The following is a 144179-nucleotide window of genomic DNA, read 5'->3' on the forward strand; positions in this document are numbered from 1 at the left end:
GGAGGCATACAAATCACGGTATCCCCTCTTCTTTGTGGGAGGTACAGTGTGCACTCGCCCACAGTCAGCACATTTTAGCTGAGCTTTTCTTTTTCACATTTTTCATAGAGGAATGTAACACTTTCAGAGCTATTATTTTCTGCCTTGACAAACATGAAATCTATGCCTTGGTAATAATAGAACTGCAGAAGTCATTATAAAAAGGTGGCTGAATGTACAGTAGGAGATTTACACACTTCTCCTGGGACAGCCTCAGGCTTTCATGTGAGTGTGATACACAGCTCTCACGTGGCCACAAAGGATAACACACTTACTATACAGAGATGCATGCTTCACATCTGAATAAATAGATAATGGGTACATCATTTCTAAAGCATCTCTCTAACCATGTAAAGTATGTAATGGTGAAGAAGTGTTTTCAGCCTCCTTAAAGCTGTAAACAAACATTATTGCATTAACACCCATCTGCACAGTTTTAGCCTCTTTAATTTAATTTTTGAGATGTTCACTGATCTACTAAATTTGGCTTTCTCAGCTGCTTTCCTGAAACATCTGTTTTCTGCAAAAAGCAGAAAATCATATCATCTTAAAATCTCATTGTACACTGTGTGGTTGTGAAGACATCTGCGCATTTAACTATTAATGAACCAAGTGTTTCCTTAGGGGTTGGTGGTGGTGACCAAACCAGAGATACAAGGTGATGGGTATTTGCAGAATGGGCATTAGTAGTTGATATTAATTGAATAAGGTCACTTTCCCCATTCAGAATGTAGAGCTCACAACGCTATACTGGTGTACCTTTACAAGTGAAATTAAGTCTCACGATTTAGCATTTTAAAGAAGGTTACAGGTTTTATTCAGAGGGTTTAACAAAAGTTTTCTGTTAACTGTGTTGTCATTTTTCTATATAAAGTCACCAATTGTCAGACACACAAAGTTATTGGACAACCTGACATTTTAAATGAAAGGATTGTTTTTAATAGTTGGATGAAAGTTGTTTGTGGTCAGTGACTGTTGAGAATCAGAATCAGAATCAGAATCAGAAAGGGTTTTACTGCCAACTGTTGAGCAGGTTTACAACATTAGGAAATTGCTGCGGTACTTAGTGCAAACATACTGTCATATAACGCTTAAATAGACATAAAAATAAGAATTAAAAGTGAGAAGCCATGAGTATCACCAAAAGCTCAGTTTCTTCTCTGGAATGTTCTGCTAGGTAATTTTTGGAGCCACCTTCAGTTGCTGTTTATTTCTGGGTCTCTATATAATCCTGTACATCACAGAAATAATCATGCTACTTCTGTTGGCAGTCACATCAGCAGTACTGGCCTGGTTCCACGTCTGTGCCATAAACACTGCTTCTACACTGTTGGACCAAAGATGACCGATGTGCTTCAGATCATGAGCTTTTTCCTTCATCATCATGGTTTTCTCTTTTTCTCTTCCCATCATTCTGATACGATTTTACCTTGTTACAAATTAACAGTTTTTAAGGCTCTTTTAAATATTTTATGGCAAACCCTGACTTTCCTGTTTTTGAGTATAACCAGTGGTTTGTAAATCCTCTTTATTTCCATTGATGACAGTTGTAAACCTCCTCAAGAGTTTTCTTGACTTGTCTAGATGCTGTGAAGAGTTTTTCATAACCAAGGAAACAATCTGTGATCATCCACTTTATGACATTTATGACATTACCAAACAAAATGCACCAGATTGTTGAGTTTATCAGTTGTAAAGTTTTTCTTCATCCTGATGAGTTTGTTTTGTTTTTTCAGCCTAACAGTGGCCTCCTCCACTTGCAACATCTCTTTGGACATCATATTGAGTTTTCCAGTGAAAATTTGTTCCACACATTTGAAACTACTTGTTAGTCAGTTGTCTATTTACCTTTGAGCCGCTGAAAATGGGGCCTGTATATAAAAATGGCTTTAATTCCTAAGCAGTTGCGAGCCAGAGCTTGGGAAATACCCCACAGATCTCTTTGGAGCTAAAAAATAGGTCATTTATCAGGTTGTGAATGATCTCAGTGGAAAATTGCAAAACAAATGAACATATTGAGAAATCCCAGACTCACAGGGTTGCAACTTCATCTGTACTCATGTGTGGTGAATTCATTATTCTGATTGTGCACTTTGAAAAAGTATCTCTCCTGCCTTGAATATGGTACTAAGACATGCTAAGATGTATTGTTTGAACTTTTTTTAATTTAAGGTTTAAGGTTTTTTTTTTATCCTTGATTTATTTTGTGCATCCTTTTTGGTGACCCAGTGTGAAAATGTATTAATTATATATGAGCTTTTCTCTTGCAGCACTCTTTTAAATGTAAATTCACTTCATTGTGTTTCCTGCTGTGCATCTTAGTTTATACCCTCTGTTTTGTAGACATAATGTGTGCATGCAATTGTAAGTGTGCACATCAGTTACCTTTTTTTTTTCTAATTAAACAGACAAAGCGAGGCAAGCGACACGTCCCCCTTTTGAAGTTTGTTGCTCATCCAGACATTATGCTCGGCATATTGGAATTAGAGTCTTCAGGTGAAAAGAAACACATGGATCCAATTTACAGAGGATAATCTTCATCTGATCATCTGGATCTAGGAAGTAAAGCCAGTGAATACATTTTTAAACCTGCATTTTTGCAAAATAATGAAACAACTAAAGTCGCAGCTTATAAAGGTCTGGATCTGTGACTTCAGAAAACAATTGCTATTTCAGTCTTTAATACAGAATGATGCTCATTTTATAAGAGTAATTTGTTGCTATTGGGATATCATAGCGTTCACTGTCCTCAGTTTCTCAGTCAGATCTCCCACTTGGTCATTGCATTTGGTTTAAAAAAGGCTAAAAAAAGAAGGTAATTTGCAAATTTAAGGCTTCAAAATGAGTCTATAAAGCAAAGAGTAATGGCATTGGGGCCACATCCATACAGTCTGTGTTACTAACTAACATGTTCCCCTCTGGTTTATGGATTTAATCCTGTTTTCCCTCATTATTTTCTTTTAATGGACCACAACATCTTTGTAATCAACTCCAGCAGCAACGTGTTTTATTATGATTTTTATTTACATGTAGACAAAATTGTAACATTGACTGAGGTAATGTTCATTATTTTATATGCTGTCGGGCAGTTTTCTTTTCCATTCAAAGACGATTAAGTTCTGTATACTGATCCTATTCTTCAAAGGTTAAAAACACAAATCAGAATTATGAAAGTAAAATCCAAACACGACTTAAACCTCATGCACAGTATCACTACTGACAGCACATTCTCGTGTAACGATTAGTGTTTGATGATGTAACAGTAGGAAAAGGTTTAGCTGTAATCCTCATGTAAGCTTCTATGATGCAATCGAGTCATCAAGTCTAGTGTTAAAATCTAATTAGCGAAATTGCTTTTGTGTCTTACAGTCTGGATACTTTCATAATAAAACTCCTTTTAGTATGTAAGCCCGGTGCAACAGTGTAATCTGAAATCTAGATCACATACTAGTCATTGATTCTTGCTGAGCAGCAGGGATAATTCAAATATGAGCTCAGCTGACAAAGCAGTCGGGCCAGACTCGAGTGAATTACCTGAACATTTGGAAGGATTATCAACTAGTGCTTAACCCAAGATGCCACCAGTCTGTGAACAACTGTGCCATTCATTAAGCCAACACCTAAGTATGGTTTCCTGCAACTAACATATTTCCATGGCGTTAGAAAACGGCACTCTGCTGAGGACATACATAGTACCATCATTTCAGGTTTTGAATTGTGACAAGGAAGCTATTTCTTGTAATGTGAGGTATATCTTTAACACCTCAGAAAATTAGTAGAAAGATTAAAAACAGCAAGAAGTGGAAAACGTGGCAGGATGAACACACGGTGAGGTGATAAATGAGAATAGTGGACATGGGATGTTCTGATGTGGCAAACAGATTACTATGTTTACCGTATGGCTCAGTGTTACCCTATGCTGAACTTTTCATGAAATAGTGACTTAAAATTATGTGTACATAGACATAAATCTTCATTTTTTGTTAGTCAATGAGATTTTGAAACCAACATTTAGGAAATTTTACATTTCATTTCGTTTTTTCAACGTGGAAGATACGTTCACGTTTTATGCTGTTTGAACAGGTCTATGAAGAAGCACTTCTGCTCACTAACATGACCAAACTTCTACACAAGAATTAAAATGTTACTTCTCATAACGATGAGACTGTGTTGGCATCAGAAAATCAGAAAAGTTACACTCTACATGTAAACATCTATAAGATGTTTAAAAAAAAAAAGCTTTATAGCAGTTATAGATTGAAAATCTCAAATCTTAGCAAGAAGCACAAATAGATACTAATTATTACTTCACATTATTGTAGATTTGGGGATTTTAATCCTGAAACTTTCAAACAGGGTAAAACTGTTTCTGCAGAAATTAGAAATGTCTTTATTTAAATGATTTTCTTTTAAGTAAAAACAAAGCAGGGTTTGGTTTTACAAATACCAGTGGAGAGTTTTGATGGAGGAAAAAACGTAGTTTGCTAAATGTATACATGACAATTTTATCCTTTATCGGTATCTTTATTCAGTTCATTTATATTACAAGAAATTAAATGATAAAAAAGAAAACAAATGACAAACTGAAAGGGTGTAGGTTGAAGCTATAGCTTATGCAACATTCAGTTCAATTCAATTTCATCTATATAGCTTTGGTGACAGTTGGAAGGAAAAACTCCCTTTTAACAGGAAGAAGCCTCCGGCAGAACCAGGCTCAGGGAGCGGCGTCCATCTGCTGCGACCGGTTGGTGTGAGACACGGAAGACAGAATAAAAGACATGCTGTGGAAGAGAGCCAGAGATTAATAACAAGTATGATTCAGTGCAGAGAGGTCTATTAACACATAGTGAGTGAGAAAACTGACTGAAGAAGAAATACTCAATGCATCATGGGAATCCCCCAGCAGCCTAGACCTATTGCAGCATAACTGAGGGAGGATTCGGGGTCATCTACACTGATATAAAAAAAACCCACACAGAAAACATTAAATCAACTGTCTTCACACCCAACATTTACCACAATCCTGAGTAGTTATGTCAGTATCTTAGTTAGGTCTTGTTTGCAGATTAGCATTAGCTAGTTTTCCCATTCAGGAGGTGTAGCTTTCCATTGAACAGTGTTTCATAACCACTGACAGGAGCTTCTTTTTAATATCCTAGTAAAGTATGTTGGATAAGCCAACCTGTAAGACTCTGCCAATGATGTGCTTTAAGTGCCAGCTATCCTATACAGCATCATCGTTAATCCTTCACACTTACATTTAATAATATTAAGTGAAGCACACGGACAAATCTTAAACTCTTAACCAAAAAAAGGGAGCAGCACATTTAAACCTTTGTCATGTTTAAAGTTGTCCTTCAACCATGTTCAGGGCGAATGCAAAATCTCTAACCCAGCACTTCGAAAGCGCGTCCAAAAAAACAAGGCCCAGTGCGAGTGTGAAATGGAATAAGGGGTCTAATGAACAGCAGCACACTCCACTCGCTGTGATTTGTCACTGTCCGCCTCACTCCTCTGCAGCCTCAGTCAGCGTACAGTTTCATATCAGTTTCAAAGGAATCAAGGAGCAGTCGTCTTCATTTTTCTTATCTCCACTCAGGATCATCTGCACAGCAAAGCAATTTGCAGTGTTTGTATAGGAAAGCCACCTCACTGCATGATCCCCATCTGAACCAATCAAAGGTCAGATTGTTATTTAAATGACTTCAGTCAATTTAAATTGGTTGCTTTGTGTAACCTCCATCTGATCCCTGGAAATACTGCATAATAACAGGCACAGCCAAGGTGGCAAGGTATTTGAAGTTTTAAATAAATCACACAGATTTTAGCTACAGACTACAGAAGTCAACTAAAATGCATTTGAATTGGTACTTCTCATGGCTTTGTGTTGGTTTCAGCATTTTCTCAAAATCAGTCAAATATCAGTGACCCCTCTAGTGCAACAAATATGTGATAGTTCATTAAGCATATAAATGTCTGATTATTTTTTGCATTATATACACACATGCAATCCCTTTGTTGTCTTACAAATAACCAAAGCAATTAATGAATGAAATTTATGGCTTCTGTGCCAGTGCTGTATTATTTTGGCATTCCTATTTGCGGTTTGTGAGATGAAAAGGCAGAGAACTGGCCAATTCCCCTCTGGACTCCCATAAAAATATTCTGGTTTTTCCATATTTCCATTAACATAACTCGGCTATAAACAGGCCTGTGTCCTGAGGAATAAACAGTTTTTAGTTTCCCTGCTTATTTCTTGATGGGGGTGGGGGTTAAAAACTTGCACTGTCTCACTGGAGCTCGGGGGTAATGATCAAAGACTTTTTAATGATGCAGCATTGACCCCTGTAGGTCAGCTGTGGTATTACATGTAGAATGGCAGATATTCCCTGCAATATTTATTGTCTTTAAGTGGTCTTGCTTTATTTGGCTGAGAGGTATCGGCTGTGTAGATTTGTGGCAGATTTTAATTGTGACCTGAACGTCTGTATGTTGCTGTTTTTACTGAGAATCAAAAACAGAATGCAAAAAGACTCTTATAGTGCTATCCTGGACATTTGTCTATAATTGTGTAAAAGCATCATTGTACATATACTAGCAATCTTGCATTATGGTAATTATAGTTTAAAGCAGTGCGGATCTCTAAATGAGAAAGGAATAAAGTGACATTGTCCTGTTTGATTGTGGTGTGGTCAAATACAAACCAATACAAAAACATTAGGCCCAGAAAATGACATTTGGCATTTTTATTTTACAGTTAGGGACATGAGGTTGTGGACACTGGTTACATTTTTTGCCTCTGTATGCTACCATGGTGCATTTTAAATCAGGCAGTTAGGATTGGCGTGCAGACTTTCAGCTTTATTTCAAGGTGTTAGACAAACGTACTCTATCAACTCTCTAGGTATTGCAGCCATTTTTTACACCATAGGTGTCAAACTCTGGCCCGCGGGCCAAATTTGGCCCGCAGCCAAATTACATTTGGCCCGCGAAGCCATACAAAATTACTATTAGAGCTGGCCTACTGGTATTATACAGCTAATATATATATTGTTTAGTATTAAGCTTTGCTTATTCCATATTCAGTTTTCCAGCAAAAATTATTTGAGTCCATAAGAAAAGATTCATTCTTATATCTGGAGGAAGATCTTGTTTTTTTTCAATAAATATTAATGTTTGCCCGCGACTTTGTTCCAGTTTTGAATTTTGGCCCACTGTGTATTTGAGTTTGACACCCCTGTTTTACACAGTCTCCCATTTTCAGTGCCCCATATGTAATTGGGCTATTGACCAATAAGCAGTTTCTTGGCGAGTTGAGGTCATACTCAATAAAAATTTAACAAATGAAAGCTGTGGAGTGGATTCCAACTGCTGTTGAGTGAAAAATTCATTACGAGGTCCAAAGTTACACTAATATGCAAAAACTTTAAGAGTGATGGTGTACAGATGCTAAATTTAAAATGTAAAAAGTATTCAGCCCCCTTGAACTTTTCCACATTTTGTCACATTACAGCCAGATCTGGACTTTGACTGGGCCTTTCTAACACATGGATATGTTTTGTTTTAAACCGTTCCATTGTTGCCCTGGCTTTATGTTTAGGGTCGTTGTCCTGCTGGAAGGTGAACCTCCGCCCCAGTCTCAAGTCTTTTGCAGACTCCAAGAGGTTTTCTTCCAAGATTGCCCTGTATTTGGCTCCATCCATCTTCCCATCAACTCTGACCAGCTTCCCTGTCCCTGCTGAAGAGAAGCACCCCCAGAGCATGATGCTGCCACCACCATATTTGACAGTGGGGATGGTGTGTTCAGAGTGATATGCAGTGTTAGTTTTCTTCCACACATAGCGTTTTGCATTTTGGCCAAAAAGTTCCATTTTGGTCTCATCTGACCAGAGCACCTTCTTCCACATGTTTGCTGTGTCCCCCACATGGCTTGTGGCAAACTGCAAACGGGACTTCTTATGGTTTTCTGTTAACAATGGCTTTATTCTTGCCACTCTTCCATAAAGGCCAACTTTGTGCAGTGCACGACTAATAGTTGTCCTATGGACAGATTCCCCCACCTGAGCTGTAGATCTCTGCAGCTCGTCCAGAGTCACCATGGGCCTCTTGGCTGCATTTCTGATCAGCGCTCTCCTTGTTCGGCCTGTGAGTTTAGGTGGACGGCCTTGTCTTGGTAGGTTTACAGTTGTGCCATACTCCTTCCATTTCTGAATGATCGCTTGAACAGTGCTCCGTGGGATGTTCAGGGCTTGGGAAATCTTTTTGTAGCCTAAGCCTGCTTTAAATTTCTCAATAACTTTATCCCTGACCTGTCTGGTGTCTAAATCCAATCGAGAATCTGTGGCAAGATCTGGAAACTGCTGTTCACAAACGCTGTCCATCTAATCTGACTGAGCTGGAGCTGTTTTGCAAAGAAGAATGGGCAAGGATTTCAGTCTCTAGATGTGCAAAGCTGGTAGAGACAGACCCTAAAAGACTGGCAGCTGTAATTGCAGCAAAAGGTGGTTCTACAAAGTATTGACTCAGGGGGCTGAATAATTACGCACACCCCACTTTGCAGTTATTTATTTGTAAAAAATGTTTGGAATCATGTATAATTTTCATTCCACTTCTCACGTGTACACCACTTTGTTTTGGTCTTTTACGTGGAATTCCAATAAAATTGATTCATGTTTGTGGCTGTAATGTGACAAAATGTGGAAAAGTTCAAGGGGGCCGAATACTTTTGCAAGCCACTGTAAAAAGCTCAAATCTACTAGAGGTAACACTATATAAAAAGCTTATGTAAACCCCAATAATGTGTCATCTGTCTAACACTAATGATATGTAGTAACAAGTAGTAACCCAAAGTTACTATTCCTATAGCAGAATTCAAATACAGATGTAGAATTTAGAATAGGTTGATTATTTTTATTCATTTTTTCCTAACTCATATCGCTGTAAACATATACTTATCAGTGCCTAATGGCTGGGTCACACTAGAGTAAAAATAGGATGGCAACCTCCTTGCAACTATAGGAAAAAATCATGGTTGTTTGGTGATTGTATGACATTTTTTTCATTCTGCAATCAATTGCAAGTATTTGCGATGGTAATTTTCAATTTATATATAAGTATAGGGTAAATGGACTGGCTCTTATATAACCCTTTTCTACTCTACCGGACCACTCAAAGCACTCTATACAACTTACCTCACTCATCTGTTCACACCCCTTCATACAAGCGCTTTTTCTCTATATAGGTGCTTTCCATCTAGCATTCACATTCACTCGTACTGTGATGGATACAAAAGAAAGCAAAAGAAAGGTTGCCAAGCACCTAAATCTAGTTAAATCATTTTCCCACAGCAACAACATTTAGAGTTGTCGTTTCACATAATTTAGGTTCTGGTTGGAGTCTGAACGTAAGCAATTAATATGAATTTTGATTGTGTCACAGGCACCAGCTACTGTTTTTCTAGTATTACCCGAGCTTCAACCACCCCCATGCATTTCCATCAGAAAGATTGGTGCCTTTCCCAAAAACCTGGCACCAGCTTGAAATTAGGTTGCAGCCTTTGACGTCAATGGCTACTGCATGACATTCACAGATTTTCTCCTGAGATGCAGTCATTAGATTCTGTCTGCTATGGTTTTCTTCCCACAGAACTTATCCAAACTTCTGTTATTAGATTGGTCCTCAAGAAGCACTAAAGCAGATCTGCATCAGTCAAGTACCGACAAAGTGGTTCAATCTTAGCAGCTAAAGATCCAGTTGATAGAGGGCAAAAACAGAGCTAAAAGAGTGTGGATGTTAGACTTGCATTCACCAGTTTGCCAGAAACGTAAGTAAAACTGAGCCAATATATTGCTCCATTACAACTAGATGCATGAATAAGCTACTGTTTGCCAAGTTTTGTTCACAGTTTTAATTTTAATGACCCCCAAGTGCAATTTTTTTTTCTCTTATAGGTTAAAAAGACAAAATAAGGATATGTAGTTGGCTTCCAGCATAAGGCGCAACCTAAGAGTATGAGTGAAGCGCAGGAGGTAAGTGGAGTGGTGGTAGCTTCTTTTGTTTCATGAAAAGACTAACAAAAAGGTGCATTACTGAGGTCTGCCACTGATGTTATGTGATAAAGTTTAGCTCTTAGGTAGGCTGACCATATTTTCATTTCCAAAAAAGAGAACACTTGGCCCAGTCATGAAGAACTTTAATAATACTGTTTGCTTAAAGAAAATTTTAACATATTTGAACGATGCCTTCTATGTGCGGATAATGAATGGTAAAATAAAAAATGTCATATAGGCTTTTCCAAGTCAACAATTGCAAAAAAGACGACAGCTGGTCACTCTATCTTAGGTAAATTTCCTATAGTTATTTAGCACGGTGAAAACCACACATGCAATATAAATATAAATTTTCTTACAAGCTGCATTATTAGGGAGTTACCTGTATTTCTTAAACTCCAGCATATATCATTAACCCACACTTTCCCCATCTGACTAAATCCGGTATGAAAATATTGAAAAAACCTCCTGCACACTCCATCGGTGAGGTACACTGCAGTTTACAGTCCTTCACCCCACAACGAGGCATTTTGGTTTATTTGGCAAATGCTGGTGAAAATGACATCTCATTTCTCACTACCCATTTATTTCCTCTTCCTGATATTTCTTCTTGACGAGCAAATAAGGGAGATGGAAAATGGGATGAAGTGAGCATGCGAGGAAACAGCAGGCCCTCACATTAGACTCAGCAACAAGGAGTTACTGGGAAAACTAGCAGAAAACCAGGATGACAATTTAAAACCCAGAAGCATGTTAAACAACTACAGACATGCAATAGATCAGCTGTCAGCATTAATGCTTGGCCGTTTCACACACTTGTTATTAGAAAAGAAGGCAGTGTTGTTTTGCTGGCTCTGGCTTCCCCGAGGCATACAATAACCTTTTTGTAGCTCGCTTTTTAAAAGCCTATTCAACTCCAGCCCCTGTTGCCTGCAACCGAAAGCAATGATTTGCTTGTTTAAAAAAAAAAGTACTATTCTACTTCCCTCTTCAACCTGGTTTCTCTACATTTTAGCAAGGATGAGACACGACTGACCCTAAGCACTGCAATCAAGTGTCGGTGCATGAAAAGATGATGATTAGCATTCCATTATCTGTCCTAATTTTTAATTTAACTCATGTTCAAACTCGATTGCGCTTTTTGCGTCAGTTCATCCAGGTCACATCCCGTTTCTGTACCCTTCACGGGAGACACGACGTAGTGCGTGAATGGCTGCTTTGGATTACAGCAGCCCTTCATCTTCTCACTGATGCCTGCGTTTGATCTTTATGACCGGGCTTTGACTTTACAATATGTTGATAGATTTTATGAGAGTAGGCACTGCAGTTGCACTGAGGTTTTTTAAGAGTGAAGGAAACAGCCTTTGAACGTCTGAAGTAATCTTATTGAGGGGATTTCACTTTTCTGACATCTGCTTGCCTGAGCTAAATGTTTGGCTAACAACAGCGCCAAGTATAATTTCATTTCACTTTTATTTTATCTTTCTCCCAGACTTATTTTGCATGCAGCTATCTGCAAGGCATCAGAAAAAAGATTAAACACTCCATAAGCGCTCACCATTTTATATCTAATTATGATCACAAAAGTGCAGATGCCAGATTTTTGCATTAATGAACTAGTAGAACTGGTGGTTAGATCCCTGCATGGCTTAACTTGCCCCGCGCATGTGGTGATTTCCCCAAGCAGAGCATTGGCCCTCAAATAGTTTATAAAGCTCTACTTTATGTTGGAAAACATTCAGGAGAGAACTGCTTACTAAACGGTATAGCTAGATTTCATTAAGATATGACGAAGAGTGACCTGTATTCATGTGTTGTGTCTTGTCTATTTCTTTCCTTTAATGTCACCATAGTACAAATGAAATACAAAAATTTATTTTTTGGAATGCCAATATTTTTCCAAGTCCGATCAATTGTTTGATTCAGGTTTGTCTTGATTGTTTCTCTTTGGATTCAGTACATTCAGAAAAAAATCTACTTAATCCATATAGACCTTACCACAGAGTTCATTAAATTGGAAAAACAAAATCTGGATAAGCCATATGGAATAATCATCACCTTTCAAATCAATTATGCCTAACCAGTTTTGTTATTTATGGTTTACTTTACTCAAGCATAATTAACATTTCACATATCATTGACTAAAAATTCCAATATTGGAAGAGGGATAGATCTCATATAAGGTAATATATACTCATTGCCTTTAATATTCCAGTTGTTATTAAGTGCATAGACCCTGTTCAAAGGCCCATTGTAAGCATTGGAAAAACCCTAGGTGGCGTACCCCAGATGTTGGATTCAAACCCAGGACATTCTTGCTTTAAATTGGACGGATGGATCAATGGTTGGATAGATGAAAAATGGTCAGATTTATTAAAACTAGGCACATGTATGTATTGGTTTTGGATTTTAAAAAGTATGTAATTAATTTCTGCTGCCCTTTTTTCCCCCTTATGGCGCCACCACATCAGATTAATCTGCATATTAGGCCCAATGTTCCTCCTGCAACAACTGTCCCAATTTATGATGACTTGAGACTGACACTTGAGAAGACTAGCTCATTTGTTTTGGTTAAAATATTAATACATACTGCAGTTTAACCATGTCTGACAAATTCATGCAAATGGATCTTTCATTTGACCAAAGCAGCCGACAGCCACAAGGCAAAAACCTTAAGATAAATAACATAAGCAGACGAGTATGCTGCCATAAAGAAAATTCAGAGAATATCTTCAAAAGAACCCAGTCATATCTTCTTTTTAATCTTAATATGATATGATGGCAGGATACAAAGTTAAGCAGCCAGCTTTAGAGAATGTTGAACAGGCCGCTACAGAAGTCACCACAGCTTTCACTTTGCTACTGTATTTGCATGTGGTTCACTTTAACGTCAAAATTAGGCCTCGGATCAGTGACGGCGCATAAGAAACCCATCAGTCAGTATAAGGGAATTAGCTCAAACATAACAACAACTTGATATTTCTATCAAAAGCATCCTGCGAGCTCCTGGCTTAGCTGGTGTAATCAGGTTAGCTAAACATCTCCCGTGAGGAAGTAATCTACTTTGATGCTGCCCGTCTGCTACCGAAACATTAAATTTCTGTCAGGCTATACAGTCTGAGCAGCAACCGCCAGTCCAGCCCACTCTGTAATTCAATTACATATGTTGACTCATGTCCTACTTAGCGTCCAGGCAGTCAACGGCCTGATTACGGAAGCCACAAATTGTCAAATACCAAACCTGAATAAACATTTATGTCTCTCAAAACCAGGAGGGTTGTAATTATGCTCTGTAACGTTATTTCAGAGGACATATGAAGTGTGGTGCAAGAGTTCAGCAACAAACTTCATTTCTCAGATCATCTGCATGGAAATTTGAACAGATGCTGCAGTTCCAATTCTCAGTGAACTCATTGGACCCTGAACTCTTCCCAGAAGCTATAAACATTTAGGAAATAGAACAATATCAATCCCTGCAAACACAGTGTTTGTAGGATTGGTTACAAAAATTATTTTGTTTTTGTTTTTTAAAGTATCTGGAATAAGCTGGATTTTTTTTTTCAATTTACTGACATTTTCTATCATCTATGTCATGCAGTTACTGAATGTACAGTGTGAACACCAATGGATATCCGAAGTGACCATAAAACTTTTATATACAGCACAGCACATGTGATGTATGCAAGTTAGCCACAATATTAGAACCACTAACTGAAGTATAGGAAATCATCTAATTACAGTTTATCTGTGCAATCCCACCAAAGCTGGAGCGACCAAATCCCAACAAACTAAATGTAGAGCAGAGTATCTTTTTGTGGAAGAATATGGAAAATTCCTTATGATGACAGGTAAACACACACAAACTATTTAGACAGATCAATCATGCTTTATTCCATCGGAATATTTTTTTTTCTTAATTGTTCCCTAAATAACTGCAATTACTATTAGTGGAGGTTAGACTTTTTTTGATTGTCTTAAGCAATAGTCTTTGTACACGTGTGTACTCCCTTTTTCTATAACAGTAATTGTTAAACTGCTAACTGTTACTACTAATGTTAAAGGATTCACTCAGCTTCAACATCACTCTGGGTTCTTGGCTAGCTGTCGGTGCAGATGCTTGCAAAGAATTGAAGTTGCGTTAGCAGCATAATGCAATTGTTTCTATCCAGGATGCAGTTTGCACTTCACAACCGGGCTCTCATCTTTTTGTGCAATAAAAATAAAGTAACACTAGCGTCTATGTCCCCGCTGTAGACTGTTACACCATTTCCTCCTCTGGCACAGGGACTGGACAAGCTGATTGCAGAGCAAAGGCAAGCAGACTAACTATTCCCATCCGTAGGCGCCACCCCACAACCCACGCCAAAGTCCCCACTTACACAGGTGCTGTTCCCATGCTTGTGAGCCATTTTGGTAGCAACTGGTGTACGTGTTCACAGTAATGGTTGCTTTTAATGTCGAGATTGCTCAGTGTATATACATTGGTGGCAATCTTCTTCTCTTAAACTATGCATACGGGCCACATAAATTGACTGATTTTTATATAGTGCTTTTCTACTTTAACTGAGCACTCAAAAGGTTTTAAATTACATGTCTCATTCATCCAGTCATACAAACACTAAGTGCTTTCTAACATCGGAGAACAACTAGGGGTTCAGGATCGTCCCCAGGGATGCTTTAGAATGCAGATTGGAGCAGCTAGGAATCAAACCACCAGCCTTCCAATTAATAGATGATCTGCTCTGACTCCTGAGCTACAGGCAGTCCCAGTACAGGGAGACATACATGCGAGTTTGGTCTGAAAGGAAATAGACCATAAAAATAAGAAATAAAAATAAGAAATGCAATTTCAATATTTTGCCTCACTGTTTTTCCATTCAGTCTGTCAACTCTGCTCCCTCTAACCAGGAAAACACAAGGGCTTGTCTCCTTGGTGTAATCATGTTACTTTTGTGTGCTGACATTAATGGTTTGGAAAACCACTCTCATGACACAATTCATTCTTAAAAACTTCAAAAATTGTGCTCTCCTTCTCTGCAGTTTTCACACTTTGAAAAGCAAACCACTGAGCCAGACAGGATGGCTCACTGGCGCCTTTGGCGAGCTGCTTCTGACCCGTGGGCCGTATGTTTGACACCCATCAGACTGATGGAGCAATTATGGCGTGACTGAATGTAATGTAACATAAACTTACACAGCAAAAACTCTATTTGTGCAGTTTTTATACAAACAGCAACAGCCTGCCTCTTGAATGACCACATTTCCAGTCACGTATCTGCCAGTAATTACAAAATAAGTATTAATGTTCTGGTTCATGAATGTAAAATAATATGCTGTTCATGTTGTCATTAATTTACTTATTTGTAACCCTTAATTTATCCAAATGCTGTTTAACCATTCCATAATTATTACCAGTCTATAACATCTGAATTATATTTCTCTAAACAGAGTCATTGAAGATGGAATATTTTGCTTTAATATTCTTATTTTTGGAGCATTTTTGATGTATTGGTTTCCACAGTGAATTAATTCAAGTGTTGCAACCCTCTATCTTTAATATTAAAATCAATTTGTGTACTTATTTTATATATTTTTCAGGAGTGGCTTTGTCCCGTATTCACTATAGTGTTACAGTTTGTTCGGAAGTACCATAATCTGGCCACTAGATGGAGCGACTCACCTATGATTTGGACGCTCGCTGTACCTTACATTATATGCAAATATCTCACTTGATCGTATGATTCAGTGAAGAAAAAAACTAATAAAGCTCTAATAAACTCTTAATTATAACATCTTTCGAAAGAATGTGGCCTTAATATATATAATATAAATAAGAATTATTTTTTGTATGTTAATAGCTCTTCTGCAGTTCAAACGCAATATGTTATTTAATAATGATTCATCTGAATTGTCATTTTAATTCAAGCAGTTACTTCCAAAGCAGCTTGTGAAATTTCGACATTTCTTTAAGTTCGTGCAGACTTTATTGTGTTTTGTGCACCATCTTTATATTTGAAATCGTTTATACATTCCGAAAATGTGGTCTGGCATGTCAAAGAGGACTTTCCAGCGCCCTGAATGGTTTTAAAATGATTATTTGGAAGAATTTCACCTCGTTTTATGCAAAGAATTTGTTAAACTATGCCTTTACTGTATACATTTATATTCTATGTAAATAGTTTCTGTGGTGATCCCTGTCTCCTTTTTTCTGCAGAAAAGATAATATGTCTCATATTATTTGACAATTAAGATCTCTTGGGGCATCCTTACCTGTCGTGTTTGATTGACGTCCTCTTCCACAAGCGGGGGCAGCGAGCTGTACTGCACAATAGAGGAGGAAAGGCTGTGGGCGGGCAGGCAGGAGCACCGCTATCCAATGGGACTGGCGATGGGAGGGAGTTTGGCGAACTCCGGCTTTGTTCTAACTTACTGGGACTCCAGCACAATATGACTGAAGCGTCTGCACCGTTATTCCACGGGACGGTGCGTAGGCTCGCTCGCCTGCATACACTTAACACCGCTGACTTGCGCTCCAACTTTGGATAAACTTTTTTTTACGCATCTCCAAGGAGTCGGGAACTTTTATTTTCTTTTGTCTTTCATGGGATTGTCAGATTTCTTCTTGAAAATGCTATTTAAGGAGTTGAAATGAGACTTTCCTGAGCTGCAGGAATCATTCTCTCCGTTTAGAGGATCTTGTTGCAATTAAACGGCGCGGTGCGCAGGATAAAATAACACTTCTGGAGCACTTTGGTACACTGACTAAGCGTGGAAAGAGTTTCTTATTGAGTTTTGTCTGCACATTTTCTGGAATACAATGATTTAGTGACTCGTCCAAACTCAGTAAAGTTGATGCATCATAGGCATGAACTCTGTCTGAGAAAGGTGGACTGGCTAACTGACCATGGCGCTCACAGGTATGGGCTCAGGCCGGCTTCATTTGATTCTACTGATGTTATGGACTCTGTCGCGGTACTCAGCATCCAGCCAAGTCCGTCAAGAGTTTCAAGTCCTAGAGGAACAGCCCATTGGCACCTATGTGGGCACGATAGGGACCAAGCCCAGCTTCACGTACCGCTTCAGCGAAAATCACAAACTTTTTGCAATTAACGCCACCACGGGAGTCATTTCCACTTCATCTGTGATTGACAGAGAGGTTTTGCAAAGTGATGTCATCAACGTTGTGGTGCTGTCCAGCCATCCCACCTACCCTACTGAGGTCAGGATAGTAGTTTTGGATATTAACGATAACTCCCCGGTGTTTCCAGACGCGTCAATTGTCGTGTCTTTTAAGGAGGACGCCAGCAGCGGCAGGCAAGTGATCCTGGACACTGCTACAGATTCCGACATAGGAAGTAACGGAGTCGATCACACCACGTACAGAATAGTGAAAGGCAACGAGCAGAGGAAATTCCGCTTGGATATTACAGTCAATCCTAGTGGAGAGGGGGCATTCTTGCACCTTGTTTCAACCGGAGGCTTGGACAGGGAAGTTACTCCCTTCTACCAGCTCCTGATTGAAGTTGAGGACAAAGGAGAGCCGAAAAAGTTTGGCTACATGCAAGTAAACGTCACTATTCAAGACATAAATGACAACCCCCCGATTTTTGAGCAGGACCAGTATCAAACCAGTGTTTTTGAGGATGCAGCTGTAGGTTCAAGCATCCTGCAGATTACAGCATCAGATCAGGATGAGGGAGCAAATGCCGAGATCAGGTACTTTTTAGATGAGGGGACACCTTTCCAAATTGACCCCAAAGCAGGTACTATTATAATAAAAGAAGGTTTGGATTATGAGAGTAAAAAAGAATATTCTCTGACTATCCATGCTGTAGATAATGGGGTGCCCTCTCTGTCAGGCAGAGCAGAAGCCACTATCAAACTTTTAGACGTGAATGATAATGACCCTGTCGTGAAATTCCGTTATTTTCCCACTACTTCTAAATTTGCCTCTGTAGATGAAAACGCACAGATTGGCACAGTTGTGGCTTTGCTTACCGTTTCAGATGCAGACTCCTCTACAGCTAATGGTAACATATCTGTTTCAATCTTAGGAGGCAACGAGCAGAGGCACTTTGAAGTGCACGCGTCTCCTGTGCCCAATTTAAGTCTAATCAAAGTGGCCAGTGTGTTAGACAGAGAGAGAATTTCCTCGTACAACTTGACTGTGTCTGTGTCAGACAATGGTAAACCTATGGCTAGGTCTTCTTTTGCTAGTCTGGTTATTTTTGTGAATGATATCAATGATCACCCGCCCATATTTCAGGAAACGGTGTACAGAGTAGATATCAGTGAAGATATACCAAAAGGCAGCTACATTAAAGGGGTTTCTGCAACAGATGGTGACTCTGGGCAGAATGCCAACCTGCGCTACTCCCTGGTGTCTGGAAATGCTTTGGGCTGGTTCTCCATCAGTGAAAACAGTGGTCTGGTAACCAGTGCTGCTTTGCTGGATAGAGAAATAGCATCTGAAATTGTGCTCAATATTAGTGCCAAAGACCAGGGGCTGCAGCCCAAAATGTCTTACACTAAACTGATAGTCAACATCACAGATGTGAATGACCAAGTGCCTACATTTACACAGAGCACCTATCACGTTTCACTGGTGGAGCACGCTCCGGCCGGCACAGAACTGGTGGTGCTGTCTGCCTCAGATGACGACCTTGGGGCCAATGGAACTATCCGGTTTTCATTTGATGCAGAGACGCCAGCCAGCGTCCAGGAGCTGTTTCGCCTGGATGTCGTGTCAGGGCGATTAAGCACAGGCGTGGAGCTTGACCGGGAGGATCAGGCCTCCTACTTACTCCACATCCAGGCAGCAGATGCAGGCAGCCCCCCTTTGCACTCTGTAGGAAAAGTCAATATCACCCTTTGGGACATCAATGACAATAGGCCAGTTTTCTATCCTGTACAGTATTTTGCAAATGTGAAAGAGAACGAGCCCTCTGGTTCTTATGTAACCACGGTTTCAGCCACAGACCCCGATTTGGGTAGGAACGGCACAGTCAAATATATAATTACAGCTGGAGACTCTTCCAAATTCCGCATTAATAGCAATACAGGCAAAATTACCACACTGGTGCCCCTGGATAGAGAGGAGAAAACTGCTTACCAGTTGCAGGTGACAGCAGCAGATGGTAGTGGCCTGCGCTCACACACACCGGCCATTGTGACTGTAACTGTAATAGACACACAGGATAATCCACCAGTGTTCAGCCAGAAAGTGTACAGCTTTGTCATGTTTGAAAATGTAGGTGTTGGGACAGTTATAGGGACAGTGTCAGCAACCACAGTTGATTTAAATACAAACATTTCATATCTGATCACCTCAGGAGACCAGAGAGGGCTTTTTGCTGTCAACAGTGCAGGTCAGATCACAGCATCGAGCCAGATAGACAGAGAGGAGCAGGGCTTTTATCAACTCAAAGTTGTAGCCAGAGCTGGGGAGATCACAGGAGAGGCCTTTGTTAACATAACTGTAAAGGACTTAAATGATAATGCTCCTCATTTTATTCACGCTGTGGAGCATGTGAGCGCAGTGGAAAACTGGAGCACAGGTCATGTAATATTCCAGGCCAAAGCTTCAGATCCTGATGAAGGTGCAAATGGCATGGTGGTCTACAGCCTCAAACAAAACCCCAAAGGACTGTTTCATATTCATGAGAAGCATGGCCTCATCACGCTGACCGGGCCGCTGGAGATCACGACAAGTTCCTATGAGATTGAAGTCATTGCATCAGACATGGGAGTCCCTCAGCACACCTCCAGCCTCATCCTCATCGTCAGCGTATACGACGTCAACGACAACTCACCTGTATTTGACCAGCTCTCATACGAGGTCATCATCCTGGAATCTGAGCCTGTCAACAGCCGTTTTTTTAAAGTGGAGGCCACTGACAAAGACTCCGGTCTCAATGGCGAGATTATGTATGACATCGCTGGTGGGAACACAGGTGATGTGTTTGGCATTTTTCCAGACGGGCAGTTGTACATCAAAGCGGAGCTGGACAGAGAAATCCAGGACAGATATAACTTGGTGGTTACAGCCAAAGACAGGGCCGTGGAGCCGCTGAGTGCCACTGTAAACGTAACAGTGATTCTAGATGACGTAAATGATAATCGTCCTCTCTTTAACAGCACCAATTATGTGTTTCATTTTGAGGAAGAACAGAAGAGAGGGTCGCTTGTTGGGCAGGTTTTTGCTGAGGATAAGGACTTTGGCCCAAACAGTGAGGTCAGATACACATTTGAGACTCCACAGTCCAACTTTGAGCTGAATGCCATCACAGGGGAGTTGACGAGCACTTTGCAGTTGGACCGGGAGTCACTCATGAGACAAAGAGGCGCCGCTGTGTTCAGTTTTGTGGTTGTCTCGTCAGACCAGGGTCTCCCCAAACCCCTTAGAGACCAGGCCAAAGTGCAAGTTTACATACAAGACATCAACGACAACCCGCCTAAGTTCACCAAAGACATATTCCAGGCCTCCATCTCTGAATCAGCTCAAAACATGACACAGCTACTACGGGTCTCTGCCTCAGATGTGGATGAGAACAAAAATGGACTGGTCCGCTATCACATCGCTGAAGGCAACGAGGAAGGCCAGTTCACAATCGATAGTAGCTCTGGACAGGTGACTTTGGTTGGAAAGCTTGACTATGAATCCACATCTTCATATTCACTAAAAATCATAGCTGTTGATGCTGGGGCTGTGCCCTTATCCTCCTCTTGTATGCTTAGCATTAGCATCTTGGATGAAAATGATAACTCCCCCATCTTCCCTAAATCCTCACTGTCGGTTGACGTCCTGGAGAACATGAGGCTAGGAGAACTGGTGGCCTCTGTGACCGGCACCGATGCAGATTCGGGTCAGAATGCAGACATAATGTACAGCATCACAGCCACAAACAACCATGGCACTTTCAGCATCAGCCCTAACACTGGCAGCATTTTTTTGGTTAAAAAGCTGGATTTTGAAACGCAGTCATTTTACAAACTCAACATCACTGCAAAGGACAATGGCAGACCTCCCCGCTCCTCATCCATTCCTGTGGTTATTCGTGTCAGGGACTTTAATGACAACCCTCCCGTATTTACCCCTGGAGACATTTTCAAATCCATCCCTGAAAATCTTCCTATCTCTGCCTCAGTTATGGCCATTACAGCTCAGGACACAGATGCAGACATAAACGGCCAGCTGCAGTACTCGATTATTCAGCAGATTCCACGGGGAAACCACTTCAGCATTGACCCAAGCACTGGGCTTATATACACCAGCAAGGAAATTGACAGAGAGTTCTCAAATCTCTTTGAGTTGACAATCAAAGCCACTGACCAAGCAGTTCCAGTTGAATTTCGTCGCTATGCCCTGAAAAATGTAACAATATGGGTCACGGACCTTAATGATAATGTTCCCACTTTTGTGTCCCAGAATGCACTTGTGGCTGAGCCTAACATAGTCATCGGCTCCATCTTGACAACAGTGGTGGCCTTTGATCCGGACGATGGCGCGAATGGGGAGGTGGAGTATGAGCTTGTGGAAGGTGACTCGGACACTTTCATCATGGACAGGTACAGCGGGGATATTCGCCTGGCGTCCCAGCTGGTTCCATCCCGACTCATGTACACCCTCACAGTGTCAGCCACGGACCACGGCACTGACCGCAAGACCTCCAGAACTGAGCTGACCATCATCCTTCAAGGAGTGGATGGACCTGTTTTCTCCCAGCCCAAATACATCACCATCCTCAAAGAGGGCCAGCCACCGGGCACCAACGTCATCTCCCTGGATGCCTCGAGTCCTAGAGGCTCTGCAACCAAAGTGGAGTATTTCATTGTGGCGGTGCGCAGCGGCGGAAAAGCTGTGGGTCGCCTTTTCACCATCGGCCGACACACAGGAGTGATACAGACAGCTGCAGAGCTGGATCGAGAACAGGGGTCTGACCTCTACCTGGTGGATGTGTACGCCATTGAGGCAGATGCCAGCCAGCCGAGAACACAGCGTGCTGAGGTAAGGACACTGCTGACTTTTCTATTCTCTGCAGGTACTGGAAAGCCACCTTATATTTTGCACTATTGGTCTACTTGATCTGTTTGGCAGGAAAAGGGCATGAACTCATCCACTGGCACTTGTTAGAGACATTTGGATTAAATAAATGTAATAAGCAAAGTTGGAGGGTGGGTGACTGTCCAAGTCACACATAAAACAGAGCCACCAATTGCATTTGGGTGTGCATTCATTTTTTCTTTTTTTACACACACACTTTGCATTATATTAAATCATAATTTTGTTGGACACGACTAAGAAAACCTTGTTCTTTGGCATGATAACTCTATTGTTCTCGTTTCCAAAGCATTCTAGCCATAATAATTCATCTTGAGTGTGGCTCCTCTAATATTTGAGTCTCGGAAAGGAAATGAGCATTGCATGTCTTCTGCGCAAGCTCCTCTAGCGCTTTCCTGAACTGAAGTATTCTTATCAGCAGGTTATGAACTGCACAAATCAAAGAAAGACCACTTTTTAATTTCCCCACAGTTGACATAATTCATTCAAGGCTGCTCAATTTCAAGACCCACAATGGTTTCTTTTGTGTGTGAAGCAGAAATGAAAAGGAGAGCCATTCATACGGTGTTCCAGTACAGGTATGCATCATCAGCGCTGGTATTACTTTGAGCCTTTGGGCCTAAGGCTGTTTTGGCACTGGGGTGGTCTTTGGGTGCCTTTATACCATCAGGAACTGCTCCACAGGCAATAAGTGACCATTAAAATTAGTTGACCTCTTAAGACTTTGTAAAACGATCAGGACAGAGAGAATGAAACTTAAGCTGTCCATTGAGTTTCTTTGCATTATGCGATGCACTGTTTTTAGGTTTTCTCTGAAGGAGATGGAGTTAATTCTCTCAAGTGTCATGTGGAAACCCTAAGGCCAGTTTGGGTGACTAATACCTAGCCGCTAGTCAAATTAAAAGCAAATGTGATTCTATATATGTTTTTGAAATTTTAGCCAGGGCTTACAATACCATGTTGTTACAGACTCGATGACAGACATACCTCATATATTTAAAAAAAAATGTGTTTTGTGTTAGTGCATTTCTAAAGATGCCTGATGCAAAAGGATTTAGGAGTTTAGGATTAGCAGTTCAAGATTGATGCCTTTTCAACCAAGACGCATATTGAAATTGAAATCCAATACAGCAATCTGTTATTTGGAGACAAACTCACATATTATTGAAATCAAGGATTACTTGGCAAAATCGTGTTAGCAGAGTTAACTTAAAAGTTTGCCCAGGCCAAATGGGAATATCAAATGTTCTCTCACTTTGCCTGCAGCAAAGATGGCAATCTACTTTCCTGCAGACTCTGCTGTCGGGTTAATGAGAGAATATAGTGCTTCACTGCTTCATTCCCAAACCTTAAACTCTAGATTGGTTTCATGCTAAGTTTGAACTTTCTCACCCCTTGGAGAGATGACTTTACCATACCACCTGGCCGAGTAGTCAATCTCTCCCGTTTGAGAAGCGTGAGATCTAATAACGTAGTGGAATTCAAATGACCGTCCACGTTTGGATACACGGGCTGGTTTTTGTGCTGCAAGGCAATAAGCAGTTAGTTTTATGGCCACATTTTTTTAACAGCACAGATGAACAGGTTCTGTTCAGACTGTTTGGGTCTCCTCTGTCAATGGGACCTCAATGCACAGTGTGGTACAACAGTGTAAACCTTCTGACTTAGACTAATGTTTTTCCAGTGCAGTGTTTATACACCAGATACCCGGTAGCAACTTGGGGAGTATTTCCATCCAAGAGGTTATGACCCTTTCACATTCTCCATTTCCCATTTTCCCCATTGATTGGATGCATGAGAGAAAGCTGGCATTTTCTTCTGCACTGTGCACCACGTGTGATGTTTTGGAAACACTTAAACACAGAGAATCTAGTTGGACATGCTTTATCAGTGGCTGCAATCTCAAACAGCTCGGGATGTTTGTCAGTAATTGTTGGTTGGTGCCTTCTGGCAAACATCTGGGTCATATGTAATATCCAGTGAGGTCTTCATTTAACCAAACAGCGATTCTACTTAAAGTTTGTTAATCGTATTTTTGCTGTTGTCATTTTGCATTTGGAAATGTTTTTCCTATGACTTCATTACCCAGAAATCTCTGAGTTTCTTTCTCCTGTTTCCTACTTTGGGTAAATATGCTGGGGGAAACATGTCTTGGCGGCAGCTTTATCTATTGTTGATGAATTCATTGAGTGTTTAGAAGGATGTTTTTCATTTGAGTCAAAGTTTTGATTCATCACATCCTGGAATGTCCGTGTTTACAGGTGAAGAAATATGTTGGTTCCACTTTGGGCCATCGGCAACATGACAGGAGGTGTTTATAAGCTAGACGAAACACCTGCGATTAGGGTTTATATGTTAACGGCCAAAAGTAAAATGGTCATTACATGCAAATGTCACCTGCCATGTGACAGTGGGGCTGCAGCAGACTATTGTTTATTATTGTTCTTTAGAAGGGCAAAAGCATCCATCAAAATGACCCAGAAACTGTGTCTTGTATATTAAAATTATATTTCGGCATTACTCAGACTCATAGCCTTTGATCAGTAAACGCTAAGTGACTGAACAGTTTGCTGGTTCTTAGAGGAGAAATGAAACTGTAGTTGCAAAAGCAACTCTGTCTATCTCCACTGTCTGTCATTGCACTTTCTGGGTAAAATATGTCTTTGTACCCTTTAAATGAACTTAAGCATCCTAGACATGTCACACAGCTTCCATTTGTGTTGGCAGTTTTTGCAGACTTTTCATTGCCACCTTTCAAAATCTATTTTTTCTTCTTTTTCAAGTTGCATATTTGGTTGGAGCATTCCTTTGCATAAAGGAGTGAATGCTGTTGAAGAAACCAGAGAGGTCTTACTGGTCTCTGTTTCTTATCCTCTCTGCAAACTCTCCCTTCATCAGCCTCCTCCTCACATTCAGATGCATCAGCCACTATACAATGTAGTGCTACAACTGTTTTCTTAACTCACTGTGAATCAAAATGAAGTGCTGTTTTTTTGGACAGACCCTCAAGTGCCACGTCAGGCCTTGCCCCGCTCCTCCTAAAGGCATTGTTCCCCCCTTAAAAGTAAACACAGTCGCAGTGTTGAACAGGCCTTCCTTTGTTTTACTTTCGCGGATAAAGTGTTGCGCTGCCCCGGCCGCGATTCGAGAGGCTTTTATTATTTTTTTGTCTGTGCCAGCGTCTTTCCTTGGCAGATTTAGGCATGTGTATGGATGCCCCTGTCAGCCAGCTTTCCTCCCCTGTCTGCACCAGTGAGCGACGCACAGTCAATCTGTTTGGGCTCATGAAACTGAGGAAAGAAAAGAGTGTTTTGGGAGGGTTGTGGACATGTCAGACGGTGTTATTGGGAGTTGTGGGAATAAAGGAAGAGGTGGGGTGACGGGAAGCGTTATTAGGAGGGTGTTCGAAGTGCCAGACACAGGGACCCTTGCAAGGACATGGGAAGTGAGAGGCACAGTCGTGGTCCAGGATCATGTTACAAGCAGGTTCAAGAAAGAGGGATCAGTCTGCTAGCAGGTTTTGGACATCATAGTCGGGGAATGCAGTCAGATACTAGGCTCAAATTAGTGTTGATCTATTGTTATGGATAGTTTGAACTCCATTACTGTACTCCCCTCCTCATTAAAGCTGTATATCTTCATGTCTTTACATCTCATTTGTATCTGCGTGCCTGTTTTGTGTCTCTGTTAAACTGCTTTAGTCTCACTGTCAGATTCATAAATCTCAATGGTAGCAAAATGTCAAAGTCCTTTCGCTTTCTCCATATTTCATGATGCTGAAGCTACTAATATGAATTCTGAAGGAAATGTGATCAGAGGCATCGTTGGGGTTGTAGAGAAGACAAAAAAAGCCTCCCTGAAATACAAAACCTGTAAAGCCATCCAGGTCAGCGAGGCAGGAGAACAAGGTCACGTACATGATGATGTGATATGCATGCTGGTTCTTCTTTGTGCATTCGTGTCGTTTTGTGAGCGTAATAAAGGCTGAAATATTGATGACTACAGTTTCCACAGCAAAGAGGGAATATTATTACCGATAACTCCAGCTGTGCATTTAAATTTCCTGCATCAAAAAAATAGGAAAAAATGCTTTCATTAGATTTGAGTCATATGCAAGTTTAGTATGAAAATTTCATGTTTCTCAGAAGGCACATTTTACAAGAACTGGATGAAAAATGATGCAGAACAAACTGCATCCTTGTGTATTGTAATTCATGCTTTAATTGCGATATTTTGCTTGTGCACATGTGCTTGAGAGAGGGTGGTAATGCACTATTCTAGCCATTACCCGGGTTGTAATTCACCCCGTAATCTGGCTGGACAAGCGATTTAAAATGGTGACCGAAGAGGTGACGCATCTGCTCAGCTCTCCTGGTAGGTGGTCTCTTCGGGTTTTGGGTGAACCTGTGAGTGAACCGGTGTTGGGGAGTGCCGGTTGTCTCAGAGCGTCTATTCGTTTTAACGAGACGCAATCGCTATAAAAGCTGAATAAACATTCACTCATGCGTAGACGCCTGCAAGCAAATGCTGCCAGAAACACACACACACTGACCACAATCTCACACAGACTCATGAGCAGAAATATGAAATGGTAGCAACAGTCAAAATAATTGTTTCATTTTAATTAGTATGATTACGTTACTGTCAAATAAGATCATTGAGAGCTCTTTTCTGCGGATTCAAAGTCAAACTCATGTCGGCCTCTTATTGCATCGAACTGTCTGTTTGCGTTCGCCTTTTATTTTGTGCTTTGCTGAAATTTTGCTTGTTTTACGTTCTTACAGATGCTTGTATTAGTGATGAAGATCAAAAATACTGTGCTATACGTTTTTTCTGAAGAGCTCTCGTACGCTAGAGTAGTTGCTACAGCAGGCCTCCTCAACATATGACTTTTTTCTCATAACACAGCTCATAACACACACTTATGAAACTCGGGCCTGAAAGGTCAAGACCTGGATCATATTGTTCTGCTGTGCCATGTTCTATAAAGTTAATCCAACCATCGCATTAGTAATGAAACGGCTAAAGTAACCCTTTTTTTGGCACAGAAACTGGTAAATCCCACAACTCACTTTCAGTTTTTCACCTGCTAAAATGAATAAGGAGTCAAATTCTTTAATTGTGGCATAATCATAAATGAATCTCCATGTGTTGTGTAGCAGTTAGGTTTGAAACTTTCCTTTATGATATAGTTGAATAGTTAGAGCTAGAGCTGGATCAGGTAACTCTGAACCATCCATTAGAAAGGCGGCTGTGGGGACGTCCCATGATGCACTGAGCATTTCTTCTCCACTTAGTCTTTTCACTCACGATGTGTATGTATGCCACTACTGCAGCGGTCCCCAACCCCCGGGCCTCGGACCGGTACCGGGCCGCGAGAGTTGAGGCTCAAGTGTGAAATGTGTGGTTTTCAGGGTTTTTATCGGTTTTCAGCGTTATTTTATCGTTTTTATCGTTAACTCGGTTTTCCTGGGTCTTTTCACGTGTGTTATGAATAACTCTTCTTTTTTTCAGTACCGGTACTAGTTTTATTTTGTTGTATTTTTCCACGACACCTTAAAGGCCGGTCCGTGAAAATATTGTCAGGCATAAACCGGTCCGTGGCGCAAAAAAGGTTGGGGACCGCTGCACTACTGCATGTCATTACCTTTTTTTTAAAAACTAGTAGTTGTGTTGTGTTTCCTTCCCCTTACCTTCCAACCATTAAGAGGAGATGGCTGCCACTCCCTGAACAGGGTTGTGATCTCTTCCCGTTAAAAGGGAGTTTTTCGTCCCTACCATGCCAAGTGCTTTCACATAGGGGAATGTTTGATTGTCTCTAATATTTTAAGGTTTTCCTTGGAATATAAAGTGCTTTTCCTAGTTTATAAAAGTTCTTAAATGTTAAATATTGTGCAAAAACAGATAATTAAAATAAAGTTCAATCAAGAAGTCAGGAACAGTCATATTATGTATCTGACCTGCAGTTCAACTCAGTCTTTTGGTATTTGGGAATTTGCAATGGTGCTTTGGACACATGTCGAATCCAGTAAAGTAAACTGACATCCAAGTAAACGACATTACTGTTAAGATTTCACTGGCATTGTCTGAACTTTCTAACACTCATTGTATTGTCTTCTGCGGGAAACTGAATTGTGCTGGTGTGGTAACCCTGCCCTGTTCTACTCTAAACAGGTTAAAACAAAAATTATTTACATATTCTATTTAAAAGAAAAAATGGCTAACCGCTAAATTATGTTTGTGAGAGGAATGTACGTGTGTATTAAAAGAAAAATCTTTAACTCTGCAGTTGACTGTCCGCAACTTTAAAAAAAAAAAACACAAAATAAGTTTTTCCCCCTGTTCTGCCTCATGAAAAGTCAATGCAGGACCTTCGGTTAGAATAATAAATGAATGCGGCCAGAGCTGTGCATGCTCTGCAGAGTTTTGCATCATTGCGTTTATTTTCACTTCAGAGATTCATTTCTCTTGTTGTGTGACTTTGATTGTCATGCCTCATTTGGGAGGGGGTCATTCCTCTGTCTTAAGCACACATGCTCGGACCAAATGTGCGACTGAAATAGTATTAATCTCCGCTGGGAATGCCTTTCTCCTTTGGTCTGCAGGATCTGGCGTGATCAAAAGGGAGACCTTTACTGTTTGGTACTGTAGCAGGTGGGATTTCTTCAAGTGCAATCAGAAAGGTCGATGTGAAGCTGTGATCTAAAGTTTCCAACCTTTCCAGTCACTCAACCGCAAAAAAGTTTGATTGGGAGTAGCTGAAGTGGGAATGATCAGGTAGAGCTATGATTTGGTTTGTACATTTTGCCTGAGCAAGTGCTACATAAGGATATAAATCTTTGAGAGTATGACTACATCCCTGTGATTTCTTCATCACTCCTCTCTGCTCTGCTCTGACTGTGAAGGGACCATAAAATATACCCAAGTCTCTCCAGCTGAAAAAAAAAATGTTCCACTACTTTCACTTGTAAAACGAATGGAGTTTGAGAGAGAGAGAGAGGCAGAGTGGTGGGTTGATTTTGGCACATATTCTCAGTGGTAATAATGGATCCCAGCTACAGAATGATTTGTTCTTCCACGTGACTTACCGAGCTCTCTAGCATCAACAAACACTCCACATGCAGAAATACACACAGCAAATTTCCATTGTTTTCAGAGCTCAGACTTGACTGTGGTGCCTGGTTGACCTGTTCGTCTGCTTGGTGTCCCAGAAAAAACAAAAAAGAGCTACTTGCTGCTCTTTTTGCTCGTCTCGCTTCCCTCTCCCTCACGTCCATCAGTGGGACCCCTTGAGTGACATTTGGTGCTTTTGGCTCACTCACAGATCCTCACATCTTCAGGGACATCAAACAAAAAGGACACAGAGAAGACTTCTGCTGTGCATGCAGAGTTCTCACGTGCACAGCAGAAATGCATAGCCCTCATCTCCCCTGCTTGCGGTAAGATGAGTGGCCCGCAGGCAGGAAGGGGTATCTCCCACAGCCTTGGCAGATAATTTAGGATCTAGAGATGGAGGGAGGTGAAAGGAGGAGGGGTAAGGGGAGTTAAGGTTGGAGCTGGGAGAAAGGGAGGGAGGAGTGGAGTAGGACTTTAGTGTCAGGAGAAGGAGACAAGCAAAAGATAGACTGGCACCAGAGAGCAAGAGCTTGTGTTATTGTTATCTCCCATCTTATTTTACGAGTTTTCCATCAAGAGAGTCACTGTAGCTCATGCTCTGCGTGCGCCACACTTTTAACTTTATTAAGAGGTTAACCATACTGTGATTTAGTATCTAAGCAAAACTTATTTTTTTATGTTTTGTAGCTGTGTTGTTGTGATAATATTACTTTTCAAGCTTGCAAAATCTTTGCAAGCTTTGTCTTGCTCAGTCTGCTGTGCAGGTCTTAACTCAAAAAATAAGCCAAGCTGCGGTTGATTTGCAGCTGTTCTCAATTTTAGAATTGAAATATTTCAGCTCTCAAAATGTCCCTGCATGACTTTTCCGGCACTCAATTTCTGTGCAAGTTGTTAGATTTTTAGAATCATGCGATGGAGTGTTAGTCGTAATTCTGTTCGTGCTCTTCATTTGACAGCTTTTTGGACGTTTCTTGGACTTTGAAAATCCGCTGACCTATCTAATGTGATCTAATGGGTTTTTCCCCCATATTATAGTTGATTTTAATGTTTTGTTTCTTTTTATTTTCTAATCCTTTCTTTTTCTCCTCTTAGAATTGTGTACTGTGAATATTATGGAGTGCTATTGAGGTCATTACAGACTCACGCTGTGCAGCCAGACATTGTTTAAAACCACATCATAAATCAATATATCAGCCTTAATTTGATAGAAATGTGTACAATATATATTTTTTTTAATAGCTTCAGCTGAGGAACCGAAAGAAAAGCCTACAGCTGAGTGTTTAAAGGGTTGGTTCACCTAAAAAACAGAAATGTTATCGATATTTGATGAACAAGTTAAAAATAAGCCTAGAGAGATAGATAAAGATATTTATGTTTAAGGTTTTACTTAATTGACAGGTGCCTCTTATCGGGTGTTTCTGGGCAGATTGATTGTTTCTGAACCACCTTACCATCCATCCTCCTCCCTTGGGTTGTTTTGCTCAAACGCTGTGGTTGTTTGAGCACGTAGTCGAGTGGAACGTCCCGGGAAAATTGCTCGTGGTCACCAGGACAATAACTGGAGAGTATGAGCTTCACTTTGTAGGATTATTATCTCATTGAAGGAGATTCTTGGATCCGAGTTGTCTCCGTGCTGGCGCTGGTGCGCTGTATTTCCAAAGCAATAATCTTAAAGCATCTTTGATGGTGAAATCTCACAGAGTAGGCTGGGTGCACGCTTCGCCTTCAAACGTTTCCGTCTTGCACGGCATACTGTGTGGCTCTGCATGGCAGCTAGCAAATTCTGGCCCTCGATAGCAAACAAAACACAGTGTTTACACAAATTTCGAACAACTGATCTGCTGTCAGAAACAGAGCAGCAAGAACTCCTGGCTTGAAATAGCTAACCATTTTGGTGAGTGCGGCCCTGCTCTCCCCTCCTTGGTTGGGTCTAAGTTTAATTGAAACCAGCTGGTGAGGGTTCTGGGTAGCGATGCGCGGGGGTCGACTCTCAGCGTGACTCAGGCTTTTACCTGAGCTGCCCCCCCTTTTGCTTTGTTGTCAGACAAAAGTTATGTTTTAAGTTTGTGATATCTCATGCAGCAGACTAAAGGAAAGTCTGACTGTTTTCAGCTCCTAAACGAGAGAGAAAAAGCTGCGGTTCTGGTTTCGATTACATTCGTTGACATTGTGCTATTTTCGCTTTTTTTTTTTTCTTTTCTTTTTTTTGCCCGCTCTGTGATTTTCCTATGCAAATGGATGAAGTGGCCTAATTTCAGCAGGTTCTTTTGTGTCGAGGTGTAATTTAACAAACTGCTGCTCTCAAAGTTGACTTTATGGTCTTTCCTTTCAAACACTGTTGTTGACTTTGTATACATTTCTTAGTTATATGTGTGTTAAAGTGCAGATACGTGCCTGATTGCTCACACGCACACCTCCGTATGCATGCCTTTAACCTACTGTTCTTGCGTACTTTTTACCAAATTTTTCTGAAGTTATCCTGCTCGCTGTCTCTGGCACTGACACGTAGTTCACTGAGATGGGAAAAAACCCCTAAACAGCCCACTGAACAATGAATCATCCAAAACATCGTCTAAACTTGGCTGGCCAGCTGTTGACAGATTGATCGTAATGAAGTTTCCCTCCCACGACACTAAGATCTAAGGGTATTACATAGAGGGTGATCAGATATTACATTATGTTTCTATCTGCTCCAGGGGGCTTCTGCTATTGAGGGCTTCACTTACAGTGAGGCGTGCAGACTAAGCGCAGATGCCTGTGGGTGTATGAGAGCAAAATAGCAACAACTCAACACTTACAATTCAAGTCAATCGAAATCTGCACACGTTCTTCTTAAATAGCCAAAAAGATCTATTATTCTTCTCATTGAGTCTTTTTTTTTAATATTTGAGTCTCTTTGTAATCATTGTAAATACCATACTGAGGTAATCAAAACAAATATTTATTCTAGGAAAATGTGAAGCAACTGAAGTGAGCTGAAAACAGTGCCAGCTCGCTCTCTGCGTTGTCAGTTTCGTTTCACTAGATGAAGGACTTCAAAAAGAACTGCACCCTTTTTGCACGTTAGCATTTTGGCGCACGTTTTCATGCATCTAACTGATGAATTATCAAATTATCAAGGCTATGAATAAGCTTGGACTTGACTCCTGGAGTGTTTGTTTAATGGTCAGTCATACTGGAGTACCAGCGTCTGACCTGGAAATACCATCAACGACCTGCCCACGCCCAGTGTCAGCTGACGTAGGCTCCAGGGCCCTGGTTGGATAAGCTGTTAAGAAAACAGATTGATGGAATTAATGTAAAAGTATAATTGAATCAAGGAAACTGACATTTCTGAAAGCATCAATATATCCAGTCTGTGCCTGACAGCTTACTTAATGGACTCTGAAATCACATAACTGAGCTGTTCAAAGGTGCAGTGCTTTTTTAGAGATGTCTACTATTAAAGACACTTACATTAGTTTGCATTTTATTGAAATATGTCTCTTGTCAGAAGTTTATTGAAATGCAATATACAAGTGACGTCTGCATTCTTCAGGCGCGCCAGCTGGCTCAGTGCTAATCCGTCCTCCTGCAGATTTACACATGATCCTGCACAGGTTTCGTGCCATTCGATGCAGCTATTTGATAAAGACTCAGTGATCCGATGAAAAGCGACACTCTCAGGATCCTTCCCAGTCACTCTTGTGACCTTTGACCTCACTTGGCAGAACTGGAACGGAAGCACAGCAACATCTCTTGGCAGCTAAACAGCCAGCTATGTGTCTGTCACAGTGTCTGCGTGAGTGGATATACTCTTATAGAAAGTGCGATTGTGTTTCATCAGGCCGAAAAAACACTTGTGCGTATGTGTGCGAGAGCATGTTAACATGTGACAGAGTCCTGCAGCGTGGTAGACTGGCAGCCTGAGCGTGAACTCTGCATGCTTTCTTTATGTCTCTGACGTCTGACAAGGCTGAGGCGCTGTTGGTAATGATGTGGTTATTACTTCCCATCATGCCTCACTGCAGGCCGGGCCGTAAAACAGTGCGGTATATTCACTGTGTCCCTCACCGACTGCCTACTGTGGCCAGCACTTTGTGGCTGTTTTATGAAGCGTTTTCCACTTAGGGATACACTCATGGGACCTCGTTCACCAAACTGCTCTTCAATATGATATCATCATGTTGTGTAAAAGATACAATTATAATTGTATTTGCTTTTGTCATGTCTTTGAGACAGTATTTTTAAAATTTGATAGCTGGGAGATATTCTACATTAATAATAAAAAAGATACATTTCACATATGAAAAGTTTTAATATTTTGTTGATGTGTTGTCTAAAGCCAAATGGCAATGCAGTCTTCAAAGGCTATTTGCTAACACTATAAATGGTTGCTTATAATAGAGAACAGACACCCGACAAAGAACTGTCAACTGATTTTAGCATTTTTTCCTCACTTATGTCCCTCAATTTTATAAATCCATAATCAATAATGAGAAAGAGAAGTATCACAGGAAAAGTCTAATTTTCCGGGCTTCCGTTACCTTTTTTCCACCTGCGTAGTGCTCCTGCCCAATCTTGAAACTTTTCCACAGGTTTTGACAAAAAAACAAAAGACTGGTGCCAGTGCCAGAAAACTAGCACTCGGCATGCCACCACAGCAATTACTGGGCCCAAAGTTGTAACCACTAAAATTAGTGGCTCTGGGAGGGGCTACTGCAAGAATTTAAACAGTAATTCATAGATGCAGACCCCAGATATCCATCTTCTGTGACTTTATTCCCACAAAAACTACTCCAATCTCTCCCGTATAACACTACATAACATTAGGTGCTTAAATCGGACAAAATGTGGGCTTGTCGAAGGTAGAGCTGGCACCACCACTGGTGGAAATTAGGCGTATTGTTAAATTGACTTACATGTGGTCAGAGCTGAGTGCAACTAGAGCAACTTATTCACTGAAGCTAGGATTATCTTGTTATTCTTATGACAACATATTCATGCCTTAAGAAATGTTCAAAGAAGATTGTAATGACACATTTTTTTATATTTAATGGCTTTCTTTATAGTTTTTACAGTGTTTTCTTTGTCTCGCTTGAATTCGGGGTATTCTCTTTTGGGAATTATACTCTCACCGTGGAATGCAATCAGTAAAAGGGGATGGGCATCGGATTTCAAATTGTCTTTGAAACTCAAGATTTATTCACAGGCTGCATACATAACCCCCGCTGCTGAGTTGCACGAGCTCTCTACTTAGGCTGTGAGGAAACCGTGGTTGCCCCGGGCCTGGAGAAATGCCAGCTGTGGTCATATGGAACCAGTTTGATTCCCTAACTGTCAAATTCTCTGCGTTTCCCCCGGCATATAACTTCATATAGAGGATGCATGGACATGGTGCTGTTTGGCATTAACAAAACAGCGACGTCAGTTTCTTACGAGAGTTACGATTGTATCCAGCTTACCTTAATGATGTATGGGGTGCATTTGAGAGTGATAACATGATCATTTTCATTTTTTTAAACCTTAAACTCACTGCACATTGCTCGGGATAATCTTCGGAATGAAATAAATTTTAGAGTTCACAGTGGTGAAATCCGTTAAATTTGCACAATCTTGAGTGCAGTATCCTAAATTTATGCTAAAAAAAAAGGCAAAAGAAGGACCAGCATCCATTCTGCGCCATTTAAAATCTTCTTCAAAAAAGTATTTGTGTCTCCCTCATTAATCTTCCTCGTCTCGCAAAATTAAATTCATATCATTATGACACAAATTAGCCCCCTACAATGATTACCCTATTGTTGTGTTGTTTACATTGTTATTTTTCCGCTGCTCTGCATACATCAGTTTGCTCTGGTTTTAATTAATTCTTGCACAGAAATGAACATGGGAGCAGTCCCGGGGTGATTCATTTAGGGTGTATATGATTAGGACCGACCTCGAAGATCAGAGGTTCTTTTTATTCTGTGGCATTGATGCTAATTCATTTACCAAAACCCCCACAAGTCTCCTCCTTCTCGCAATCCTTTCCTGTCGTGTTGAGGTTTTATTCTTTCCGATCATAAGAGCCCCAATTCCACTGCGCTGTTTGTGTTGGATGGAAATGAGGTCTGTCCATTTCTTTAGGGATGGGTAGATCAATGGATGGATGGATGGGGGTGGAGGGTAGAGAAGCTAGTGTGCAAGCTGTCTCTCCAGGTCTCCATTGAGATGAGATTACATCGTTGGTTGGTGGCTGCAAAATGCAGCGCTCTGCTGGCAGACACCAAGCAGGACTCACAGGAGTCTTTTCAAATCTCACCATTGTTAGCGAGGGATTATTCTTCGGGTTGTTATCCCATTATGCAGTAATGGTAGCAATTTTCTGCTTAGGAATTTGGCTTTTTCTAGGGGGAAATACATGCCAGAATGTTTTTAAATCAAGCATTTATCATGTGCAATTTGTAAAACCTATTAAATTGTATTTCCACAAAGAGTGACATTTTAGACAACTCTGAGTTCTCTGCTGGATTTATTGGGGAAATGTTTGTTTACACTGATATCCTGATACCTTGCATTTCAGCATTTTCTTTTAGTTTAGCTGAAACCTTATATTGTCTTACAGAAATACTGTAAAACGGGACAACGGTCAGGTTGTTTTTAAAGTACCTCTCTGCACAATGCTGAAGTCAAATTCTTGAAATATTTTGGGTATTAATTTATTTCCCGACATTAGGGAACGGTCCTTTCTTTAATATGGGATGGGACATCAACAAGGCTTTTCAAAGTAATGCTCTTAACAGGTCATTAAGCTTTTTTTGGAGTTTTTCTGTAAGTTTGCCCAAACACTAAAACCTTGTGTCTTTCACGTCTGATTAGTGACACTTTAATAAAGTCGTTTAAAGTTCAGCGGACTGAATTTTCCACCTTTTCTAGTGTTTCTATGGTCACAGGGAAACGACCTGCATTCAGGCCTGTACGCAATCTTTTAAATGCAAATCCTTTAAAAGTAACTGTGTAATTCTGTCTATGGGGACTCTCCCAACTTGGCTGTGAGAGAAAGTGTTCTTTTTATATAAGGCAACCACGGCTGTTTTTCTTTCTGTCTTCTTGATCTGACAGCAATTGACTAAGCCAGTCCTTAAGGCGTGACAAAAGCTTGGCAAAATCTTTACATTTCTTTTCCTCCTCTCTCCCCCCTCTCTCCCTCGCTCTCTCTTTTCTAACTTTTCGTGGATGGGCCAAGGTAGACAAAGCCTGTCTTCTCTTCCACTTGATTGGGTCAGAAGGCTGAGGTTAAATGTTTGGTTCAAAATTGTCTTAGCATTCCCAGCGTCATGTTTTTTCTTTCCTCTTTTTTAATGGCGCTCGGGGAAGCTCGGAATACTATGTCGAATCGGCCACAATCAAATCATTTACGGTGAGCTCACAACGAAGGAATTAATGCATTTTATATGAGGATGCCGAGTCTGAGGTGAAGTCCCCTCAGCAACATGTGAGAAAACGCTCTCTCTCTCTCTCTGTTTTACTTATTGAAATTATAGCTGTCACCCATTTCACAAGGAGGAGAGCTAAGGGGAAGCAGGTCATTGACTTGATTTTCATGGGAAGGCTGATTCGGCCATTCAGGGTCTGATAGGTCCAGTATTGACAGCCCTTTGCGCGAGGGGAGGGGAGCATGCCGCCTTCATTGTACCCACGGTTTGCTGAGGAAAAACAAGAGAACGCCTGGGAGACAAAGACCTCAATGGGAACAGTAGCCCCTGTGTCCCCTTGCTTCTGACTGCTGCTGCTGGGAGGCTTGTGTCTTCCATTCTGGCCTCAAGTGCTACTCCCACCCTCTCTCAAACACCCCGCCACCCACTTCTCCCGCTCTTTTTTCATCCTGTCAAGTGGCTGCAGAGGTGTTGCCGTTTTATCCTCTGACCCTTGACACCCTCCCTCTGAGTCGTATCGTCTCTGGGTGCAGAGGTTGTTTGTCATCTTCATTGGACGAAGAGTACTCTTCAGATCTATTTGTTGCCGACCGTGCTAGGAGCATTACTAGGGTTCTCAAGTGGGGCTTTTGCTGTAACTGGTCACAGGTGTAGGCCCAAAAAAACGAGACCATATCTCACCCTTATTCCTTCAAATTTTGTACTGCACTTTCTCAGATCCTCCGTAATGCACCAAGTTTGTGGTGCACCAGAGGAATGATTGTCGATATAGCAAATAACACAAATACATGCAGAAGTTTTGTGTCACTCCTTCTTGCTTCTTACCTTTCATTAACCTATTTCTTTTCTAAATAATGTATGCCGTTGGTGGGTGTTGGCAGCAGTTATCCAGCTGTTGTCATTTGTATTCACTTCAAATCCTGCTCTCAAGCCCTTGCTCTTGTATTAACAAGTATGTGTCAACCAGAGAGCCTTGGCCAGCCATCAGAGTATAGTACATTGGTCTAGGTTTAAGGTTATCGGGTCAGTCTTATCAAGCCCTCTCTTTGAAGTAATCCCTGGCTCTGCTTCCCTTCTGATAAATACTGTATGTGGGCTTTGTCTGGGCAGGCGTCCAGGATGTGTGAAGGATTGAATATTTGCTGGTAGTGCTTACTTAGAAGTGTTCCAAAGCCCCAGCTAATATATTACCAAGGTTTGCCAGATATAATTTTAAACCTGACTTGGAGCTTAAGAACGCAGGGCTACATTGTTGGGTGAAAACACATTTGAGCTCCCGTGAGTTGTTTCTACAGATGCAGAACTCAAGCTAATCAAAACAGTTTTTATTTTTCATCAGTCTGATATAATCCTAGGTTTCGTCATTGTCACTCATGCTTACTTATCTCATGCTTTTTCACAGCTAAATCTGTAATCTCTCACACCAATTAAAAGAACACACTCAACAGAAGGACTTATGCGATTACAGAAAAAGATGTGGGTCAGAAGCTAGCTTTTACCAGGGTTTCATGAGCAGGGAAATGAAATACGATTGCACCGCCTGAACTTTAACCCTTCCCGACTTGGCATCCAACCTTTAGAGCACTTTCTGACCTCTAACCTTTGGGCTAACCCAGGAAATTGCCCCGACTCCCTTTGACAGCGAGTCAGTACCATCTTTCGGACGTTTGTTGAAAAGAGTATAATGGGAACACAATGGAGAGTAAAATCATGCTGTGGTGACAGTTGGAGATCACAGCCCATGATTTTTTGGTTTAAGACATCAAAATGATAATAAGCCAACTGGTAACCATTAGGCCTGTATCCTTCAATGAATTTCGAGAACACACACATCTTGGCTCCCTTCAGATTTTCCCTTTCTTTTGGTTACCGCAGTGGATCGGCATGGTAGACTTTGTAGGGGGACTCTATCGTCCACACATCCCACACACCCTCCTGCTCCCTTTCCCCCTCAATCTAATACTGGCTTCTTTTGAAGTGAGGATTTTCTGGAGAAGTGCTTCAAAGCCCCTCCCCGCCACCCCACACCCAAATCTGTCTATTGAAGTATGAGGGCCCCAGCTTTCATATGGGGATATGGTCCTTCGATTTTGGGTCGTGAGCTCTTTATCGTAATTTACTGTATCAGGGAGTGCTTCTCTCCTGGTATGTGGGGATTGAAAGGAATGGTCATGTGCTGAACTGATTAAGAAGTTAGCAGTGACCCGAGGTTAAACCCTTTGAGTGGAAGGGGGGCTGGGGGGGAGAATACAAAAGACGAGTTGGAGTGGGCATAGTGGGTGGAAAGAGGTGGTAAAAGATGGAAAAATTATCCCAGTTCCAACTATACCACTCAAGAAGTGAAACTTTGCAGGAACTAAGGTCAAGGATTCTTTTCACTCGCTACTCCCAGTGCCTACACCCTTAAAGAATTTGAGATAATGCCATTAAAACTAACCTTTCCATTGTCACAGTGACTTGTTTTGGTAAGGACACATTTTCCTTATCATGTTCCATTAACTTGACATTACCTCACTCTTGTCTCTCCCCTCTCTGTAGCCTCACTCCTTTTCACGATTCAAGGCACCACCAGACTGTTTTTGTAGCTGGCTTGTCTCTTTGGAGGACCGGAGTAAACTGAATGGTGACAGCTTTGCCTGCCAGGCGAGTTGTGTGGCGCAGTGTCTGTATTGAGTCTAGGCTTGAGTTTTTTTTCTTCTCCCTCTGCCTCTCCCCTTTCTGTGTTTGATGAGAATCAGACAGATTTAGCCGAGGTTTGAGCAAGCACAGAGGCCGGCCGGCTCTCCGCGCACCACTGCTGCCATGCTAATAGTGGCACAGCCTGGGACCGCGGAGATTATCTGTTACCAGGCAGAGATGTCACAAACCCAGGGGGTATTTGTTGCCTTCAAAGAGACGCCTGGTCAATCTTTCCCCTCGTTAGTTATCACACTGATTCAAATGAAAACAAAAAAGGTCAAAAACAGAGGAAAGAAGTCGTGAACTGTGACACATCTCATCAGCCAGCATTTCTAGTCTTTCTTTTTCCATCCCATTATACAGTCTATTGACTATCCTAGAAGTTTTTTATTGCAGGATTTCCGCTTTTCACTTTGACAAATAATTGAGGGCTGATGTCCTTCCTGGCAACGGATTTACATTAAAATGCTCTGACCCGTTTTGATGGTTAACTTAACCCAGCTGAGCAAAGCTCGCTCCAGCAATCAGATGTAACGGCATATTGCGTTTAATTTGGAAAAAGTGTGTTAAGGAATCTTTTCTTTGAGCCTAAGTTGCCTTAAAGGGAGGGCGGATCGGAAACTTTCTATGCCAAATCGGTGGTCAAAGTCACAGTTTCTCTGCTTCAGCAGCGTGACAGTAGCCTTATCGAACTTTAACAGCTCTCCCACAGAAGTGAAGATGTCTCAATGCTGTCTTTGTAGCAAACTCTGTCAGTCAGTGCTCAGTGAAGACCGTGCAAAATTGAGCTAAGTGGAATTAATGAGCGATTTTTACCCTGGAGACCTGAGCTGTCGTTGTCTTTGTTTGTTAAAATGAACGTTTTCACTGCAGTCCTCTCACCCTTGCATTGGACTTGCCAGGATTGCTCGGGTCCAACAGGTAATTCCCAGACATTTCTCCTTGTTTGGCTAAGGGAAAAAAAGGAGCATCCACCCGTACTACCCATCCATGTATGTAAAAGTCATTAGCCATTGGGAGAGGAAAAAAATAGAGAAGAATTGAGGTTGATGTGTGCAAGAGTGTCCTTAATGCTCATTACTTCATTCAGAAAAGATTTGTCACATCTTGGGAAATGTTTTAAAAATGGAGACGTTAAGAAAAAAGGAGAGAAGTGGCTTGTCAAGTTAGGGTACATTTTCTACATTTGTCTCAATGCATTTAACTTTCAGTAATGGAACAAAGTTTACTCAAATATTAGATGTCAGTTGCCAGGATTTCCATTTAACTCTGCATATGTCTGAAAAAGAAGCAGTACTTTAAAACGTGAACTTCCTTAAATGAAGCCGTCTTGAAGTTTGGTTTAGATAAAGCTTTGACAGTTTGGCATAATGGAAAGTTCAGTATGTCTCATTGGGTTCATGTCCATGATACTCATATCTCACTGCAGGTTTTGTTACTAGACAGTATTCTCTTTTTTTTCAGCATGTACTATACATACTCATTTTTGATGATGCAACATGTGTGTGTGGCAGTTTCAAAGTAAACAAATTGAGCTATCGGGACAACAAAAGTAACAAAGAAGGACAAAAAAGCCTGATTTCCAAAGATTTGTTCTGGCCAGATCTTCCTGTAGTAGTAAATCACATCCTCGTTTTTGTAAGTTGCAACTTCTGGGTTGCATTATGGTGTGTAATTTAATTAATTCTTACAGTATCTGATCATTTCTGGGTCTATAAGGAGATAGCCATGTCATGCATCACTACTACAAAGCATTTTCTCTACAAGAAGAAATTAAAAATCCAAAGATATCTACTTTATTTTCACCTAACATAAAGAAAAGCAATAAACTGTAACAATTTCAAACCTGTAAGTAAAAGACATTTGGAAATTTTGCAGTAAAATTGGTGATTAATTGGTAATAATTGAATTACTATGAATGTGTAAGTATTTGTGAATGTGTATTGGCGTGGGGCTTTGTGGGTCTTAGTGGGGATCCTCTCAGGCCCCATGGGAAAATGATAAAAGCCTTGTGGGCACTGAATCACCGGCCTTTGAGGATTTCCACAGGCCTGAAAGGCAACTGTGATAATTCAGGGACAATCCTATCCCGGTGGTCTTCCCACTGGCATCCCTTAATAACTATATTAGCAATTAAGAGAGGACGCTGAGCCACACTCGGAGCCTATAGATTGTTCCTTTTTCCCTCATCTCGGCCGGCTGTGGCAAGGCTTAATGGGCTGTGAGAAGACATCACCCATGTACACTTTAACCCTCATCCATTATGGTCTCACCATAATAGATAACAGACTTAAGATAATGTCACTTGACGATATAACACTATATGCGGTGTTTATTTTCAGTTGCCGTCCCTAGACGGTTGCTCAACATTATAAATGAGCAGATTGTAGAGCAGCTGAGGGTGACTTAAATTTAGAGTTTGAGGTTACAGATATGGGAATTTCTCCCCTGATTTCAACACCTTCAAGGAGGGTGAGTGATGTGGGGCCCAGGCAGGATCTCATGACGGATTCTGGGTAGCATTCTTCTAGACAGGCATTAATGTAATGTAATTTTACCTAATTCACCAAGAGGATAACCCAGCTTTCATTCCATAATCATAGTAAACCTCACATGTGCACATTTCTCGGGGATGATTTGCAAACCTCCCCTCACAGCCCAGTGATCTGTCAGCTTACCTCTTTATGAATCTCCCCTGAGGGTTCATAGCATGTTTGCATAGAGCTGTTGTTGGATGAAGCCCACATGTAAGATACATAACTGGGCGCTATCATATTCAGTGCATACTTAAAATTTGAGCAAGCCTTAAAATGTTACAAATGTTTCCTAATAAATCTGTATTATATGTCTTGTGTGAGAGACCAGTGATTTATGCCCCACTATTACCTTACTGGTTTGTGTCATTTAGCTAATGTCTTAGTCTTTGGTTTAGTTTCCAAAATTGTGCTTGTCACTACCGTTTATTTTTGAGTCGATGTACATCTGTAGGTAATATTTTGGTACTTTATTATGTTACCCACCCACCACCGAAATGAGGCTTTAAATATTGTTACATACTTTGGTTTTTTTTACATTTAGGTTCATTTTGATGGTAGTGTCTTTTCTTGCAGGTTTTGTTAATCTAAGGGAAACTACAAGACAAGCTCAAGCATTTTTCTGTCCAAACTACTGACTCAATTTCATAATTGTGGCAAACTATAAATAATCCACAAGCTGCAGTACTTACCACTATATACATTGCCTCACACAGAATTGTTGTACTGTATTTGAAAAAGAGTTATCTAGTAAAACAACAAAGGAAAAACTCAAAAAATACAAACATAATTTTATCTAACAAGAAGTTATTCTACATTCTCTGAGATTCACTGATCGGGTCCAGAGCCTAAGGCTTGGAAACAGTTTTGAGTTGATTATTTACGGCATTTTATCGTATTAAATTTATTTCCTTCCTTATCTTTCAGTCCATCTAGATAAAATATGTGTGTTTTATATTCCTAAATCAATACTATGACTTTAATTTTAATTGCAAAATGGCCAACAATAATAAGTAAGCACATTTCTCAGCTGATGGAGTCACAACCATTTCTGTGTGAAGAACTAAAGCGCTTGTGTGTAGAGCTCAGGTTGTATCATAGTGCCTGGAAGAGAATAGATGCTGTGAATTATTTGCTGAGAAAAAAAGCTAAATCTACCATCAAAGTTTAAATAAATTTCTCTGTAAGCAATTCTTTTCTGGTTTTTATTAATTCTTTTTTCTGGCATTTGCTACCTCGATTTGCCTCCTCTTACCGCACAGCGTTTCTGAAACCCTGTGGTCAGCGAACGTTAAGAAGTTATGGATAAGCATACTGATTCTGCTGATGAGCAACACTACCCCCCCAGCCCCCCCATCCTTCCTCTATTCTGTCCTAATAGGAAACAGGGGAGATTCATCCTCCAATCTGCTGTCCACCCTCGGAGGCCCATGATTGGGGATGTGTATGGTGGGGAGAAACCAGGGATGACAAATAAAGGCTGAACTCTTGAATGGCAAGGTTCTGCTTCCCGTGGCTCTGTTTGCAGCGTGGACCCCGGAGGCCATAGCCCCTCCGCCCGGGGGGTTGTCAGTTACTGATGGCACTGTTGTTGGTTCCAGTGTGAAGGGGGCCGAAGAAGCCCCACCACAATCCCACTTGTTAAATAGCATGAATTAATGAAGTGGCAGAGCTGGGAACTTCCTACCCCTGAGCGACTTGGGGAAAAAAAGAGGGCCACTTCCTTAGCATTTCTATGGGCCCCCAACTTCTTTTCATCCTGTCGGCTTTTTTCCTCCCCAAAACCCTCACCCCCACCCCACCCTTCTACACCCTCAAAAAGTTTTTTTTTTTTGAAGTCCTTTAATCCTCGGGATTTATTCCGGGTTGGTAACAGCAACTGATAAGCGGCTTCAATAAGCAAAAAATAAAATGGCTTTTGCAGAGTCGTATATGTAAATGCAAATGTGAACAGTGGCCATGGCTAACGGCACGGAAAGTCGAGATGAAAGAAAGTTGCAGATGTGAATATTTGTGTTTCTGCTTCTTCTTTTTTTTAACTCCCTCACTGAAACGCATCCTGCAACTATTTTTTCTTGTAGCTCATTTTACAGTTCATGTTCCAACTTTGTCTCAAACTTGTCTCTTCTCAAACCAACTGCGCTTCTTTAAATATCCTTTCATAAGACTGCAAAGAATAGAAATTGCCTCAGCAGCAGGACACCATTCCCATGGAGCACCGGCCTCTATTTTTATTGCCAGCCTGCCTTCTTAATATATGTAATTTATGAAAGTTTCTCAGACTTAGTTTCTGGTTTATTAGCCTTGTGTTACTTGTGATGTCAGTTTTCTACACACCTGATTTACAGACAGGCAAAGACAGAGTAACACTTTTATAGAACTGTAAACTGCTCTGGTGATGCTGATGAATAGCAGTACTACAGTGCCTTTAGTGTTGTGCATGACCACAGGGGCAAAATCCCCTACAATTACAGATACAGAACAATATTTATCAACTCTTAAGTAGAAAACTCCAAAGAAAAATCCCACCTTTTTAGATATGCGTCAGGCTGTTTTAAATGAGACTGCTATTCTTAATGGTCCGTGAGGCTCATACTTGTTGATTTAATGCACACTTGAAATGTAAAGGTTCACACAGAGCAAGTGTAGGATTGCTTTGAGAGGCGACACACATGGATCCGAACACGCGGACATCTCTTGTTCTTTCATTTTGAGAGTCAATTTTATGGAGATAGATTGGCCTTTAGGCCACGGCTGCACTGAGACCTGGCTCGTCTCAAAGTTCTCTCCGGCAGTCCCCAGTGAATCACTCGGGCTCAGGCCGAGGCTGCTTTGCAGATAACACAGATCACTTTGAGGTAAAGGTTGGTTGGCCGCCAGTTCCCTAATGGGAGCATGTTTATACTTTGAGTTTTTATCTGCTGTTAAGAGTGCTCCGCCATACAAAGGCTGGAATTCCTCCCATAAATGCTTGGTACCACAGTGCAGTGAATAAAAAAATGAAAGGGCTCATTCGTCAAGGTGGGTGGAAAGGTAGATGGATGCCTATTGTTCACATATTGAAGGGGCTTCGATGTGCGATGATATCTCCTCCTCTGCCCAGACATTTACGGAGGGTCCACGGCCTCAGAGCCTTGGTTTGTTTCCTTTTTTAGGGGCAAAATACTTTAAAAACTGTGATCCCGAGCTTTGATAGGGAGTTTTCCACAATACCTTTCTTCCAAGTGAGCACCATTGGGACGGCAGCTGCTGCAGGCAGAGTAACTGATGTAGACATGTCTGGCTGCACCAATTTCGAAGGCGGTCATTTAGTGTTGTTATTATTGAGTGATTATAGTTGGCTGTTTTGGTAATACGCAATTATTGTTAATTCATTGAATGTTATTTCAAGCGTATTCAGTCTATTTTCAGCTTCATGTAGAAGAAACAACTTCCATGGTTGGCAAATAAACATTAACACTCTTGTGCACAAAGCCAAATGACTCTCTTGCGTGAACAAAATGCAGTTCGGCCAAAATTAGAATCTGAGTCACTTCACTTACTAAATGAAATAAGCACAAGAGAAATTTGTTCTGCCAACAATGGTGCATGAACACATAGCCATGAATATAATTCCCTGGACTGGACTCCACTACTTATTTATAAGTCCAAAGTTTTAGGATATGAAGGAGCTTTAGTACTAGTGCTAGTTAGCTTTACCGGCTAGTTTAGGTAGCTTTTAAATGTAGCCATTTAATTCAGAATAGACTTAAAAAAGAGCTGGCAGTGTATTCAGTTTAACTACTTGGATTGTTTTATACACAGAAGAAATAGTTTTTAGTTGTATTTGGTAGATATCTAGTGCTAAAATATCAGATTTAAGTGAGCCTAGTAGTAGTTAGCCTATATTTATTAGCATAAATATATTAGCATCTCTTTTTGAAAGTTTCTCTTACTGTAGCAGTCATGTGTCAAGCTAACATTAGCGTGTTAGTTAAGCTTCTTTAACTATGTAAGGTGACAAGTACTGGGTGTGACTATTTTCCATTTTCAATTTATCTCAAAACTTTCTCTACAACCAATTTAAATGTAACATTTGAGTTAATTAAGTAGTTTTGAAGCACTAATGCACCAGGCTTCCTAAATTCTATTCCTATAAAACAAAACGCAGGCAGTGTTCTGTTCAAATAAACCTTGCCAGGCACGACACCAAATGTGCTCAATTCCCTGACCGGCTTGTTAGCTATGATATCACGACAGCACCCCAGGTTGAAATAATGAGCAGGTCATAGACTTTTTACCATAGACAAAACACTGAGAAGTGACCAGCTTCGCTCTGGGCTCAAAGGTCTCCCCGTCTGGGCCGCACAACATGCCCATTATCTCCGTGCTGTAGTTCCCTGTGAAGGAACCCCCTGCAGTCGCTGTCTGACTCTCATCCCCCACCGCCACAAAGACGCGAGGATCTGCAGGTAGCGATGCTGAACTGGCTCCTGTTTTTTCAATTAGGGCTTCTGTGTGCACCCCTTTGAGAAGTTTATGAAATTAACCAATTAGGACCTGCAGGGTAGTGAGATAGAGACAAGAAAAGGGAAAGAAAGAACCTTCTCTTTTGCTGCCTCTCTCTTTTCTCACACACACTGCCCACTCTCCCAAAGCCCAGCATGGATTAATCACTCTGTCTGGGCGAATGAATGGCCGTTCACATCGCCGAGGCCTGTTATTTACAATTAAGTAGTTAGACAATAAAAATTACGCCACAGAGTCTGCTCAGTCCTCAATGGCTTGCTGTGAAGTACTTTGTCATTTTATTTTTTTTACCCTTTCTCATAGTTTTCTCAACTGTTCACACCCCCTTTATCATCTCTGATTGGTTCTGTTTTTCTGCTACTTTCTTTTTTACTCTTTCCCCTCTCCATCTACATTTTTCTATTTTTAATTCTTTTTCCTTGTTCTCTCCTACTTTTCTGAGAAGAAGCAGAACCAGATAATGAGGCGAGGAAGGGTCCCGGCCCATTAGTTTCCGATGGAGGAGAGCATCAGATTTGTATGCCTCTCATGTTTTTATGGAGTCGAATCACTTGAGTCAAATCACTCAGAAGTAAACATATTGATATGCTGACTCATGTAACCGTAGACACGTCAGAACATATCTGCACCGCAAATACTCGGCATGTGTTTACTTCTCTGTACCCCTGTGTATATATTACCAGCAATTGTGCAGTGCTGGCTGCATATTTTTAAACAAAGTTTCAAGTAATTTCTTTCACTGAGAAATAAATACAGATAAATTGCTACTTTTGAGTGTAAAGGAAACAAGAAAGAAAAGCAAGGATGTTGGGAGCTTCAGATGAGTGGAAACAAATTCAAAGCGCTGCATTTATCCACAAATTCTTACCCCAGAAAATGTGAATTTTTTGGAGATTTTAATGTCTATTATACGACGGATTTTGTTAGTGTTTGAATTTCTGAAAGGCAAAAAAGACTTCACTAATGAGAGATTTTATTGTTTATTCTGGCTGCTGTGCCATCATTACTTCTATTGTATGTATGCATTTTTGCTAGATCTGCATCCATTTGCAGCACTGCTCTTCACTAAAATTTTCTGAATTCCATACAAGCAAATGACCATATAAAAGTCATTAATAATGCATATGCAAGTTGACATTCATTGAAAAATGTGAAGCAAAAACAATAAGCTGACTCAGAAACACCGAGTCACAGCACATTCAATTCTACCCGTGCATTCACATACATACGAGCATATGTCCACTCACACGGAGTTATGCAGACAACAGTGGCGGTCAGAAGACAAACGGCGACTTGTGTCCAGCATTACGGTCACTCATATCCCCCCAGAGAGTCAGCGTTTACTACAAAACAAATAACAGGAAGCGGCGCTGGCAGTGCTCCGAGAATTCCAACAATCCCCACCCTTGTGTTTCGTTCCTTCCCTTCTGCTGCTGACTTAACTTTATGACCTCCTTCAGCCTCGTGTCACCTCGGTCAAATCTGGTGGTTTGACACTAGGCAGTGGCACTGGGTATTGTTTCAGTCACATTGTGACTCAGAGGCCGTTTGTTTGTCCAGTCACAGTATAATTTAGAAGCAATGACCAAAAATGGAAAAGAAGTGGACGGAGTGTGTTTACGTGTACATACATTGTTCTTCATAGAAATGGCGCTTAAAAAAAAAACAAAGCAAAACAAAAGAGAGAAACTATCTGAACTCTGGCTTGTTGCAAGCTTTGTGTGTTTCGGGCTCAGCTGTTCTTCGTCAGGGTATCGTTTTCCTCTACTATGCTGTATTTATTCTAACTGCAGAAGTAGAGTTTAACTTGGATATGCTCACTTCCATCTTAGATCTCGCTCACTTGAGGCAACTTTTTTTTCCCCCCATGTAGTGTTCCTCCAAGTAATTTGTAAAAGTAGTCCACTAAAAGCTTTTCTGCCTTTGAAGCTCATGTTCTGAAATGGATAAAGACGCCATTTGAAAACTGTCACATTTCCTCTGATTAAATTACTCCTGAGATCACAGTAAATGGATGAGTTAGTGGTTACTCTGTCCACTATAAACAGCCCCGTGATTGATAACTGAGCCAGCTGTTGTCCCAAAACTTTCAAATAATATTTTCTTAGAAAGTAAGTGCAGCATTTAAGCTGTTATTCTGCGCTGTTAATCTTCACACGTATAGTATGTCGTATATGAGCATATAGCTTCCAGTGGCCAATACAGTGGGCTAGGTTGTAAATCCCACATACTTGTAGTCAAGCTGATTAAGAGACATTGGAGCCACAGTTGGTTACATTTTGAATTAAATCTGGCTCAGCCCTGTTTATCTTCTAAATCTGGATGCTGGAGAACCTTTAATTACAGTCAATAGTGGTTTAATTATTCCATTTGTTCTCATGTCTTATGTCATGGGCAGCATATATACATTTGTGTCACTCTTGTGGAACACATGAAAAATGATCTTGATGTAGTACCCATAAATTTGACATTCCCCCCTTACTCACCAAATAGAGCCTGATCATCCTCAGAAAAGCTAATCATTATTTACTCCGTATTTACCCTGCTTTGTATTTCATTTGAGCAAAAAACAGGCCTTTCCTACCAGAGTTTTTAATCATAATGTAAGAGTATGGGTTTGAGAGTCTTGATGTTTCATCCTTAAGCATGAACCAACTTTGGACAATGTCATCAAGATAGAAATAAACAGCCTGGCCGAGTGAAGGCGGGGAGGTTTGGAAAACTGATTACAGGCCTTCGATTTCTAACCCACATTTGCCCAAAGAATCAACATATTTACTGTATAGCATTTCAGGAATAGATGAGAAGAGAGAGCAAACACACACACACACACAATAAAAATAAAACGAAAGAGTGTTTAACAGAAAATAGCATCACTCGATGGGATTGCCAGCTACAGAGCATTTGCCAATAACAACATTGAGGGGAGTCTGTTGCAAAAAGGAGTGCACTCCTTTTGGGATAGATTACATTTACAACCTCTGTTGTAAGAAAGAAGAAACGAAAAATATAACCACTGTCAGTCTTTTGGAAGCTATGGCAGCATGTTGCAAACACTCTGCTTTTATCTGCTTCTGAAAGCAGCAATACCACATTTAGAGTGTTTGGGGGTACGTTTTACCCTCTGTGCATTCACTTTACTTTTGCCTTGGTTTGACTTATTGGGGATATATGACGTCTGTAATCTCTGTTTGTTTTCATGCGTGTGTGTGTGTGCGTGCCTGCTGGTGTGTGAGTGTAGGTGAGATAATGCGGAATGCATCAGCTGGGGCTTAGATTAGGTTTAGAGCATGTTGAATGATTCACTTCTGGGTTATCTTAATTCTTTAAGATAATGTGGACAGTTCTCAGACTCCCACACTCTCGCTGCTCCACTGTCCTCGCTGCCTTGGATCCTACCTGTAATGCAAATTAATGGGAGCAATGGGAATTTGCCATTTATGCCGATAATTGGGCTCAGAAAGCAGCAACATTTGGACAGCAACTTGATCCGTTCAATCAATTAAATTTTCCAGATTGAGCCAGAAAGCTCACATAGTACGCAGCACTCATCAGGCAAGAATTACGTTCACATTTGGGTTTGATTCCCATGCATATGCTACACTGGCCTCAAATGGCTCCTAGTCAGGGCTCCAGCCAATGATCTATTCTCCAAAGACAAATGGCAAAACTGTATACCACTTATTTTCTTAACCCTAGCCAAAGTATAATGAACATCTGCAAAAATTACACATCTTAATAAGATTTTCCAAACAGTTCTCCATGGTTTGTTTGACGTCACTTCACCCCGTTTTCATCTCGTTTTTGCCTCGAAATTCACAGTTCCTTTAAGAAGCAGGCATTCCCACTCTCAGTGACAGACACCATTCATTAGTCGCCCATATTTGTCCATGCTGTTCAGCCTTCTCTAAACAAAGGAATTGAAGCAAACACCCAGGAGTGTCTAATGGTCTCTCCAGCTGTTGATACACTAATTGCGGAGGCCTCAGCTCTCAGCGTATCTATCTTAGAGGCTGTGATGGATCTTCGAGAACAGTTGCAGATCAAATTGGTCGCCAATGAGACGACGCATGCGGGGTTAGCATATATCGCTCCCCATTTTTGATAAATCATTTCCTTTCAAAAACACAGCTGCCTAGTCAAATTTGGGCCCGTTTTTTTCCCCTTTTGTGCTGACGCCCCAAGAATAATGAAGAGGTTTTTATAAATGTTACTGTCCAGCACACCTGAAATTGCTCACAAGCGCTATATGGGATGGATTATCCATGTGTGCCTCTGCAACACCATTTGACCATTCTCAACCATAACTCATCAAGAAGTAATCCCATATGTTGACATGCCCTGAAACCCTAAAATTATTTTGTAATAGAGATGTGAAAATGTGTCAAAAAATGACTTGTTTTGTTGTTGTTTTTTAAATTATTGAACACTACACTTGCAAGAGATGAGAAAATACAGGTAGCAAGTATAAGTATGTTGAAAAATCATACATTTGGTAATCTTTGACTCTTTGTTTCTTTGTCCTCGTACTTGAATTCCCACATACTTGGTCCCCTCTGGTATGCAGTAATAGCCACAGAGTGTAAAGCACAGCACTTGATGCCATTCGTCATTGTTTGAGAGGTTAATCCCAAGCACCTCACAGTGCCACAAGACCTTTATAAACTTGGCAGTGTGCATGATATACTCTAATCTCACAGTTATGTCTGACCACAGTTACAGAGTGATACAGTGAGGCTGGAACCCATGCTTATTCTTCAACACTGGCAGGCATCAGGCATTCCACACTGAAATATTGTGTAGTGGGCAAAATAGGAACCAAAGCAGAAAATAATCCAGAAGGGTGGAGCAAGAAGATGTAATGATATTCCATGACTGTGGTCCCAGCCTCGACAACCAGCCTCTGCAATACTGGATGGCAAGAAGCAACCTTTTAAAAGCAACCATGCTACATCACTGGTGGTAGAGTAAGTCACAAGTTTGTCAACCAGCAGAAAGTGGTTTGTGGCTTCTTTGTAAGATTTCTCACCACATTGTTTTCATTCGCTGTTTTGTTTCTTTTTCATTGTACTTTTTCGATGCTTGGTTTGGTTTGGAAAAAGATTCTGATTTGGGTTAAATCATGCCACCTTACACCATAAACATGTTGAAAAATGATGCTCGCAAGTGCTTTTGAGTCTAATGCAAAGGGGTCCTTTATATTCGGAGCGAGACCCATCTCACTATATCCAAAAACTTAGTGCTTCGTGTCACTGACACCAAAGGACATCTTGTGTGCATCTGTTTAGTCCCAAATGCCCTGGGGTTAGGAACAGGCTGGCTTTACACATGAGTGGGTATCCTACTGAGTGTATAGAATAGTCCAGCTATATTATAGCTTTCACTCTTCTATACTTTCACACATTCAGAATTCAGTGAGGGGTGGATGAATGTCCCACTGTTTCATTGATGTGAAAAAAAGACAAAAACATTCAATATATTCTGTAGGTGGTGCTGTTGCTGGAGTAACAGAAAACTATTTAGGAATTTTGCCTGTCAACGGTACACTCACGAAGAGATGTTGTGGCTCTTACATTTGTCTATTGAGTGAAGATGGGATGGATGGTGAAATGCAGATAAAACTGGGAGATGTGTGTCTGTAAAAGAAACTTACTGAGTGAGAAAGTCTGTTTGTCTACGGTCAGCAGATAAGTAGAGGGTGAATTAGACACAGTTTTGCTATGAAACCGATAGGCGTGCACTTCGCATCTGCTAATGCTATCAAATAACCCTTCGTCTGCTCGCTGCTCACACCTAACAATTCTCTCGTTAAATTTCCATTCCTGGATCAGTCCAAACAGACATTTCTCACAGTGACCTTTGTCCGGTTTGGAGCCTTAGTTTAGCAGAAAACAAACAAACCAGTAAGTTGTTGGTGTGAGATTATGTCAAAATCTTCTCACGGTGCGACAAAACCCTGAGTCCATTTGGTGTTTGTTTCACGTGAGCATGTTTGGCTTTCAAGTAATGAGCCCGATCTTTAAAGGTACTCAGCAGGCCGGGGAGTGCCTTTGACAATTCCATTCCCCGCCTGGCTGACCTTAATCTGGATTAGTTGATTTTCTTTCCTTGGATTAACAGCTTGTGGTTCAATTAAACATCACGCAGCCCAATGAGTTTGAATCATGGCTTTACACAGTGCTGCAGGGAGCTTTAAGCGTAACTGAAAAAGCTCCAAGCTCAGTGTTTCCTCCGTGGGAATCCAGACCTCCACTGTCCGGCCAAACCATCTGGCTTGGAGAGGTTTTTTTGGCCTACCAAGTCTAAGGGCTGCAGTGCTATGTAAAGGCATTCCTAGACAATGTGGAGACATACAGAGCAGCAGTAGCTAAAGAGTTAGAAAGACTAGTTAGAAAGGGAGTTAACAATGAGAACATACCTTAGAAGTATTCTTGCTTGAGTTGAACCATTATGGACAAAGACTTCTTTATTTTTTTAGCAAGCTTTAGGTTCAACCAAACCATGTTAGCCTACAGAACACTGTGTGGAATTTGCATGTTCTTCCTGTGGTTGTGTAGGATTTCTAACTTCCTCCCACAGCTAGGACATTTATGGTAAGGCTTGAATATGAAACACTTGCTCAATGTCAAGCTTTTAGGTGTCCTTGAGAAATCAAATCATTCAAGTTACATCAGCTTCAATAAAACTTCCTAGGTACCAACAGTAGATGGCTGTGTTAGCACTGAGCAGCTGAATGTGTGTAGATTTATGAGCGTGAAGCAGACTGTACTTTAACGTCTGCACAGCAAAGCCTCCCTGGGTAGAAAGATGAGAATTCAATGGTCCACTGATGAACCAAGCTTGGTGTCAGATGGAAATTATATGACGCTAATAGAAAATAAACCTCTCGCTGTGTGACAGTCTGGTGTGCTGAATTTCACACAGTGAAGCCATACAGTAGTGTTTATTGTCTTTGAAGTATTCTTAGAAGTATTGTTCTCAACTTTTGAGCTATTGTTCTGTCAGGTAGGAATAAACAGTTGGGGTCCAGAGCTGGATTTACTTGAAACCTTAGCTGCGTGTCAGAGGAACCTCAAATGCAAGAAGAGCTCTCGTGTGCTGTGAAAAAATAGAAAGTGGAATCAAGAATAGAGTGATGTGCATGTGAGCATAATGGATGGTTTGGAGATACACAGTAAGACTTAGTTTGACTGATAGTGGACGTGGTTAATATATCTTCTTGCATTTTCACAATAGCAAGCTTACAACAGCTGAGATTTTCTGCCTTACTTTGGATGTCAGATCCTATTTATAGTTTAGTTTACAATTAAATTATTTTTCAAATGCCAAAATCATCAGCTTAAGAATTATTGGCACATCTATAACAGGACATGTACTAAAAAATAAACTTTTATTAGGGAAACTTGGCTTAAAGTCGACGCTGTTTAGGAAAAGACTCCTACAATAAATTAAGCATATATAGTTTAGAGGGGCTGATTTACCCTTAATGTCTTTATAAATACTGTTGTTTGCATACACCCACTCTTGTATACAAATGGGTGTTTCTGTTATTGGCCTACCCTAATTAAATTGACAAAATAATCAAGATTAGCCAATTTAAAGGTCGTATGAGAAGGTATTACTTCCTCAATTTGGTCTTTTTCCTGTTCAAACAGGATGCGTAGGCAGGATATAGCACAATGAAGGATCAATCTTGAGTCCAAAACAGTCAAAAATGGGAGGTTATGATGTTTTAGCTTCTGTCTAGAAGTGGAGGATGAGATCACCGCTATAGAGTAAGTGGTTACTTTTATTCGAGGCACCGAAAGGTCATAGCGGTGTTATTACAGAACGGTTTGTACTCTAATAATGTCTGCAACTTTTTTTGAGGAAGAACATCCCCCATATCCACATCGGATATTTAGTGCATCACCTCAGCTTATTGGTATAACACTACGCTGTAGAACAAACCCTGCAGGACAGCTGAGAGACAGACTGAAATAAAGTGTATGTGTGTGTGTGTGAAGAAGAGGCTAAGAGGAGGGGAGAGTAAAGGAAAAAAGGCACAGAGAGGGGAAACAAGAGGCCCGATTGACTTTAGCGCCTCACTTGTCTTTTTCTGCCTTCTCAATTGCTGCCCTCATTCTCTTTTTCCACTTTCTAAGCCCCCCCTTTTCTCTCAGTCCCGTCAAGCCAAGTGGCTGATTTCATCCATGCATGCCATGCCACGGCTATGGAGGGGGTTGGATGGGTGGAGGTGGAGGTGGTGACTGCAACTGTCGGTGACTAGATCATATGTGACACGGTAAGCCTTTTTACCCCGCCTCGGCCCTTCTTAAATCCTCTTCTCTGCACTGAGTGACAACAACCAGACGTTCTCCGGCTTAGACGTTGGGAGCTCTTTTCCCTTCTGCGTTTCATGACGTGCAACTGTCAGTCCGGCATTTCGACTTTTTGACATGCACCGCCTGTTGCATGGTAGTGATACTGGCGCAGTTTCCGATCACACGCTTTGCCCAAATCCGCAATGAAGTCATGAAAAGGGTACTGACAGTTTGTGGGTAAACTCTGGCTTCGTTATGGGCTCATCTGTGACATCCCGTTCGAGTTTCCCAAACAAAAAAAACCCCCATATCTGATGTATAACATTGTGCATGCCCAGGATCAAATCTTGCCCACTGTGTATTTGTGTTTTCCAAAGCCACTCAGTCTAAACATATCTCATAAAGATTATGGTTCCGAGGGCAGTCCGCCTTTCCCTTTGTTTAAAATGTTGTATAAATGTTGAATTAATATGCCACTTCTCAGGCTCTGTTTGTGTGCTGGCCTGGGTGAGGAGTGAGTTCTGGACACGCTGTATATGTTATGTTTCATCTCCACATTGCTTGCCACAGATATTGATAATGACGTTTGAATTTTGTTGTTGCTGTCTTTGCTAGACTAAACAATTTCCCCACTAGTAAACATCAACGTTTTTTTGTCTTGTTCACCGTTGTATGAAGTCCTTTGTTTGAATGCTTGCTGATTGCTGGTTTCACTTCCCAAGTAAAAAGAAGAGAAGAACAGCATTGCTCTTTTGTTGTCTGAGTATTTATTTCTGTCAAATTCCCAAATACCCACAAGTCCTGTTGTCTGGGCAGTCTGTCTCTTTTTTGAGGTAAAAGTCTGGAACATTTATTTAAAGCAGCAAGTGATAGAAATGAACAACAGAAGTCATGCGCTCTCCCTATCCTTTTTGTCTTTCCCCCGATCGACAAAATGCTTGTCAGAGCCGCAAGAAAGGTCAACTAACAAATGACACCCTTGTACTAAACTGAGCTTTTGACCCCAGAGTAACCAAGAGCCCCCACAATGCAACTTCTCAGAGGAATTAATAATAACCCCCTGACCTCGTGCTCTGACCCTCTAAACCCTAGAGAAAACCTAAAGGTGTTATGGATGATAGTAGAGACAGCTAAAACTGACGAGGAGAGTGAGAAAAAGAGTCCCAGAGTATGAGGTGCTTCCTCTCACATGGGGCGTCTGTGGGGCCTTTATGAGTTGACAATTAATAGCCTCTGTAGGCGTCCTGAAAGCAGAATTGAGACGAATTGTCTCTTGGCTATTCAGCTGCGTTCAAGCGTGCCGCCAGACAAAGAAAAAGAAAGAAAAAGAAAAGAAGAAAGCAATGGCTGTGAAGGCAGATTACCCATAAGGCTGTTTTTGAGACATTTCCTTTTTGTTTTCCAGACATAGGCCCTATGGGAAGACCCCATGCACTCAGACGCACACACCACCCAGAAAAGTGACCATTTCGAAAGCCAGGCATCTGCCAAAAAGGCGCCACTTTAACATAGTGATCTTTCAGCGGCTCTTCTTATTGCGAGCCTGTAGCTTCAGAACTGGTGAGAGAAAACAGATCATATCGAGGCTGACGTTTGTTTGTTCGTGCCCGACGTCTAAAGGCAGAAATAATTTTCACTCGTTTCGGTAGCCGCAGAGCGACATGCTATACGTCAGTTGCTTTAACTTTACAGACGGCGAAGGCAGTGATGTTAAGGCCGGACTGTAAATCAAGAGGAGAGTGCCTCAAATTATGTTGAACTTTAAAGGAATGAGAAGCAAGGCTCTCGCTGCACGGAGAAAGTTTTGGAGCTCATTGGTTAAAAAAAGCCCCAAAAACCCAGAGGATGAAACTGGGAATTGCGACGAACAGTGGGAGATAATGAAATATGCAGGCAACATGGGAAGGCCGTTAAAGGCTTTCTTTTTTTTTTTTTTTTTTAATCCACTAATGATGTCTTAGAGCTCTAGAATTCGTCTTTGGCCACAGGATTTCTTCCCATGCTGTTTTGTCGTGGGGGCTGAAGCGCATACAAATGGCTTGTTAATTAAGATGGATGGTACTTCTAAAAGGCCCATCCTCATCATAATAATAGGGAGTTAAACATGTGAGGCCTTGTAAGACCTCTGTGTAGTGTGGAAGCGGAGGTATGTGTCCGGAATAAAGGGGGGGAGGGTGGCCATCACGCATGTATGAATGAGCATGTCATAGCCTCCTGTGTGATCGGTGCAGAGTCTGCATTTTCATCCGTGTTTGTATCTGTGAGTGAGAAGAAGAAAAGAGAGGCAGAGCTGTCTCCAGGCCCTCCAGCCCGTTTCCATGAATGGCTTCAGCAGGGGGAAACTGTCCCTCATTGTCAAGTTATTTGGCAGAAGACTTTTTTTACACCACCTCATGTTAAATTCATCAACATTTCTCCGTCAATTTTTTTTCCCTTTTGCCCCTCAGAATGTCTTCAGATCAGGTTTTCTTGCCAAGCTGTTTCCTGCTGAGGCCTAAATGACCGAGGCAGATGTATAATACACCAAAATTACATTTCATGGTAGTGAAGCAGGAATAGGAATAAGGTATTTATAGGATCAGGAATAACACGGTCGAATATGTGACGTGGAGCTGTGATTTTAAGAGCTTTATTAGTGTGGTCACTGGGCAACTGGTGGTCACTATTTTTTTTAATGTTATTACATGATCTGGTCAGTAGAATCAGAATAGAGGGCAAAGGGGCTTTTAGCAGTCGATTTTTAAGTGGGATGTGTTACTGTGTGATATTTTTGTGTTGAAATTTTGCCTTTTTTACAATAATCGACAGGACATGATACATTTAGCTTAATTTGGTATACAAATGACTTTTCCAGGAATTTGCGTACTTTAGCTTTAAGACCGAGAGCAGGTGGAAACACTGATATAATCAACGTATATACATTAAAAAAGGTGTTTGTTTTTTTTTAGGTCGTTTCCCATTTCTTGGTCTTTTTTGATAGAATGCAGATGTTATGCAACTAACAGAAGTCCTAGGTGGATGGATAAACTTGCTTGTAGTTACAATACGTAACTCCCCATAAAACCACAAATTGCCGTTTTTACATTTCAGTTTGTGTTTCCATTTTATGGTCAGCTCAGCTAACCGCTGCCCGGTTCAGACTCCATGCTTAACACACAGACGTGAGAGCGGTGTGTATCTTATCCAATGCTCGGTGAGAAGGAAAATCAGATTTCCCGGAGCGTTATACACTGAAAATTCCCCATATTTATCTTCAACTTACTAAATGGCGTTACATTTAAGCATCACACAAGAATAGAAACGTCTAAGACCATCAAAATGTGAAACCTAAACGTCCGCCCATTGTTCCAAATTATCACTTAAGCTACCATGTTATTTTTCATTTAATCAGCAGGACCTTGGGTGGCAGTCAGACTTCCTCCTGGACCACAGGTCAGCCACAAGTTGACTACTAGAGCTCCCCCACATTCACACACACACAAATATATCCACTCTACCTACCCCCACTCTGCTGCTCCTCTGCACTAATGTTTTCAGGGCTTTTTCACATAAACAGGGGCTGCAGGGGGTGCCTGCAGCTTTTCACACAACAATCCAAGTCCTGTTTTGGATTAAAGCCGGTCTCTACACCACCGCTCACATAGACATGCACAAAACCATATGTGTACTTATATTCCCGACCCTTCCACTCATGCACTTTTTTTGTGTTTCGTTCAGTTGATTTTTTTTTATCTTTTGTAACTTTACTTGCAAAGCAGTTATAATACTATTAAATATAGACCCTCTAAGTCAGTGGAGGGATACATCTCAAAATGCTCTGTTACTGACAAACAGGTAGATGAAACGTCTGGGAGGGAAATTTCCTTTCATCTTCTTCCAACACGTCACCATGATGGAAGTCAGATCTAATGGACAGATAATCTGATCAGTCCTAAACATCATTAGCGTAGGCTAATTGTTTAATTATCCTCAGAAGTAGCAGACTGCATTGGGGATGAAGGGGGAGAGTGTCATCGCAGATTTGATTTATTAATAATTAGGTCAAATCCAAACAGAGATCCTTCGTTAATGTGTTTTTTTCATTCCCTCAGCTCCTGTAAATCTTATGCATTTATCAGTGGGTGACAGTAACGATGAAACTGATGCCATAATGGTCTTTAAAGCCTCGCACAGACCTTCCAGAAGTCTTGGAAACCAACGCTGGCTTTAGAGAAAAATGCCTGATATCTAATGTATGTCACTTAGATTGAGCATTAACTGTAAAAATCCCACTACTGCGAGGTCTGTGATTACGTGCATTACTTGGAACAATTTTCCCGTCTTACATATATTTACGACGGCTCCAGACATTTTGAAGCAAATTTGCGTTAGTAGTGAAAAATATTACTTGGTCCTTTTTTTGAGCACCGCATTGAAATAATAGTTTGTTCATCTAAAGTAAAAAAAATGTACAAGAGCCTTTACTGAAGAACCTTCCCATTAGGTGTGTTAAGTAGTTTATGTAGTAGTTTGTAGGCCGTGTTTTTGATGTTCCAAGTGATCCATTTGGCACAGACTCTGTCTTCATTACTGTTAAAGAATTTAATCTGTGGCAAAGCATCTGACTTTACTGCAGCTACAGTACGGGACGAAACATGAAGCTTTGTTTTTCCATTATTTTAAATCAGTTTAAGGATTACAAGCTCATCCACAGGCTGGGAAATATTCTCAAATCTCTTACCCTTTGCAAAAATGTGCTGTCATTAGGAGCATTTTTAAACAAAGCAGTATGTTAACCTTTAAGAAATAAACAGTAGGACTAGATGCATTATTTTGCTCTGAAACATAGTGCAAAGTATCCAGAAATGATACAGAGGCTGATGAAAAAGTCACTGGTCACAAGTCGTTTTCTATTAAGCTTTAGGCACGTTGAGCCATTTCTACAATAATTAATTGCTTTTTTACAGCAATCAGTCCCACAAATGGTTAAAAATTTGAACATAGTTGTGTTTTTGATCTATTTTAGGGGTAACAAAGTGCTGTGTTTCTCATTTGCTCTGCTTTCCATGGTCTGCACGGCTTGAATGCTGTGATTGGAAGTAATTGTAGCGAGTGAGAGTGATAAGGCCATAGACTCACGCAGAGTCAGTGGCACCAACACCGAGACAGGCGGCCGTTATGGTCTCCTTCCATTTTTAAGAACTCCTTCAAAAAGACAGACAACTGATAAAAACAAAATACATTTCTTCTCTTATATCTTCAAAGCATACTTCTCACAAATAGGCTAATTATTTTGTTTTTTAACTTTCATCTCACCAGAAGGAGAAAATGCTTGTTTTGATGTTCTTCTAACCTTTTAATCCATGGATACAGAACGCGCTGCAGTTAATAGGCTATGGTAATTTCAGCGATGGCTTTGAATTGTACTCCAGCTTCAAGGAGAGCGAAATCTTGTCTCTACTCTGATCTTGCGCAAGGTCTAATTAAACTTTCCATCTAACTCTCCCAGGTAGGAATAATGGAGAAAGAGTTATGGCTGTTTATAGTGAAGAAGAACCCCTGTATGCGCTGCTCGCGGCCGGATACGAGACCATTAAAAATAGCAATCCATCACAATTTTTTTCCACTCTGCTGTGTGCAAAGATGGCCCAGAGCCTGGCTGAAACAATACGCTGGCCTGCATGACCTGGAAGGTTATTTGTTCTGTTGGATTATACAGTATATTCCGCTCGAAACACTTGGAGGGAACCTCATTTGGCAAGAGTTCGCAGGGGGCTTGAAGAGGTCTGCTGTAGACAAACAATCTTTTAACAGTTGGTGAAGTGGTCCACCGAGAGCAGAGTGATCCCTTTTATTAAAACCACTTGTCCAACATCGTCTCTCCCCTTGTTGGTTGCGTATGGCCGAGGTGCTCTCTGATCATTTGCAGACTCTCCTGGGTTTTATTTGTGTTGTTTTGTCTCTCATTTTATTCTTTAGTGTTGCTCTTTTTTCTTTTTTTCATGGGACTGCAAAAAATTTTAGGGGGGACATGAGGGGGATATGATTGTATCCTGACTTTTCCCTTGCACTGTGCGTTGAGGTTTGGCTGACATCCAGCTTTGTCTGCTTTTTCCCGGGCACGTTCCAATCTCCAGCAAATTCCTGTCTCCAGGGCGCGCATGCACTTTGCCGAGCCTGATGACTGCGGTTGGAAGATGAATTACTCTGCAGGCCTTTGTTTGACAGATGGAGCCAGTTGCGATTGTACACGTGTTAAAGAAGCCGTACAGAAGAGCTCCATTTGACCTTGTCTTAATTATTTAGTTGTGTTTCCTTTTGTTGTTAGAAGACTGAACCAAGATGGCACTTTTACCAATATCCTTGACCCACAGAACTCGTGACTTCTTTAGCTCCATAAATCTGGAGCCAAGAGTCTACGATGTTCTGTCTAAACAGCTGAAATAACCACAAGGAGAGGTAGAGGAGGAAGTGAAGATGAAGTGAAATAATGATGGTCTTTGTCTGTGTGTCTCTAGAGCTGCGGGAAATGTATCATGTTGAATGTGGCCTTCTATCATTCAGGTCCTCTTTACAGTTTCTCTTTATACATAGCAGGGAATTCATCAGATGCACATGGATCATGCCATACGGTTTTCAGATTAAGTAAGGCAAACACAGACACGGGCCTGGGCTTTTTCTAGACGGTCGGTAATCCATTTCAGTTCAGAGATGACAGATTCCTTCATACAATACAGTGCCCCTTATATAGTGCAGGAAGTGTGGAGACTCCATGATTTTCCAGTATGTTGCGAGTTAGTTCGAAGTTCCTGGAAGTTTGATGCTTGGTCGAATCAGTTGTGGGAATTGTTTCAGATGTCCTTACTGACCTGCATGGGTGTGGTTCCTCAAAGGTTTCCCAGTTAGTGGTTGGAAGGGATGTAACCTCTCAGAATATGAGAAGGCTCACTGATGACTCTTCTGCTCCTTTTTGGAAACGCAACACTTGAAGTATTTTTCAGCTTCTGTTGAAATACTCAGCTAACCGCCACGAGCTGTACCAACCGTCAACTCTTTATAGTCCTTGCATTACACCAGCTAAAGTGTTAGATAAACAGAACTTTAGATGTCCATCACGTTGCTCTAAAGAGACAAACCTCGATGGAATTCATCTTGGTTATTTGTTTCTTACACGTCATCATAATCAAAGGCTTTTAGTGTCAACTCTTTTATGGCTTTGCAAAAATTTCTTTGTCCGATTTAACAAGACTCTGCCAAAAAAGCCTGAATAACTTTAGCAGCGTATGATTCTGGCTCACACTCTGTGATGAAGTGGAGTATTTTGGCTTGCTTTGTGATCCCAGTTTTTAACACATTAGGCCCAAGTTGATCTTCGTGCACATCAGTGAAAAGCGGATGATGCAAAGTGGAATCGTTCAATCTCAGAGGACGAGTATAATGAGCACGGGAAGTCGGTGCTTCCCCCAACCCTTGACCCCAAGTCGTCAACAGAATCTAATGAGACATTTAATCATTTTGAAATGATTATTTCCAGCAGGAGGCGCACCCAGCTCCAGCAATTTTTTTCTACTTTTTTTAACGATCAGATGATCTCAACATTTACAGGCCAACTGTTGCATCAGTTGCACTCAGAGGTCACATTTTTTTCAGCGAGGTTGGAAGAAACGTTTGCGCTAATGATGTGAAGTTCACCCTTTTCACTCAGAGGTTCGTGGCGTTCAGTGGAGCAAGCATGCACTGCATTACTCATTTTTAATGCACACCATTGCTCACTTAATTATCAGACTCTCTACTAGTTATTAAAAACAACTGAGTCGCTAACTGACAAAATATGTGCGCAGTGTACATGGGACCGGACTCAAATAATACATCTTTTGCTTCTACATTAAATCTCCCCCCTGCCTGTGTCTGACTGTCTGCAGTGGACCTGGCAAGAGAGCAAGTATGAGATTTTTTAAGTGGGAAACATATGAAAACCTGTGCAACTTCCACATTTTAGATGTGGTAAAAATGGCATTCAAGGACGCAGGTGATAGATATATATTTTTTTCCAGCTGTAACCACAACTGGTTCCTTCTCATTGTGGAAAATAAAATGTGGTGGAATCGAAGACGTGTTCTGGTATATGCTGTTACGCTTAAACTGAATTCCTTTACTTTGATATTGCTTTTAATCTACGAGCAAGTATTTCTAAAGATGGATAAATGTGGAGTGTTGGTACCTGGAGGCAGCCTCTCGTGTTGAGAAACTGAAGCAATATGGAAATGCCAGAAGCTGCAGTTCCTTGTATTTCTACTTTATGTCACACTCCAAAAGTCAATCGACCCCCACTATTAGAGCTGGGCGATATAAGATTTTTTCATATCACGATATGTTTTTTCATTTCAGGCGATAACGATATATATCACGATATAAGCAAAATAACTATATTTGTAAGATTTAAATGTGCCGTTGCTCACAAGTAAAATGTGAAATAATCAGCAGCTTGTTTTGATTTAAATATTTATTTCCCATAATAAGTTCAACAGGGTACATGTACTTAAGGAACATGAGACTTTTTCAGATAAATAAAGGCAAATATTGCAGACTACACAAAAGGCAGCCGCTAAAGCGTTTAAGTTTCAAAATAGAACAAACAAAACAGACTAAACTGTCAATTCCACTTAGAAACAAAATATTAATTCTAAAAATAAATCTTAGTTTGTTTTACAGAAGAACAGACAAAATTGACTAACTTTTGTCAATATCAAATAAACTGAGAACTAAAAGGAAATTCTCAATCTCACCTTGTTGTATAGCTTAGCTTTTCAAACAGTTTTAACAGTTACTTTAGTCTGACAAAAGCCGAATGACGAATTAGCGCTTTCAGTCAGAAAGCGATTTATTGTATTTCCAGACTTGCTTTCGGCACAATTTACAGTGCGCGCTACTCTGTTTTTTGTCAGACTTGAAATAGCCGAAATACCTCCACACTACGGAACTTCTCTGGCTCTTCCGGTCAACAAGCTCTCCGGCATTGGAACCATCATCTGTTTTCTCTTCGGTAACCTTCGGTCACGCTCTCGGTTGATTTTTCTCTAGTCGGCGCACTCATTTCCTCCATTACCCGGGCGGCATGGCGGCTGGCTGCTTCCCAAACAAATACACATGTGCGGCTTGGCACTTGTGCTGTACGTAACAAGTCACCTGACGTGACGCTGCGGCTGTGATTGGTTCGGCTCTGCGCTAGTTAATTTGGATTGGCTGTTCTTCTTTTTTTTTTTTTTAAGAGGACAGGAGAGATTAGGCCTATCACAATAGTTTAACTTTTCTATCGAGAAAAACATATCGTTATCGTTCTATCGCCCACTATATTAAAATTCCCAAATGTACAGCAGAAATAAGCATGTCTACAACCTTATGCCAAAAGCAGTTTGGGTTTCTATGGCTGTTTTATCTCTTTATAGTAGCTGTATAGGGGTTGAAGTTTTTTCTTATAAATGACTGATTAGAATTTATTAAGACCCAAAGTTAGGGCCTTTTTAGCTGCTGGGTGTTTGTTAGGCTTCACCTATTAGGCAGTTATACGGTAAGATTCCCTTACAAGCCATCCAAGTTGTTGATTTTATGCATTTTTGATATATTGCTTTGCAATAGTTTTTAGATTTAGTGTAAAGTGGTCATGAGCAATAGTTTTCTAGACTTTCTGAAAGAAAACACTTGCAGTGGAACACTACCAGTCATGGATTTGGCTCGCCACAGTGCGGACCTCAACATTATTGAAGCAGTGTGCTATCATGTTGACATAGAAACAGGACAAAAAACATCCAAAAAAGGCTTTGGTGGTCACTCCAAATATTGACTTTAAAGCTCATCAGAATTGTACAAACTCTGTTTTTTGCATTGTGTACTATGTTTCCATGTATGTTCCCACATGCTTCAATAAATCTCTGCACCGTTTTCCTAGCAAAATGTAAAGAAATGAGCTGTGGCTCAAGATTTTTGCACAATGCTGTGCAGATTTTATTTGTGATGATTTTTAAAGTTTCAGTTCATCATCTTTAATCGTCCCCAGTGTTCTGTATTGGTAGAAAGAGTAATGTTATATTGTAACAGGTACATTTGTACTAGATATACACATTGCTTTTGAAATACTGAAATATATCATTTTAAAGCTCTAAGAAAAGCAAATCTGACAGTTCATTCACTCGATCTGTGTTGGACTCGCAATCAAAACAGAGGTCGTTGAGAAAAACGTCTCTTGTGATTTAAGGTGAACTTACTCTTTAAATTTCAACTTTATGCACAAGAAAAGAGATTTGATTACATAACATGAGCTCAGACATCTAAATTTTTCCACCTGTCATTTCTGCATGCATCATACAAGCTCTGGGAATTTTAGATGCATTTATCACTCCTGAGCTCCGGTCTCAGGCTCTCGGACAAATACTTTCCATCACTTACGGTCTTATAATCGACAGCGCTCAGGAACCGCTTGACACCTGAATCATTCATACCTCCTCATAAATAATAAAACTCTGGCAGCCAGTTAGCAGCACCTGCAACTTGAAACAGTAGTTCGTGAAACACAATCTTTGCCTTGTAAACTAATGTGTTTCACCTGCCTGGGCCACGGCGTCTGGGTTAACCGCCTGCTCGCCATGAGCAGCAGACAGGTAGAGGGAACAAAACCTCTCTTCCTGCCTCTCTCAGCCTCCCTCTCCTGACCTCGCTTCCTTTTCCTCCGATGAATTTTTTCAGAGCGCTTTGATATGTTGCTGTCCCATGGGAGCCCGGGTAATGCAAACTGGAAGCATAAGGCGTAATTATTTCTCAAAACTGCACTTCTACCCTAATTAGTTCACTCCTCAGAAGTGGGCCTTGCATTATTTACACATCAAGGGGACACACAGGGTTGGAGATAAATATTCATTGTTTGTTGACTTTGCCCCGGTCCCTCGGCTCGGGCGCAAGTTGAGTCGAGAGCCGCTGCCATTGTGGTTGTTTATGAGACTTCTGTATTGCCGGTGCCCGGGACATAATCTGTCTTGTTCTTCTGTAATTATCTCCACTCATGCAGACAGACAGACACCAACTCAGAGTGGGTTTAATAAGTGGACAGCATCCTGGCATCCAGGCAGTGTTAAGCGTCTGGATTCGTTCTAATTGTGACCTTGCTCAGACTTGCCCTCGCGGTGTCACATTAGTGAACAGCAGAAGAGTATTTTATTTAGTCAGGCTGTGACACTATTTCAGCCATATCCCCCATCAGGCTTTTTGTTCTGGGTCAACTTTAATTAAGCTTTTCCCAAAAGGCGTCAGTGGCAGCTGTTATGAAGCGCTTCCTGTTTCTGTTGGTTGCAAAGCAGATTTGTGGGACATGTGAAGGCCGCTTTTCCTGTAAATAGCCCAGTATGAATAGACCGCTGTGTTTAAGCCCCCCACCTCTGTGGTCATACGGCCTTGAGGCCTGTTGTCTGCTCTATAAATGCCCACTGGGAAACTCTTGTTACCTCAAAAAAAAAATAAAAAATGCTGCACCCACTGTAGACTTTTAACAACTGTTCTTTTCCCATTTCTTTATACCATCTCAGTAATGCCTCGCTGCATGTGCGCGTGTGTGTTACACTGATGCCTGGCACAAGAATTACCATAATCACTGTCAACATTAATGGAGATCCTATCACTGGAGAATTTAAACACGGCTTTTCCATATTTATAGAAGCAATAAACAGAGAATGCGCAGCAAAATGTCTGTTATGATTCAAAAGCGAGCCATGTTTACTGGCTTTGAAATGCATATTTGGGTTAGTAGATGAGGTGGAAGGGATAGCAGTTTAAGTTGCGGGATGCGAGTGGAAATGTAATATCACCACGCTAGACGCAGAACATCTGAAGCCATAAATGTGTCACTCTCACTGTCTCCAGGGTTTCCACTTTCCCCCTCAGACGGACAAACAGGGTCATGTGACTGCTCATGCTGTGCTCCTATACCATAGATAGTTGAAAGCAAAGCAGTAAACTTATTTAGATGCACAAACCACTGAAAATGCATAATGTGCATGTCTGTTGCTTCTACCTTGTTGGATTTCATTCCATTTTTTTTGTAAGAAGACCTGGCTCACGGTTAGCATTCTAAATTATCGATGGAGTACCGATTGCTTCTTTATCATCTGCGTTAAGCTTTGTCAGTGCGGGTGCTGGCTAAGTTGAGCATAAAAGATCATCAATTCAAGAGTTCCTTTACTATGAACAAACAACTTGTCCAATCAAAAGCACAACAACAAACATTCTCGAAAGGGACGTCCACACATGGAGTATTAGCTGCAAGCCGGGATGGTGGCAGAGGGTTCTCCACGTGTGGTCACAGAACGTTTGTGCTCCACATGGTCTTGTGTGAATGAGCAAAAGCCAAAGGACGCTTTGATTCACTTGAAATCGTATAATTTCTATAAACAACTGATCTAATCATAGGTTTCACTCTTCCCACTGTCGCATCTGTATTAGATTTCATTTATTAGAACAAGTCTCTCAGTGTGGGGGGGCAAAGTTTTTCCACATGGGGGGTCTGTGGTCTACTGTAATGTGTGTTTATTTTGGTTTGTAAGACTTGAAAGTGAAAATCCCTGCGCTGCAGTTAGTTTGCTCTACTGTTACATTTGCTGCGCGTCTCTGCGGAAAAGAGCCTCGAGTCAATTTGTAAATGATACAGTTTCCATGAGCTCCAGTGACAGTGGGGTATATGAGGTCTACCATAGACCCACAATGCACTTCTCTAGATATGTTGGTTTACAGAAGCTTATCGTGGGTTGGTGTCGCACCTAAAGCAGCACCAACTTTCAGAAATTCACTTTTCATTTGAACTATATTTATCATCAAATTTTTATAGAGCATTCACTCTCGACCAGTTATGTAGTTCTGTCTGTTTAAGATGTGACTTGTTCTGTTAGTAGATCGAAAAATACACGAACTTTGAATGGGAGAAAAATTCAGGCTTTCTTGTTTGCAAGCTTTCACGGCAAGACTCGCAGCTGATAATTTCACACTTTTTCCTCTCTATACCCCGTGGAGCCAGAAAATGATCAATTTCCCTGCTAGTGCAGCTTCTTCATCTTCTGAAACCCGAGACGACTCAGACGTTTTTTTTTTTTTCTTTACAGCGATCTCAACAGCTGTTGCAGACAGACTGTAGCAGGTTGGCAGTGCTTTAATGGAAAGTGTGCTGTTTATTCTTCCTCCACAGGTGGAGATCACGCTGCAGGATGTCAACGACAACCCGCCCGTTTTCCCTAATGACATTCTTGACGTGACCATCGAGGAAAACGTTGGAGATGGCTTCAAGATAATGCAGCTAACAGCCACGGATGCGGACGAGGTAATGGCTCGGTGTCTTTGTGCTTTTCTTTGCCCGTTTTCCACTTCACCGCTTTCGGAATAGATATCCTGGAAGCGATTTGAATTAAAAACATGCTCTAAAATTTTGTTCCTACAGTGTCAAAACCACTAAAAAGTCAAGTGTTTTTTTAACATCGTTGTCAGTTGACCATTTTCATACCAAAATTGCAAATATTCTAGGCAAAAAGAAGTGGAAACAGTCTAGACTGCATGTCCCTGATTAATTATGATTGCGAGTTCACTATTATTCTGATAAGGGTAGTATTTATTTTTACAGCAGTTCTTAATTTTACAGTCACTGTCATTGGCAATTAAAGTCAGTAAATCATAACCTGGTATATGGAAAATCTCAGCAGTATATTACCTCAGGATTAAAAAAACATTATTGTCAATTATCAAGAAAAAACATCTGGGTTTTTGCTGTGATTTAAAGATGTTGCCTTTAGCTGTGGGAAATTGTATTTTTTACTATCATCTATAGATATTGCTAATTATTTGATTAAATTTTATAAAAAATAGGGAATTGCCTGTTGTAGAGTACAGCGTTAGTTGAGTTCAAGCTGTGATGTGCACGTACTCGCGACTCCACACAGTGACACAAAGCAGCCAAGACAGTTTGGGAAAGCACCATCCTTGCCTGCCTCAACTCTTACGCACTACCACAAAAGCATAAATCACCGCTTTGTAGCAATTAATGTGCTTTCCCCTAAGACACACGCACATTTAGAGTCTGCTCATTTTCACCCTTAAATGTTGATGTTATCTGAGATGTCTTGAGTCCGCTGGTGTCGCAGAAACATCGATTGATTCTTCGTCCTGTCATCCTGATAGTCCCTCCGCGGTCCCCGTAGTTCACATTACATCAGCAGCATCACTCTGAATTAGTCAAAGGCTCCATCTTTGGCTGCTTTCGGCAGGATACGGACATTAAATCCTGCCGCGAGCAAAAAGCAGGCCCTGCCGGCATCTCAAAGGTCTGCGGTCCCTCACCGAAGCCAAAGGACACAGTTGAAGTGAGTGGAAAGAGTCGGGCCATAGAGGGGCGAGAGATTAGAACGCAGGAATATGGACTCAGATTTAATGTTAACTTATGAGGCCACACGTTTTTATTGCACAGCTGTTACCTCGCTCCCATCTCTTTGCTCTGAATGTGAGAAAAGTCATACAAAGTCCCACTTTATGCCATTTCTCTTTTGTCAGAATACTATATTGACTGTAAATCTCGGACCTGGAGGCAGGTCAGTCTTTTCAGTAGGGGGATTTAAGGACGTTTATTTGATTATTTTCTTTTTTCAGTTCCAAACTATTCACAGTTTTGATCTTGAAAGGCTTAGCATATGGTATTGAAATCAAATTGCGCAGTTGTTCACTTTTTCCACATATCTGAAGTTAAGAGAAGCCTGACCTGTGGTGCTTAGACTGAAATCGAAGGCTTTTCGGTAATTTGTAGAAAATTAAGAGTTCATTCTTACAAGCACGCATATGCATATGAGCCGTGCTTCAGTTACCCACCTAAAGAACTTGAATTCAAGAGAAGTCACATTTCGCTTCCAAGCAGGGATTCAAATGAAAAAAAGAAGCACTTAAAGAGAATGTAGAGGAGCCTTTTTAGGAATTACAGATTCTAGTGATGTTTACTCCAAACTTCAGCGCTGCCATGAATAGGCTGCTAAATAGAAGCCTGTGCTTCATTCCAGCTCTCACTCAGAGCCAGATATGAGGCCAGCCAAGCTTTTGCCCACATCCTTACGCAGGAAACTTAAGTTGCGCTGACACTAAGCGTACGGAACGCATTGGAGCTCTTGTTGAGAAAGCCACATGTGTGAGCCAGCGCAGAGTAGCCAAGAGTGCAAGCTGTTGGCCAGCTGACGGGCTGAATTCAGACATCATAATGATCCCATCCAATTTAACAGCGCTACATGTGGGATTCATGTGTGAGGGTATTAAAATGCTGTTTCTACCCATCCGCTTTTCACTGTGCCCGTTTCCACTCCAAAAAAGGAGGAGGGGATTGCAGTGGGGTTGAAAGGAAATCAATATAAAACGCTGCTCTTTTGTGTAATGCAAGTTAGGCCTCTCTGAGAATGTTTCTCACCTCATTTAAAAGAAATATGCAGCCATTTGTGCTTTTGGAGAGACTGTGAGCATTTTATTAGAATTCTAACCTTATGTGGAAAATATGTCACAGGTAAAAAAAAAAAGAAAAAAAACTTTATTAATGAAGAAAAATGCAACAATGGGGGTTTTAGGAGAGATCCCTGCAAGGAAGCACAGGCTCCAAGTGAACAGTAATGCATTCCAGAGGCCTGAAAACCCACAACAAGGAGATTTCTGGCTATTTTGCACACTTGTAGAATGGATTTACACACCAGCAGCGCAGACTGTTGGGTCATCCTTAACTCTCTGTATCTGTAGCTGTTAGTGACAACACATTGCTTGTTTTCCAAGAGTCTATGTTATGATTGGCTTGCTGTCTTGGTGCTGTTGCATACAGGAAGCTTGCTATCCCCACCGGCGCTGTCTGCTTCGCACCTCTCGCTTCTCATAGGAACTGCGTGCTCCCAAAAGCCACTCATCTACTAAATGAGTTTCCTTCTGCCCCTGCCTGGTGCGCTTCGCTCCCTGGAATGCTGCTGTTTAATTGGCCAGCCCTCGTTTTTTTTTTTTTTCCCTTTTCCTCCGAACAACCCTCCGTGTCTTTGGAGAGCCGTAAAGTAGTCAGACTCTTGAGTGGAGGTCAAGAGGGCGAACAGTGTCGATGTGAGTGTGTTTGAGTGCGTGTAAAGACTTTACGAAAAGAGAAAGACGTGGGATTGTTCAGGAGTATCAAACAGTTTAAAAAGAGAATAAACCTATTTTTAAATGCCTGTGTTTATAGTTTTTGTTGGTATGTGTGTGTGTTGGACTGAAGCCTAGATGGACCCCCATCTCGGCCTCTCCCACCTTCCTTGCTCTGCCTTTGAACCCTATCAGAAAATTAATTGGCAAACCATGGGTGTTGGGTTCCGGACTGCGGCCCAGGTGGCTAATGAGATTGCCAGATCTGGAGCCACTGATTGATGACAGCAGGGTCCTTCGATGAGTAGAACCTCACTCCGTCCTCCTCATCTCCCCCATTTTTTATTGGGCCTGGATCTCAGACCAAGTCTGGTAATGCAATGAGAGACGAGGTCAATAAGACAGAGTTTTTATCTATCGTAAAAAACAGGCCATGGGAAAGAGATAAGAGCAAGTAAGAGAAGTTAGCCCTGTAATTATATTGACTCTGTGTGTTAAATGTCTGCTTTTAGGCCTTGTGCCTTAAAGCAGACAGTTAAAAAATAAAAAGTTAGACAAGGGAAGAGAATATTTTATAGTTTCTTGTGTTTTTCTTCTGTCAGACATGGCCAAACAGTAAAATCTCCTCTACATTCACTTTCAGAGTTCACTGATTTAATGACAGGATCACTTTAAAGAATCCTACAGTAAAACATTACATTTGCATTTGACTATGTACTATATGTATAAATAGTTTGTTCAATCTCACATGCATTTTAACAGTGAGCCATTTAAACTGTGATTACCTTTCAAATGTCTTTCAACATCAAAAAGTAAATAACGAGTTCCAGAATTCTTAAATCAATTGAGGGATACAATCAATAAGATGTGGCTCTGTGGTGTAGGGGGGAACACATTTACCCGGTTTGATTCCAGGAGGAGAGACTCATGTATTCCTAGTGCCAGTCCCAAGCCCTGCATAAATGGGAGGGTTGCCTGAGGGAGTGCATCCGGCATAAAATCTGTGCCAAATTAAGCATGCAGATCCATTCCCTGTGGTTTCCCCTTGAGAAATAAGGGAGCAGCTATTTTCTTACACATGCAATTATATGCATTATAATACTGTAATTGAAACCACTGAGTTAATGAAATAAACAGTTATAAATAAATGTTGTTCATATTAACAAATGCAAGTTCCCTATCTGTTTAATAGATTTGGAAACGTTAAAAACCAAAACAGTGATCTGATCGACTTGAAATTCTTTATTTTTACAAAAATATTTGTCTGAAGACTGCTTTATTGCCAACGAGAGGTTGAGTCTGTAAAACACGGAGGAGCTTTATACCACAACGGCCAACTAACACATCATTCTCCAGCTGATTTTACCATGAAGCACCGCTGCGTACATACAGTTTATTTCAACACAGCTTATTCACTTAGGCAGTAAATGTGTCAATACGCATATAAAAACCAGCTTAATGCAGCACTTCTACCCTATAAGCCTTTCCATTGTTCCAAGGGGATCAAAAAGCATCACACAAACATCAGGCATAGCTGAAAGAGTCTCTTTTAGCTTAGCTCTTAACCAACTGTAACCGGAGCCCTCGCTTCATCTCGCTGAGCAGCAGTAGCTTTTTGATGTTGCTTTTGCTTTTTTTGGCAGAAGACACAGAGTGAGACAGTTGTCTGATCTCCTATTGTCCCCAGCACAAATGTAAACGTCAAGCTCTGTCGTCAGCCTCATTCACATGTCCTAGTGCATTCAGTCCCCGTCTCTGATTCCAAAGCCTCTCGCTATAGTGATCGCATGTGTTATGGCGCTTGTACTTGTCCGATGTAATAGATGATCTATTAGTTGCATTTATAGACGAACACTATACCCCCCAAAAGTTCAAAGAGGAAGCGCAAGTCTCTCGTGAATATCACCACTCAGCTCTTGTGTTTCTTTGTATTTTTTTCGGACTAGTTTGACCTTTAATCGTAAAAAAGGCCATTTATGTTTATCAGCTATCTGTTATCCGTGTCATTTATGCTTATAAATAAGTCCTCTGTGTTGTTCAGCAATGTTGCCTTCGTCCAAGAAAACCTGTTCCTTCTCTCTACACTGCTAGACATTTTCTCTTAACATAAAATCTTAGTGCTAAAGCAACAACATTAAGGTCCTGATTACATGGGTGGATTTCTCGTTAGCATGCTCAAAGCTTGTTTGTTTGTGAAGGTCAGTGAGATGTAATCCCTTCAATTCAGTTTTTTTCCCACTTGTGCTTTATTTGGTGTCACTATCTTGATCTGTGATCTTCTTCATGGCCTTTTTGAAATCACAAGCCTCCACTTTATGGACTGTCTCTGTGGAAAAAGGCCATGTTAGGGGATTCATTCATGCTAGACAAGCAGATATTTTGTCCTAGAGACATGGCATGCTAACATGTAATAAACAATCTAATTCCCTAGTAGATAGATTTGCTTTGATGTCTGATGGTCTTCCTCCTGTATCTGAAGACCTTAAATTTCAATCATGTTTCAGCACAACAAATCAAACTGTTTTTATAAATCCTCACTTGCAAGTAATGAGTTTGGGTTTACGAGGAACCCAACAAGGAAAAATCATATTGGAGTGAAATAGATGACTCTATCCTAGCTTTTTGTTTGGTGTTATCGCATTCTTTTTAACCTCAGGGTCCCAATGCTCTTGTGACGTACACGATCATCAGTGGGGCAGATGACAGCTTCCGTATCGACCCTGAATCCGGAGATCTCATCGCCACCAAGAAACTAGACCGGGAGAGACGTTCAAAATATTCCCTCCTGGTGCGTGCAGACGATGGAAAGCAGTCATCTGACATGACGCTGAACATCACCGTCAAGGACGTGAACGACCACACGCCAAAGTTCTCCCGTGCAACGTACTCATTTGATATCCCTGAAGACATGGTGCCCGGTAAGATGTCTTTAAAGATTCAAGATTGCAAAGGCAGACAAGCAATGTTTGATCTCATTCAAAAGCCCTTCAGACTAGACTTCTCTGTTAAGCTCATCAGTTACAAATTATTGGGGGTAAATTCTTTGTAGTATTTTTTTTTCCTGTGCATCTTCCTTCGGGGGGAAATCATGAGTTTAATGGGTCGAAGTGACAGTAACTGATATTTGATTTATATGGAAATCTATCAGCAACAAGCAGGATTTACTACAGTACTGACAGTTCTCTGGCCTCGCGTCCTCACTCCTTTCTCCACTTAACTCTCAAGAAAAAAGACGCATAACTTTGGTAATCAAAGATTAATGAGGGTGTCAATTAGAAATGTTTCATGTAAAGCTCTAATAAAACACTTAACGATTAGCTGTGTGCTCAGCCTCAGCTGTAAGCTGAAAACATCAGCGACTGCTTTTAGTCCAAAGCAGAACAGGCCAAGGCATTAAAAAATCATCAGTTATTTTAGCAACTGGCGCAGCAATAACTGAGTCACTGGTATTAATAAACCTCTCTCTAACCCCCTGCAGTTAGTTTTTTTCCGAAAGGGCCATAAAGAACTTCTCGCCTCTGTGTTACAACCCATGTCTCACAGGCTCCATCGTGGCAGCAATCCTGGCCAGCGACTCTGACTCAGGGGTGAATGGAGAGGTCACCTACTCGCTGGAGGAAGACGACGAGGACGAGACGTTTCTCCTGAACCCCGTGACGGGATTTTTCAACGTGACACGTCCGCTAGACTACGAGACTCAGCAGTACTATATTCTGACAGCGAAGGCTCAGGATGGTGGGGGGCAGGCCAGCACAGTCAGAGTGTACTTCAATGTGTTGGATGTAAATGACAACGCGCCTGTTTTTAACACTACCGCGTACAGCACGTCTGTCTCTGAGATTTTGCCGCCTGGATCCAGTATCATCACCGTGGGAGCCGCTGATGCTGATGATGGTATGTATATATAAGAATTTACATAGGATATAGTAATGTGCTAACACCTGACTAGTACTTTTGAGCTCATCCAACCACAGGACCAGCATATCAGTCTGAGCAGGTTCACATGAGCACAAATATGAATGAGTCTGGAGATGTTATGATGAGCACTGCAGTATGTTGCCAGCGTGACTGGTTTGGTAGTGGGTCAGTGAAGGTGCACTTCAGACCTCCACATGCTAGCCAACAGTACCCTGACTTTTGTTAGGTAGTAGGACAAAGTCCCAGTGCCAGACATTATACTGGTGCAGTGGGTTCCTCCTGGTGCAGGATAATATCTGGTGGCCAGAGTATGTAGGCAGTGGTGAAGTATGATGAAGGCATTGATCCCAGCGACTGGCCCTTACGTCCCCCAGCCCTGAATCCAACAGGCACCTGAGGACACGTTACTGAGCAACATTATGACAGAACTTGGATGAACCTGCGATTTCAATATTTAACCTTGACTTTGGCTGTGATTTTGAGTCTAGGTCTCAAAGGGTTGATGATTTTTTCTCCCCTGATTCTTGGTATGTCGTTCAATTCTTCGAAAAAAATGATAAGATTTACATCAGTAAAGATTCTTTCGTTTGTCAAATCAAGGTGTGATTTAAGTATTAATTTTACATATACTTGTATATATAGTGTAGTGTATATATAAACACATACGCTGCTCACGTCATTGTGTGTAAGCATATTAAATATGACAAAAGGGCAGGGATACCTCAGTAGGTAGAGTGATGGTCCCCTTTTAAAATAAGCAATGTGGAATTTTCCCATGCTTTTATATATAGTGTTTATAATTATTAGGGGTGCAACGATACACAAAATTCACAGTTCGGTTCGATACTTTGGTGTCACGGTTTTACTTTTGTCCATGACGCGCTTACCTTCAGGGTCATATGTCACATAAAGACCAAAATAGTTCCAAACGCCAGATCTGAATGAGGGTGGGGGAGGTTCAATTTGCCATGTTGCAAGGAGAGCTTAACTTCTGTCTCGCTAGCTTGCCCTGCGCTCAGTGAATCTGCGTTCGACTACTCCGCCTAGGCTGCACTGTCGAGCGCAGATCCACTGAGCGCTCAACACAGACAGCACCGTCAGAAGGAAAGTTGATAAAAGATTAAAAATTTTGTATTGTTCGATACATATGCGTACCGAACCGAAAGCACTGTATCGAACGGTTCAATATCGATACGAGTATCGTTGCACCCCTAATAATTATATATATTTTTTATTTCGTATAAAACATCACCTATCAGACAAAATGAGAAATACTAGTGCAGCTGTAGCACTGATTTCACTCTATGCAACAGTTCAGATGACTTAAAACTGATATGCCACTAAATGTTTTGAACACTGCTACATTTGGAACTATTTGGCACTTGCTGAAGATAAATTTGTCTGAAGATGAGCCTTTTTTAACTGTACTTGAAAACACAGTCGTCAAGTTAAGTCCTGGAAGTATTCCGGTGATGTCAGTGTACTTAAAAACGCTGCTCAGTGGGCCTGTTTAAAGCAGTAATGTACTCTCATGGTATAAATCAAGTGTGAGCTAGCCTTAGTAGATTAATTTAATAGAGGCCTGTCACTTTGTTATGACAGCTGGTTACACAGAAGCTCTCAAGCCTACATTTTATTTTTCGTTTTTATTTTGAGTCGCACATAATTGATCTGATGAAATACAACATCTTCACCATGTGATTAAGCAGCTGGAGTTATTTCTGCGTTTCAGGTGGTGGGTTTCGTGTCTGTGAAGAAGCGTGTGGTATTTGAACGGCCACCGCTACTCTCCTCTGCTGTAATTATCACTTCACCCGGGCCTAATGTGGTTATTGTGACCTACATTCCTGGGAAATATGCTGCCTAGTTCTCAACCAAAGTCTGGCTTCTTTCTCCACTGTCCACATAATCTGACCACGTCGTCCTCTCAGATATATAGCTGCCGCTCTGCACTGTCAAAACAAAACACCGCCATTGTTAGCGCTTCCTAAGCCCTGACCCCTGACCCCCAGACTAGCTCTAGACAGCGTAGCCAAAACTCAGATAGAAGTAGCACTCAAGCTTTTGATAAGAGATTACTTGTACACTGTAAATGCGCACAAGAGTGTGGGAAGGTGGCGTCGTTTTCCACATGAATACCTTGTTGAGTTGAATTACAGATGCTCAATTTAAGCTTGTTTTAACCCCCACTTCCAGAGCGGTTGTACAGATTAGGCCAGATTTCAAGGTTGGATAGTTTAGTGCATCCATCCATTCATTCACAGACATTGTAGTTATGTCGCTTAAAATAAATATATCAGTTCAGAGGGATTTTCCAAAACGATCAGTTGAGGAAGTGATTACAGTGGTATTTCTTTCTGATAGCAATCTGTCATTTTACATGAATAGCTTGTCTACTCGGATGATAAGAGTAGCACAGAGCTGTTGCACATGCACAATTTGTGGAAATGGAAGTTGATAATGTATATAAGTGCCTTATTCAAACATGGAGAATATCTAACAGTTATATCTAGAACAATGGATGTCAGTCAGAGTTATCAGTATTTGACCTCCACCATGCTGTCCTTTCCGTTCAAGGCCACATCAAATAATTTCATTTAAACTCAATTTAAAAAATCAGAGTGTATAATGAGGTCTTTTAATTTGAAAGAAGTAACTGCATGGAAGATGATATTTAGGTATTTTCAGTTATCATATTGGTTTGGTGCAGAAAATCTAACAGATTAATCTAACTTTCACCTTCCTGATATTGTTTTTATCTTCTAAAGACCTGCATCTTGCCATGTTTTTCAGGCCAGAATGCACAGCTCCTCTACAAAATCGCATCTGGGGATCCCCAGGGCCACTTTGTCATCACCAAAGATGGAGTCCTCCAAACTAAGAAGTCTTTGGACAGGGAAACCCAGTCTTTTTATAACCTGGTAGTCACAGTAAATGACCTAGCCCCACCTCCCATTACCCGCTTCACCAGCACTGCCCAAGTGTCGGTCATTCTTCTGGATGTCAATGACTGCCCACCGACCTTCACTTCTCAGAAGATGACTTACATCCAGGAGAACACTCCAGTGGACACAGTCGTGTTCACGACCCATGCCACAGATGCTGACAGTGGGCCCAACAGCTACGTGGAGTACTCCCTCAGAGGCCCGTTCGGTAACAAGTTCAGCATTGGTACAATAGACGGAGATGTCCGGTTGATTGGGGAACTTGATAGAGAGGAGCTTTCCAACTACACGCTCACAGTCGTAGCTACAGATAAGGGCGAACCGCCTCTCTCTTCGACAATGGATGTGACTATGGTGGTTTTGGACGTCAACGATAATACCCCGAGCTTCTCGCAGAATATCTATGACATCGAGATCGAGGAGAACATCTTGACGGGGACCGATGTCATCCAGGTGTTTGCTAGCGATGCTGACGAAGGCACCAATGGGCAGATCCGTTTCTCTATCTCTGGGGGAAACACCAACTCTGATTTCCGGATCGATTCTGTCACGGGGGTGATCTCAGTGGCCAAACAGCTGGAACGAGAGGCGCGTTCATCCTATTCATTGGTGGTTCAAGCTGCAGACCGTGGCAGCAGCCCCAGGGTGGACCGAGCAACAGTCAACATTGTTTTACTGGATGTTAATGACTGCTCACCTGTTTTTGAGCTCTCTCCTTACACTGTCAATGTTCAAGAGAACCTTGAGAACCTACCGAAAAACATTCTGCAGGTTAGTTTTTGGGCTTTATTTGTTTTCATATGCCAAGACATTAAGTGAAATTCACAGAAAGGTCTTCCAGGGTGAAAAAAGGTTCTAACAAGCTTAATGCCTCAACCAAATTCGTAGTAGTTAAGCTAACTTAATAAGTGCAGGTGTGTGAGTGCTATTAGGGCACTAAACCACTAAGTTTGGTGGTCTTATTTTGCTAAATGCTGCAGCAAATACTTGGGTGAAATGATAAAGAAATGATATACAACTACCATTTGTTCTGCTCAATTAGGGCTTTATAGGATTTCAGCGAAATATGAAACTCAGCTAAATTGCATGACGAGACGATTAACATTCTAACCACCCTGATGACTAAATGAGCCATAAATAAAAAATGGACTGGAAACAGCAGATTTCCGGTGACAGAGCAAATTGCACTTTCACTCGTGTACCCAGTGAGGAAATGAGGATACAGTTATGGGCCCAGGCGCAGTGGGTTTACCCACAAAATGTAGCTATACCTAACTGATACATGCACAGGAAAGCCCACAATGCATCTGGGCACACCAGTGAGTAGTTGCAGCAGAGTAAGATTGGCAAATAGTTTTATACTTTAGATGTCTGTCTGCAATTCCCACAGCAGCCCACAGTGTGTGACTCTGGTTTTCTTCTTGGTGGATTTCCTTTGAAAGTCTGATTAGACAAAGTGAATAAGTAATGCTCTTCCTTCCCTCAGCAATTACCTTCATGGTGCCGCTGAACACCGTGACGGTAATTAAGCCTCAACTGTGAGATTCAGTGAGGTCCGTGGTTATGCTTTGTAAATCAAGCTCCATGGGATTAGAAAAAAAGGAAAATTGAAGTTTGTTAACAGCTTATTTTTGATTTTAAGAATATAAGATCTTTTAAACCATGTAAACTGGTCTATTTGCTCAACACACTGAAATGTCAAGATTATTTATACAGACCAAGAAACTTTTATCTTCACTGATGGAAGTGCGCACACACAAAACCTGTACCTGAACCTAATTTTACAGAACTTACAGAAATAGGTAACTTTTACCATTATCCTGTACAAGACATATAGGTTGAGAGGAATTATTCATCACTAACCTCATTCAGTTAATTTAGCTGCATATAAATCTCTGTCAACATGTTTTATTGCTTTTCATTCATAAGAAGAAGGTGTTGTATCTTCTTTTAAAAGGGACACAGTTTTAAGTATTTATATTTTACCGTTGTATTTTTCTTTCATTTGCATTCTGATAATGTGCCCAAAGCCTGGAATAAGAAGAATTTAATTATGTGGTAAAATTAACTCGTCTCATAAAGCTGCAAAATTGAAAAGTCAACACATAATAAAACACATAATGAAAAATTTACAATAATTACAATCTTTTCTTACATAAAAGAAGAAATATCAAATTAAAATAAAAATGTTACAAAATAAAAAAAAGTGTGTTTACTGAAGTAAAGGAGTATTATTAGTAAAGTTTAGTTCAAAATACTGACTAATGAGGCTCTGTGTGTGTTGCATCATTACTAATAGAGTAAGTTTAATGATCCAAATGCAATTACAGACTTATTTTAAATTAATTGACTGCCATATACTGACTAATCTGTTAGCATATGGCTCATCTTATTCCCCTTCTGCACCTCACGTTCACATATCTTATATAAATCCTACATTTAAGATGTTTCAGCCTGCCCACAGACCACTGTCTCTGCAAGCTACTTCATAACCCACCCTATCAATTTCATGTCTGTTTTCTCTCAGTTCTTACTTAGTTCAATTTTATCTAATGTTCTCATGATAGTAGTAACAGCAAATCAAATCTAAAACATAAATGTAGTAAAAAGCAGCATGCGACTTCTCAGCATAATTGGAATTATGGCTGGAATTTGTATAAAAAACTAACACAAACTTAAATTACTTTAAAATGATCCATTTTGCACTTTTCACCTTTTGCTTTTTGTATTTTTTTTTAACATTTTTTTCTGTTTGTTGTAAATAAACATATTTTTTAATGATTTCCAGGTTATTGCTAGAGACGATGACCAAGGTGCAAATGGTCAGCTAAGCTACATGCTCAGCGGCGGGAACGATGAAGGCGCGTTCACCCTGTCCTCCAGCGGTCAGCTGAGCCTGACCGAGACGCTTGACCGGGAAGTGCAAGAGAAATACATCCTTCTGATCACAGCCACCGACTCAGGTATGACTGCATTAAAGGTTTCGAGCTGCGAAGGCAGCCGATAGCATCTTGAAATGTTTGGCGCTTTTTAAGCAAAAGATTATTTTATGCAGGCTCAGCCGCCTTATGTTTCAGTATTCCAGAATCAATTGTTTACATCTGAACTCATTCCACGTGTAACGTGTTCAAGTTATCATCCATGATCTGGTTTATCTAGTGAGCACTAAGCATTGCATATGTCCCTATATGGACATTGTTGAATTTAAGCAAAGCACAGGCAATATTTTGTAATCAGCCTGCAAAACACAGCTGAAAAAGAATATTGTCATGAAGTAACAGCAATGTCAACAAACAGCATTTTGATTTCATAGTCTGCTCCGAGGTCTTTTTGTGTGGCACAATAACCCAAACAATCTGGAGTTTTTAGCTTGCAAACTAGTGGGTGTTTTTTTTGTTTGACCTAATCCACAGAAGTCTTTTCAGCGGGTTCAATTGAATAGCATCCTCTGTTTATTTGGATACTGCGGTAGAGCTTGTTATAGCCAGATAAAAGGTTAACTTGTTATTGCATAGAGGCCAGTTAATGTGCAGTTAAAGGAGTACATGCATATCCCCGTTGCAGCCAAATCACATGGTATCCCAGTTAAATATATGTTTCCCTGAGCTCCTCTGGTGCGGCCGTCATGGTCTCAGGGTGGTTCCGTTTCATTCCTGGATTGACCATGTGACCGTTCATAATGCTGTGTATTTTTGACTTTATGCAGAGACTTTGGTGAGAATTGGCTCGGTGTTGCCTGGAGTATCTTGTTTTGAAAAACACTTAAACGGTATATTCATTACCTCATCATTTAATCATTGGAATATTCGAATATTTATTATAAAATTGTCTATAAATCAAGTAAAATCAAGTCCCAGCTCAAACATCTTTTTTTTGTTTTGTTTTTTTGTTTTGTCAAAGTAAGCTGTTGTGAGATCTGTGCCACATGGAGAAAGTTGCTCAACAAAGCGAAGATGCTAATTAAGATTTGATCTCATTTGTACGCTTCACGCTGCGTCCATATTTAAAACCCTGACAACAATTCCAAAATATTTTGACAGGACATCTCAGTACAATGCCGAGGCAGAAAGAGGGATTTGGGGTAGAATATCTAAATATCAAAAACACCATAATCATAGTACAGTCTAAATTACCCAGCAGCATTTTCTTACATTTTTGAGGCCTCAGTCAGTGGAGGGAAATGTTTCTCCCAAGCGCTATCTGTCAGGAAATGTTTGAAGGTGGATGGGGCAGACATGTCTCCAAGTCTGCCGTCTAACGTGACCCATTTGCAACCGCACGCATTCATCTTTACATGTTAAAGCCCGCTTTTGTCTGTCGTAACATAAAGAACATAGAGAAAAATAAATCCAGAGGATTTCTTACGCAAAGGCGTCCTATTCTTTCAGAAAACGTCTCGACTGTCTGTTTGCTGAAAAACTGGTGTCATGGTTGTTATGTAAAATCCAAGGGAAAATCTCCCTGCAGCCATTGTGCCCTAAAAACTTGATTATGACTAAGAGAAACTGCTACATCCCAAACTTCTTCTTTCTTTCTAACTCAGCTTTTTTCTTTATACATTCTATAAATAGATCCTAGTCTTTTTCCACACTGATGTCTAGAGCTGTTTCCCTGTGCATTTTTGCTTTAGTGGTCCCTTGTCATGTGAACTCATTAAGAGAACTTCCGTATTCTCCCTCTGTTGTGCTAACGGCAAAATCTGTCATGAAATGGTTGGAAACAAAGGCGCCCACTGGGTGCTTCTCACAATGTGTTCTGGCTCGTGAGAAGAACACAATTTGGTAAACTTCTGCAATTATTTGAAAGTCTGTGCTCAGCCCCCACAACTTGTGGCATCCATACAAGCTGCATAAAGGTGTTTTACAAGGCATCATGTAGAGAGGAAATCTGACACAGAATATTTCTTCTCCTTTTTTTTAAGTCTCCCTTCCTTGTTTATGGGAATTTGTTTTGTTTCTGCATTTTTGAGTTTACTAGTTGTGCAGATACATGAAGATATTTGGGGTTTGGAGTACGCAGACCCGCACTGTTGTTTTTACTCAGCCAACATCTGGGATCAGCTGCAGGCAAGTCAGATTTTCAAGCCACTGCTTAGTAATGTACAAGTTTTGCCTGCTCGGAAGAATGTACAACAGTGAGATCTCCCACAGAGTCGCAAATGCTTTTGCAAAACAATGTTGCTGTTATGGCTTTAAGTAGGCATCTGTGGTTGTGGAGAACATATTTTCATGCACACGGCAGTTTGTCGGGTTTGAGGTGATCTGATCAGCTTTAAAGTTAACCCTAATGCTTTTGATTAATATAATGTATTTTCTTATATTGTTTTTCCTGAATCCATGAATTTTTGAGACAGTAATATAGCCAGAAGCTTCTTTTTTCATACAGGAGTTTCTGCCTTGCTTTGTTAATCACTTGGATCTTTTTAAAAGTAGGTATTCCCACTTGAACTTCCTCTTTTTCAATGTTTTTGGAAACCCTTTCAACTAATAAAAGTTATAAAAACTGACCTAATTTGATTTACATTAGAGATTAACTGATTTGTTGCGTGCTTATGCTTGCGTCTGCGGATTAGTAGACACGCAATGATCATTTGTTCATACATATGTTTTTTGTGCATTTGTGTGTTGCCTTCGAGTTTGTGCAAGTCTGCGTGTGGTGGTGAGAGCATCCTCGGGGCGCATTGACATGCAGAGCGTTTGACCACATTTATTAAAGAGAAGGCACAGTAAATCCCTTGGCCCATGCCTATTATGGCGGATACGAGCGCATAGAAATCCCATGTCTTTCACATCCCTCCAGCACATCGCTCCATAGTGCCGCGCTGTTTGTATATGGTCTTTTGGCTGGTGGGTGAGGGGAGAGTTTTGGGGGGCTAAACGACCGCTTAGCAGATAAAGAATTTTAATGACCATGCCTATTTAAAAGCAGGATCCTTTATGCTCTTAAATGGCTCCCATGAATCTGGCGTGTAAACCCTTCAGTATTCTGGAGTTTTCTTTCCCCTGGACTTGTTTGGTTGAATAATGATCTGTCAATCTCCAGCCTGTCGTCAGGTTTTGAGCAAAAAACAACAGAGAAAATTTAATGCCAGCATATATCCATCAGTCTTTGTCATATTAGGCAAACATAGACGGAGCAAACAAAGTCCTGCGCGTACGCTGATAACGTGGCGTTAAAACGTGGCCGAGACATCGCTAGATCACTGTCCAACACTTGCCATAAAAAAATCTTTAATAGGGTCCATTTCTGATGGTTTCACCCAGTCTGCAGTCTAGTGGCAACAAAGGACTTGGCCAAATAAAATATCAGGTTCCTCAAATGAACTTTAACAGAGCAGTAACATTCTGGATCAGCTCTTAAAAAACTCTGCAGTAACAATGTGGTCTTGCAGAGTTTTTTCCTATCGCCTGTTTTCTCTTTTCCACTCTCTGGTACACACTAACAGTTGCAGGATCTGAATGTTTGTGTAAATAGCTTTGGTAAGTTGTGGAGGAGGGAGATGGCGTGTATTAAAAAGGTGGTGTGGGCTGAATGATTGGTGCTTCGGCCTGGCAAGATCCACTTTTTAATGATGTTTATTCACCGAGGAGCCTGGCTACCACATCACTTTCTCACAAAAATAAACCCATCAGAACTATATGTGGCCATTGCTAACGCACTTTTTTTTTGCTTACTGAAAATCTGTGTAATATGTATGTGAATATAAGTGCATGCTTTCGCTCTTAAACACTTCTCCAAAGTCATATTTCAGCTTTATGTGGCCCATGTATGAACATTATAGAGTTGTGTTATGAGCAAGTTATTCTGGCAGTATAAGTTTTCCACCTCTCACACTATGTTATGATCTGCTGGTATTGCTGTGTCACCATAAAATGGAAAGCAGTCACTGAATGGTGCACAGACCCAGTGCTAGATTGGGATTTCCAAATATTCTTCAACACAGCAAATAAAAGCACCACAGTAATAAAAACACAAAAGGCAAATCACTTCATTAAATTTCACCACGGGCCCTAAACTATGAAAAAAAAGCTCCGCTCTGTGTCTGTCGATAGGGTTTTTTTCTTTTTTTGCATGCTTGCAAACCGCCAACCCGTATCTGTAACATATGTGGAAGAAATTATGCAAAAGCATTCAGACGCAACACTCCATAAATAACCAGGGAGCTGTATAAAATTCTAGGTTTAATTTGATGGATGCCACTGACATTGCCATATTATTAGGAATATTCTAGCTCCCTTTATGCTGGGTAGCAGCTTTGAGTGTTCTGCTGAGATATCCCTTTCACTCTGTTGCTTGTTAACTGTGAGAAAACCTCTGTTTACTCTGTTATGTTTGGCAAACTGTGCAGTGGGACAGCTTGCACCCTGCTCTCGGCTCCACGAGGTCTTTCATGGGTGCCGGACAGGGTTGCATTAAAAGAAGCTTTGTCGCAAAGCAACAGGTTCTCAGAGGCAGAAAAATGTCAATTTTGGCCTGTTGGCAGCCAATTCTCACCCCCCCTGAGTAATGATGTGTTTTATTTACGCTGTCCCTTAAGAGCACAATCTAGCCGCAGTCCATAAACCGTAATTAACCGTTTAGCCTTAAGCTTCAGGCTACAGATGGGCTGTCTCATAAATTTACACATTCATTCGTCTTCCCAAAGTCAACCTGTCCTCAACTTCCCACTTTAATGAACCTGGCTGTTTGGACATCCCAGCTTTGTCCTTCCTCATTTTTTTTTCGATAAAACATCAGGCAGTCACATATTAAAGGAAGAGATTATCTCTTGTGCCAGCACAGACACTCAAACCTTCTTCTTAGCACGGCTTAAGCTGAGCAACTCGGGTTGACTCGCAGCTTTTCCCAGGAGGCGAGCGCTGCTGTCTCCTTCAAAACCCCCCTTGAGGCTCTCACAGCGCCGTGCACCCTCATAGCAGCTGCGGCGGTCAGAAAACACGTAGCTTAATCATCATTAACACGTGTATTTGTACCCCCTCTAGTTCAGAAAGTATGGCCACAGCACCTTCTTAAAGGTTAATGTGATTTGTCCAGCGGTAATGTACACTAATAAGGTGCTTAGACCCTGCCATATGTTTTTGCTAGACAATGCTTTCTGACTTGAGAGGCTTACGGGGAAACCTGTCTGTGGATCTCTTCGATGGAGGAGGCTACAGCAGATGGTCAGTTGGTCTACTTTAGTCAGAAAGCTTGTTATTTTGGACACTCCTTCCTTGGGGTTATTCTAGGCTTTTCCAGTTTCCCCCAGTTGTGATTCGAACTGAAAGAAAGCTCTTAGATGTGATCTCAGATGCAGCAGTGAAATATTAGTGGGAAGGTTTATGTGTCAGTCCCATTGCCAGTTTAACAAACACTTTAAGTTCTTTTAGGGTTATTGTGAAATATCAAACAGAGAACTCTGTTTTAGTTGTCACTGATCCAACTGTGTCATTCCTAGATCTGAAGGGGATGTGCTGCGTTTAATTAAATGGTAATGGTGCAGCTAGATTCTCCCGACGGCTTGAGTTGCTTTGTGTGCACTGACGCCTGTGTCTTTTTCCTTTATCCTGTAGTGCAGTGATCCCCAATCCCCGGGCCTCGGACCGGTACCGGTCTGTGAGTCGTTTGGTACCGTGCCGTGACAGTTGAGGCTCAGGTGTGAAATGTATGGTTTTCAGGGTTTTTATCGGTTTTCAGCGTTATTTTGTTATCGTTTTTATCGTTAACTCGGTTTTCCTGGGTCTTTTCACATGTGTTATGAATAAATCTTCTTTTTTTCGGTACCGGTACTAGTTTTATTTTGTTGTATTTATCCGCGACACCTTACAGGCCGGTCCGTGAAAATATTGTCGGGCATAAACCGGTCCGTGGCGCAAAAAAGGTTGGGGACCGCTGCTGTAGTGTAATGGCTGCTCACGGATGAAAACCTTTTATCTGAACACCATCGGTCTGATGTCTTGCATTGGAGAAAACCCTTGAACAGAAGGCAGAGTTATCACATCAGAACTTAGTGGCTCTGGTACAAAAACACCTCATGGAAACATGGTGCCAGAGAGTTCACTATTTTCTTTACTGATTGAGGCAGCACACTCCTCTCGGCTCAAACCTCGATTCCTTCTGTGCAACAATAAATAATAGTAAGCCGTCAGTGGCAGTAGCTTTGAAAGCAATTTTCTTTGACATTTGAATGAGATTTTAATGAGACAGTGCGTAATAATGCGAGGTTGTACTCACCAGGAGTGTAGTGTCGGGGCGGGTTTGCTTTCCTAAATGACTTGAGATTAACCCCTGAAATAGGATTACGCTCATGGCACAAACATCGGCAAGAGGTAAGGTAGTGCCTTGATTACCTTATCTGTCTTATGGCTCTTAAGGCATACTGGTGCTATGAATGCAAACGAAACTGATCACGCTTTCCTAATATCAACTTGAATATGCTAAATATGCTGGTACATATGTTGTTGAATATTGTCTTGGATAGTTTTTGTTTCATGGAGGCTAATAGCATTAGATTACCTTTACAATCTCTTTAATGTCTGTGGTTAATGCAGCCCTATAAAAGTTTAAAATTTACCTTAAGAACTACTGATCACATAAAAGAAAGGGTCTGGGGACAGGACTTGCCAATGGAAAAAATATTTGTCTAACCGCAGTGCATGGCTGCCACTGGTAGGCAGCTGACTTCCCGCTGCAAGTTTCCACCAGTTCTCTTTCCATGGTAAAATGATGTCATTTGTCGTCCAGCGGTGGGCCAAATTGTGCTCTGCCAGATCCAGGCAAATTTCCTCGCCATATCCCTGCCGTGCACGAGGTGACACCCGCCTTGTCTGCAGTAATCTAAATCATTGACCCTGACACTCTTCCCTGTGCTTTGCCAGATTCCAGCGAAGACTGTTTTGGAGGAGATGCTGGCATTTCTCAGCACTCTTGGAGAGCATTCCTCTCCTGTTGAGTCACTCCCTCCACAGAAAGAAGAATGGACGGAGATTATTTTGTACGTCTAAAAAAAATGCTCTGGGATTGATTTCTTACTATTACAGGTACAGGATGCAGAGGAAATTTAAGAATCGGAAACAGATGATGACTTACTCGACTGCAGCGCTGACCCTGTTATTTAGTCTGCCGTCATATGAATCTCAACAATGTCTCTCGCCAGCCATAACTATTTGAAACAACTGTCATCTACATACATTTGCATACCTGCCAAGATATAGTGTTCCTTTACTAAATCTGTCATCCCACGCAATGTAACAAGATAGATCTGAACTATTTACACATCGAACAGGAGGCTTGGAGGGGGTAACAGCTGCCAGGGGGTTATGTGATATCAGTTAGCCCCATGAGGCCAAGAAGCCACGTTCAGAAACTGCACGGAGTTGCATGATGCTGTGAGAAGTGATACACCAAGAAAGATGTGAAAAATCCTCAATTTGAGCCCATGCCTATCATCTGCTGGGTCAACGCAGGTTCAGCTTTGGACAGAGGAGCGTTAGAGGGCTTTGAGAACCCACAAGTGTAGTTTAGGTCTTTATTAAGGGGGGTGGGGTGTCTCTGTTCTGTGCTTGCTAAGGATTAGCTGGTGTAACAGTGTCCTGGGCCCCAGAGCCCCTGATGTGTTGGGTGACAGAGTCTTTGAAGGTCCCAACAGAGAAGGCTGACCGTTCACAGGCAGTAAACAGGTTGTGACATCACATCCTGTGCAAAAATGAAATGCCTAAAAGGAGGGCGGTGTGCTCCACATACACATAGATGCACACAGTCGGCGCTAGCGTTTTAGCTTGGCTGGCTTCCTCTCTTAGTGAGGGGAACAATGCTATTGAAATGCGACTGCTGCGCTCGCTCGGTATCAGTTAAGTTCAGAAAAATACTGCAGCGCGCTTGATATTCAAAAACAAATCATTCCCGCATTGACTCAAGTCTCTTGGTGTGAGCTAATGGCTTTGGTAGACAAAGCCACTTAGCTCTCAGAGCTTCTTATCAGCCATCAGCAGCTCCAGCCTGTACAGAACATCTTTGATCAACAGCAGTCTTAGCGAGTTGCTGACTGTCAAACACACTTTACTTACCACCTGCGGCTCCTTGCTGGTTAATTTAAAGTGATACAGACGCCTTGCTGACTTGGATCGCTCCTCAATTAAGAGGATCACCTGAGGAGGAGCGAAAGCTGCTCTAATCTATTGCCATGACAACCTCCTGAATGATGATTCGTGTCAAATGAAACTTGCTGAAACAAACGATACCTCGGGTCCAAGTATAGGCAGATTAGAAAGCTACAGTAAAGCATGATGTTAATTAAATAATCTTGCTGACACATGTTGTAGTTATTACATAATAAGTCTGCGATGAAGCTAAATAGAGGGGATCGGTTTACATTTTATGCTCAGATTATGTTTCCGCTGCTGTTAATTCTTTGTATTTGGCACCAAATTTGTGGTCAGATGTCCCGTGAAACTAGCTGCAGAGAATGTTGTTTATGAGCGGATTTTTCATAATCACAAATATTTGTAAAGGTGGAAATACAAAATTCAACATTGCCTATGTATGGGTATAAACACGGGAGTCAGTATAGCTAGAGCAGCAGAGGACTCTTCAGTGATTCGCTTTGGGAATGAGTCACTGAAGATTAGTGTTGTATGGTTTCTGGGTCTCTTTTGGGATGAAATGTGTTTACTGTCACCTCTTTTTGTGTCATTTATTTTGCTTCTGGAATTCAGCTCTGTTTATTCTGAATGCCAATGTTAGCCACTTCTGTTCTGACCAGAAAACCTGGGTGCATTACAAGCCTGAGGCCAAATGTCTGTTTATTATCATAAAGCCAGGCAGTGAAGTGATGTTACGGTAAACTATCACAAATCTCGTTTTTTGAGGAATCCCCAGCCCTCCTGAAAGAAGTGGCTGCGGTATCCGAGCCCCACAGTAATGTTCAAATTTGTTGATGTTCACAGGGAAAGATCTCTTTTGTGCTCTCTGCCCGCAAGGACCCAGAACTCAGTGTCAGCAATTCCCCAGCAGCTGTAGAGCCTGTGGAGGATTTTCTTTGTGCTCAAACACACAAACACACACACTCTTAAGTAGTTTGAGCATTTGCAGGGAGCTCCGATTTGCATGTAATGCACAGGTCTCTAAATTATATTGCTTTTCATACTGATAAGGTAGTAGCAATTGATATTCAGTTTTATTTATATAGCGTGAAATCACAACAACAATTGCCTCAAGGCTCTTCATATTGTAAACTAAAAAACCCACAATAATACAGAGAAAACAGAGAAACCCCAACAATCAGATGACACCCTGTGAGCAATCGCTTTGGTGAGAGTGGGAAGGGAAAAACTCCCTTTTAACAGGAATAAACCTCTGACACAACCTTTTAGTGGCGTATAAATATGACTGAAAAGCATCATTGTGTCAACAGCACTCGCGTATAATCTCGGGAGACTGCAGCAGCAAAGATGTTTCATCTGACTTCCAAATGAGAAGAACTGGTGCAAAATATAACAGCATGTTGGCCTGATTTCCTCATATTTATAACTAATCCACGCTGGCTGCGCAATAAAGCCATAGAATCCCTCTAGCTTTCTTTCTGACCCTCCACCCCTCGGCACCCACTTTTCTCTGATTCTTTATTTAAGAGCATTAAGAGAGAATCTTGGTGGCCACCATCCAAATGTTTTTTATTATCTCTTATTAATCCAGGCCTCCACGGTACACAAGTTCAAGCATCTGATGTTTTGAGCAGCTGAGTACACAGGGACATGAGACACAAGATCGGGATCGTGTATGTTTTTATTTGGTTGTATTATAGTTGACATATTCACACAGATTCCTGAAGAGAGCTACAGGAGGGAACAACTACATGTAAGAGGTGGGAAAAATAGCTCCTACGGCTTTCACATCTCAGCTTTTTTCAGTCCTCAGGTGCTCTCTGTCTTTGTATTATTCATACTGTAAACCATATGGAAATCATTAAGAACTCAAAATAGCATCAAGCTTTTAAGGATGTCTCCAGATCCCATATTGTGACTTCCAGTAACAAGCCTGAAAACTCGCGCTTATGTTTGGAATATAGATTAGCCAGTTCGCTGTGCCTTTTAGGGATGGATTATAAAGGGCAGCTCAAGCAAGGCAGATGCCTGAATGTCTTTTTTCTGTTCAGGTTTTTCTGCATTGCGGCTCGTTTTCATCTGGTATTGATTTAAATCCATCCCCCCAGGTCGCAGCAAACCGTGTTTCGTCACCTTCTCTGGGAAAAAAAAACGGTCGGATTTTTGCTGAAAATAGCACTTCTTCTCGCTCGAATATCTCGCACAGTGCCGCGCACCTTAAAATAGATACCTCTCTGTGGAGATTAAATCGGTGAGCGTCCAAGACCCCAGGAAGGACGCCTGAAAGATTTGGTTTCAGAGACATTGAGCCCCTTTGATGTGTTTTTCGCTGATGTGTGTTGATGTGACAGTACAACCCGTGGAAAGTGCATACCCGCGACTAAAGACATTTTCTTGAATTAAATGCAGCAGGAACAGTGTGGTCGAGCCTTTGCAGGAATGTGAATTGCTTCAGTGTGGATCTTGCTGCAAATGACAAGTCATGTACAATAAATCATGTGTCCAAAGTCAGAAGGGGACTTAATGGCACTCACGTGTCCCCACAAAAACAGAGTTTGTAATTCTGTCACTTGGAATAATCTCCATATTCGGTTTGCTGAAAGGTTAATGAGTTGTTTCTGTCCCAACAAGTGAGTCAGTTTCTCCTTCACTTCTCTTTAAGGTGATCACTCAAGGAGAAGTAAACTGCTACTGTCAGTCATGTTTTATTTTTTTCTTTCTTCCATCTCCAGGCACTCCATCACTGAGTGGGACAGGGACGGTAACGGTTATGGTGGATGACGTTAACGATAATGTCCCCGTTTTCACTTCTTCTATCTTTCACACCACCATCATGGAGGATGCCCCAACTGGGACAGATGTGCTTTTGGTCAACAGCTCTGATGCAGACGTGGGAGTTAATGGTGTTATAAGGTATTCTTTTTCATTTCCAGTTGTTTATTCCAACCAGACTCCAACTTATTGCAGTCAGTGGGACCCCTGGTATGCTGTAGATATTCTGATCATTCAAAGTGGGAAATGGCTCTTTTGAACAAGATTCATAAAATGAAACCACTCAAACATATTCAGACAGTTGAAGTTTGAAATTCCCTGAACTGACTTGGAAAATCCGAGTTTTCCCAAAGATCTTTTTCTAAAGAACATGAAATATCAAATAGAGTAAAATAAAAACATTAGTCTCCATACGTCACTGAAGCCACTTCTTATAAGATGTCACTCTATAAGGTCCCAGGAACTACTGAGTTTCACAGTCAGGCCAGCTTCAGTTTGATTTCATGCTCTGATTTTACACCCTGGTGTGAAAATACTCTTTTGGGGCCATACAGTAAAACTCTTTAACTCACTTCCAGCTCTGTAAAATTCCAGACCAATGTTGCAATGGATGATAGAAATTTAGTCACGGAGTGTAGCGTCATAGTCAAAACCCAAAGTCATTGTTTTGGGGTGCGATTTTCAAGCTTTTTCACGCTCACAAGCCCCTCCATGGGGAAGCTTGTAAGAGTTTCTGGCCAGTCTCTCTCAGGCCGGACACTGACTCAAGTCCAACCCCCTCTCTTTCTTCGGTAGCCCCACTGGGTACACATTGGGGGGTACCGCAGCGTGCTCCAGTTTCCCAAAACATAGTAATGAGGATGTTAATTGTCTATGACAGAACGAGATGTACCCATCAGGGGTTCGGGGCCCAGAACTGGTTACAAATAGTTATTAGTTTTGATTTTCACAACCCGTTAAATGTAAGTCCCGAGCATGGACTTGTCTCTGGACTATGTTCTGACCACAAGCATCTGTGGACAGTTTACATTGTTTTCAATGTCCAAATAAGCTTTGCACCAGCACTGCATTCACACGTTGTTCTGCAATTTGTCATCCCATCTCTGGAGGGGGATGCTTTTTCAAGAAACCTTTTCAAAATATGCACTGGTGTGTACACGTATGTGTCAGCTTACATTTATGTCTGGGTCCTGCTGGAGACTCGGGAGATACAGGGTGAAACCTGATATTTGTTTGAAAGCAAAAGATTTTAGCCCCCTGAGTGTTGACATGATGTTATGTATGTTTTGTTTGCTTTCTATACCACGTATTTTTATAACTATTAAAATTCTTGTCATTTTTGGATTACACAATAACAAATATAACAATGAGGAAGATAAATCAAATGCATGATTCTGGAGAATGCAGCCTAGACCCCACAGAGCATTAAAGCAAATGGACACTTTAGTTAAATATGTCACTGATTTGATGTGACCGCAGTGTAGTGTGGGGACCATCTCTGACCATATTCCCCCCTCACTGTGCTAATGTGAACCTTGAAACAGTGCCCTCTATAGGCAACTTTGTCACACTGAACAAGGTGCATCAGTCAGTGCAGAGTAGCAGACATAACTACAGTCTATATAGACTGGATTAAGTCATGCAAGTATTTGATGTCAGAATCAAAATACTTTAATAATCCCCAGGAAATTATGTGTGGATGAATTCAAAATTGCTGTTTCAATAAAGAATAATAAAAGATATTCAATAACACCAAATGAATAATATTGATTTGTATTAAAGATGACTGCAAAAATTCCTGATACAGCATCATTATCGTCATCAAATTGTTTTGCAGTCTTTGTTTTTGTTTTTCACTAAAACATGTCCTTCTGTGTTTATCCTACAGCTACAGCCTGACCGGAGGACACGGTCAGTTCTCCATCAACCCAGCTACAGGACAGATTATCACCAGCTCGCTGCTGGACCGAGAAGACAGGGCCAATTACCAGCTGCTGGTAGTGGCAACAGATGGAGGCCAGCCCGAGGGCTTGTCCAGCTCTGCTACTGTGTCCGTGACAGTGGCGGACATTAATGACAACCCCCCACGTTTCCACCACCACCCCTATGTCACCCACATCCCCGCATCTACTGCAGCAGGTGAGCACATGCATTACATGGTGCTAAATAAAAGTTGTGGTGTGCACCTTTTCTTTTTCTCTGTCATTGTACTGTGTTATTAGGCATAGCTTAATATTTTAACTATGTCAGAAAATGCTAAAACAAACTCTATTTTTCTAATGTCTACATAAGTAATTAGTCTACTAAATCACTGTGCCAAAGACTCATTCATTAACATTTATGTCTTCAGGGTCCTTGGTCTTTGCCGTTACTGTCACTGATGAGGACTCTGGTTCAAACTCCCAGCTACACTACTCCCTGATGGGCCGCAATGCTGAGAAATTCAAGATCGACCCAGTCAGAGGTGCCATCACTGCCAACGAGAGGCTAACTGGAAATTCAGAAGTTACACTTACAGTTCGAGTAAAAGACGGCGGAGCTAATCCCAAAACAGATACGACTACCGTGACTGTTCGCTTTGTTACTGGAGGAAACTTCCCTGTCATTAAGCTGAGGGAGCGTGTGTTCACATTCCCTGAAAGCCAGCCAAGCAACCACATTGTTACAACTGTGACCGGTTCTTCTATGAGAGGCGGGCCGCTGTCATATTACATTGCCAGTGGGAACCTGGATAATGCTTTTCATATCGACCAGCTGTCAGGCAAGTTGTCTATCAGACATCCGCTGGATTATGAAAACATACAGAAGTATGTCCTCTGGATTGAGGCCAGAGATCAGGGCTTCCCACCTTACTCCTCTTATGAGAAATTGGAAATAGCTGTGCTGGATGTGAATGACAATCACCCAGTATTTGATAAGGATCCCTTCCATGCTGAGATACTGGAGAATCTTCCACCCAAGGGGGTGCTTATGGTCTCTGCCGTTGATCTGGACAGTGGGCCAAATGGACAGCTGGAATATGCCATCATTGAGGGCAACAAAGAAAACAGTTTCAGCATCAATCGAGCCACCGGTGAAATACGAACCACCAGGCCACTGGACCGGGAGAAGGTGGCTCTGTACACTTTGAAAGTTAAAGCCACTGACCGCGGTTTGCCACCCAAAAACACAATAGTCAAAGTACTAATCAACGTACTGGATGTGAATGACAATGCCCCCAGGTTTTCCAAGATCTTCAGTGCTACAGTGGCTGAAAACGCCCCTGTGGGTTACACTGTCACCAGAGTCACCACCACTGACGAGGATGCCGGTTCAAATGCCATTAGTCGATATTCAATTACAGATACCAGCCTTCCATTCAATATTAATCCAAACACAGGAGACATAACAATTAGCAGGCCACTCAATAGAGAAGACACTAATCACTACATTGTCAAAGTGTCTGCCCATGACAGCGGCTGGACAGTAAGCACAGATGTCACCGTGTTCATAACTGATATTAATGATAATGCCCCCAGATTTAGTCGACCGTCTTACTATCTGGACTATCCTGAGCTCACAGAGGTGGGCTCTCTGGTCACACGGGTGTCCGCCACTGATCCCGACGAGGATTTCAACGGCAAAATTTTCTATTTCATCCGATCCCAGTCAGAGTATTTTAGAATTAATGCCAGCACTGGAGAGATATTTGTAAAGCAGCAGTTAAAATATCAGAACTCAACAGGTGCTAGCAGTATAAATATAAACCGCCACAGCTTCATTGTGACAGCCTCGGACCGAGCACTCAAGCCTTTGATGAGTGAGACAACAGTTATTGTGAACATTGTAGACAGCAATGATAATCCCCCTGAGTTTAATTCCCCCAGCTACTTTACACCTGTCACTAAAAGTGTAAAAGTTGGCACCCGACTGCTCAGGGTTGTAGCTCAGGACAAGAAAGATTTTGGCCTTAATTCCGAGGTAGAGTACCTAATGACAGGTGGAAATAGCTCTAGTAAATTCAAACTAGATAAAACAAGTGGATGGATTACTGTTGCCTCTTTGCTTACATCAGATATGAATAAAATTTTCCAGATTAAAATCACTGCAAGCGACAAAGGAAATCCTCCGTTGTCTGCACAGACGACAGTGAGTATAGCAGTTACGGAGGAAAACCACCACACACCCGAGTTCTCGCAAAGCCAAATCTCAGCTACTGTACCTGAAAGCCTTGCTGTGGGAACATCAATAAGGACCCTGTCTGCAAGAGACAAAGACAAAGAGATGAATGGCCTTATCATGTACAATATTACTTCAGGCAACGACAAGGGTCTGTTTGCACTTAACAGTAGAACTGGAGTGTTATCCTTAGCTCACCCTCTGGACTTTGAAGAAAAGCAACAGCATGAGCTTAGGGTTTCAGCCACTGACGGTGGTTGGATTGCAAAAACAAGCTACGTCTCAGTCACAGTACACGTGACTGATGTGAACGACAACCCTCCTGTGTTTGATCCCGATGAGTACTTCCCCATTGTGCAGGAGAACGTTCCCAGTGGCACCACCGTGATCAAACTGAATGCTACAGACCTTGATTCGGGAGCTAACGCAGTCATGGCTTATGTGATTCAATCGTCAGACAGTGACCTCTTTGTTATTGACCCGAACACGGGCATCATCACCACCCAGGGCTTCTTGGATTATGAGGCTAAGCAGGTCTACCATTTAACAGTCAAGGCCTTCAATGTCCCAGACGAAGAGCGCTGCAGCTTCGCCAACGTCAACATTCAGCTAAAGGGAGCCAACGAATACGTGCCGCGCTTTGTCTCCAAACAGTACTACTTTGAAATCTCAGAAGCTGCTCCAAAAGGAACAGTGGTAGGGGAAGTATTTGCCAGTGATCGAGACCAAGGAGAAGATGGAGTAGTTTACTACCTCATTTTTGGTAGGAGCAGAAAGAAGGGCTTTGGCATCAACAAGAGGACGGGCCAGATTTATGTCACAGGTACTCTGGATCGTGAGAAAGAGGAGAAGGTTTCACTGAAAGTGTTAGCCAAGAACGCAGGAAGCATCCGTGGGGCAGATATCGATGAGGTGTTTGTGAATATCACTATTCTCGATGCAAACGATCCGCCTGTTTTTACTAATGAACTTTATGATGTCCAGGTCAGTGAAGGTCTCTCAACCGGTGGTCTGGTGACTTTTGTGAGTGCTGAAGACTCGGACTCTGTCCCAAGCTGGAGCAGATTTTCCTACTCCATAGCTCCTGAGTCTGATAAAAATATTTTTACAATCAACGCAAAAACTGGCCAAGTGTCTGTGGCTGCAGAGCTAGACAGAGAAACAATTCCTGTGTATAATCTGACCATTCTCGCTGTGGATACTGGCACACCTCCCGCAACCGGAAGCACCACGGTGATTGTGAATCTTGAAGATATCAATGATAACGGCCCGACTTTAACTAAAACCTACGCTGAGGTCATGGAGAACCAGAGAGCTGGCACTGCAGTCACAACACTGACAGCCTCTGACCCAGATCTACCACCCAACCAAGGCCCCTTTCTATATAGCCTCCTCAGTTCTGGCTCTGCCAAAAGCTACTTCAGCCTCAGTCCAGCTGGAGTCTTAACCACAAGTCGGGAGATTGACAGAGAGCAGATTAGTGATTTCTACCTCTCTGTTGTGATCAAGGATTCTGGCGTGCCGCAAATGTCCTCCACGGGAACAGTTCACGTGAAAATAAATGATCAGAATGACAACCCTTCAGAGCCCAGGTCCATGGAAATCTTGGTCCACTACTTTGGAAACATGTTTCCTGGTGGTTCTTTGGGAGACGTCAGACCCCAAGACCCGGATATTCAGGACAGGTTCCACTGTTCCCTTATACCTCCATCTTCAGGTCTGTTTAGTATCCCAACTGGAACGTGCAACCTCAACTCTAAAGCTCGCTCAACAGATGGGACGTTTGACCTAACCATCCGCAGCAGCGACGGTGTCCACGGTTCAGTTAGTAACACAGCCAAAGTCCTCTTCATGGGCTTCAACAATGCTACGGTGGATAACAGCATACTCATCCGACTCCACTCTGACGGAGTCAAAAGCTTCCTCACCAACCACTACCTCAGCTTCCTACGCATTGCCAACTCTCAGCTAGCAGGACTAGGCACAGGGGTGCTGATTTATGGAGCGTTTGAGCTCAACAATCAGACTTTCGTGATGGCAGCTGTGAAACGTGGCCACGGACAATATGTCAACCCGAGCGGCGTGGCCACATTCTTCCAGAGTATCAAAGACATTTTATATAGACAGAGCGGGGTGCAAATAGATGCGGTGGACCATGATCCTTGCACACGCAACCCGTGCCAGAATGGAGGCAGCTGCAAGAGGCGTCTCAGTGTCGGGCCTGATATTAAGACAGAAGAAAGCGTCCCAGTGATCCTTGTTTCCAACCACCCCCTGCAGCCCTACGCCTGCAGCTGCAGGCCAGGATACACAGGAGCTCTGTGTGAGACGGACATCGATGAGTGCCAGCCATCGCCCTGCCACAATGGCGGCACCTGCCATAATCTGGTGGGGGATTTCTCCTGCACCTGTCCAGAAGGTTTCACCGGCAAGGCCTGTGAGAGGGATGTCAATGAATGCCTTTCCAATCCCTGCAAGAACGGGGCGCTGTGCCAGAATTTCCCAGGCGGTTTCAACTGTCTCTGTAAATCCGGCTTTGCAGGTACTACACACGCAGGAGTCACATTTTATGTCTGAACTCAAAGCCACTCGTGTTAGGCTTGGAAAAAAGCACGTGGGGACACGCACACATGCACGCATTAAAACTCCCACAATACTGGAGTCACACAGATGACTTTAGGTCCAATGAAAATATTTGCTTCTGAATGTTTCCAGGAGGTGTTGTAGCCATAGCATACAAGCACCACTGCCAAAAACAGTTTGATTTTTGGATTGCTGTTTGGGGGGCGGGGGGTATCAGCTGTGATGCATATCAGCCCGCCATGTTTGCTTTAATAAAGAGGATGATGCGAAGCTGACCGTAGTCAAGACTAGGCTCCACACGCAGTTCACCACTATCGCATTTCATTGTGTGTGTTCATGTGCATGCAACTCTGGCCACACACAGATACATCTCTGATCCCACTGTATACACAGGGATTTCTTAATCAAGGATTTCTCATTTGGCAGGGGTTTGAGCTGCATGACAAATGAGCAGCTTTATAACAGATCCAATCAGGCCTTTTAATTTGCAAATGTAATGAATATGCTTCATTATTACCCTTGATAAAAAGGGAGTGGATTTTAAGTGGAATTACATTCAAGGTCATTTGGACCTTGTATGTTGTTCAGCCTCTGACTGTAGCATCTGAAAGACATTTTCAAAGCGGGCTGTAGCAGGCAATTTGCCTCAAGTCAAGTCATTACTGTCCTTTTTTATTATGATGATAAAAAATGAGCACAATTCTTTAGGTTTCATCAAGATAAATGACCCTCCTGCAGAAATCCACCTATTGACTTACAGTAGTTTGCATGCCCTCCTGGTGAACTCTCAACTTCCTGTTTCCACAACTGGTGTTTGGCAGCAGAATCTGTCTCCATTAAGCAACTTGTCTCAAGATTTACAGCATAAAATGCATTTTCAAAAGTTCATTGTCAATCTTTTTAAAAAATGTAACCACTCATGAACCGTTTGTTCTCTCGAAGCCAGTGTATTATTTGTATTCGCATTCCTTATCGTGATGTTTAAACTTCATTTATATGTTTGATTGTATGTATGGTGGCCATTTGTGTACATTCCAACTATTTGCCTTTCTGCCCTGCAAAAAAAAAATCCCACACAAACAAAACAAAAACAAAACCAAAAAAAAAACAGCCTCGTCCAAACATAATTTGCAATGAGTTTGAAAATCTGATTATTCCTAGTGAGAGGAATCTGCCAGTTGAATGAGATCATTTCGTGTTTTTTCCTATAAAAGTTTCAAGATGTTGTTCTTGGTCAAATGATATCATCTTGGGCAAGCAATGCTATTTCCAAAATAGCTTTGTGAAACTGCACTGAAACAGGTGAACTTACAGTTTTCACTTTTATCGTATTGTTGTTTGAGCTCGAATGAGATTTAAAGGTGTAGTACGTAGTTAAATGGATCTTTTTTTTTGCAGCGCATTTCTCAGCTGTGAGGCGATGAAAGGCGTGCATGACTTGGCCTGTGGGGAAAGTGAACTGTGTTCCCTTTGGGGTTTTCCTGTGTTGTCTGCCACCCCATCCATTTTAATTTGTGTTGTTCTGTGAACCCAGGCAAAACGTGTGATTCCATCATCAATCACTGTGAGTGTAACCCGTGTTTTAATGGCGGGTCCTGTCAGAATCGAGTGGATGGATATTACTGTCATTGTCCATTTGGTAAGTAATAGTAGGAAACTTTCAGGCTATTACAGAGTCCCGCTAAATTGAAAAGCAAGATGGACAAATTCAGATGTGTACTCTCCCGGCAGCTATTTCATTTTTAACCCTTGATTTCTTAAACAAATGTGGAAACTGTCATTTCATTTTTTGTCTCCATTTTTCACGTGTTGTATTGCTGTCCTCAGTAGTAGTCTCCAGTTGATGCAAGAAAAAAAAGTTTTCAACTTTTTGAAGAGTCTTTTGAAGACTGTGATCACACAGCTACAATATCTGCTCTGTTACTTCTATATACAAAGAAGATAATGCTGCTTGATAAAGATTCTGTTTTATCTGTAGATATTTTTATCACAGCAGCACTGTGAATCATTCATTGGCTTCCTCCATGATTCCACTTTCGGTCTGTTTTTTTCCTCAGGGGTTTTCGGCAAGCACTGCGAGTTGAACAGCTATGGCTTTGAGGAGCTCTCCTACATGGAGTTTCCGTCTCTGGATCCCAACAATAACTACATATATATCAAGTTTGCTACCCTGAAGAGCAACGCGCTGCTTTTATATAACCACGATAACCAGACCGGAGACAAGGCGGAGTTCCTGGCTTTGGAGATCTTCGAGGGACAGATGCGCTTCTCTTTTAACTTGGGAAGTGGAACTTATAAATTGATGACCATGATAAAAGTTTCGGATGGGCAGTTCCACACAGTCATTGCCAGGAGAGCTGGGATGGTAAGAATTCCTGTTTTTTTACGATAGAAAATATCTCATACTCTAAATGTTTCTCATCATTCGCTCTTGCTTTAAGTGGCATATTAGTTTTTATGGGTCTAGCAGCAAAAACATTTAGGAAAATCAGAAAATGCTGCATAGTTGCAAAGGGACTGTACATTCAATAGCATTTATGTCCTGAGCTTTTATAGCTGGAGCTGCCTCCAAATTTGGCCTTATATTCTTTTTTGCACCATCAGATGATAATTAAACTTCCCCAAACCACGGGTAGCTCAGCTTATGGTTTTCATGGTTTGTAATTATATTTTATTGCTAGTTGTGATTTACAATACCAGGATCCAAAATGGCCATGAAGGTTGAAATCCTGTCTCCTGTGCTCTGAATGAGAGGCTTCTCCCTGCCAGCAATGCAGTGGCAAGGCAGGAGGAGGGAAAAAAATCCAGCTAGGCCCTGTCAAGCCTTCTATAATGTAGCTCTCCTGCTGGACTTCAAATCTGTCATTTCCCACCGTGCACTGGGAGTTTCATAGGAAGCTGGTAAAATCGTTAAATTGTCAGTTTTGAGATGGTGCAGAGTGACGAGTGTAAAGGAATACAGCACACGTTGAAAGCTGTGATTCTGTCCGCAAATGGTACCCGGTGAATATTATGCGAAGGTGGTCATGTTGGGGCTGTTGAAGAATGAGAGAGAAATGTGAGTATGTCACGCCTGAAGTGCCAGCTCCCTTGAGCGGTGTAAAGTGAACCTGATCACCGTGTTTGCAAAAGGTGCTACGGGTCATTTCGGTGGCCAGGCTTGAGGTCTGTTCTGCGTTCCTGCGCCTAAATTCTGAGCCAATCCCGAAAGCAGACGCAAACCACGGACACGGTCATGCACTGCTTCACCGTGAAGGCTCCAAGTAATCAGAGGGAGCAGAGAGTTCACAGATACTGCAGCCATCTCAGTTACTGTCATCTCTGCAGGAATCAGTTTTAATTGTCAAATACCATAAATGTTAGGCAAATTGTCTCAGTCCAACGAGTTACAGTGTACGAAGACGTCAGTTTTAAACCACAGTAATGGAAAATGGTAATAGTTAAAGGTTCAGTGGAGAGTTTAAGGAAGGATGTAACTGTTTCCAGCTTTAAAGCATCCAAAGCATCGGTGTCAAAATTCAAACAGCCATATTGCCTTGTTCCAAGTGAGTTTATTTTAATGTCGCGTCCTTTAATATACAATCTACAGTACCATTAACTGTATTTAGCAAAAGCATTTGAATGCAACGTCAAAGTGCATTTCATAAAGTTTGACATGTTTCTCTTTGCTTCTGTATTTGTGGTTAACACTGCAGCTATTGGTCCAAGTGCCATAAACAAAGAAAAATAATCTTTTCTAATGTAAAATGTGAAATTTCTCAACCGTTACTCATTAGCTCCCAAACAGAACCATATCCGTGTCAGATTTTGCTTCTTTTTTTAACCTAATGAAGGCCAACTGGATTAGAGCTGTTTTTGAGAACAACCACTTCTTTCGGCTGCTCCCTTTAGGCGTTGCCACAGTGGGTGATTTGCCTCCATCTCACCCTATCCGTGGCATATCTTTGTGTCACAACAGCCTTGTGCACGTCCTCCTTCACTACATCCATTAAACATCTCTGTGGTCTTTCTGTCTTCCTGCTGCCTGGCAGCTCCAACTACAACATACTTGTCCTCGTGTTGCCGTGCCGGACCATCTGCTCTGCAGTCTGAAAAGCTGATCAATTTCATTTTGCAGAGTTTGTAGTAATCTTTGAGGGCATGAAAAAAAAGAGGAGTAGTGGTTGAAACTATAAACAGAAATCTCCATGGAGATTTGTGAATACAAAAAAGGAAAAACCTCGGATGAGTCATTCTTGTCAAAGATGCAGTGTTTCTGTACTCTTAGATCACATTTTGGTGGTGAGTAGAAGAATAACAAGCATTATTTGGATTAAATTATACATTAATACCAATTACAGTGATATCGCGTGAGAACAAACTCAAATCTTCTGACAATGATGTTTCAAATTCAGTTTGACAGTTTAGGACTCGCTGCCGCTGATTAACACCAGCAGCAAATCATTACGTTTTGGATTAAGTGAGTTATTTGTCCTAGAAACAAGCACAAAACAAATGTTACTCAGCTCATGTACCACAACAGAGAGTAAGGTTGTGGTCCCACCCCCACCCCACCCCATTGTATTAGTCATGGGGAAAACAATGATCTCCTGTGGTGCTTTCTTCAAATTTCCTCCAGTGCTAGCCAAGCTGAAAAATACACTCCTCATTTTTTTGGGGGATGCATTTGCTCTTCATTTCTAAGGTTTCTTTTGAGAAATTATTCCTTCTGCACAGCTCGTGACAGTTGACAGTGAATGCAGAAGCATGACTGCAGTGCCTTTGATCACAGGAAAAACATTAATAAAATGTTTATGTGGTTCTGATGTTCTTTATGGCGCCTCGGAGTCACATATGCGTCCTGTTGTTCTTCGACTCGTTCTTGTCTCTGTAGTTTTTTCTCATTTGATTATGTGTGTTCGTGTGTCTGACTCGGGTGTGACACGAGTGTACTAAATGAAGTGTGTGTGTGTGTGTGCCCGGTGGGGCCGTGGATGATTTGTGTCAGAGATGCAAGCCAGTGTGGTCCGTATTTACTTAAGCTCCACGAGAGGTGGAGCGTGATTGCCCTGGTTTTTCAACACGTTCACACACTTTTCCGGGCAGTTTCCTCACCAGCCCATTTTTATTATTTTTTTCTAGCAGGGTCGTTTCTTCTCTGAGCACAGAGGGAGAAAAGAGAATAATCCACATCTGGCCAAAAGCTTTTGTCCCATTAACGGGAAACGGGAAACGCTTGCTGTAATGTATGGCATTTCTGTGCCCCTCTCCCATCGAACACTCATGAAATAAAGAAAAATAATGTGACTGCATGGCTTGTGGTGAACAAAGCTCACATTAACCACTGAACAAGACTTAGGAACACAAATGTTCAGGAGCATATACTGTAACTCATCTGAGTGAAGTAACCCTCAGCTTATGGTGCCAGAACTCATGAGTAAAAGATATGCCAACATTGCTTGAGAAAATATTTATTTCTATTCACACATTCTGATGGGTTTTAGGGTTTAGTAATTAGCCGTTAAATACTTCAGGCAGGGAATTGGGAAGGAAATACAATTGGTTTGAGGATTTTGTTCTCTTGTGACAATAAACTTTGAACAATAAGCATATAGCACCCATCAGGTTGCTCTGTCCCTCTGTCGTTCACTGTCACAATATGGGGTTTAATTAAACAGCTGTTGCCATCTTTAGAAGAAAGAAAAAGCTTAACATTTTTGGAAATACTTATTCACCATCTGGTATAACAGAGAGAAAATTAATACCGCTTTAATATATAAGTTGGATATGATTTTACCAGCACACAGCTTAGCTTAGCACAAAATGGAAAATCTTTTGAGTACTGAACTTCAAAGATGATGCTAGCTGGTTATTATAACCCTCTGACAGAATAAGTCTGTACCAGGCTTTGTGCTAAGCTAAACAGCTTACGGCTATAGAGGTCGTGCTGACACGTGACGCCAATTGTCATGACGACAATTTAGGATCAAGTGACAGAAGCCTAAAGACTGGTCTGCAACCACCTGGCAACCACTGGTTATGAGGTGAATATGAGTATTCCCTGACCACTTGTCGGTGGTTGTTGGATGCTGAAGGCAATCCCCACTCACACAGATTGGTCAGTGAACCCCTGGCAACCACCTGACCTTAGGGAAAAGTGTGTATTTCCCAAACAGTCGGCTTTCTCGTGATTACTTTAGTTGGTTGCTGCTATCTAAGCCTGCATGGAAGTGACAAAGGTAAACCTCCATTTCTGGTTTCTGTTGGACAAAAAACTCATGAGTATGAGCCTTAAGATGGCTCCAGTCCAGAAGCTACAGTCATGTTTTGTCCTTTCTATGGGAGTTACCTGCTTTTGGAACCATTCCCAAGTGGCCATTTGAGGAAATGCAGATTTTAGCTCAATTTTTCACAGGTTGTAGACTTTTGTTTTGTTTTGTTTTAATGAAGATATAGTCCAAATATATTGAATTGCTCCATTAATAACATAAAATTAGTTTAGTTACTCAAATATTTTATTTAACCTGCAAAGAAAATGGTTTACCACCGGTGCCCTATTTTGAACGTATTTTTAGCATGTGTCCCTTTTTACATGGGACTGTCTTTAAACTGACCACTAACAAAAGGAGTATAGATACATTTGCTAAAAAACAATTTGAAATGCATCCTGTGCTTAAGCCCCAAATGAAAAGGGGGGGGGGGGGGGGGGGGGGGGGGGGGGTCCACATTCTGGAAAAACACTGTTAACAAAGAAAAAGTGACTGATAGACTGATATTGACTGAGTGTTTTATGGCCCACCCCCACCACAAATAACAGTGAGTGACACATGTTGTTGGTGTTTATGTCGACCACACTCTTCCAGAAACATTTTTTTACTTAAATGTAATTTCCTCCCTGAACAATAATTGTGTGAGTCAGTGTAGCTTCACAGCTGTTTCTCTTAAAGAGAATCACACGTGACAGCAGTATGTGTGTTCTTGTCATCATGCAGGCTGCATCCCTGACCGTGGACCTGTGTGGTGATGACCAGGAACCAGGCTACTGTGCTGTGAGCAACGTGGCAGTGCACACTGACTGGTAAGAAAGCAGCACACACACACACAAACACATATATGCATGTATTGCCCAGTACGCTGAGCAGCTGTTTCTATGATCCGTAGAAACTGTAAATGGGAAAGCGCTGTTGACAGTTTCACTTCTGAGGACTGGAAAACTTGATGAATAATTTTTCACAACTGTAAAAATAATGGAAAGTCATACATAACCAAAAGGTTTTGTATACCTGGTGTGAGCATACTTGTCTAATATTTTACAGCTGTTGCGTTGCACTCTGCAGTGAATCAACACTACATAATCAAGAGGTTTAATTAACCACATATTGTCCTTCTCGTCAATGGATGACGATCCGTGTTTTCCAACATTTTATGGCTTTAAAATGTTGCTGTATGTGCAGCAGCTTGCACAGATGTTCTGTATCCTTGAACTTTTCAACTTTTCTAGAGGTTACCTTAGAAGACTCATCACTCTGCCACCTCCTTAGTACAAATTCCATTTAATGTCCAAGTGTGTCCTTGAGGCTCTACTCAGGCACTCGTGTAAACCAAACTGTGCATTTCGAGGACTGAGAAGACATCTAACGCAACATCCGAGGTCTCGACTGTATTCCTCTGACATTCTCAATACACTTGTCAAAGTTTACATCTGAAAATGAGAAAACAGCTTGCGTTTCAGCTGCCATTTCTCAGGATAAACTTAGCATGGTTTATTTCCCTTTGCTTAATTTAGACATTTTGTGAGTTAAATGACCCACAAGATGATTCATAAGAACAAAGTGAACTTTGTTAGGAAGCTTCATAACAGTAAGCAGCAATTTATATTTTTGTCTTGCCTTAACTGTTTTTCTTTAAGCAGTACTTTAGAGATTAATCGCAGAGGTTCAACCTTTAGCTTCACAGTGATGCTTCCAGTTCTATTAAGTGCTAATCTTTAAAGTAGAGAGCAAAGAATGAAAATTTACTTTTGTTCAAACAAATATTTATGGCTATATTGGTTAAAGTGTTGACCTTTAATTCTTTTTATTACAGTGAAAATTCCTTAATGCTGTAGACAAAGCATTGTGACCTTTACTCCTGTGTTACTGTCTTCCGTTGTATGCAAATTGCTTAAAATGCCTTTCTCTTACATATTTCTACACAAATGACTCAAAGTCAGAATGAAGTCATCTGTTGCAAATATGTGATATATGATGTAAACCGTCATTAAATTACTGGATGACCAGTGCTGCTGCACAGAGCCAGGCCCTGTGGGGCGAAAACTTGAGACTGTGCATGTTTTTCTGTGTGTTTTTAGCTGTGTGTGTGCGTATTGTATATGTGTGTATGCATGAGAGACAGATTTGGCAGATGAGGAAAGGCCATAGAGATCAGCAAAGGTTTATTTTGCAAGGGTCTTGGGACCATATTGTTGTGAAACTCGCTGACCCACGTTGTTTTTCTGTGTAAGCTTGTGAAAATGTGCGTGTCTGTGTGTGTGCTTTGAATACTTGAATGCATTTTTGAGCTTTTGGATTTCTGCTCATATGTTCCTTTCTGTCGTGATCCATCCTGTTCGTCTATCTGTGTGCGTGTTTGTAGGATCCTCGATGTGCAGCCCAACAGGCTCTCTGTGGGAGGCGTCAGGTCAATAGAACCCATCATTCATCGGCGCGGTCAGGTCGCCACCCACGACTTTGTCGGCTGCATCATGGAGTTTGCCGTCAACGGCCGCCCGCTGGAGCCCAGTCAGGCGCTGGCATCGCATGGCATCCTTGACAGGTCCGCATCCCAACCTCTCCCCCTTTACTCCCGCTCCCAGCCTCTCTCCATCTCCTTTTTCTTCTTCCCATCTGTCCGTCTTCTCTAACCTCCTTGACTCTCGCTGTGGGACATCTGTTCACACTTTCAAACCCTCTCGGGAGTTTTTAAAAAGATGTCTTCTTTTTTTTTTGAAGTACAAATGGAAGATTTTTGACGGGGGAAACCAATTGCAGAATTCCCGAGAATTTTTTTCCTCACTGTCTCTTCCTCGTGAATAGCGAAGCGAGGACAGATCTTTTAATATGCTAATTCTCTGAGGTTCTTTATGGGTTTTTTTGTATTGCCGCACGGGAATAGAAATCACAGCTCATCTGCTCCTGTTTTTGGAGTTTCCTTTTTCCGCGGACCCCCCGCCTGTGTGGCTGACTTGTCAAATTCACTGTCTGATTGTCAGTTTGTGTGTTATTGTGTCCATAGATGTCCGAGACTGGAAGGAGCCTGCACCACCAGCTCCTGCAGACACGGGGGCACCTGTGTGGACCACTGGTCTTGGCAACAATGCCAGTGTGTGGATGGCTTCACTGGCAAATTCTGTGAGAAATGTAAGTATATGTCTTTGAAGTCTCTCTTTTTGCTGAGTTTGCACTTACTTAGGAATATTCTGCCATGATTATTTATGAATTATCCCTCCTGAGTCATCATACTGCACCATGTAGCTTAATATAGACCACATCGGTGGGTTCTGAGCTTCATTTCAAAGCATCTGTGTACTTTATAGGAGATAAATTAGACTTGCATCAGAGACCTAAAAAAAATGCAGAAAACCCTTTGAGACACATGAGAACTGACAGAAACTTATAGCTACTGTGTAAGGTGCAACATTGTGTTTTGCGGTGTTATCGGTAATTATTACCAGATTTTTTTCAAAGACTTTGATATTGTTACTGGAAACAAACAAGATCATTACTGCGAGCTTTTCCCTGTTTGCCATCAGGTTTGATTTTGTGGGAAATCTGCTGGTTTGCTTACTGGCACGAAAAAAAGGATGAGAGACATTTTCTTCTAGCACACATGGAGCAGAGCAGGCTTTCTTAGTGCCATATGTATTGTTTGCTGGAAAGAGAAAAGAAAAAAAAATAAACAACAACAAGAAATGCAGTGAATAAAATATGTCTGGTTAATTTAATTTAAAGAACAGATTGTGTAAAGATTTACATTTTTGAACCCTGTGAATGTGGGACAGAAACATTCATCCTCAGATAATAAGTGGCACGAAAGACTTGTGCTACAGTCCTATTAGAGAGAACAGTGGTTGGAGTTTGCGGCACAACCAAAATTATTGCGATTTGGTACAATGAAAATGCAATTTTGCAACTTTGCGGACATTTTTTGAGATAATATGCTAATTAACTGTGATAAATAAGCAAGAAAATCCCATCTACTTTCACAATAACTGCTTACATTCAGGGTCAAAATCTTACAAATAGTGATAGTTACTGCAGAATGGTGACTTTGCTACAAAATGACATAGGTGCTCAGCAACATTGCTCTTATTTGGGAATAGAACCAGAATACAACCGGCTGAGTTGAGTCCCCTGTTGCAAAGAGACCCATCGCAGAGAAGTTGCACCCATTAGCCCAGACTGACTGAGACTGATTGCAACATGTTGGGAATCTCTCTGGATCAGTAAATTAGACGGCAGTTGTCTCAGATGGAATGGAGTTCAAGTCAGACTACAGTTGTCTAGACACAGGTTGCCTCCCACACCTGTCCAGCTGTGCTCGTGCAAAGGTTGAAGGTGTTGCAGGCTCAATCTCTCGGCAGGAACTGGTCACTGCAACTACTTGCAGTCAGTCTCTGACAGTAAAAAAAATCACCAACACCAATTTTTCTGAGTCTCAGAGTCATCGGTGACTGTCGATAAATCTTAGAATCTGTTAAAATTCTGTTTCATTTTCATCTGTGCTCTTATTTCTAAGCACATTTTAGATAGAAAACTTAAAAGTGACTTTTGAGCCTTTTTTCCTTTTTCCAAAATATACAAATATCCTCATAAATACACTGCTTTCATGAAATAATCACATCAGTGTTTTATTAACATTCATATGGCTATTTATCCTGGATAACATACTAATCTTTTAATAGTGTCTTAGCAAGAGGGCTCATATTCATTATAGTAATAATGAAATATGCCAAAAGGCTTGTTGCTTCTTGAAATGAAATGATGCAATTAGCAATGCCTCAGGTTGATAGTTAACATGCACACAAAATTCACGTGCCATCCCACTAAGTAATAATGAGATGGCTTGTTTTCATTTCAGTTATTTTCCTACTTAATCTCTATTAGAAATCATTATCTTGCTCAGCGATACACGGGCTGTTCTGAAAACTGACTCGATGATGTTATGGGAAGATATCAGTAATCGCTGGTAAGAATGGAAGGACCGATTCGCGGTTATGGCAGTCGGATTAGGAAAATCATTTGCACCTGACCGTCCGCCAGGAGCAGAGTGGAAATGGAAGTTTAAAAGCCGCCTGCGAAACTCGTGTGAAGTCACAAGATATTTTCTGTCTTTCTCACACAGACATGACAGCCGACACCGCTCTGTCTCTGGACGGCACTGGCCGCCTGGACTACACCCTGAAGCAGAGCCCAAAACGTGACATCTTGCTGAGACGGTCTCTGCAGGGAACGACCTCTGACCCCATGGGTCCCAGCAACTTGAAGGTCAAGTTCAGGACACGCAGCAAGACCGGCACTCTGCTGCACGTGCAAGAGAGCAGCAACTACACTACTGTTAAGGTGAGGAAGGTTGCCTTGTGTGTGAGTTTAATGAGTTGGCAATGAAGAGTTAATTTCACAATAAAAGCTTTCCAAATCATGCTTGTGAACAGTAAATAAGTAGCTATGCTTAGAAAGGGAGGCTATTCACTAAAATTTAAAGCCCTGGATCAACTCAGGTCTAGTAAAATGAAGCTTCTGTCTTTGATGTTTCATAGATTATCTATGAAGTTACTATGTAGATGATATTTTAAGCACCTACGTACCAGCTTCTTTTGGTATGACAGAGCTGTAGACCAGGCAGTATCTTGCATCACTAACAGTATTTACGCCACAGCTCCTGATACACTGTTAAGACACCTTGAACATTTGTATCCTAAACATGTCTAGGTAATATATATTTCTGTGTGTGCTACGTTCCACTTTCATTCTAGGAAATCTACCCCGTCTTTCTCGCCCACTTTCTTTTACTCCAGTCTGTCTTTTCTCTCGTCTCGTCCTGTTCAGTACACCCTCCTCCCTTTGCCTGACCCTGGGCAGCTGCCCAAAGAAGCCTGAGCGTTCATTCATCTTCTTCTATTTCCATGTAGACACCCTGCAGTCTCAGCACCATCAACCCGTTCCCACTCCAGCATCGGGCTTTGTCTCCTATGATTTTGTTTTCCGCCACTGAACGGCTTCTGGTGCTCATCAAATCACCACTGCGGCTTCCTAAATAGTCCAGAAAAGTATTATAAGTGCTTTGAAACCTAAAAACAAAAGAGCAGTAGGGGAATACATACTGTGGGTGTACATATGTTGAGAGAGAACTATATAAACTGAGAAATGAAAAACAAGATGTTTAATAGATAAACTCCTTGATTGGTTTTCCAGCTTGAGAGCTCTTAGTATTCTTTGGCTGGGGAGACTTCCACTTTTCCCTTTTTACATCAATTCTTCCGGAAGCGACTTATCACTGCTGATTTTGGGGGAGGTGGGTAGGATTACTTTTCCATCGAAGTCGGGAGAACACATGAGATTACCATACACAGTGTAAGCCACAAATTTGCTGTGCGTGCCAAAGCGAGCTTGATTAATTTCTTTTTAAAGCACAATCGTCATCCCTCTTCAGTGAAGAGCCTTCTCTTGTGGCCGTTGGAATATATGCGCTTTCTCTAAATTTGTCGTGCTTGAGCTTCTGATCATCTTCTGGCTGAGTGACTGTAGCTACACACACAAGTTGTGAGAACATGATTGACTGCAGTGTGTCCCAGTGGGAGAAAGATTTATAGTATGAGCATCCAGCTGCATTTTTGTTTTCGATCTCCGACCAGAGTCTGAAAGCACTGCGGTGGTAGTTTTGTGGGGACTGAGACAAGACTTCCTCTCATCGGTCATGATTGATACTGACACGATAACTTATTGCATTAATCTAAAAAACTGCCGTTTTAACCATTGTTTATCTCGACGTTCTTCAAAGACTATTTTTATTTTATGCTTGACATCAGAAATAATGGCAGTTTGCAGATTCACATGATTGTTAATGTCTTTTATATACTGTTTATATGCATGTTTTTACCAAAGCCAGCTAGATCCGGTTTACTCTGATCACTCTGAGCTGTGAGCGAATAACTAAAATCTAAAATGTGCTTCTCTCAGCTGAGGAACGGCAACATCCACTACATCTCAGACGCCGGCGTTGCGGGGAAGGTGGAGCGCACCGTGGTAGACGCAGTGGTTTCAGACGGCCAGTGGCACACGCTACAGCTGGTCAAGAACAGCTCAGCCACTGTGCTTCAGGTGGACAACGGCCAACCCAGGGTCATCCAACATCCCACACAGGATTTTGGAGGTCTCAGCGTTTTAACCTTTTCGCTTGGTGGGATTGGGCCGGGGCCAGCTCAGCAGAAAACTGGAGCAGGTAAGCCTGGACAGTGTAGCTGTTACCTGTCATTGATTGGGGGGGAAGAGTAAAAATGATGGACATGTGGACATATCGGCATTTGGGGTGTACATTTTCCTGCATCTAATCTTTACCAGCTTTCAGTTTGGATTTGGGAGACAGACACTCTCTAAGATTAAGATTAAGATTAAAACATTTTCCTTTTGGTAAAGCTTATAGTTAAGGCTTTCCTTAGTTCCTTAGTTATGCTGCAGTAGACTTAGGATGCTGGGGGCTTCCCATGATGCACTGAGTATTTCTTCTTCACTTACTTACGCCACTTTGCATTTAATCAGTAGTTATTATTCATCTCTGGCCCTTTTCCACAGTATGCTTTTTGTCCTGTCTCCCTCCCCTCACCCACAACCAAGTCTCAGCAGATGGCCACCCACTCCTGAGCTTGGTTTTGTCTGAGGTTTTCTCCTCATAAAAGGGAGTTTTTCCTTCCCACTGTCGCCAAGGGGCTTTCTCTCTATTCTTGTACGGTCTTTACCTTACAATATAAAGTGCCTCAAAACAACTGTTGCTGTGATTTTCCACTATTTAATTCCAGAATTTAGTTGGAATTGGCAGGAAAACTGAAACTTTTGGAAAAAAGCTCCATGCAAAATAAAACCTTTTCTTCACAATGACATACCCTGTCTGCGACCAGACACCTAAAATAACTTCAGAATTCCAGGGTTTGAAAAGGACCCAGATGATTACCAGACGTTGATCGAGAGAAAGCATGTTGTTCCTTGTAACAGAAGGTTTTGGTTAACAGTAGTCACTCACACATAGTATTTTTTTGCTCTCTACATGTTGGAACAATCAATATAGCTTAACTAGCCAAAGTTAGTGGACTAAGAAGTAGAGAGGCTTTATGTAACATATATATTATCTATATAGAATAAATAGTTGCTGCAAACCAACAAGGTTAAAAATGGAAGACGTACAATAAGTTTTCTTGCATATAAGTTTTATTTATCAATATACAGGGTTTGCTGCCTATAATCACTAGTTAAACAACACATACTGCTGCCACTGTCAGAAAACTACACTGTTGCTACGACTTGACGCTGCAGAACTGGTGGCAGAGTGGGACGGTGAAACTCACCATCCGTTTGCCAGATTTGCTTGTAACTGGCTGCTAAGAGCTTTAATGTACTGTGACTGTAGTGTTGCAGAGTTGAACCCCCAAATTACAGGATAAATCTGAATGGGAAAAGTTAGAGAGGTGAGTTTGCCCTTCCTTAATTCCACTACAGATCCTGACACAAGACTGTTGGTGTGTCTAAAGAAATCGCATTTAGTCAGAACAGCTCCTGTGCCTCCTCTTCCTCCTCCTCCTCCTCCTTCTCATTAAAAAGGCTTTTCTAAAAAAAAAAAACTCATCACATCTAGTCAAGAAAATCAAATTTTAGATACATGACGGTCCAAGTGGAATACATTTAACAATAGTTTCACACACATGTTAATGATTTTGAAAAACTCATTCACTCTTTACCCTGCGTAAATTACACATCTAGCAGTGTTTTTACATGTTATGGAAAGCTTTTCTGCGACTAAAGGTGTGTGCATGGACATATAGCACAAGTATGTGACAGCACACGTGAGCTCGTGAATCTTTATGAATTCAGTACCCATTTTTTTTCTCCTGCATATGAATTAATAGTCTGCTCTTTGAATTGCTGACCATATTTGGTGGCGATCCAACAAGACTCTGAGTAACTGGCCTGAAATCTATTTCTATTTGACGCTGCGAAGATTAAGTTATGAATTTACAGTAGTTAAATAAATGTTTCTTTATCAGAGTATCATTCATGGACAAAATAACTAATTATAATTTAATCTGACTTCGCCTTGGAACGTCTGTCTGCGGAGCCTCATCGACTCTTTTCTTAGTTTAGATTTAAATCACAGATCAGATGTCCTCGAGCATGAGTTAAGAACAGTTTGGAAAAGGTGAAAGAGAGGGTTTCCAGGAGGAGGTAATGCAGCACAGTAAATTTCAGGGTTTCAGGGGAGGGAAAAACTAACCTAATACTATGGACTAATATGGTAAAAATGAGCAATTTGGATGATTTGTCAACCTCTTTTACACAAAGACTGGGGCATATTTCAAAAAAAACATATTCTCAGCAGCACGCAGATCTGTGGCAGACTGTTTGTGAACCCAACCCCTAACTCAGTGTGTATCTGAGCATTTGTGTAGCGCTGTGTACTCACTTTCTGAGGGCTAATGAAAAGACACAAATGGATTTAATCTGCACTGGGATAAATTCAATAAAAATGTAATTGCACCAGTGAGGCAGCACTGTTAGGCAACACACAAAGCAAGAGATTAAATGGGACACAGAGACGTTCATCCAACCCAGATGGATGTCTTGAAGCTATAATGCCTCTGACGATGGATTCTCTGTTATAAAATATTTCATATTTCTTCTCTTAAATTGACCAGTGATTTATTCTGCCAGTTTTTAGAATATGATTTTTCTATTTTTTTCATTGGAGGAGGTGCTTTCCATGATGAAAATCTTTTTATCCTAAGCTTGAACCAATTACCCATCTAAACAAAATTCCTTCAGCTCTTATTATAGTTGCCAGTTCCTGGTATTTATGAGGAAGCAATCCAGCTTCAGCAGACGTTTTGAAAAAAAACAAACAGTCGGTCTGGTGGCAGTCAGAAGCAATTCCCCTTCAGGCCACTGTAATGTCCCTGTTAGCTGCTGTTGGCTGTTTCTTGTTATCTGAGCCCTTTCTTTTCTTCTTTTTGTCCACAGGTTTTGACGGCTGCTTGGCTTACGTGAAGTACAACAGAGAGAACCTGCCATTTATGGGAGAGCACAGCCTCGTCACTTTAACCAAGACCAGTTCATCCGTCAAAATAGGCTGCAGAGGTCCCGACCTGTGTGAGAGCAATCCATGCTGGGATGGCCTCATGTGCGTCAACCAGTGGTACACATACCAGTGTGTCCCGCCTGGCGACTGTGCCTCTAATCCCTGCCAGAACCAAGGCAGCTGCGTGCCGGACCCCCACTCTGGTTTCACTTGTGTATGCTCCGAGCTCTACACAGGCAAGACTTGTGAGACCCTGGTGGCCTGTCTGGGAGTCGAGTGCCCTCAGGGTACCGTGTGCAACACGGCGAATAATGGTGGATTTGTCTGCAGCCCCAGTCCCACATCAGAGACAATGGTCCTTCCCATCTGGGCGGTGCCAGCTATTGTTGGCAGCTGTGCCACTGTCCTTGCCTTGGTGGTGCTCAGCCTGATCCTGTGCAACCATTGCAAGGACCGCAACAAGACCAAAGTGCCAAAGGAACCCAAGGAAAAGAAACCCAAGGAGAAGAAGAAGAAGAAAAAGAAGAAGGGTAGCGAGAATGTAGCATTCGATGACCCAGATAACATCCCACCATATGGAGATGACATGACGGTACGGAAGCAACCGGAAGGGAACCCCAAACCAGACATCATTGAGAGGGAAAACCCTTACCTGATCTATGATGAAACAGACATTCCTCACAACAACGAGACGGTCCCCAGTGCTCCCTGTGCCCCCTGCAATGCCCCAGAGGCAGATATTGAACATTACGATATAGACAATGCCAGCAGTATCGCTCCTTCGGATGCTGACATCATCCAACACTACAAGCAGTTTCGCAGTCACACGCCCAAGTTTTCCATCCAGAGACACAGCCCGCTGGGCTTCGCCAGGCAATCTCCCTTACCTCTCGGAGCAACAAGCTACACCTACCAGCCTCAGTACACCCAAGCACTGAGATCCACCCCCCTCAGCCATTCCCACTCAGCCTGTCCTACTCCAAACCCTCTCTCCAGACACTCTCCAGCCCCATTCACAAAGCCCTCCTCCTTCTACCGAAACACTCCCACCAGAGAACTCAACCTGGCTCGTCGTGAGGGCAGCCCGCTGGATCTGCACAATGATATGTGCCAACCGCCACCCATGTTCAACTACGCCACCCGGTTGGGGAGGCGCAGCAAGAGTCCACAAACCATGGCCGGCCACGGCCACACCTCGAGGCCCGGCAGTCGGCTGAAGCAGCCGATCGAGCAGATCCCGTTGGAGACGGGGCCTCCTGTGGGGCTGTCCATCGAGGAAGTGGAGCGGCTTAACACTCCACGTCCACGCAACCCCAGCATCTGTAGCGCTGACCACGGGCGCTCCAGTTCAGAGGAGGACTGCCGCAGGCCGCTGTCAAGGGTTCGTAACCCCGCTGACGGCATTCCTGCCCCAGAGTCCTCTTCAGAAAGTGACTCACATGACTCCTTCACCTGCTCAGAGATGGAGTATGACCGGGAGAAGCCTGTGTCCTACAGCTCCCGGGTTCCCAAGCTCTCGCAAGTCAACGAGTCAGACGCTGATGACGAGGACTACGGCGGGAGGCTTAAACAGAGGCGTTACTCAAGTCGGAGGGCAGAAGGAGGGCCTGGCGTTGCCCAGATGCCCTCTACTGACCAGCACTACACCCTACCCCACAAACTGGGTCAGCAAGCCGGTGGCTTCAACTGGGACAATCTGTTGAACTGGGGCCCTGGCTTTGGACATTATGTAGATGTGTTCAAGGACTTAGCCTTGCTTCCCGAGAATGCGGCAGCAAAAGACATTGAAATGAACAGTGGAGATGGCTCAGTGACCATTCTTAATGAAGGAGAAGCTGAGCAATATGTATGAGACTATTTATTACAATGTTGTACAATATGGTGTCGTTCTCCAATTAAAAAAAAAAAGAAGAAGACTGTACATTTCCAGAGAACATTGGACTTCATGTGTTTTGCATAACTCAAAATAATAAGACGACTTTTAATGCAGTAAGGCAGAAAAATGGCACCTGTAAAAGAACAGATTTCATCGTGAGCCACCTTGGAACGGTTTACCAGTCTTTTCTAGGTTCAGACTGTACATTCGTGCATTCATCTCTCTGAGGCCTCATTACAACATATCCACTGACACTGAAGAAAGAAGTCCATGTCTGAATTCAATTTGGTGACTGCAAAACTCCATTCACATTATCTTGATTAAACACTTCTGTTCTTTATTACCAATACTGCTTCTCCTTTCCAGAACCTTCTGTCACATTCGCAGTGGAGAGATAAGAGAGTAGATAATTTAAAAACTCACAGGAAGAGAATTCCATAGAGCAAGAGAAATCTCCCAGTTTCTGTCTTTTTAGGGTCATTTTTCTAATTTACTTAAAAGGAAGCATGTGTGTTTGATCTAACTGCACCTGTAGGTGAGGGGACACAGCCCTCAGTGTAAAAGTATGAACGTTGCTTTGCTCGCACGGTATTGCAGACCCCACCGATGTTATGATCCCTCTGTGTCTGTCCGTTTGCCTGCCCTGGTGTGTTTTCTTAGAGACGACTGGCTAAACGCTCCAAAAGTGAGATTTAATCAAGCCCCCTGCCTTACAGACATTTGAGGATTTCAGTACGGGACAGAACTATTCTGGTTTTTGGGCCCAAGTTCAGGAAGAGAGGAGATTTTTCAGGAGGGATGATGGTGAGGGTGTCGTTAGTCACAAAACCACATTGTCAGACCAGCCAAGTGTTTTCAGGCAACGATGATGATGATGATGTATGAATCCTGTAAACATGACCCCAACTAAAACACTATGAACTTGTGTACATTTTTTTTTAAATTCATGAGCAATCATGGAATCATTTGTCTTGATGTTGGCGTCCCTGTTCATTATTTTGACATGTATGGTTTCTACATTTTTGTACTGTTTATTAACTTAAATTACTTAAGCTGTGTTTTTATGAATATTTTCATATGCTGAAATGTATGTTCTTACTTTCGGGGAAAGTAAGATTGAAGACTTATTTTTTACATTTGTTACAAATGTAACATCAGTATTTTCCACTTTTGATAAAACTATAACATGCTGTATGCTTTGTACCTGTAAAAAGCCAATAACAGAATAAAAAAAGTATTTATTTAAATGTGCTTTGTTTCTCTTTTTCCCCTCCTCCTTTCATTTAGATGCATGTAAGCGTTGGCAGTTTTTAAAAATAGCCACCTTCATGCTCAGATTACACCCCTTCCCAAATCATTCGGGTGGTAAGTTATTCTGTATTTTTGCCTCAGTCTGTGCAGTTTTTCATTTGTGCAGAGTCTCAACTAAACATTTGAAAAGGCAATTCAGGACCCGAACGAAACTGAGCCACCTCACTCGCAGCCAAACAAAACATCAAGCGGACTCCACGACGCAGGGCCCTATATTGCTTTCAACAATTATTTACATCTGTCTTATTGAGCAGAAAGGCTTTTTTTTCTTGTCATAGCTCAGTGATTCAGCATGCAACATGCTTATCTGCTCCATCATCGAGGGGAGAGAGGCCACAAGAGAAAAGGCAGGGAGCCATGAACCCCGTGAAGAGTGACAGCCTGAATCTGGGTAATATACCACGAGGGGCTCGGTCTTGCAGAGAAATCTGTTGACCTAAGCCTCTTTGAAAAGGTTCTACCACTCCAATGCTGAGATAATAAAACAATGATAATGAGGAGTTGGGTGGGTAGTGGGACGAGTGAGTGGGAGATGAATTCAAACAAACCTTACAGTGTCTTCTCTGGTGTGACGGTGGGGGCTCTGAGACATCGGGCAGAGGCAACTTCAGGAGCAAAGTCCCCCCACCATCCTCTCTATAGGTAAGAAGAAGAAGAAGCGTGTATACCTAAAGGGAACATTGTTCTACAGTGCACAAGGATGTGAAACACTCATGAAAACTGACATGAATCTGTCTTCCTGATTTTCTTGGGGGTTGGTTTTGTGACGTGATGTGTATGCGTGTCTTTTTGGGAGGGGTGTCCTGCTGTTTTTGGATGTTTTCCACATGGCTCCTTGACTTTGGTGAACAGCAGAAGGAGCTTATGATGTGTTTAAGGATTAATTGTGGCATATGTCCTGAGTGCAAAAACTGCATGTTACATTATAGGACGTGGCCCTTAAGAAAATACAGCATCTGTTACTCCTGTCAGCTCACTTGCCTGTTATTTCAGTAAGCATTAGGCTATTTGTGTTAGTAATGACACAATTATAGAATACGCTACCATGATTGCAACTCTCATTTTGGAAAGACATGCAGAAAAGAAATCACGTGTGTGCAAGTCAGCCATAATGCATTTTGCAGAGCTTCACATGAACTCGAACGAAGGTGTGAAAGAGGCGTTGTTGGATTTCCCAGGGAGCTCCCCTCCTTTCTTTTTCTCACACATGTCATCAAAACATGATTCCCGTTAAAATGATTTCCACGTTGACTCAAGAGTTTCACGTATGTTTATAAAAGGACATGGCACTGAGCTCTGAGTAACTTTCTTAGAACAGCGTCTCGTCCCCACAACAAAATCCTCCCAAAGCTTGTTTATAAAGATTGATTATTTTGAGCTTCAGTCTCCTGATGCAGCAACAGTGCCTCCAAAGGTTTGCATTAAAGGGCTCATGATAATTAAAAGCACATTCACTGCGGGATCAAAAAACACATGTCACTCCTTTTCTCATTAGTCGATGCTAATGGACCGTGAGTGTGGATGTGTGCTGGACAGACGCTGAGGGTGAACAACCCAACATCAAAACAACTGTAAAAAAGCCCCAATAAAGCTATATCTCAGAGGGAATGTGTCCTTCAATAGATGTAAGTAAGTGAATTATTATGTTCGGTTAGCATATCCTGGCTGCAGTCCAGCATGCACAACATTCCCAGTTGACCCCTGTCATCCTTTTTTTTTTCTCCTTGCTTTAATTCCCCCTCTATGCTATTTAAACTAAGACAAAATTGATGCAGAATATCTCCTAAAATGTGAGAAATGTCCAAATCAAGCATGTTTACCATGAAAATTAAAGAAGATAGACTAAAGAAATAAAGGGGGAAAGTGTCTTTGGAAGGTGTTGGCCCACTTGAGGCTGATTTCAAAATGTTTTTGGTCTTTATTGAGGTTTCTCATGTGACATCATGCACACATTGCTCAAGAGTCGGCTGCCATATTGGACAGAATGCAACCGCAGTTATATCATGTATTTGAAAAAGTGTGTATTCCCTGATTAGCTGGCAGTAGTTGCTGGACATGGCTGGCTTTTGTTGAGTGAAACTGGTTGCAAAGAAGGCACTGCACCAAAAACCTCCCTATGAATCTTTGGTTGCTCACAGATTGCCATGATTGCCTGTAGTTTTCATGTTTGTCTGCAAATGCTTGCTAACTACAACTGTATTAGTAAAATTTGAAAACATATCATCCGAATGAGAAATGGAGAAGGGTCAACTTCAAAGTAAAAAGTTGCAAAACTTCTAGTTGCAGCTTTTAAAACACATTGACTGAATTACTCTTCACGAATTTGCGTGTCATCCTTGCGCAGGGGCCATGCTAATCTTCTCTGTATCGTATCCAATTTAGCGTATGCGCTGAGGCACCGTCTCCATTTCCAGTTTGCATCACAATGTTAAGAGTTTCACTGCAGCTTGGAGAGTTGCTGAACTTTGTTTTGCAGACAAGTCTGTCAGTCTGTCTTCCCTTCCAACCAGCAGCGCAGCAATATGCCAGCGACCAAAGTAATCACAGGGAAGTTTTTGCCGCCTGGTTGGGGAATATATGATTGTTGCAAGGGAGTCACTGACCGGTCTGTAGATCTGCATGACTTTGACTGTTGGCAATTATTTTCCCAGTGAATGCTATCAACCTCCAGCAACCCTTCACAACTAGGCCAGTGTGACTTGGTCCAAAGTCCTTGGAACAAGTCAAACTTCCAAAATATTGTACAAGTTAATGTGTTTAGTGGTCACAAATCTGGTCAAAATGCAACATTTTCCCTACTTACTTTTCTATGTTTGCTATATTTAAAAACTTCTAGGTTAAAATGCAAAAACACATTTCATTTATCTATGTTTAACGTAACTGTGTCAGTTCTTTTATTTATTATTTTTTATAAAAAATGCAAATACTCAATAGTAGCACATTCATAAAGGATTAAACTTTTGATATAAACCTCATTAGGTGTAAAGGCAGCGTTATCTCTGGCCAAAGACAGAAATGTTACAAATACCACTGATGGAACAGATTTTACTGACTGACTGGTCACGTTGCACCACAGGCGTGTGTGGCTGTGCTGAGCAGGACGATGATTTGTGCATTGTTTATTTACAGTTTAAGTATCAGACACGGTTCAATACATTTGATTTTGACGTACTTTTGAAATATATGCAGAGACAGCGAAGTTAAGATAGCAAACATCGGAAATGTTTGGAGAAGTCGGATGTTCTCGATTTTGTCATTGCACAGCTGGGATTCTCAGGCCGCGTCTTTCGATGGCTTTTCTCATGCTGCATCACATTTGGTGCTTTCATGATGGTGGTGATGACTGCCGTCCAACAAATCCATCTCCTTTAAATGTTCAGTTCATGTTGGGATGTGATGACTGCAGAGCCTGTCGCATTTCATACTGATAAATCACTTCTCTGAGCCTTCCTGAGCCAAATTGTGAAATGAAACCTCTCCAGTTAGGACAAAAACATATTAATCAGAGGACTTGCAGTGATTTACACAGATTTTTCAGACACAAAAGGACAAAATCTCACCAAAGACACTGTCTCGCTTTCCTGAAAGGTTCAAAGCCTAAGTTTTTAATTAAGGGAAATTTCTACTGCTGAACTTTTGCAAGCATTTTTACTTAAAGAAACACCTAAATAGCCTCACTGTTGTCAAAATCACCCCTCTGAGTCACAAAGCACATTGTAAAGGTAGTGTTGCAGGCTGAGTAAAGCTCTGACTGATAATTAAATGGATCCGTTACATTAATATTGACAATATCTCCCTTTAAAATAATCTAAAAGGTCATTGTTATTATGTGCATTGATGGTTCTATTGAGCGGTTTTGCTGGGCATGAATATATATATAAGAAATGAATGACAATTAGTGGTTAGATTATTCACATCCTCCTCTGTTCAGTATCCTCAGTACCCATCGGACAACTCACTACATGTCCCCTTGTTAGTCAGGTCTTTGTTCTGCAGCAGGATGGACAAATCACCAGTCCGTCTTCTGAAGGCTTACACGTGAAACGACACTGATGCTCCTCATGTTATGCCCCGATCTTCGGGGCTCTCTCGTTTCTCATTTCACATCTGCATCAAAGCTGCGAGGCTCGCCTTCGATAAGTGTTCTTTAATGCTGTGTGTACTGCAGCCAGCTGATGCCTTTCAACACACATGAAAGCTTCTGCGAGGAGTCTGAGTTGTTGGGAAATGAAAGGGAAAGATAGATGTTTGTGCGTGGTTGTGTGAGGAAGATGATGACTGTCCCATCTTTGGAAAAGCTCCTTTCTTCCTCTGTAAAACCCTGCGGTTTTACTCCAGCACCGAGGGCCCTGGATTAAACTCGGCTCTGGTTGCCACCAGCTTGAGAACATTTATAGAAGTGTGTGATGGATGCTAAACAGACGATATTGTCACCAGGAGACCCCTGGCTGTGTCGCTGCACTGTCAGGGAGCCACTCTGTCAGGCTCTGCAGAGGCAGCACATCTGTTTGTGATCCCAAGTGTGATATTCTGCTGCTTCAGCAATTTTTGACTTTTGTTTTGTTTTGTATTTCAGGAAGATGCTGCTGAGTTAAGTGCCGGTTAACTCACTGCATGTTTGGCAACCATCAGAGTCATACATATAACTCTGTATACACTGTTTGAGTACACACTGTACTCCCAACAGTTTCTGTGCTCTTAAAAAGCATATGTTGGTATATTTTACATCAACTTTGGTTGGAATAAAACACAGCTATTTAGAACATTATTGCACAAGACAGAATCAGCCTTAAGTATGAGTACAAATGTTTTTCAACATCATAAAACTGATTTATTTTGTTAAACAGTAACAGTTCATTTTCCCCCTCTATTATGAATTGTTTGCTCATTTGCTATAAAAATGTTGAAAATGATGGTAGGAAAAAGTGCTAAAAACTCTAATAACGAGGATCATGTGATGGGGTTGTAAGCTCCAGAATAAGCAATCAGCGGACTTTGAGTTTAGATGAGCTGCTTGAGATGTGCTAAAGTTTGGAAAACACACGAATCAAATAAAAATCTGAATCTGTAATAAATCATGGCAGTAATTGGAGGTCCAGCACTGAAATGAGTCACAAGGTTGCAACTTAATATCCAGTTTTGATCCTCACTAATTTCGGCTTAAAAGCAACATTTGATGCTTGAACTCATTTTCAGCAATGGAGGAAATCAGTTGTTTTCTTAACACATGAAGCAAATGTGCGTTAAAACCCTTAGATTTAGTTTGGACTCTGATATTTAGTTAAATAATTTTAAACTAACTGCAACTAAACTATAGCAACTCTTACCCGAGTTTAAATGTAATGGTTCTTATTCACCCTTTTACTCTGATCTACACTACAAGCTTCATTCACAACATTTTTTCCTATGCTTTTCTATGTAACATTTACAAATGTTCATAATCTGATTAATGCATCAACAGCATCCTGGGACCCATCAGATTGATCTTTTTCTCATTTATTTGTTATACTTCCTGTTACAGTGCAGAACTTTCACTCAAGAGCACAAGAGAATAATGCTCATCTGGTCACCTGTGGTCCCCATGTGCCCTATAAATATTACCCACAACTCACTTCTGCTTCACATCAGCTGCTGTTTCTTCCCCTCACCCCCAACTGGTCACAACAGTTGGTTGCCCCAACGGTTGTTAAAAGGGAGTTTTTCTTTCCCACTGTCACCATGTGCTTGCCCACAGTGGGTCATCTGATTGCTGCGGTTTTCTCTGTTTTATTGTTGGGTCTTTATCTTACAATATAAAGTGACTTGAGGTGACTATTGTTTGGCACTATATAAATATAATTTACTATAATTATGTCATTTTAAATTTATGTAAATATGAAATTAATTCAATGGACTGCACACACTGCCAGAATGTAGTCATTAAACTCCAACCTCCACCTCTGCCTCACTGTTTGTTCCATTTCCACAAATACAGGGGCTTGCAAAAGTATTCGGCCCCCTTGAACTTTTCCACATTTTGTTACATTACAGCCACAAACATGAATCAATTTTATTGGAATTCCACGTGAAAGACCAAAACAAAGTGGTGTACACGTGAGAAGTGGAATCAAAATCAGACATGATTCCAAACATTTTTTACAAATAAATAACTGCAAAGTGGGGTGTGCGTAATTATTCAGCCCCCTGAGTCAATACTTTGTAGAACCACCTTTTGCTGCAATTACAGCTGCCAGTCTTTTAGGGTATGTCTCTACCAGCTTTGCACATCTAGAGACTGAAATCTTCTTCTTTGCAAAACAGCTCCAGCTCAGTCAGATTAGATGGACAGCGTTTGTGAACAGCAGTTTTCAGATCTTGCCACAGATTCTCGATTGGATTTAGATCTGGACTTTGACTGGGCCAGTCTAACACATGGATATGTTTTGTTTTAAACCGTTCCATTGTTGCCCTGGCTTTATGTTTAGGGTCGTTGTCCTGCTGGAAAGTGAACCTCCGCCCCAGTCTCAAGTCTTTTGCAGACTCCAAGAGGTTTTCTTCCAACATTGCCCTGTATTTGGCTCCATCCATCTTCCCATCAACTCTGACCAGCTTCCCTGTCCCTGCTGAAGAGAAGCACCCCCAGAGCATGATGCTGCCACCACCATATTTGACAGTGGGGATGGTGTGTTCAGAGTGATATGCAGTGTTAGTTTTCCTCCACACATAGCGTTTTGCATTTTGGCCAAAAAGTTCCATTTTGGTCTCATCTGACCAGAGCACCTTCTTCCACATGTTTGCTGTGTCCCCCACATGGCTTGTGGCAAAGTGCAAACGGGACTTCTTATGGTTTTCTGTTAACAATGGCTTTCTTCTTGCCACTCTTCCATAAAGGCCAACTTTGTGCAGTGCACGACTTAATAGTTGTCCTATGGACAGATTCCCCCACCTGAGCTGTAGATCTCTGCAGCTCGTCCAAGAGTCACCATGGGCTCTTGGCTGCATTTCTGATCAGCGCTCTCCTTGTTTGGCCTGTAAGTTTAGGTGGACGGCCTTGTCTTGGTAGGTTTACAGTTGTGCCATACTCCTTCCATTTCTGAATGATCGCTTGAGCAGTGCTCCGTGGGATGTTCAAGGCTTGGGAAATCTTTTTGTAGCCTAAGCTTTAAATTTCTCAATAACTTTATCACTGACCTGTCTGGTGTGTTCTTTGCACTTCATGGTGTTGTTGCTCCCAATATTCTCTTAGACAACCTCTGAGGCCATCACAGAGCAGCTGTATTTATACTGACATTAGATTACACACACATGCACTCTATTTAGTCATTAGCACTCATCAGGCAATGTCTATGGGCAACTGACTGCACTCAGACCAAAGGGGGCTGAATAATTATGCACCCCCCACTTTACAGTTATTTATTTGTAAAAAATGTTTGGAATCATGTATGATTTTCGTTCCACTTCTCACATGTACACCACTTTGTGTTGGTCTTTCACGTGGAATTCCAATAAAATTGATTCATGTTTGTGGCTGTAATGTGACAAAATGTGTTCAAGGGGGCCGAATACTTTGCAAGCCACTGTATCTCAATGATCTCAGGCACTCTCCTTTTCTCATTTGACTTATACTACAGCACAAAGTTGATATTTCTTCTACCTTATTCTGTATAAATAAATAAATGTTACCTCCGTTAACCCTGGCATACTTGATCTGAAAAACTTTAAAGCAGCGCACTAAAAGATAAAGCTTTACTTTGTCATTGATGACGGCTTTGAAGCAAAGCAACACTTTGCATCATCTTTATAGTTTTCATACTGTCATCTTTACTATTTCTGTTTATCTACTGTTTACAGAGTGAAGCTTGAGGATGCCCACATATTCTAAAACAAATTTCATAAATGTAGAAAAATTTCAGGAAATGCATCACAGTCAGGCTCTGGTTTTTAGAATTTATCATCATTTGGGGTTATTTATTTTGTTGTGCGGCTTTTCTCCGTTCTGCTGCAAAGCAGTGTGGGATTTTTGTTTTGAAAAACAAAGGTTGCCATCATACTCATGAAACAGTCAGGTTTTCGTTTCTTGACTCATACAGCAAAGGCGAGCAGCGATGACACATGGCAGTACGTACGACCAGATCCGCGAGGGTGGATTTTCTCATAGAGTCTTCTTCAGAGTTTTTAAACTCTGCGGCTGCAGCGCTTTAATCACACTCAATTTGTTTGGACCACAGCTCCGGCTCCATGGGAGGGGTCTGCCACGAATTAATCATGCTTACACACAAAAACACTGCATACATGATGGTCAACAAGCGAATCTTACAAGCACGGCCAAAACTCAAGGATCGGTATATAACACGACACGCACAGATGTCTCCGTGTGGCCAAGTATGCCTGGTGTGGGTGGACCGGCTATCTAAATGTTTACTTCTCTTTTAGCCACTGATAACAGCCACTTTGAATGCCTCAGCTGCACTTTAATGGGAGAATAAAAGGGAAAAAGGCTTTATTTTTATATAATGTCGAAGAGTTCATTTGAAAGCTTCAGGGCCAGCAATTATATCTAAAGCTTTAATAGCTACAGTGCAGTTATCTCAATCATGGTTAGTCAAGATTAGCCTTAGATTGAGGAAGTGGATTATTTAATTACACTTCAGCAACTACTAGGAAATGAAACTGAGTGCTTCAGTTTCAAGTTTATTGACACCAAATAAAATTAGTGCCATAAGATCCTCCGTTGTTGAGTGTGCTTTTCTATGTTCTGCAGCTTACCTCAGAGCTGTGTGTGTGTGTACATGTGTGTGTGTGTGTGTGCTGCAGATTCGGTCAGGACAGTAGTATTTCTTTTATTGTGCTGAGTACAGGAGAAGCTTGCTGAGAACAGAAAACAATGCTACTTCTGCTGCCAGGATCTTAATTCAGCAAAACAAACATCCGTGATGAACTGAGGGAGGTTGTTACTGCTTGGTCCAAACCACAATCACAAACCATCAGCAGAAGAGTGGAGGAAAAAAATGTTTATTTTCTGTAGCAGGGTAGTACAGGGATACCTCTCCTCAGATTTACATTACACAAAAACCATTCTAGTGCCATGTCGCACACGTTGTAAATAAGACTGTGTAGTTGTCATGCAGACTTTTCTGCCTTGGAGAAATTGAGAAGGACATTGTTAATATATTTATATGTGAATGCTGCTTTCTGGATGATGAACACAGGGATTTATGACTCCTGAGTCTCGCGCTATGCTTTGTATGTTTGTGTTATATGCTTTTATGCTTCTGGCTACAAGGAAAAATTTCCCCACAGGGACAATAAAGATGAATTGAAATCGAGAGGATCAGAGCGCAGAAAGGAGCAGCAGCTTTGAGCTTTCGGTTTCTTGCTGAGGGTACCCAGCGGAGTTTTCACGGTAAACAAACAACGTTCAGGGTTTCACACCGAAACACGTTGCGCCCATCCTTCACGAAGAACAAACGTGCTGAATGCACTGACGAAACCTTTAAAAAGGAGGTTTTATGTTATTAAATCTGGAAAATTCCAAGCTGATTTGAAGCAACTGCGTTTTCTTTTTCTGCTCAACTGCAAAGCAACACTCTCTACGTTAAAAACTAGTCTTACAACTTTACTTTCTGGTACAGCTTATAGTTACTGCTCAGTCAGATGACCCCAAGCTCTCCCTTAGTAATGCTTCAATAAGCTTGAGCTGCTGTGGCCGTCCAATGTTGAGTGTTTGTACTTCACACATCTCTTTTTACTCTCTGTGTATTTTATGCCTCTACTGTATTTATTTAAGTAGTAGTTGCTAGTTATTTAAGTAGTTGTTAAACTCTGGCTCTTCTCCCATAGTTTGCCTTTTGTCCCATCTCCCTCTGCTCTCATCTTCAACCGTTCCAGGCGGATGTTCACCTCACCCTGAGCCTGATTCTGCCGGAGGTTTATTTCCTGTTAAAAGAGAGTTTTTCCTTCCCACTGTCGCCAAGTGCGTGCTCATAAGAGTTCATCTAGTCTACTTTATATTTATGCTTTATACTATTGTTTCATTTCTGGCAATGTGGCTGGCAATATCTATATGCAGGTAAAACCTGTGGAAAGTCAATTTATTGCCATGATAAGAGCCGATTCCAAGAGCAGATTAAATGGCCTTCATGCTAAAAATCAAAAAGCTTGAGGTTGTAGTTTGGGGAGTAGTGTGTAAATACATTTCTTAGGACAGAATTAAACTTGAATTGAAGAGTTCCAGTATTTTCTGTAATCTTTGTAACTTTTTTATTGAGTAGATTATGTTATTAAACTGAACAAGTTTGGTAAGTGCTTCAGTTGTTTTATTTCTCTAAGAGCTTGTGAATTCTGTGCGACTTTCTATGGTTTTGTTGTTATTGAAATGAAGCCTTTTATGAGTTTGTGGAGCTGGAATTTAGCATTTTCTCCTTGTAAATATGTTCTCATTCAATTGCTTGTGGGTTTGGTTCCTGGTTTTTTGATTGGGTTTGGAGACCAAGTGACCACAGAGAAAAATTGGACAGCTCTAAAACACTTATTATGTACTGTCGATATGTTTGTCCTCAGGCATTCCATGATTTTTTTTTCCCAAATGGAGCTGCATGGGGCCCGTGGGAAGTCAGAATCGATGGAGCACTGAAAATTTTCCTTTAAAAAAATATCTCCTCCTTTTAGACATAGTTTTTTCTCGTTGTTGTGGCCAAGTCCTGCCCATAAGAAGTCAGATGATCTTTAGGTCTCTCTCTAATGGCAACCTTATACACACACCAGACACTTTATTAGATACACCTTGCTTGCACCAGTTTGGGTCTCTCTTTACCTTCAGAGCTGCTTTAATTCCTAATTCCTGTCCGTGCAGATTTCACCTGTTTCCTGATCTTTCTGTTGCTGTTGCCCCTCCGCTTCAGCCTTCAGCATGTTGTACTTCTTTGCTGTGGTAAGTGTTTAGTCGAATTACTGTTGACTTCCTATTAGCTCAAACCAGTCTGCTCATTCTCCTCTGACCTCCAGCATCAACAAGACATTTTCACCCAAAGAACTGCTGCTCACTCGACCTCTGAAACCAGCCATGTTTTTTTAGGCAGTGTTTTTTTTTAAGTCATTGTATATTGTTCAATGACAAATAAAAGAACCTTGAACCTCGAGAACAACAATCAATCCCCATTCAGAGTTACTTAAATCACCTTTCTTCCCCATTCTGATGCTCAGTCTGAACTTCAACTTGACTATATCTACGTGCCTAAAAGCATCAAATTGCAGAAATGTCATGTAATTTAGCCAGGGCATAATTGTGATTATGCTATAATAAGTCCACTATTTTCTAGTGAATCCCTTGCTTTTGATGCAGTGCATCACTCAGGTCCCTGGTAAATGTTAATTAGCCAGCGATAACTAACATTGCAGACATCATAAAAGTGGGTCAAGCTGGTGTTAGCTTTAGGCTAAAGCCTTATCTTTCTAGTTTTTTACTATTATAAAAGAATTAAGGATCAATCTTGACTTGATTTAATAATAACAGTAAGTTAGAATAAAACTCTTCATCAAATGAGTGCAAAGTCAGCTTGAACCCAAAGTAAAAATTTCTCAAATATGCCACCCATTGATTTTAATTGTTTAAACTGAGATTGTCTCTCCCCCTATGGAGAAACCAGACACAGTTTCGCATCGTGGTTATTTCTCAGGCTGGGCTCAGCGACCCACACTAATGTGATGCTGAAGTCTTCTCTCAGCGACAGCACATTATGAACCACAGAAACAGCTGCTCTGCACTGTATGCAATTACCACATTTTCTCCGCAGCCTGCTGTTGTGATGTTTATGAAAGCCGAGTGTTTCTGCGTGCACGCTGCTGCGAGAGTGTGAACGTGTGTGAAGCACGTACGTAAACTCTCTCTCTCGCACACACAGGTGCATGAATGCACATGCAGTAAACAGCTCTCACGCTGTTTACACAGAGACAGCTGTAACTGCTCTTTTTGCTGTAACTCTTACTTCATCTGCACTCATTTCCAGACTGTAGCACGGGATGATTATTAGTTATGAGGTCTGTAAGTGAAACAAAAAATCCTAAATGTCCCAATCCACAGCACCAGTAGAGATAATCTATTTCATAAATTTGAAACTGACTATGTTGGGAGGATCGGGAGTTGACAGAATGACGTTATTAGGATGGAACTACAGATTGAATTTATCTGACCTGCTAATTTGGAATTCCTCGCAGAAAATGGAACAACATGTGAACAAGCGGCTCATTAAAGCAATTAGCACAATATGGGCCTTTCAATGGCACATCAGTTAGTCCAATCTAAAACAGATCCCCATTTCTGCCAACACCTGATGGAATTTTGGAGTTGAATAGTTTGCAATAGCCCCCACTTTGCCTGTCTTTCACGCTCCTGACAGACTGGCATCTATATGCAGAGCGAAACAAAAGTCACGTACAAACAAATGCCACTTTTTAGGTATGGAGGAATGTGCTCACACTTGGCAGCTGATAGGAGCACATAAATTTCCACAGAAAAGAAAAAAAAAATGCTCATTGCCTCATTGTCCCTCCTTTGCTCATTGGCTACTTTAGTGGCCTGCTTCCTTTTGGATTTTCCCATGCCCTGCTATCTTTTCTCAAGTCTTAATCTTTTCATTCTGTCAGGCCCACTCTCGGCAGCCTCCGCGCCATTTCCAAAGGTCTGGGCTTCATGCTAATTGTCTCTCAATGGCACGGTTACCTCCCACCTACATAATGCACCTTGTTTCCTCCACTCGGTCGGGTTGCACCATTTTTGCTCATTCAAATTCAGGAGGGAGAGGGACTGTAAAAGCACTGCCTCGGGCTACGGCGGAGCAACGCAAAGAAAATACACACGCACACACTCACACACAAAAAATTGATTTGCTTCCCTGTTTTTAGAGGGAAACTTCTGTGGGTGGGCTAACCGGCAGGACGTTTTGAAGGATGAGTTGCATGTGATTGCTGTTGTGTTAGACAAAACGTAATTTCTCAACTACAAGTTCTCCGTTCCAACATTTATCACACAGTTCATCATGTTCCTGCGGCGGTGCTACCGAAGCATGCAGGTTATTTTTGAATTAGCTTCACTTTCAATTCAAGTGCTTGTAACGCATCTGCCAGCAATTTGATCTATAGTCCTCGGATGCAGCGGAAAAGGCACAGAGAGGTAAAGGTTACGAAAATCATAGTTACAACATGAATGCTGATCCCCTCTCTTGGGTTAAACGGGAGTACTGTCGTGAAAGGCACACATAAATTGTGCTAATTGTGTCCACGTAGACCTAAATTGGCTGTTTTTCTTTCACTGGAGAGATCTCGGCCACTCAGGACTAAGACGACAGCCATGCACCATTAACATCTATTGAAGTGCGCCCGCTTTGATCTTCTCTCTCAGAAGGAGAGCAATGGGGGAACACAGGGGGAGAAAAATAAGGAGAAAAAACATCATCAACAATTCAAATGCACCCAATTATTGGACCATAAATAAAAGCCTAATTAGCATAAATTGCTTCCACATTGTTGCTATTTTTACATCATTTCTTCTTCCAAATTTCAGGCTTGTGTATTGTGCGCGCAGGCTTCTGCGTTAGTGCTTGAGTTATGATGGAGATGCTTAATTTCATAGTGAAATTGCCGCGCTAATTAAAACTGGTGGATAAATATTTGCTCGCTGCACAGCACCCGCATGTGTTTTTATTTGGAAGCACAAAAAAGCGAGCTGACCCCGACTGTCACCGCGGCAACATTTGATTCGTATTGCAAAACTGTCAATGCAGCATCTGCGGCGCATCGAACCGATGACTTCAGTTTGCATCTGATGTCACGATCACCAACGTCAGCAGTTATGTAGCCATCAAAGGTGGCGGGTGGGTTGCGTGTAGTTGTCAGATGAGTTCAGGCTCAGTTGATTTTGAGTTTTCTAAAATTAGGAGCAGAGCGAGGGAAAGTACGGAAACACAGCAGCCAGAATTAGATTCACACGTCGCCCTGAAAGGTTTTTGTTTCCCAGCGTGATGGTGCTCATAAAGGGCGGCCTGTCTGCTCTGTCTGGTTTGGGTTATGAAGTCACTTTTCAATACAGAAACAAGACGGTGAGGATCAGGTTGGATAAAAGTTCTTTCCCAGCGTCTCCTCAAACATTGTTTTTGGTCAAATAGGCCAGGATCTCCAGAAATGGAAACAGTATCTCACCATTCCTCTCCCCTTTTAACCCTTAAGGGACACTTAGTTGGAATCAATCTCTCCATGAATTTAAGGCACAGCCTGCTGGGAATTAAACCTGCCTTTTACTGGTCACAAATAGGTCTTTTTGACCAGTACAAAATGATTATAATGAGGTTTAAAGATGGCGTTCCCATGCAATGTGAAAACTAGCTCCCCTTTGCAGCCTCGGGGTTAAAAACCTCAACACCCAGTGATACTCCACTGTCTTCTCCCACACAGTTTCAACACGTCTGGCCGGCGGCTCGGCCTGCCATTTGACTTCAAGACATCTTTTGTTCTCTTGTGGTTTCTAGTTCAGTTTTTATTACATACTCCAATTCATCTAATTCCAATTTATAATTTCCATTCTCAGGCGTAGAAGGTTACAATAATAAGCCGCAGCTTCTCTCAAGCTCGAATGTTTTCCTTGGTCACTGTTGATGTCATTGAGCCATTAAGATGCCAAAAAGTGACTTAATTGTAATTTCCATCCAAGTCGTGGAAGGAAAGCGCACTGATTTCCAATAAGTGTCCCTATAGATTAATGCATGTGGTTGTTTTTGGGGTGGTGCAGGTTGTGTGGTCAGAAAATAAAAGTAAGGGTCTTTTTTTGTTATCCAGTTTGGCTTTGTTAAGAAGTGGTGTGTTGAGGTCATTTCAGGCACAAGTGGACACAAAATAGGGAAGTTCTTTTTTTTCTTCAGTTTGTCTGACTTTAACTGAAACTCATATACATATAGGTCTTTAAACCATCTCTTCCATCTGTTTTGCAGCTGGCATAAAATGAAAAAAAAAATCAACCAGTATTATACATTAAAGTATTTTGTTTTATTTTTATATTCAGAAAACACATAAGCATAGATCCCTGAGCTTCCTATTAACTCTGTGGAGCATTTTAGTGTCTTTGAGTTTATTATTTTGGTTTAACAGGTGACTGGTTTCCACAAAAAAGACCCAATAAACTCACCGAACTACACCTGCTCAGCAACAAAAGCTTCAAATTTTGATAAATGCCTTTCTATTCAATTTGAGCACTCAAAGCACTTTCTAAGACAAAGCACACACAGTACCTTTATCTATACCTACCAAAGCAAAAATATGGGCACTGAGCGCAATTTCCTAAAACTGATTATCAGAAATACATGGACTTTTTCTTTGTGTTGATAGCCACCTTTGAAAACTGACATAATAAATGCCACGATGAAATTTTTTGTAACTTAAAAAAGTGACATTCTGCAATATATTCAGTAAAAAAAAAGACATTGTGTGGTGGGGCGTGGTCTGCGGTGCCATGCAGGGAGGGCGGACGCACCTGCACGGCATCCTTAATCACGCCCGCCTAGTTAAAAACACGGGGACTCAGGGTTTGTTTGTGTGTGTGTGGTGCGATGTAAAATCAATAAAATGGCTCTAAATTATCATCTTTGGTCCCGCCGTGCCTTATTCACGCCACATTGGTGCCGAAACCCAGGAGGCGGCACGGCGGGTTCTTATCGGAGCCAGGGAATGGAGGAGCTGGCGACAAACAACTATGCGTGTGTGTACGTGTGTGAAGTGCATTTCACACATTGCCTCTGTCTTCTCCCTGTGTGTGATTAAAAAAAAGATGGCAAGATTGATTGAGACTGAAATCTGACAAATGCCGAAAACATTGGACAAAATGGATAGCCTATAAGACCCATTCAACCCCATAAGGCATGGACCCCTCTTCGTTGGGATGTTTTTTTTTATTCAAACTGCTTCTGGTTTTTGACCCTTTGAGGCGGATGGCTGGGCCCTGAGAGAATGGGGCCCTGCTATTTCCCGCTCTGGGTTCAAATATGTTAAGACTGCGGATGGAACTGGACCTATCGGGGAGAGGACCAGACATCGGGCGCTGTCTGGCACTCTTTGTGTGGATGTAAGGGGATGGTGTTTTTGGGACGGGATCGATAGGACGGTACTTTGGGCATACCCCGGCTGGTAGAGTCCCCCCTCTCTTTACATATGTGTATAATTTGTTTTTTCTTCACCCCACAGATTATGTGTGTTTCATTCTGTTTAGTTTGTTTCTTTTGTGTTCCTTTCTCTTATTTTTGTTTGTATGTACTATAAATTTGGAAAAAGTACAAAATAAAAAGTTTTTTTTTTTTAAAAAAAGAAAAAAGATGGCAAAAAAGTTGTACTTGTCTGCCTCCCTTTTCATTGTGAGTGGGAGTTTGTGTGTAGGTCAAATGTGTGTGTGTGTGCCTAAGCACCAGACCACCTCTCCGTGTTGATCAATCAAAGAAAACCAAACACTGCTCTCCCTTCGCATCAGACGGCGTGAAATCAGGCACGAAGAGGAGAAGCTTCTCTGCTCCAACAGATGCTGAGGTTCCGCCTGCTTTTCAAAGCTCCTATCGTGGCTGACCCGCCACTGAACCTCACGGCTCTGTCTCATAGTCACTGCCAATGTAAGCAGATGCCTCTTCGGGGTTTGAGCTCGGTCTCTTATTTATGCATGGGATGATAATGCTACCCTACATGTGATACTTCAAGAGAGGGAAGAGTCAATAACTAATGGAATTCGTGCTTGACCAGCACTCCTCTTCCCTCTCGGCGTACCACCCAGGTTTTCTGCTGATATGCTCACCTCTGCTGAGCATCGTCTTCGAGCCCACACAGTTTGCCACAGCAGCTTTAGCTCAATTACTGCTGGTCCTGCTGGATTGAGCCCTTTATATCCCCAGCTGGGAAAGCTCACTCGTCTAAACTCTGAGAGCTTTTGGAAATATCTATAAAATGACATCCAGAATAAAACCCTCCCTCCCTGCCTCTCCCTCTGCCTACGTACATGGCTCCATAATACAGGGTTTTAGAATTTGAAAGACGCCATCAGCCTCCGTTAAGTCCTGCAGGTAGATACTTTGCAGGCAAAAAAGTTCAGAAAAATCTAAAGTTTGACTTCAGAGTGACATTAAAGTTAAAGGACACGTGTATGGTTTGAGGCTTTACCGCCTCATTTTGATATGACAAAATGCCCTCTATTCTATACATCTTATATATGGTAGGATCTCTTGAAATGAGAGGCATAGCGCAATATTCAGGTGATATTATCTCATTTAATTACCTGTGGCTTTAGATCCTTATGTTTTTGTGGTTTCTGTTTTATTATTTATTATTATTATTCTGTTTTTTTTATTCTGCAGCATGGCTCCAAAACCCAGAATCCATATTCATCTTTGTGATCTGTAAAGTGATTCAAAGAGTAAACTCTACATGATTTTGACTGAAACTGAGTGGATTTTGACTCTGATAAGTCAGTGGATATTATATACAGTACACAGTGTTGGGGAGTAACGGAATACATGTACCGCCGTTATGTATTTAAAATACAAAATATGAGTAACTGTATTCCGTTACAGTTACCGTTTAAAAAGGTGGTATTTAGAATACAGTTACTTTGGTCAGGACTGTTTGGGTTTTGTTTGACAGCTACGTTCTGTAGTTCCAGGCGGCAGCTTGCGGTTGCCATGGTTACAGGGTGATGCTCTCGCTCTGCGCGTTTCCTGGGTGAGAGAGCGCCTTGTTGTTGTTGTTGTGCTAAGCTAATAGGCAGAATGCTACAGGCTCTAGAGAATGTAGCCTCATGGGCAGTGTAGTCCGTGCTGCAGGGAGAATGGACTGCCATACTCGTTATGTGTCTGTGAGCGCCAGGTGGGAGAAAAAGGAGAGTCGAAAAGTAGGAGTTGTCATCGAGCAGAAACGGGAGCTGGAAGCATGTAAATATAATAATAACCACTGTAGCCAAGAAGAGTGCCTGATGAGCCCAGTTGTAAGTAAGCTATTAAAACTGGACTGTATGCTTTGTTCGTGTTTTCCTCTGAAACAATAAGTTCCGTTGGAGCAGCCTTTCAGCACCTCTCTCTGTCTCTCGCAAGCAGAGTTGACCCACACAACAAAGTAAAGCTATTTTTCGGCTACGAGCCCAACACGGAACCCTATTAGCCAGAGGTCCCTTTACTACGGTTCGGAGCCGTGGACCTTCAGTAATAGTAATAAATCACACAGTAATAGTACATTCATGTAGTTGTAAAATGCATGATAATATGTTAAGTAATCCAAAGTATTCAGAATACGTTACTCTCATTGAGTAACGTAACGGAATACGTTACAGAATACATTTTAGGGCATGTATTCTGTAATGGAATACATTTTAAAAGTAACCTTCCCAACACTGACAGTACATGTGAGCCTATCGAACACCATTTGTTTATTTAGTTGGCTGTCAAACAAAAAATAATAGTAGAGCAATATTGTACTGTAACACTATAAATGCACAATTTCTTCTGGTTGCATGTGTATTTCTTATCCTACATAACTTCTTAAACGTGCAGTGCTTTGGTCTAAAACTGCCAAAAGGATTTTTAGTGTTAAACTGGCTTTGCTCTTTGTGGTTCTGATTCTTTTGTTTGCAGACATATTGATTGAGTTCTGCATAGAAAATTATTATTACCTCCAAATAAATACAACCCCATGAGTTTGAGTACTGTAACAGCACTGCAACACTGAAATGGCAGTAACTACCGTGTGACAAACTACAGGGAATTTTCAGCAGTAATTCAGTGTTTCTTGTGAATACTGTAAACACTGATGTCTTTGAATTAAAATAAATAAAAGTGTAAAGAATTGTACATATTTGTAGTGAAATGTAGTATTTTGTTCTTTTGCTGAAAGACTAGTGTAATTTCAGTAAAAGTGTGTTTAGGCTCACCCGTGGCTGAAAACTGTGTTAAAGTTGACTGTTTACAGTAAAGAATTGTAATGTTTGACTAGCGTTCATGTTAAAATGTTGTTTGACATTGTGTCAGCAACAAACTGATGTCACTGATTGCAGTGGGCACATGTGAAATGAAATTTAATCCTGGAAAATCTAGTTAATTTACTGTAATTTAACAGTCTTACAGTGTACATACTCCAGTTTGTTATATTTACTTTCTTTTTTTTAACAATAAGATAAATACACAATATGAGTAACTATGCCAAGCAAGAGGTAATTTTCCGTGTCCTGAACTTTTAGCTGCTAAAAAAAAGCTTCTGAGCTGCAGCAGAAGGAAAAGGTTTAAGTTAGCTACTAGTTTGGATTTCTGATGATCCCAGCAGAGGCAGGCATGCTGCAAAATGGCAACAAATCAAAAAACACAATGACTTTTGGAGTTGGTTGCGCACTGGCATGAACACTTAATGCAGTATGCATGTGTGCAGAGCCAGAGGTAATTTCCATTTCCAATTCCAACAATAGTTACATCTAAAAAAACAACAAACAGCACCTTCTTTCTTTTACAGTAGCTGAACGTATATGTTCAGTGACTGATTTTAAATTACGCACACAAATACGCAGCCGTAGTAACGGAGTAATTATATCCCACTATATAAAATATATGTCAAATAGGCTCTTGAGCCCACTGTGAGCAAAGCATAAAAGGCAGAATGTGAGAGTTCAACAGGTCAGCTAAGAGGAGGCTTTGCCTGAATATTTCCAGGCGATTAAATTTGGTGGTGAGCGTCTTGTGAAGACCCTCCAAACTCTGCACCTGGTTCGTATTCCATTCTTACAATCTGCTTTCTTTGGACCCTGCATCTTCCTCTTATTTGATTTCAGCTCTTTGAGATATAAAATACATGCTGATACTTAAAAACTGTCTTTGGGGATGAGGAGGTGAGGTGAAGAGACAGGCCTTTTGAGAAAAAAAACATTTATTGAGATTTGGCAGCATGCTGCAGACTGAGACAGAAAGCTATACAGTCTATAGAGCAATAATTATAGGATCTATTAATGCTTCTTTTTTTTTTTTGTACCCACCATTTGAACAAGTAAATCTTGGATTGTGTTCAGGCATTTTTACGAGACAGTTCAAAGTACTTATGGCACCAAATTTTCTTCACATGCTTCCTGTTGCTGCTGAACAGTGTCAGCAAACACATCATCTGATCAGATGGATGCTGTAAATGTAGAAGCCTATACAGACCTCGGTTCACATCTGTGCAGCAGTAAGGATGCTCTACATTTAAGTTTTTATTACTTAGTGAACGGAGGAGGCTCCAAGGTTAACAGATAGCAGTAAATTCCTGCGCTTCATGCCATTATCTTGAGTAAGGGCACGTATAATGGATCATGAAGGGTTTACTGGTACTCTAAAGTCCTTTCTGGCTACAAGCATGGAAAGCTACTTCTGCTGGCAAAAACAAAATAATTCATCAGAGACATGTAGATAGTCAAGTAATCAAAGCTGGAGACAGCAGATGCCGGTGTCAGCATTACTGGTTTAAGTTGTGCAGAACATGGAACTGACTGAGCTGTTTTGTAGCCATAATCTGTATTGATCCAATGTATGACACTGTGATGTCATACACTGTGTTTTTGATGACCATTTCTAATACTGCGACACCGCCATGTTTGGTTATAGAGCTAACAGTGATGTGCAAGGGATGGAAGTGATTCGGAACTTGAGGAATGGCACGACTGTTTGGGTAGTGACTGCATTATATCTATTTCACTCTAAACACTAAGATACAATATCAGCGTTACTGCATGCAGAAGACTTATATATCCAGAGATTGTCAAAATAAAGTCAAGAGGAAAAAGCTGACTGAGGCAATGAATTAAGTAAGAAGTTTGAACTTCTTTGTGGAACCAGAGAAGTTGCCCCCTGCTGGCCAGCATTAAAAAATACAGGTTTCAGATCTTTCATATTAAGTTAAAGGTTTTGATGAATGTGCGTTATACAGCCAGAAGTCAGACTGTATTCATTTTAAACTTGGATTTTCTCTCTCTCTCTCTCTCTCTCTCCCCCCCCCCCCCCCCCCCCCCCGCTCTCATTAGCCATGCTTGTGCCCATGTAAGAAGCACAGGTGACACATATTGGTTCACCTCCCTCAGAGGTCCTAGTAAACAATGGGTTGTCAGCCACGCTGGAACTGCTTCAGCTATAATGAATACAGTCATTCTTTTTTTATTTAGTCATCCCTTAGTTTTCCATCCCTTCCAATGCAGACTACTTAAACTCTCAGTGACCTGACTTCTGGTTTGGCCTTACACCAGTATGCTAACCTGCGGCCTCAGCTATGTAATCAGCTAACCCATAGTTTGGTGTTCACTTCTGGACATTTTGTGGAGGAATAATCTGTTTATACCGATGGTGGACTCACCTGCTACCCCTTAGGGGAAAAAACAGCCTTTCTGGTGGACTTGTTAGTAGGTTTGACCTGCATATGCTCCCCTAATCTGCTGAGAGGCTACTGGTACACTTCATTAAGGTAAGCTGCCTGGTCTGTGCTGTTGTTGAAGTTGCTGTTCGGTGACAGGCTGTAGACTGATGCTACTAAAACTTAATTAAGGTCAGATGGATGCCCCCTGCTGTTGCCATTGCTTGTTTGTGGAGCTGTCAGATTTAACTGGTAAAAGCAGATACTGGCAGTGCCTGTTTGCTATGTACCACTGGATGCACTGACAACTGTCAGTGTATTACTTTTCTGCTGAATAAAACTTTAAAAATATGACAAATCTACTGCGGGATCTGCAGTTCCATATGATTTCTTAGACAGTAAATGTAATCGGAAGGTGTAAGTCACAATAAATTTAAACTGATGTGCTTCATGCGTGTTTTTTCGGGTGAGAGTTCTGGCTTTGGCTGCCTCTCAGTGTGTGGCTGGAAACCAAATTGTACAAAAAGTACCCAAACTCAAAGATAACAATCCACCCAAATTAATTTTCACCAACCCATTTATAGGAAAACATTTCCCAGGTGGGACGAAATCCAGTCTGGCAGTCCTGATTATGTGTTACTTCATACTGATTTAATGGAGCTGATTTTATTTTCCTTGCTGCTTGCAGCCTGTATTGGGATGCTTGCACAATACACATTTAGTGAAATGCGTAAGCCCACATTTAAGTGTTGTCTTTTAGAGTTTTATGATATTGCAATTGCGCTACCACTTTGGTGGTATTCCTGATTGCTCTTCATGAGTCTGGTCCAAATGTGATGGATGCTTTGCTGTAGATTTAAACTTTAACACAGATGTCTTGCATCATAAAACCTTTCCCAGTGATGCTGGCCTTTTAACACAAGCTAACACAAACAGCAGGTCCATTCAGCTCTGTGGCAGAAATATTGGCTGTAGTTTTGTGTCACTTTGCATGACTGCTGTGTGGTAGATAAAACTTTTACATTCAATCTGCTGCCCATCATCACCATCATTCAGCATATTGCACATAAGTGAACAACTGCATGGTTTTTTTTGCTATAAATGGCTGATATAATCAAAAAAGTCATTACTTTTTACTTTTAGATAGCAGTTTACTTGATGATGGTTGAAGGGGTTTTGTTTTTGGAAATAACCACATAGTAACTGCAGCTGTCTAGCTCTGTATTTTACCATGGTTTGGTGTTTAAATGTTAATTATTACCAAGACAGTCTCTTCTCTGCTGAGTTTGATGAATGCTTACACACATATTTACAGCAAATATAGTTGAGGAGCAGTAACAGACTTTAAATGTGCTTTTTGGCATTTGTGTCTCTGCATACGTTTGCATTTGAGGTGGATTCTGGCTGGATTCAAAAGAGTAAAATATGTGCAGAGAAAAACAAAAAAGCCATATTTGTCATACTTCACATTCCTGCATTTTGTGGCTTCATGATAGTAAAGATGTTTTCCTGACTTATCCATTCCTCAGATTGTATCTGTGCAGACCAGAAGGAATGTAACACTGTAGGTTCATTTGAAGCCTTTTAAAAAATATATATATTACTATGTTGTATAGCTTTTTTGCCTTGTTTAGACAGCTATTTTACTGAGATGTTCTTCACCTTCACAGTATATATGTGGGATTTTGGCACCATCATCCTCAGAATAAAGCATGCATTCAAACTCTTTCCTTTAAAATAACTCATATCGTAAGATAATTAAGTGCTAACTATTTATTTTGCTCCACTTTCCCACCGTTTAGATTAGACTTTAATTGTCAACTGCCACCCACAACAAACTATCTGCTCTGTTATCTCAGCCGCTCTTACTCATCACTCCGCAGGCACTATCAGCTGTCTGCGAAAGTAATTAGATCATCTCCAAAAACACGGTATCAAGCAGAGAGGCTCAGCCTTCCACTCAGAGACGAGAGAGATGTTAAAAGACGTGTGCAGTTAGAGGTCGACCACAACTGTGATCCACAGAGATGCGGTCCAGTAATTGAGGATACTTTGGCTGACACTCAGTCCCTGAGATGATTTACAGCGTTCTGATGGTTTTCCCAACTCCAGGGCCTTGGCGTCACAGACAAAAGGAGTCTGTGCTGCCAGTCGTTCAGATGGATGAGACGTGAATGAAGCTGCAAAGGAGTGAAAGCCTGGAGTCTAAATCTGTAATCCACGCTGCGCGCAGCTCATTGATGAGGTGCAGCAATGAAATGCTTCCTCTGTAGTGTCTCTGACAGCATAGGCTGTTTGTGATATCCAGAGCCAGGAGTTTTTCCCAAATGAAAAACTTTCCAATACCAATTATAGTCTCAAGTGACTTTGAAGAGCCCAGAACCTTTTCTGGTCGAGGACCTCTGGCCACTGGCTTGATTTTACTTTATTTTTTGAGTAGTTCAACATCAGTTTTTATCGACCTGAGAAAGCACTTTGTTTGCTGTGTCTAAGCAGGAGCCCTGTACACTTATCTGAGCAGTGGTAGGAGGCAGTGCACCAACAGAGCTCTGTGCGTTTGTGTGTGTGTGTGTGAGAGAGACGGAGAGTGGTTTGTGTTGGTCTGTACGTGTGTGATTTTTCTTTGAGTTTTGGGCTGGATAAGAGAGGCAGGACATTAGAGAGCAGCCAAGAGGGCCTGGGTTTTCCTGGCACACAATAGCAGGAAGTGCTGCCATGCTATAAATGGAAGCTAAAATAGTGGCAAAACTCAGTCAGCAAGGCCTTTCTGCCACCAGCCAATAGGATTTATGGGCTCATACTACTTTTTTTTTTCCCCCAACTTCCACGCTGTGATAATGGAATAGAAAGGAGAACCAGGAAAGTTGTAGACTCAGGCCAGAGTGAGTTGTTATTCAACAAATAACTTTTGAAAGTTGACACTGGTGGATATGGCTTTGAATTGGACCTGCCAATGCTTAATTGGAGCCAAAATCCAGAATAAGCCTGACCACTTACTCCCATAAACTTTCTAAAGACGTTCTGGAGATTCATTGTTTCCTCCTGAAATGTGTTTTCTGGATGAGGGAAAAGGGTTTTTTGGTTTTGTTTTATTTATTTCTTTTTTAAGTCAAATTATTTTGACTTAAGGCAGATTAACAACTTCCTGGCTTCATTTGTAGCTTTACAAAGCTGGCAAAAAAAAAAAAATCCAATAAACTCAAATCTTATCTCTAGCTGCAGTGTAATTCTGAGTAATTTGGCACAAATCACAGTGAAGGTTATTAAAAAGATCACATCCCCTGCCAAGTTCTTGTTAAATTACTAAATCTGAAAAGATTTATAAGCTCATCTCTCTTTGGCGGCTCAGCACAGTGCAGCTCCTTGAAGAAATTAGTTTTGAGCAGATACTAGCAATCACTAAAGGTTCTTGTCATGTTACAGCATGGAAATATTTAAAGTGGTGGTCAAAATTAGGCTGGTGACCAGTTCAGGGTGTTAACTGCCTCTCATCCAGTGTCAGCTGAGACTACAATGGTAAATGGCTTGTATTTGTATAGCGCTTTACTAGTCCCTAAGGACCCCAAAGCGCTTTACACATTCAGTCATCCACCCATTCACACACTGGTGATGGCAAACTACATTGTAGCCACAGCCACCCTGGGGCGCACTGACAGAGGCGAGGCTGCCGGACACTGGTGCCACCGGGCCCTCTTATCACCACCAGTAGGCAACGCGTGAAGTATTTTGCCCATTTTGCCACAATGTCCGAGACTGTCGGAGACGGGGCTCGAACCGGCAACCTTCCAAGACGAACTGCCAACTCTTGAGCCACGATCGCCCCCGAAGTGGTTTAAAACAATTCTCACTAAGTTTACACACACAACCAAACTGTATTTTAAGAAATGTAGCATAGTTCCTTGAGCCCTGGTTTAGTACCATTTTGGCCCATGATAGGATTCAAAGGTGTGGATAAATACAGTGAGATGAGAAACTGTTTTTGCATATTTATCACACTTACATGATTATTAAAACTGTTTTAATATTAGACAAAGATAACCCAAGTAAATACAAAAGGCCATTTTTAAAAGAATTTCCGTATTAATGCTGAAAAAATGTATTCAAACTACCTACCTGGCCCTGAGTGAAAACGTAATTGCCCCCTAAAACTAATAACTGGTTGTGACACTCTTGGCAGCAAGAACTACAATCAAGTGTTTGCAAAACCTGGCAACGACTCTTTTACATCACTGTGGAGGAATTTTGGCTCACTCGTCTTTGTAGAATTGTTTTAAGTCATCCACATTGGTGGGTTTTCTAGCGTGAACGACCAGTTTAAGGTCATGCCAAAGCATTTCATTCGATTTCGGTCGGGGCTTTGAGTAGGCCACAAACCCCCCCAAAAAACAACTACATTCATTTTTTTGTTTTTTGTTTTTTAAGCCATTCAGAGCCAATTTTTTCCACAGTCTCCTTCCTATTGTTGAATCATAACTGCGACTTTAGTTGTACACTTCTTTAGATGCTCTTCTGGGTTCTTTCGTGACATCCTGGATGAGTCGTCAGTGCCTCTCCTGGGAAAGTTCACTATTGTTCCAAGTTTTTTTCATTTCTGGATAATTGTTCTCACCGTGGTTTGCTGGCGTCCCAAAGCCTGAGAAATGGCTTTGTAACCCCTTCCAGGCTGATATATGTCACTGACTTTATTTCTCAACTGTTTCTTTAGATCATATCATGATGTGTTGGTTTCTGAGATCTTTTAGCCTACTTGACTTTAAAGCAGGGAGGTTTAGGGTAATTATCTTAGTGGTCTCCAGAAGATAAGGCGCTAGAAAATATATTTTGTTACCTTTGGACAGATATAGGCTATCATTTTCTCCTTTCTTTCAGTCTTTCTGTTGAGATAAGGTTACTGTATTCTCAGGACACTTTATTGAACATATAGACATGAGGTGGGGATTTTACAGAGTGTCCAAAAACTGTGGTCACTACTATTTCCAGAGGATATTGGCAGACGGGTTGCTGTTTTACCCAGTCTTTATAACTCATAGAAAATGCTCCTGAAATATAAATTAGCCTAATGCTGAACTG

The 144179-nt window shown here is 41.4% G+C and overlaps 1 protein-coding gene and 1 pseudogene across 1 annotated transcript; one reads left to right on the top strand and one right to left on the bottom strand.

Annotated features, from left to right (window-relative positions):
* The first annotated feature begins 16532 nt into the window (after window positions 1-16532).
* Window positions 16533-117667, top strand: fat4 (FAT atypical cadherin 4). The gene is made up of 17 exons (XM_006798907.3): window positions 16533-22095; window positions 67886-68017; window positions 73472-73733; window positions 74359-74709; window positions 77527-78449; window positions 80467-80641; window positions 91492-91672; window positions 93420-93670; window positions 93882-98231; window positions 99807-99911; window positions 100330-100637; window positions 105244-105329; window positions 106886-107065; window positions 107525-107649; window positions 109634-109851; window positions 111469-111730; window positions 114514-117667. The coding sequence occupies exons 1-17, from the start codon at window positions 16993-16995 to the stop codon at window positions 116421-116423; spliced, it is 14922 nt and encodes a 4973-aa protein (XP_006798970.2). The 5' UTR covers window positions 16533-16992; the 3' UTR covers window positions 116424-117667.
* A 2390-nt stretch (window positions 117668-120057) lies between these two features.
* On the bottom strand, window positions 120058-120157 carry LOC118454789 (U6 spliceosomal RNA; annotated as a pseudogene).
* Window positions 120158-144179: the final 24022 nt, after the last annotated feature.

The sequence above is a fragment of the Neolamprologus brichardi genome, chromosome 2, assembly GCF_056152115.1.
Source record: "Neolamprologus brichardi isolate AB-2024 chromosome 2, ASM5615211v1, whole genome shotgun sequence".
Classification (NCBI taxonomy): domain Eukaryota; kingdom Metazoa; phylum Chordata; class Actinopteri; order Cichliformes; family Cichlidae; genus Neolamprologus; species Neolamprologus brichardi.

Bases quoted from the DNA above. Each gene is read 5' to 3' on its own strand.
- fat4 (XM_006798907.3), top strand. From the start codon at position 16,993: ATGGCGCTCACAGGTATGGGCTCAGGCCGGCTTCATTTGATTCTACTG. The intron at 78,450-80,466 runs GTTAGTTTTTGG...AATGATTTCCAG, and splicing joins TACCGAAAAACATTCTGCAG to GTTATTGCTAGAGACGATGA. The intron at 107,066-107,524 runs GTCCGCATCCCA...TTGTGTCCATAG, and splicing joins TCGCATGGCATCCTTGACAG to ATGTCCGAGACTGGAAGGAG.